Source organism: Corella eumyota, chromosome 2, assembly GCF_963082875.1.
Source record: "Corella eumyota chromosome 2, kaCorEumy4.1, whole genome shotgun sequence".
NCBI lineage: Eukaryota > Metazoa > Chordata > Ascidiacea > Phlebobranchia > Corellidae > Corella > Corella eumyota.
Genome location: NC_137491.1, coordinates 12210639 through 12350739, shown reverse-complemented (window position 1 = coordinate 12350739; position 140101 = coordinate 12210639). Strand labels below are relative to the sequence as shown.

Genomic DNA, 140101 nt, shown 5'->3' with positions numbered 1-140101 from the left:
TATTTTCAAAATACTAATTAGTGCAACTTACTTAAATCAATAGAAATATTAAATACTTCAACAATTGAACTGTTGGCCAAATCCAGTATAGTTTCAGGTGTTTCACCCACTAGAATTGGGGTCACATTAAATTTGAACGAATCTGAAATACTCTCACCCCCATCATGCCTAAAAGAATTTAAATATTAAAAATTTTACATCTATGTCAGCTATCATTGTCATACCTTATCTTGAGTTGGCGAATAAGATATATTTTAAAATGTCTGTTTTTTAACAAAAAAAACCTGTGGCCTGGTTAAAATAATAGTGTTATCAAATGCTGATAGATAAACAGAAACTGGAAAAGTAAGCTTATAAAAACTTTGCTTTTACTACATTACCACTGTGTTGTATATAACATTGTATCTTAGCCTAAATATTACATGGTTACAGCATATTAAAAATTTTGCTTAGTTTTTATTTTTATTACAATGTATAAAAATAAAATTTACTTGTAAAATAGATTTCCACCCGCAAGATGATTGGTTGTAAATGAAGTTAAATTTTTGTTGGTTTCAAATCCTCTTAATTTTAAAGTTCCATGTTCAGGTTCATCCAATATCTAAATAATAAATAATAATTATTCACAAAAGCCAAATCAGACAAAGAAAAAAACTATAAATTAAACCGCTGTATTAAATGCTGGTACCTTAAATAAAAACTTTTTATGAAGTAAAGTTTGAGCTGATAAGGAGTCCAAAGTTATCATTCCCTTTTCACCTTCATCCACTACTAATGGTGTTGATTGTATCTATAAATAAAATGAAAACAAAGTTTTAGTAAAATCCTATTTAAATAATAAATAGTCTACTACAAAATGAAAACCCAAGCTCCAGGTTTTTGGCAAGTTAAACCATTTTTAAAAATTAATATTTTTCTCATGTTTTTTATCAACATAAAATTAACTGAAACATGTTAACACAGTAACAAAAGTTGTAACCTAATGTTAAATAAAACTATTTATGAAAATTCTACTTCGAAAAACAAAATAATGTAATTTGAACATCTGAAACATAAAAAGAGATTTAAGTTTTATTTTAAGTCAAACTTTTTTGCCAATTTACTGACCTTTATAATTTTTGTATCAGGAATATAAGTGACCAACAACTTAGTAGTTTTGGATTTATATTTCCCTCTTACAAGAACATGAAACATTGTTTCATCATTTATTATTTCACCCTTGATTGCAATATCATCCTCATTAACAGTGATGCTTATACTTTTATCTTTTAATTCATCGTAAGTAAAACTGTCGCCAGTAGATAGCCTGATGTTACCATTGCTATAATAAATAAAACGTTAAATACAAAAAAGTTATAAAATTCTAAAATTGACATTATTCGTGATCTGTTACAATATTAACAGTAAATATTATGCTAATAAACATAAATTTAACCTATTTAAATGTATGCAGTAGAAAAAAAAGTTCAGCATTCTTTTAAATAAAATGTACCTAAATTACTAATTATTATTTGTTCATGAATAGATAAGAATTTTAAGCATTCTCTTACCTGTTGATTAAATCCATGTGTTCAAAATTGTCAGTAATAACAAACTGTATTTCATTATCTCTTAACTGATCAAGCCCATTCACATTTAGTAGAATTTGTTGAGTTGATAATATTGTTGTATCTAACCCACCTTTTATTTGAATTGGTATTGTATTTACCTGAATCTTGACTTTTAATATTGTGATATTAAATGTATAAGCTTTTGTTTCTATTCCTGCACCCAGCATACTAAAAGTAAACCTAAAAATATTTAATGTTAAAGTTTAAATTAATATATATCATAGTATTTAAAGGTATTAAAGATATTTAAAATACTTAAATTAAATAGATAAAATTTATAATAAATCACAGAGATCAACAGATTAATAAAAATATAAATGCCAAGATTAATACATTAATACACATTTAAGATAAAACTAATGGCGAGTTAACAAAAATGTTTAAGAATGAAAAAAGGGTGTTCTATATAACTTACTGGTCATGAGCAATGTTGTTGTCACTTTGTGGGGTTTCAACACTTAAATATCTCACTCTATCTTCACTCAGGTAAGATTGAAGAAAAACACTGGCTACTGACCATACACTGTTTGCACCATCACCCATCAAAACCTACAAAAAACATTAAATTAAAAACAACAGGTCTATGTAGTCACAAAGCCTGATAACCGTTGACATAACCACAAGATTTACACTTTTTATGACACGAATCTTTTTAAATCAACAAATCAATTATTTTGGATTTGTTGTTAATTTAAATATTATTATCTTGGTTTTGGAATAGTGAAATTAAACCTATAACCCTTTGTAAAGGTGCCCATTGTCATGAAAAATGTGCTCTAATAATTACAAGTCTTTTAGTTCTAACAACGAGAAAACAACTTACTTGTATTTGGCCAAGATGTGGGCCATCATGGAGATTGTATTGCACATCCACATCTGTGGTAACACTATTACTTGTTTCTTGATTACTCATTCCATTATGAGAAGTAAATAAGTTGTTTGCTGTTATCAGCTTTGTTTCACCTTCAACTAGTGTTATTCCACTATGGTTGGTAACTAAAATAAATATTAGAGTAATTTATCTATTTTACTTTTTCTATATACTTAAGTTTCCAATAAAATAAGTAAATTAAATAAAAAAAACTCTAAACTTAACATTCTATATTTTAAATTATATGATGACTTACGCTTCATTTCTAAAGATTTAGTTGAAATTCTTAAAACATAAGTCTCAGAAACCGAAGATTCAGAGTTCAAATCTTGATTCGAAAGTTGAAATAACAATCTTGTGTTTCTCAACCCTCCGGTATCAACAAAATAAATATTTCCGTTATCTATTTCTTGTTGTGTAAATGATGATAAAGGTCTACCAGGATTATTGTTCGAATCTAAGTAAATTCCATTGGCAACACTGAAAAGTCGGTATACTATTTCAGAGCTATTGTTATCGCTGTCATGTGATTGAAGAATGGTGCTTGGCAGTTGAGTCCGTGCATTTTTGATTGGTCGAAATATATAGTTGTTAGGAATATTTAATGTTGGAATATCATTGATTGGAATTATGTTGATTTTGAAATCAAATGTTGTAAATGTTGTGTTGATTATTGTGTGATTGTTGTAGCACAAGTTGTATAGCTTGCCATCCTAAAATAAAAGTTTCTTATTAAAAATTACAACTTTTTAAAAATAATACAACTTTTTTAATAAGTGTTTTTTTTATCCAACGTGTAAGACAATTTGAGACAACTTCTAAATAAATATTTGTAACAAAACAACATTAAAAAGGTATAATATATTAATTTTAAACAAACAAAATTTACACAAATGTACAAACAAAAATAAAACAACCTTGGATCTTAGATCATCAGATATTCCTTTATTCCCAATTTCAAAAAAAAAATAATCAAATTTATTCTCCGAGCCATCATTGGTGTATACAATTCTTCCCTTTGTGACATCATCAATCGTGATGACATCATGGCGATGCAACAAGTTTCCGTCATGTAATAATGTTCCATGAACAGGTAATTTTGTGATGTTTATTGTGAAAAACAAAGCGCTGTTGTCATTAGTTACGAGTTTATCATGAGTGAGGTGATAAAGGTTTAAAGTTGAAATGCTTTGACTTTGACCTTCATTCAAGGTTATTGAATTGAATGTTAAATTGTAGCAAAGTTTTCGCTGTACATATTTAGTAACCTAAAGATACAAAAGAACATACTCATACTGAAATAAATTAAATTATACAACAGTTATGGGCACAAAAAAATTTAAATTTAAAATCAAAAAAAAGCACACTACAATAAATTACCTGATCAATGAATTTTTCCGTCGTTTTATTTTTCCTCTTAGTTGGTTGTGGGACTATGTAAAAAGTTGGAAGGGATGGAATATTAGTCTTGTCTTCAAATTTTCCCATTTCTTTACACCCCACACCCACGTCATGGGAAGCAAGAATATCACGAGATGTCTTTTTTCTACAATCAGAAGTTTATCAAAAAAATTAAAAAACCAAAAAAAAATAAAAATTAATAAAAAAATAAAGTAATAAACCAATTTGGTTTCTTGATATTTAGTGTTGCCCATATTAATAGGTAAGATTAAGTTTATAAAACACTTACTTTTGGTTAACTTTAATATCTTTAATGCATCCTGGAAATGAGTGGAAATTGATTCCACTTACATGTTTTGATCTTTTTACTTTGATTTTAGTGTCTACTCCTCCAACAAATAAATTACCTCTTAATCGTATTTTCTTATCCGATTCTAAATGCAAAAATTATTATAATAATAATAATTGATTCAACCAAAATTTAAAATTATGCCACAACTACAATATTACAGCATTTAAGTGTAAAGAAAATTATTTGATAAAATTTAATTCTAAAATTTGTAAAGGCAATTATTTAATGAAATGTAATTCTGTGTATAGTTTATTTAATTGATTTATATATAACAAACAACAAATCCAAATAAATAACTTTTTTTCTTATTTACCAGTTTGTTCAATAAACACTTTGGTTCGATTATGATCAACTCTAATCTCAAGAATGGAAGACGTGAAAGAAAATCTTTAAATTAAATTGTAAAATTTTTAAACAATTATATTTAAATTTATAGCTACCAAATTTTTATATTAAACATATAAAACAACTAAAACCTTTTTAAAATATTTTTTACTTGATAATTTTTAATATGAGTGGCTTAGTAAGATTACAAAAACAAATTTAGGCTAAATATCTTACTTTATTTTGTGCCAATTATTGTCATTTACAACCTCTGTTGACTGAAGTGCAACAACTCCTGCTCCCTTATTCACAGAAGCTCTAATCGCACCCTCGAACAATTCAAGCCCAATGAATTCTTGTCTAATGAAATTGTATATTATATACTATTTAAAAATTTTTTGAAACAAAACAATTTGTGTTAAATGAGTAAAAGTATATTACAAAAGCTTAATTAAAAATATGTTAAACTTAAGTGTATTGTCTTTTACATAAAACAATTTTTGTATATATATATATAAATATCAAGTAATAAAAACAACATAGGCTGTTATCCAAATATATAACAAAGAAAATAGATATCATTGTTATTATAACAGATAAAATCATACATTCCTATTAGTAAAATCACACAAACAAAACTACTATCTTTTTACTATGAAAGAGTTAATGTATAAATTAAAAAGTGAACACTTGATGCAAAAATGTATAGGCCTACCAAAAGACCTGCTGTAATTCATATAAGCACTTGTGTTTTTAAGAATACTTAACTTTTTTTAAATAATTTTACTTGTATTTTTTATAAATATAAATTGTATATACAGTAAAACATTTATCAATTTATGTTATATACAATATAAACACGATTAAGCTTAACTTAAGTCCAAGAAATTTAAATGTAATTTAATACTTTTTTATACATCAATAAATGTTACAAAAAAATCAGATTTAAAATAAATACCTTTCCCATCCTGTGTTAAACAAAATAATTCCATTTTTTCTATTTGTTCTGATATAACATTCAAATGCTCCTTGATTTTTATTCGACCATCGAGAATATTTTAAATAGGAATTCATTGATTTAAATGAAATTGCTTCTTGATTTCTGACACGAAAAATTGACGAACAACCTGTAAAATTAAAAGGTGGTAATCACAAAATATAAGTTAAATAATTATATTATATAAACACTTAAAAATTATAACAAAAATAGTTAAACTAAAGCAAGAAAAAAACTCACCAGCATCTACGTTATGCACAATTTTACTTCCAGGTATGTTGAAAATAGGTTCTAACACATCTACCCCATTAACTTGAGCATCTAGTATACAGCCATGAAAAAAGGGGGTGGGTTGGGTCAAGTATTTTGCCCCAACATTGCGATCTGTGTAAATATTTAGATTTTGCCATTGTAAAGATTTTTTTAAATATATTACATGAAGTTTAATTAAGTAAATATTAAATCACATATTTGGATGATTTTAGGCATTTTACTTAAGCTAAAAAAAACTTAAATTTACCATAGCCTCCTAAAAATACTCCTAAATCAATATTTATAGCAGGATCATCGCTAATAGCAACTACTGATTGGGACGATACAATGATGTCATTGACTGATAATTTTACTGTAGTTCTCACTCGAGATATTTTTACATCATGCCACAAGAGGTCATTGTAGGTCACATTGGAAGGAGAGCGAATAAAACCTTCACCAACAGATGTTTTTAATTTAACCTTAAATAAAATGAGCAACAAAATAAACATTAAATAATTCAAAAAAAAATTATTCAGTTAAGCCATTAGAAGTATTTATTAAAACTTAAAAAAATACAAAATTTTAAATACTATGCATAATGCTTAGTAATGGCAAAACTGATTTTTATAATTAAGAATAAAACAATAATAAACACTATTGTTATAACTTTACACAATGCAAGCATTGTTTGGTACCTTTCAAATATTATTTTTATACCCATTATTTTAAACACATGTTTAGTATATATAAGTTACAATTAATACCTCAATAAGCCCATGCTTAAGACTGACTATTAAGAAGTCATGCTGACCCGCAGCAATTAGAAGTAACCCATTCTCAGATTGTGTTTGGAATTGCAAGGAAATACTAGTTTTCTCAGAAAAATCAGAATACTTCTCAAATAAAAAACTATCCCCATAAAAGGAGGCTAAAAATTTTTAGTAAAAAAAATATTAACATGGTTTATGTAATAAAATATTATTAAGCTTAAAAATAATCCTAATTCTTTTTTGCTTTTCAAAATATGTACTTCATTTTTAAGAACTAGTCTAAAGCTTAACCATATAAACCCATTACAAGTTAAAACAATATTTATTAAACACTTAACAGCTTAAACATTTTTTAAAATAACTTAATCTTGACACTAGAATAGGTCTTTGCTAATTTGTATTTTAAATATATATATATATATATATATAATATAAACTTACCAGAATAGGGTAAAGATGCAGCAAATTTAATGAACAAAAAACAGATATAAAACAAAGTCTGTAACCGCATTTTAACAAAATACTTGTAAAAATGAAATCATTCTACTTTAAAAGTTAAAACTTGTGCTAATACCTTGACCCACATCTACAATTAAGACCACATGGTTAAAGTTACACCTTTTCCAAAAAAGTGTTGAAATTAGACACCAAAAGCATCGCAGACGTATTATCATTTGCTTCGGAAACGCACATGTCTGCAAACTAATGACGTCTAAACTCCGTATGAAATTTTAAAGTTAAATTAAACCATTAAACTTTAAATGCGACAATTTTAAGCTTCGGTTTTATAAACCAGTTACTTATTTTTAGTTTAAAATTAGCCCATAAAATAATATTCGATATCTATTCTATTCACACGACAAGCAATTGCGTTTACGTGCACTATGGGTTTTTAAAGAAACCAATATTTGAGAGAGATCAGCTGTTTCTAAATCGAAAAAAGAAAACTTTTTTTTGAGTGGTAATATATTGTTTACGTAGCAACGTTTTAATTTTTCTAGCGCTTTTTTGTAGTTGGGTTATTGAAAATAATTTCTCAGTATGGTGGTACGTACCAATTTAATTTTTTACGTTAATATTTTTCAAGGAATCTCATATATATACCTATTTTATACTTTTTGACTTGTTTTTACTGTTTGTATTATATACACTACTTTATACTTGGGCGCAAAACAAAACGATATCTTGAATTTGCCGCTTTGTTAATTTTATTTAGATGTTGTGCATTTTTTAAGTGACAAATTTGTTTGGTTGTGTATTATTCTTCTTAACTTCAAGTTTAATGTTAATTTTCTTAGTCCTGTTTAAAAAAACAGGCAGTGGCACAATTGCCAAAAATAGGGTAAACAATCACCAAACGGGGATTTTAGAAGTATTGAGAAATGAATTCTTAGTTCCCCTTTTTGTTACCCATTAATCTGTTAGTTTTTTTGTGTTTTACTGAGCAAAAACAATCTATGTTGATTTTGTAAGAAAAAAAATGAGTTCACAGATTGTTTTAATTGTTATGTATTTAATCTTAGTTGGGGTTTGTGGTGAACCTGACTTTCCAAAATACGTCTACAATGGTCAACAATGTTATAAATGCCCTCCTGGGTATTGTGTGAGTGCTGCCAGTGATAAGTCTTTAGAATGTCCTTATTCTGAGGCTTTTACTACTTCTCCAGAATGTATAGAGTGTTCAGTTGGATATTATTCATCAGGGTAAACTTTTATGATATAAAAAAGTGAAAAATGGTAGTTATAAAACACAAAGGTAGAATTAACATCTATTCTCTGTGTAAGTCTTTATTGCTTTAACCAAACAATGTTAGTATCTTTAACCTAAACAGTATATATTTTACAGAAATATCACCAAATTAATAATATCTAAAATAAAGAAATATCACCAAATTAATAATATCTAAAACTGGCAAAGGCAGACCAATACTGGGTTAGGGCAATAACCCTTTGTTCATTTGGTTAATCCTATTGTATTTAGATGGACAAGACGACAGTATTGCTTACAAAAAGATTCATGTGACAAGGAAAATGAAATGGTAATCCAGGATGGAGGAAAAACGAATAACACCATAGTATGAAAGTCATAAATTTAATTTTGCCTTTTTTACTTTTCAAGCTTTTTATGTAAACTGTTAATTTTCCATTTTTATAAGTGTGGATGCTCACCTTGGTTTAAGTATTCCACTGATGGAAAATCTTGTGTCCCACTTGATAAATCATTAGTCCCATCTAACATACCACAATCATGTCCACCTTGTCCATTATCAACAATAGCAACGAAGACAACATGTCCGCCTTGTTCAGTACCAACATCAACAATAGATACTACTACAACTTGCAAAAATTGTCCAAAATGCTCAGGTTTGTGGTTACATATTTATATATATTATATTATTTATAAGGTTTTTTATACACCTACAGTAAGATTTTTCTTAAGTAAAGTTTAATTAATACATTGATGCTGCAAAGATTAAAAGCAAATAACTTTGGTAACAATCATGTAAGAACTATTAATCTTTGATATCTAAAAATGGTATAAATACCCAAAAAGTATTTTAAGTTTTGAATGTAAAATTGACCTTTTTACAAAAATATTATACAACATATAAAAACAAATTTTTGAAAACTGATAACTGTCTAGTCTACTCATTTTTGTAATAAACTGGTTTATTTACTTAGATTTTATAAAATTTATAACTTAGTGTTTAGTAATAACTTAAATTAAAGTGTAATATTTTTAGTTTTTATTTATCTTTTTGTTTAGAAATAAAATCTACTAATCCAACAAAGTTCTGTATTGCAGTAAATAATAGTTCATGTTCAACTTGGGGTCCTGTCTTTGTCGTTCTGTTTATATTGTCATTATTTCTCAATGTTTTTTTAGGTATTTTCCATGTTGTTAAGTAATTTGTAACAATTGAAAACTGTTGTGTATGCCAATTCTAAATGGTATTAATACACTAATGTGACATAAAAACATACATTGAACCCTGTCTTTAAGAACGTATTTATGCCTAGAGGACTACACTGTATTAAATTACCAAAACCTAACTAAATATTTAAATTTTATACTGTTTATTAAAAGTTTTTTTAAATACTTTAGGAATAAAGTTATCATTTTTGCGTGATTGCTTGGCTAGTCTAAATTGTGCTGAAAAATCAGGTAAGTTTAAATAGATTTTGGAATTAATCAAATTATAATTTAAGGAATAAATATGTAATAAGTTTAAACTAACTAAAATCTAGACTATAAGTTTTAAGACAATATTATGTCTTAATAATTTGTTATAGCTATTTAATTTTCTTAACATTATTAATAGAAATACCAAGTCCTCCCAATCCTCCTAAAAAGGTTAAACCAGAAAATCCGAAACCTAATTCCGGTGAAACATTATTAAAATAATAGTATTATCCTAAAAAAGCAGAAGGCTTTTCAATGTTTTACTTTTACATAGTAACAATTAAAAAAAAATTTAACGAATGGGATTATGTTGGAGATCAAATAACAAAATATATTATTTTTAGAAAAACTGATTGTGGATGTAGAAAGTGATAAAAGACTGGAAAGTTTGGCTCATAACCCAAGTAAGCTGAAATATTTTAAATATTTTGTTAAAAAATATAATTTTTAACAGATGAGTTTTTATTTTTTTTAAATGACATTTTTGTTTATCTGATAACGCTGTTTTTTTCCTTTCAAAAAAGTTATGTTATTTATATATAAACAATTACAATTTGTTTAGTTGGTGATATTGCATATGAATCAATCTGTAAAAGTAAAGGTAAACTTTGTTTTACAAATTAAAAAAAAAGTTATGCTAAATTCTGTTTTCTAACAACAAGTAAAAACTAATTCGGTTTTTAGTAAATTTAAAAGATGAAATTACGAAAGGAGAAGTAATTATAACTTCTGGTCTTGAAACAGATAATAAAAAAGATGGTAAACTTAAAAGTTACTTAAAAACACTTAAAAACAACATTTAAATACATACGTTTTCAACTTTGTTTTTTTACTATTGCTTTTTAAGATTTTAAAAAACAATTTTTAAAAACAACAAAATTAAAAGTAGATATAAATAAACCATACTTATTGTTAAGACCCAGATGCCCTCAAAAATGAAAAGAAAGAGGATAAAAAAGATAGTAGAAAAGGTACATTTATTTTTGTACTTTATTACTACTTGCTTATTATTCTTAAAAATTTCATTTAAAAAAAGAAATTAGTTAAAATACCAAGTTTAGAATGTTTATTTAATAAATATAGGTAATCATAAGTTATAAGTTTGTTTAGCCCCTTTTTTAATATTTTTACACTTTTTTTAGAAGTTTTGTTTAGCCCCTTTTTTAATATTTTTACACTTTTTAATCCCAGTACATACCACAACCTATTCTGGTAAGCATCTAAACAATATACATAAAACAGGACTACAAAAAAAATTTAAAATGAGATTTTTTTCTTAAATGCGAACAAACATTAACCTTTTTAATGTATTATAAATATAAGACAACTATTACCATATTTGCAATTTGCAATCGAAACAGAAGGCTTAAAAAGTAGTGAATGGTGAAACACTACTAAAGTAAGATTTCTTTATTGGTAAAATTTTTAATAAAGTACCATAATCAACAATATTTATTTATTTAGATGATGATAATATATATGAATTAGAAAAAGGAGATCAAAAGATAAAAGAGAGGGCAATAGGTTACCAATTGTTTTACAAATGAATTAAATTAAAAACTTTTGCTTTTAAATGTATCACTGATATTTTTAACTATTATTTTATATTTAAATTTGTATTCTAACATTTAGCTAATACCACAATAATAGAAGAAACTTTTGAAAGTTCTGGTCTTAAAACAATGCTTCAAGATGAGGGTAATTTAAAAGTTTGTAAAAGTTCAAATTTAAATATTAATAAAAATGTTGTTTTCTGTTTTAGAAAAGTCAGCTTTAACTGGGAGCTACTCTGGTACCCACACAAATTATACAAAAAAAGGTTAATTATATATTAATTGTAAAAAATATTTATAACTTCTCAATAGTCTATAAAATTTTAAAATTATAATTTTATTTGGAAATTTATTATTATATTTGGGTAAAAATAAAAAACTTGTTTTTTATTCTTAAAAACAAAATTTCAAAATTGATTTTACTGTTAATAAATTTTAGATTTGGAAAAGCTTAAACTCAAAAAAGGTATTTTTTGATTCAGTTTGTCAATTTTAAGTTTAATTTAATACCTTTATTTATTTTTTAAGTTTCTTAAGTCAAACATTATTAATAACAATATATAATTAAAAGTACTAGTTACCTTCTTTTATGTCTAGCATGTCGATATGCAGAAGATAAAATTCAAGATTTTTATTTTGATAAGTTTTTTCGAAATCTTGAATTAAGTATTAATGAAAGAGCAGATATTAAAGAAAGTAAGTTAACCAAACTTTATGCATTTTTTTATAACATTTTACATAAAGTAAAAAAATGTTTGGTTATATCACTAATAATGTCAAACATTACCCATAATTATTACTAGATGTTTATTTTATTAAAATACCTATTTTATAATTTTAGAGCATAAAGAAATTGAAAATAGATGTATGCATGCTTTTGAAACATGGCTAAACAAGGGTTCCGAAGTTGCAAACATGAATGTTCTTGAAAATTCATTAAAAGAAAGTGGATTAACAGGGATATGGGAAAAAATAATTAATGATTATGAGATTAGTGAAGGTGGGAAATTTGATATAGGTTAAAATTGGATTTATTATTTAAATAGTAAATGAACGTGACTGCTTAGTTAAAGGACTTTTAAAATAAGACTTGTCTAATTTATTTTTTTTATGAAATTTTTTACTGAATTTAAAATTTTTTAGCTAGAAAGTATTTTATAGATTTATTTAATCTCATATAAAGTTGACCAGAAAGTCAAAAAATGCTTCAGTTTTTTTAACCTTAGATTAAACACAAATTTAAGATAAATAAATTCATCACAAAATTTTTATATTTTCAGATCTAGAAACATTTGAAAAAGGTAATATTAAAAAAGACGATGATCTTTGATTTAAAATAATATTTATGCGATTGGGTTAAAATTTTATTTAAAACACATGGGAATATTTTTTTACATTTAGTTTGCAAATATGCTGCGGAAAAGATTAAACATGCTTACTTTGAAAACTTTTTGCGCAAACTTGATTTAACGGAAATTGAAATTGGAAATATTAGAAGTGAGTTAAAGATTTTTATTCCTTTTTAAGCAAAAGTTATTTAAAAAAAATATTGTTACCTGAAATATTAAAATGCCTCACTTAAATTACCATATTTGTTTTATGTTCATGTTATTATTAATATACATTTTAATATAAAAATGATGTTTAGATTCAGATTATAATGAACTTGGGAGCAGGTGCATGCATGCTTTTCGAATTTGGCTAAACAAAGGTTCTAAAATCGCCAACATGTATGCACTTGAAAATTCACTACGAAATAGTGGACAGGCTACATTATGGGAAGAAATAGAAGATGATTTTTGTCTTAAAGATAAAAGTAATAAAACTCTACTCTTCTTTTTTATAAGCCAATTCCAACGATATGTAAAGCTACTCCACAAAATCTTTAAATAGATTCTAAAAACTAACAAACTTTAGGATATTTTGATGTGTTAGCAATAAAAAATTTGACTAAAAATGAGATGCATGTTTTCTATTCTTAAAAAAAATTTACAAATTAATTGTAGTGTTGTTCAATTTTAGATATAAAAAAGCTTGAGCTTAAGACTGGGATTGTTTTAAAGTAGTGTAATTATATTTATTAACCTTAAACATACCTAAGCTAAACTTTATTAATATCATAATACAGAAGTGTCTCATAAAAATAACCAAATTTGTTTTATATATGATAATGCTATTAATAACATTTATTTTAATATAAAAAATTATGTTTAGATTCAAATAATAATAACATTGAGAGCAGGTGTATACATGCTTTTCAACATTGGCTAAACAAGGGTTCTAAAATCGCCAACATTAATGCCTTTGAAAATTTGCTACGAAATACTGGACAAGCTGCATTATGGGAAGAAATAGAAAATGATTTTGGTTTTGAAGATAATAGTAAGGAAAGTTCTGCTCTTCTTCGTAAAAAACAGTTTCAAGCAATACATAATACTCCTCCCACAAAGTATTTTGACTAACGTTGAAACTAAGCATATGCTAAATTTGACCGGTAAACCAAAGCTATGCGTGGTTAAAATCATCAACATTCTTAAATTTGATTTTAAGAGTAATAACTATGAAAAAACTTTCCCAAACCTAGGAGGTGGCCTCCTTTGAGCAGTTTTTATTTTTTTAATGTTAGTTGGTTTTGAACCCCTATAACAGTTTTCCTTTGCTGATGTGGATATTTTTTATTTACTATTTTTAAAATAAAATAAATTTTTTGCTGTTTATATTTTTATATTAATTGTCTATAACTGTGCATTTTTTAAATAAATTTAAGTCTCAGTTTTTTATACAATAAGCAGCAATAAAAACATGTATTTTATGTGGAATAGTATATTTGTGACGTACACCTCAATGTGACATATATATATATATATTTTAACAAAATTGTAATAGAAAAACACTGGCCAGAAAACAAAATAAGGTTATTATACAACATTTTATACAAAACTATAAAAACGAACTTTTGTTAAAGATCTAAATGGGTAAGTTAGATAATACAATAAACATGAACTTAATCTATACACATTAATAAAATATAAATACAATTGGTACAAACATTTTTTCTCCTTTGTATTTACAAATTAACCTAACAAATAAGTGCTAAAAAAGTACAAGTTAAGCCTTCCTAGCTTGAGATTCTATCGTGGGACAGTAAGCCATAAAACAAAATAAAAATTCACCTACAAAACCGTTTTATGTCGTGTCAAAATAAAATGTTTGGCAGTGGCTCAACTGAATAAAGAGTGTTTGATGAAAAGTACAATTTTTTTTAAAGATTTTTGTTGGTAGGATGATGCGCTTTAGATACAGTTATAAATAAATGCACGTGGTAACATATTTTAAGTTTCTTATTGGGTTAAATATATCTCCCATCAAACACAATGAGGAAAGAGGTCGCAATATGTTAATACCCTGAGTTAGAAAACGAGCCTACAAGATTTACATCATAAGACAACAGTCTTGATTTTTCACACGACGAACAAACATGTTTTCTGTTTTGCCTTTGTGATGCTGTTGGTTAAGCTTGTTAAGCTTGGTTAAAATATCAGATTTTCCCCCTATTGTAAAGATTGGTTGAAAATCGCCAGGTTCAATGTAACTTGGTTTCAGTTGTTTAGGTGGGGAACCACCGTCGTTTTTATCAAGATTAAATTTTGTGTCGACTTCCGGTAGCGGTGTTAAAGAAGGAGATCGAGACAATTCGTTAACAGGATCAACAACAAATTTGCTACCACTACATGTCGAGGAAACCAAACTCAAGTTGCTTCGTTTAATACTTATTGCCTCGTTGTTAAGTACAGCTGTGTTCCATCCCTCCCCAGTATCGCTACTTGGAAATTGTATTTTAGATTTAGTTTCAACCTCAGTTACATTGTCCAACTTACGACGTTGCCTTGGTAATGAACATGAGCGATGACATTTAGGAGACACAAAATCCTCCTTTGTGACCTGAACATTAATCATGCTGCTGCAAACTCTCATCTGATCCCGGATCGAAGAAGAGGAAGATGATCTCTTGAAACTTCCACAGGCGCACTTCATTTTAGTGTTATTGACATGGCAACGCAGAACGAGGCCTGTGTCCGAGCGAGTTGAGCTACTGTTTCTTGTTGCCCATCTGCTTTTTCTTGAAATAGATCGGAGTTGATGACTTGTGCTCAAACTACTACAGCTACTTCTTGCACTACTGCTGCTTCTACTGCTTGTTATAAATGAGTAACAAGATGAGGATCTAGATTCAGCACTTCTGCTTCTTGGGCCCAGGATATTTACAATTTTGTTCTGATTTAAATTGGCCTTGCTTCGATTATAGGCAAAAACCTCTGGTAAAGTAACATTGTTGTTAAGTGACGTGGTTTTGGAATTACTACTAGCATCACAATTCTCGCCTTGACCCGTTTCTGTGTTCTCTGCATTTTCTTTTTCTTCGTTTTGATCAACTTGACTTTCCTCGACAATATTTAGAAATGTTTCTTTTGTACTTCCAGAGCCATTTGGATGCCGAAAATTGTCATCATGATCTTTGTCGTCAGAATCACGTCGATGTGGAAAGAAAACCCCGCTGACGGCTGCGCTTAGATTTGTCCGACTTTGTCTTCGGCTTCCACTCTCATCATCACTGGTTTCTGAGCTGCTTGACTTGCGAGATTTTCGACGCTGGTGAGTACGTCCTTAAAAAGTAAAACAAATAAAAAATTGGTTACATGAATTTGCCTACGTAATTAAAATGTAGTTACTAGTAAATCTATTTATTAACTGGTATTTTTTACTTTTATTAATAATTTGTAATATTGTGTGTTATTTGTTAACATATTTGTATTAGGTAATCTTATTATTTATTTAAGTGGTTTTGTATTCTTTACCTAGTAAAGTAAGTTTAAATAATGACCTTATTTACTAGGGAAAATTCCTATATTTATTTTATTATAGTGCTTGGCAAAATTTGGTACCCAATATAAACCGCCATTTAATACAACACAATTTTCTAAAGAATTATTAAGAAATAAATTTTAGACAATAAAGGATTTGAAACAAGGTCTGTAAAGCACAAAAAGAAAACACGACAATTTAAACAATGAGTTTTAAATAGAATAATATTGCGTGTTTGGCATTTTTCTATAAAAACTCGTGTGGGCTAAAATTAGTGATGCATATTACAACTTGGTATTATTTATAAATACAATAAGCCTGAATCATCTAATAGTTACTCTGTGGAGAAAACTATTTAAACAGAAATTTTCAACAAAGCAATCATGCCAAGTTAATTCCTTTCTCTAGCTTTATTTAGGTCAGATTTACTTTTTAATTCTTATTTTATTTAAAATTCCTCATTGCCCTAAAAAAAAATTTATAGGAAAAAATACAATTTAAACATTAAATTAGGGATTGGCCCAATATCCTTTTTCCTAAAAAATTACTTTAAAAAAAATCACAAAATCTAATATATATCAAAAAGTTATAAATACAACCTATCAGGTATTGGTATTTAACTTTTTATTTTGGCGCTGCAAGAATTTAAATAATGCTTTATTATAGATCAATATGTCAAACTTCATAATAAGATGTGGTTAACCTTTACATGGAAAAAGTTGGCCTTTTACAACTCGCTTACCAGGAAATTAAATTAGGCCTTTTACAATGTTGTAAGCCTTAATGCATTTAACTTAATTAAAAAAAACAAGATATATTTACCAGTTCTTACGCCCATTGTTTTAGGTAGTATCTTTTTTCCTTTAAAAACATTAAACACTCCAGACAATATAGTGTTAGGGTTGGCATCTCCAATATAATGTGACTCGGTTGTGGAATGCTCTTTAATTGGGCTAATGTGGTTTAATCTATGTTCTGTGAAGTCCACGCCATCGTTTTCCAATTCTGTTTCTTCACAGATCTCGTTTAACACAGGAGTGCTTTTTCGTTTCTTTTGTATTCTTTTGTTTTTCTGTAGGGAGGTCCTTTGCAAGCTAATTAGACATAATGGTTCACTTTTTATTTTTATTTTAATTTACAAAAAAAAAGTGATAAGAAAACAAAAAAAACATATAGGCCTATACACAAATGAAATAAGACATTTTTATTAAAAACATTTTTGTAACTTACAAAGATTTTTATTTTTTTGCCAAAATTTAATTAAACTGTATTATTCCTAAAATTTAATTATGTCCATAACTTATTAATAGCTGAAGCCTTATTCTATTAATAACACACAAAATTACATGTCATTAAAGAGTTTAAATGACTGGGCCTGGTTTGCAAATTATGACCTAATTTCCTAGTAATTAATATAATTATTTTAAGCTGTAAATAGCATAGCAATTTAACTACATTATAAAGGCTATATAGAACATCTATTTAATTATCATTACAAAATGTAAAATCCTTAATTAGATACACATTTAAAAAAAAACTTGAATTATCAAGATAAAACTTAGTTTATAAAATATAAACTTTTAAGCAGCGTTATTTTTAAAATTATAATTGATAAATTTTTGTTAACTTACTGAGAGGCAAGAATGTTGGGGTTAAGTGGAATATCTTCACATGCTTCTCCCTCATCATCAGTCGTTGTTTGAGATCGACTTCTTTCCTCCTCCTCGATTAACATGTCGATTCCTCCATGAGCAACACTGAAACCTCTACGAGGAGTAATCGTAAGATGCTCCCGGATGTAGGAGGGTTTGCGTTCAAAGAAACTACTTCCCTCCTCCGAACTGGAGCTTGCTGTTCTCCTGCGATTAAAATCCTCGCTTGAGATAAGAGTTGATTGTTTACAAGGTGGAGAGGCTGCCAATGCACTTGTTGAGGTGTTTTGGTTGTGTTTTTCTGGGTGTAAGGGTCTAAGTCGGTTAGGAATTGTCTGTGCCAAGCTAGTTGGCCCTTTGTCCAGTGTTAAGTCACCTTTATTTAAGTCATCAACACTTTTGTTATTTGTATTGGTTACTTCTTTTAGCAAAGCTCGCTCTGCCAAAAGAAAGTAGGTGGAGGTAATGTGGTCATATCGCTTTTCCTTAATTGCTGCTAAAATGTCATCTTTTTTACCTAGATTTGCTGCAAATATAAATATATAAATGTTAATTTGTTTCCTAGGTATAGGTAACAGGAAAGTCATGTATTAGGCAATCACCTTTAATCATGGTAGTAATTATACTATTATGAAGTTCATCAGAAAGTTTGCTATGAGTTAAGACAGGTGTTGAGTTTCGACGAGCTCTGGTTAAGGACTTAACTCCTTGCAACCAAGGATGGGCTACAATTTCATCAAGGCCAATTCTTTCATCAGGTTCACTGTAAAACAATAAACGATTTTTAAAATAGAAGAATATTTTAAAAGCAATACCAAAATAAAAATAGGAGACGAATATTTTCTTAAAAAGTATAACAGTATTTAAATTTAATTAGGATGTATGGTACCATGCCATTGAATATTTTAGACATTGGGTTAATATTCTCATACAATAAAGTTTTTAAGTTTTATAGACATGCCAGTAGCCTAATAAAATTGTTACCAATACTATATTTGACCTATAAATTTGTTTAAAAAGTTTAACAACTTTTATAAAACGGATTTAATAACTAAAAGTAGAAATGTATATAACCTATATTTTATAAATTTCTAAACTAGTTTATGATTTATACATGAAGGGAATCTAAATGTGAATTATTTTTATACAAAATTTAAAATAAAACGTTGTAATAAAATAAATATATACAATAGTTATTTAGGAGTGTAGGTGTTATAAAAGGTTATTTATACCTATTTGTATTTGCTTTAAAAAGTCAAGTTTAAAAAGCTGTTATAACAGACATGACAAGCTATCAAAACAAACACTATAAAGTGCCCCAAGCTCAACGTTAAAAACCTTACCGAATAATCATTCTTTTGATAAGGTCGCTACATTGTTCGCTGACATGATCAAGCACAGTATACCTGCATTCCATTATGTTAACCAAAGTCTCGCTGTCATTTGCTTCATTAAAAGGAGCTATCCCACATACTAACATGTATAAAATCACACCTGTAAAGGGTATAAATTGCTAAGTAAATATACTTGAATAAAGTCAGGGAAGTAAACAAAGACAAATATTTTAAATTGCTATTAAAAAGTGGGACGTGACAATTGTCATGAGAAAATAAACAAATAATCCTTAATTTAAACAATAAAAAAGTCTTTATCTTGAATAAAAAAGGCCAAAAGAAAAATCAAATTATATACATATATCTATATATACCTTTGGATCAATTTAATCTGAAACTGTAACATGAAGAGTATACAAACCACAATAATGCAAAATTAAATATATATTTTAAAAATTTACATATATCTTATTAAAATTTGATTGTGTTTGGCAAAATAAAATAATGCAATCATAACTGAAGACTTAAAAAACATCTAATGTATTAGTATTATAAATTTTGGATTTACTAGTCTAAAAATATATATATTTTACAGATTTTGTTTATTTTTTCTAAGTTTGATTCCAATTTATTAAAAACAAAATTTAGACCAACCTAGACTCCAAACATCCACTGCAGGTGCATCATACTCTTCACCTAATAAAACTTCAGGTGCAGAATAAGCCAGTGAGCCACATGAAGTTGACAGTTTTTCCCCTGGCTGATATTGATTGCTGAAGCCAAAATCTGTTAGTTTTACAAGGCCTTGACTTTCAAAAAACACGACATTTTCAGGTTTCAAATCGCGATGAACCACATGCAATTTGTGGCAGTAAGCTATAGCACTTACAATCTAAAATGTAATTGAAAGCATTAAATTAATAATTCATTAAAATGACTTAATCTTTTTAAATAGCCTGCTTTACAGTTTAATAAACTAAAATAAATTCAAAATTTACTTAAAATATATAAACGTATTATTTAATTAAAATTTTTTTTTATATAAATACATATATACTACAACAAAACTCTGCAAAAAGTTGATTAATTTAATACTCAACTGTCTTAGGAATTTTGTTTTTAGCAATTACCTGAGCAAAATATTCTTTAGCTTGGTCTTCATGCAGACCTTGATCATGTCGCATAATATAATCAAACATATCACCACCATCGCCAAGTTCCAATATTAAATATAATTTACTTGGAGTTTCAATCACCTGGTATAACCTGACCTGTGAAATATTCAAATTTTATGTATTTTTAAAAATTTAAATCAATTCTAATAGCAAAAAATATTTCTATATTTAAAATATTATTAGTTTGAGCTTTTAGAGTTGATGTGTTTTTTAGACAAAATAATAATAATTTAAATTTATCAACTTATTTTAAGTAAGTATATAATGGGTTATGGTTTATTATTAGCCGAAATTGTTAAATAAGCCATCAGCAAATTGTAACACAAATACAATAGGATTTAATTATGGTATGCTTACTGTGTAACATACATTAGATCAAGTTACAAGACATTGTTAAATTACCATGTTACTTTTCTATTTATGTTAAAATAAAATAAAAGGAGAAACTAACCACATTGGGATGTTGTACAAGTTTCATGCAGGTAACTTCCTGGTAAAGATGGTCAGTTGATATTTGATCCATTTTTGTCTTATCTATTACTTTCACGGCTACTTTTTCACCAGTGAATAAATGATGGGCTAGTTTGACAACCGCAAAATGTCCTTTACCTAAAGTGTTTTTTAACTCATAAGATCCGGCAATCTTGGAGTGTTCTGAGGAACGCCACATTTTTGCTTTTAGTTGTTTTCCAAGTTAGATTTAGTTATTTGTTTCCAATAATGGTTAACTGTTACATTATCAGCAATATTTAAACCTATCCTGATTTGAAAAGGGCCTTCTAGAACTGAGTGAGCATATACACACTCACCCACCAAGTTAAATTTTCCTGATAAAATAATAAATAAAAAATTAACAAAAATAAGAAAGATAGTATCAATATTATAATTTATTGCATTTTTTGTAATTAAGATCAATTTTATCAACTAACAAACAGACAAAGGTTAATTAAAATACATTAAACTAAAGCCATTTCTATATAGAAAAATATATCACAAACCGTATAGTTAAATAATTGTATACACATTACTGATTGTTAAAATACCAAACACTTAGCCTATACTTCATAAACGCAATTAAATTAACAAGAAACAAAAAATGTATTAAAGTTGGTAAGTACGCAATTATCCTATTGTTAGTAACTAACAGATTGGCAAAACCTTAACAATAAGAAAAACCACGTTTTGCTACAACTTTCTTCTGGCTTCCGGCGCACCCCGCAATAAAACATTACACTGTTTTAAAAGTTTGAATTAGCATTTATTTAAAGACCGATGGCTGAATTGTGACGGCAAAACAAACAAGGCGAAGGAATTAAGCTGCGGCAATTATTATAACAGTAGTGTTTCCAAAGTTTTTTTTCGACTTTCACTTTACCAAAAAGGTCATAGATGTGCCGTTTCTTTTTTTTAAGCCCTTTTTTATAAAAAAATTACAAAATAATAAACTAAACTGAAAATAACAACAATAATTAAAAATTTAGTTAACTTCAGTTTTTTATCCTCATATTATTCGAAATTTATTTTACTAGCTTCAAATGTTTTTAACGACAATTGTTCTAAGGTTATCGCTATTTGATGCGTGTTAAATTATTTGATGTTGTTCTAAGATTTGCATTAAAATCTAACTATTGAAAATTGTTACCCCATTTATATAAATTTTCGTACTTACGTCAAATATTGAAACTGTTTGTTACTGGTCAATTGCCAATTGGACTAGATATTTAGGCATCAAAGTAAAGGTTCATTGCATGTTTATTGAAAATTTTAGAAATACATAAATTAGGGTTTATTTAAGCTGGCAGTTATGCCTTTGTTGTTGTTAAAAGGGTTACCTCTGTTGCATGCACGATGCATTAGCAGGACAATCACACATTCTCGTTTTCGACATACTTTGGCAATAGGAAATCAAATGCAACTTACAAAAAAATGTTCAGAAGGCAATGTGTTTATATTCAAAACCCACCCAAGCCCTGAAAATTATTATAAGCTTTCAGCATCATCACGAAATATTTTTACAACACAGACTCGATTTTATTCACTTCCACCACATACTAAAATGATGTTACCGGCCTTGTCTCCAACTATGGAAACCGGTACTATTGTAAGATGGGAAGTAAAGGAAGGAGACAGCTTTAGTGCGGGCGATCTTCTAGCTGACATAGAGACAGACAAAGCTACTATGGGGTTTGAGGCGATTGATGATGGATTTATGGCAAAGATTATAATGCCAGAAGGAACAAAAGATTTACCTCTTGGTACGTTGGTTGCTATTTCAGTTGAAAATGAAGAAGATGTGGCTGCCTTCCAATCTATTTCAGCAGGTATTATTATGTTAAATGTATTGCTTATTTCAAAAGTTACATTGTGATAACACTGTTAATATTTAATAATAATATAAGTAGTACATTTATATTAACGATTTAATGTAAAACCTGAGTTTTATTTAAAAATATAATTTTTTTTTGATTAGATGATTTAAAAGGTGATTCGGAGGGCTTAACATCACTACCACCAGCCCAGGCAGCTAAAAGTGAGAAACAAGATGATAAACCTTCCACCCCTAACGTCAACTATCCACCTCATGAGTGTGTGTCTTTGCCTGCCCTTTCACCAACAATGACCACTGGAACTATAGTCTCGTAAGACACTAAAATTTACTATTTATTGAAAGTTTTTATGTCTACACAGAAGAAAAATTAAAATCATTTTAATGTCTAAACAGAAGAAAAATTAAAATTGTTTAAAAGTTAAAAACGCATATATTTTTATACTTTTATTTGACTATAGTATTTATTGAAGGTTTTATTTAGTGTTACTTACATTTTCTATATTTAAACTTGAAAGGTTATTTTATAAATATTTTTTTACAAATTCATAATTAAAACAGAGTGCTGTAAAACATACTTCTGTATTTCAACTTCTGTTTTAAAACACAATTTAATATTTGTAAATAAATTATAGTTGGGACAAGAAAGAAGGAGATAAAATTGATGAAGGGGAATCCATCGCAACAATTGAAACTGACAAAGCATCTATGGCACTTGAACATCAAGAAGAAGGTGACTTTGTTATTTTATTGAGTTGTAAAAAGTTTTATTCTTTTGTAATATAACTGATAATTTTATTACATATAGGCTATGCATTTTTAATAGAACTATTTATAAATTTAATTTGTCTAAATAATATTTTAATTTAAAATAAAGTAAATTAAAAATTAAACACCTATATTGATTATGGTTAAGGTTATCTTGCCAAGATATTAAAAGCTGAAGGATCTAAAGATCTTCCCTTGGGCACACCCCTATGTATTATTGTTGAGAATGAAAGTGATATCCCAGCTTTTACTGATTATGTTCCTACAGGTTTGAAAATTGTCTATAGTATGAATCATATTTAGGTTAGCGAATAAATATAAAAACACTTACTTGACCTAAGTATTGATAACAAAATAGCTAAAAAAATAGCATAGTTACATAAAAAATATTAAAGACCAGCTAATAAAATAACTATAAAAAATTCTGGGTCTTCAAAATATTTTTTATTTTTTAAGATACACCATCAGCGCCTTCTTTAACAGCATCTTCTTCACAAGAACCAGTATCTTCACCCCCTTCTCAAGAACCTGCTGCACCTTCCCCTTCTCCACTACAACCTCCTCCCGTTCCCTCTACTCAATCAGCTTCATCTGATCGACTTTTTGTGTCTCCACTAGCTAAGAAACTGGCAAGCGAAAAAGGATTGGATTTGTTAACATTGGCCGGTAATGTAATGTTAACATCATATATTCTAGCAAGGTAGTTATTGCTTAGATATATTTGTGAAAAAGATAGCTGTCATTTAGAGCGTAGTTCCCAAATGGTTTGTTTACGTTTTTTTTATTTTTAGAAAACCAAGATATTATATATATATACATTTCATATTAATATATTTTAATTTTATATTTAAAATTTTTTTAAATTTTATAACAGGATTAGGATCAGGTCCAGGGGGTCGAATTCGGGCTGCAGATTTATCCAAAACCCCAAGTGTTGTTAAGGAAGTTACACCTCAAGTGGGTGAAACTGTTACCCCTGTTATGCAACCTGGAGATTATGAGGATATTCCTGTTTCCAACATAAGAAAGGTATATTATTTTTTTAAATATATTAATCTTGATAATAGTCGATGAGATATAAAAATTAATATTTTTGAGATTAAAATTTATATTTAGAGTGTTTATATGTTAACCCCTATTTTAAAATGGTGGTAAAAAGGTAAAAAAATGTATTTATTTTGTTATTTTTAAATGTTTTGCAAAGGTGACAGCTAAACGTTTAATGGAATCGAAACAAACTATCCCTCATTATTATCTCACTGTGGATATCAATTTGGATAATGTTTTAAAAGTTCGAAAAAATTTTAATTCTCAGTTGGAAGCTGAAGGTAGAATTTGAAAATTATTTTGTTAATTTAATTTGTAATTTGGTTACAATGAAAAAGTATCCTAGTTTTTTTTAATTGTATTTTTGTGGTAATTGTATCAGTCCTATTTAATTTATTTTTTTTGTATTTAAAATCTAATAACGATTAAATGAAACTTTTATTTAGGAACAAAGATCTCAGTAAATGACTTTCTAATAAAAGCAGCAGCTTTAGCATGTCTTAAAATTCCTGAAGCAAACTCTTCATGGCAAGAAACTTTTATTCGCAAGTAAGAATTTTTGTAAATAGTTTATTAGTGAATCATGATTCATTTTTTAAATACTGTAATGATTTTAAGGTAGCCTTATAAAAAAATTAAAAAATATTTTATTATATTTATCTAAAATTTATTGTGGGTTGATTACTTATTAAATTATTGGAAAATTTCATATTCACTTATATTTTATTAAATATTAAAAAAACCTACTTATATGTTTAAGACACAACAATGTAGATGTTAGTGTAGCAGTAAGTACTGACACTGGGTTAATAACTCCCATAGTTTTTAATGCTCACAACAAAGGGTTGTCATCAATTGCAAGCGATGTAGTTAGTCTTGCACAGAAAGCAAGAGATGGAAAATTACAACCACAAGAATTTATGGTAATTTTATTTTGCTAAAATACAGTGTTACACTTACTTTTAAATAGTTTTTTAATGAAATATAATATATTTTGGATATTGTATTTTTTAATTTTAGTGGAATATAAATGCACTCTCTAACACAGGAAATTGTATAGCCTTTTAAAGCAATATTTATAAATTACTTGTATGTATATTGTTTATACTAACAATATAATTAAAAACACACCAATTTATGTTAATTTTTTATATTAATTTATGATAAATTTGGATGCCCTTTTTTATTTTTTAGGGTGGCACATTTACTATTAGCAATCTTGGTATGTTTGGGGTTAAACATTTCAGTGCTATAATCAACCCACCCCAGTCTTGTATATTGGCTGTTGGTGCTGGTAGGGTTGAGTTAGTCCAGGATGACAATGCTAAAAACGGGTAAACTATATTTTAAACTTACTTCTCTGTTAAATTTACCTATAACTTGTAGCCCTAAATATTTTAATATTTTTAAATAAAGTTATCAAAATTTTAATATTTTTACAAATAATTGTATGTAACAATATTGATGGTTTTTATTTAGGTTAAAACCAGTAACACTGGTTGCAGTTACACTCAGTTGTGACCATAGGGTTGTAGATGGTGCTGTTGGTGCTCAATGGCTTCAACACTTTAAAAAATATTTGGAAGATCCTATGCAAATGCTTCTTTGATCTTAGTATATTGCATTGCGTTTGTTAAACTTTTAGGTAACAATACATTTTGTATTTTTGAATTAATTGTAAAGGTAAATTTAAACTTAAATATTTTGGTATGTAATTCACACCAGACAAAGTTTTATGCTTTAATCAGGTAATTGAATGGTTTGTTATATGTGCTAGTTCCTTTTAAAACATTACCACTGTTGCACAGAACAACTGCCATAACTACAATCTATTAATGTAAAAATAAGTGAATTTATTAAGGAAGGCAAATATTTTAATATTAGAAGCAAAATTTATTAAATTTAATTTTTTTGTAAGTTCAAATTTTTTGATTAGATTTGTTATTTTCCCCGATATTCTTCTACAGTTCCAGCTTTTTTTGTGTTGTTTTTAACGAATACGTGTTGTTCTCTTTTGAAATATTTATTTAAATACTGTTTGTTTTTTGGGGTTTGAGAATACAACACAAATATATATATATCGCTCTACATTCAATATTAAAAAGCGCCAAATAAGTCATCAACTAATCCAATTAATCAAATACAAATAAACTTTAACGTGTAGGAAATAAAATAATACTGAACTGTTTTGAGGTTAAATTTATACTACAACGATTTATGTTTAAAAAAAGAAAAGAAAATTTGGTCTTTTAAAACAATAACCGTGTACATTCATTTCTAAACTGGAAGAAAAATTTTTAAAACAAAACCCGCTGTAGGATCTAATACACTCCTACTGTGGCTTAAACAATTATTAAACCCCAATAGAGTACGCTGTAAAGATGAGCATCGATAAGAAAGCCACACTTAATTAAAATACACAAAATAGTCGTGTTAAATCAAACTCGCTAACTTATTACCAAAACCTGCCCAAGGATTCAATCTACCAAATGTAATCTGTACAAGCGGCTTTTAATCAGAATTGAAACTACAGGAAATGCGAAATAAATGCGACACAAAAATATGACATAAAACACAAACTACAAAGTATATAATCAACAAATTAAGTATAAAAGCGAAAGTCTAATTGTGTGTTAAACCTTACTTCGGCCTTACTTATTTATGAGTTTTTACGTCCAGCGAACTGACCAAAAAGCTATATTGTCAGTTATTTAAAGCGAAATAAAATAGGAGAAAGCGCTTACAAACAATAAAGAAAATACAAAGCATTATCGATAAACAGAACAACAAGTGCGTCATAAATGACGATGGGGAGTGAAAAATCTCCCGCAGCTGGGATCAAGCCGAATGATTCAGCGTGAAACGCCGAAGCTCACTAAAAGTGACCTCCCGCTAATAAATCATTTCAAATTTTTAATAAGATCGATAATGAACATAACATACCGGCCCCAAATGACAGAGTGTAATAACACGAGGGCATTTAACAACAAAAATGTTCATTATACGATAACAAAATACAAGAAATAAACACAATAACTATGCATTCGAAACTTCAACAAAAATACAAAGTATTCAGTTAACATTACGTATAACATATAATAACGATAAAACTAACGCTACATCTATAAGGTAGCAAGTGTGTCAGTTCATGCAATACAAGGCACACCTATCACAAAAATACGTTTTACAAAAATGATATGAAAGTGTAAAGAAGAAAAACTGTGAGGCATGCAGGCGTAAATACAAACACAAATAAAACATCGAAAATACAAATTTATGCGACCCCTTCTAAAAGGCAAATTTTGCGAATGTCTCGGGTTAAGGTAGCATATGCAGTGCGCACCTAGACACGGCGCACCATCCCGTTCTTGTCTTTAATGCACTTCTCGATAATCCCCTTCGGCCAGAGTCCTCTCTTCGCGTTCTCATTAACGATTAAAACCACGTCGCCAACCGTGAAATTCCTCATCGGTTGAAGCCATTTTTGTCGCAATTGTAACAAAGGCAAATAAAATACTCTTTGGTCCGTCGGTCCCAAAATTGATCAGCAAGAAGTTGAACCAACCTCCACGATCGCCTGTAACCGTCTGCCTTGACAAACGTGTCTGGAGGCAGGTCATTGTCTATTGCTCCTTTTAGCAACATACTTGGCGTCAATGCCAATTCATCTTTGCAGTCATCGCTGAGTGGCACCAGAGGTCTGCTGTTCAAGATTCGTTCCACCTCAGTCATCAAGGTTAAAAGTGAAAAATCGTCAAGAATGGTTTCGCCCATTATTAGCCTCATGATTTTCCGAACGGATCGTATCATCCGCTCCCAGACTCCGCCTTGGTGACTCGCAGCTGGCGGATTAAAACTCCAATCAATCTCGTTTTGTAGGAGCGCGTCGTGAATTTGCTTTTTATTCCATCTCCTGATGCCTTCTCGTAGCTCTCTCTCGGCCCCAACAAAGTTTGTGCCGTTATCGCTATAAATTCTTTTTGGACCCAAGCGGCGAGACGAGAATCGGCGGTAAGCATCAATAAAAGCACTTGTTTCTAAGGATTGGGCTACTTCGATGTGAATAGCCCGAGTAGCCATGCAAGTAAAAATACAAGCATATCGTTTAACTTGACTTCTACCACTTTTTGTGAGAATTGGCCCCATGTAGTCAACTCCCACACATGTAAATGGAGGATTATTTGAAGTGACCCTCGGCATAAAGTGGCCATAATTTGTTCCCCCACTTTAGCAGACCAAAATCGGCATTTTCTACAGCCTCTTAGAATCCTTCTGACAGTGGCTTGTCCGCGTAGAATCCAAAAACGTTCTCGAATGGCGGACAAGACATGAATTGTTCCCGAATGCCCATGCCTGTTATGATAGTTTGTCACAATAAGTTCAGTTACAACATGGTTAGATGGAAGAATCATCGGATGTTTGGTGATTAGAGGGACGGTTGAATTATGTAGCCTGCCACCAACGTACATAATGCCTTTAACTAAAACCGGGCTTAGCTTTCTTAAAGTGCTAAGCTGTTTTGATTTATTTAGATGTTGCTTAGACTTGAATTCTAAAGGCTCGTAAAAAGTTTGGTGGTCATGAAGTTGATTGATCACCTCGGAAAAAGATTGTCGTTGAACTGCCCGCACAATGGCAGCTGTTGCGCTATTTAGTTCTTTTAGCGATAAAAATTCAGGAATGGCGTATTTGTCGTTAGATTTAGCTTTCCGTTGAGACACCTTCCATAACAAAAAGGTGCGATATCGCAGAATCCAGGCGGTTGCTCGTTGTAGGTTTGTAAACGAAGAATAACGACGCCACAAACGCAGTAAACTAAATTGATCACTGCAAACAACATTACACAAGGTCACTGACTTGACCTCAGGATCGGCTGTCAATAACGGCAAGATAGCAGGGCGAACCGGCCAATGTTCGACTGTCTTATAAAGAAAGGTTGGGCCTTTAAACCACAGGTCTGCCTTGTGCAGTTCATTAGGCATTAAGCCTCTTGATGCAATGTCAGCGGGATTTCGCTTTGTGTCAACATGCATCCACTGTTCTGGTTTCGAAAGCGAATGAATCATTTCTAATCGATTAGCGACAAAGGTTTGAAATCGCGTTGATGTGTTTGTAATGTATTGGAGAACGGTTGTAGAATCAGTCCATAAATAAACATTGTCAATTTTATATTCCAGTTCTCGACGTATACGGTCGCTGAGTTTTACGGCTACCACGGCCGCCGTAAGTTCGAGTCGGGGTACGCTTACAGGCTTAAGGGGAGAAACACGTGCCTTCCCCATTACAAAAGACAAATAAATATTTCCATGCAAATCAATCATGCGTAGATAACTAACAGCACCATAACCCACATTGCTAGCATCACTAAACGTGTGCAGCTCAATACAACAATAATCAACATTTACAGGTTTAAAACATCTGGGTATACTAATGTGCTCTAAATCAACAAGAGTGTTATGCCAATTATTCCAAGTGTTAATATGTTGTTCTGGAACCAGATCGTCCCAGCCCAACTGTGCAGAACATGCTTTCTGTAAAAGTTTGCGTGCAGGAAGAATCAATGGAGAAGAAAAACCCAATGGGTCATATACCTGACTTACCATCGATAGTATACCGCGTCTCGTGGACGGTTTAGTTTGAACGTTTACCTTTACCTCGAAACGGTCTAAAGAGGTGTTCCAATACACACCAAGCGTTCGCTCGGTTGGCAGTTCGTGTAAGTCTAAATTTACCACCGAAGATGCCAAGTCACACGCTGGGATTGACGATAGTACGGACCTGTTATTACTAATGTATTTCGTTAAATGAAAGCCACCGCTTTTAAGAAGCGGTGAAATAGCAGATATAAGTTCTACAGTATCATCAACAGACTTACACGACTTTAACAAATCATCTACATAAAAGTTACGCTTAATAGTATTTACAACATTCTTATCTGCTTTTGTTGCGTTGTCGTCAGCAGTTTTCCTAAGCGCATATGACGCACAGCTTGGCGACGAAGTTGCACCGAAAATATGCACGTTCATCTGATAGTCAACTGGGGCTCGAGAAAGGTCATTATCGGGCCACCACAAAAATCGCATGGCATCACGATCACATGGTCTCACAAAAACCTGACGGAACATGCCTTTAATATCTGCCACAAGGGCAATAGCCTCTTGGCGAAAGCGCAAAAGCACTCCCACAAGGCTGTTAGTAAGGTCAGGTCCCTGTAATAAAACATCATTTAAAGAAACACCGCAGTGTTTCGCAGCACAATCAAACACTATACGGAACTTAGGGCCCGTACAGTGGTGTGGTATATACATATCATTTACACAGTTCCTATTAGCCAATACAGTGGCATGTCCTAATTTTACATATTCATCAATTTTCTCCCTATATTGCCTAAAAATATCAGGGTTAGCAATAAACTTCTTCTTCAAAGATTGCAGCCTTTGAAGTGCCATTTTCCTATTCTTTGGAAGTTTGATATATTCCTCTTTCCATGGTAATCCGATTTCATAGTGTTCGCCGTTCCGCGAAACTGTTTTATCCATAATTTTTAAAGCCCTTTTGTCGTTTAATGACATTTCGCTCCTTTGCTCACAATCAAGGTCATGAAAGTCGCTCGACAAGACATTTAAAATGTCGCTGCATGATGCTGATACTTGTTCAGGTTCATGCATAAAGTTAACATTTATTCGTTGCGATTGTTTCTTTATATTATGGTCCGAGCCAAACAATGTCCAGCCTAAGGCCGTGTGTAACCCGAAAGGCTGGCCCTTTTTGCCGTAACGCCATTCAGAAACCCTGAATGCATCGTGAACGTTGTTTCCCAGAAGCAGCTCCACTGATTTTGATTTAAGTTCAGGAAACTTCAGGTCACGCAGATGCGGATACATGTTTGCCACCTTTTCCGTAGGAATGCTGTCACTTACGTTGACAATATGGTCGAGCACCAAAAGTTTTTCGACATTAAACGATTCTGTTTCATTGATCCCCTTTACATATAACGAGTCAACTCGGCTCCCATGGCTTGTTACCGAATTTGCTGTGTAGAGCTCGATATGTTCCTTTGTCTCCTTGAGACCCAATTTCTTTGCAAGGCTTGCAGTTCAAATACTTGTATCTGAACCGTCATCTAGAAAGGCGTATGTTTTCACAAAATTACTTTGATTGTTGCCCCAAACTTTAACTGGCACAATCTTGAAACGTTTCACATTTTTTACGCTGTTGTGGGAAACCTCGTTGCATGCCACAATAGCTGACTCGCTTTGCGGCTCCGCACTAGCCTCGGCGCTACTTGGCGGAATATTAATATGCAGGAGAGTATTATGTCTCTTGCCACAATCCCTACAGCCTTTGTCATATTTACAATCTCGGGACTGATGTCCTGCTCGAAGGCATTGAAAACATAAGCGTTTGTTTTTTACGTGCTCACGTCGATCTTGTGGGGTTTTTGATTTGAAAACTCCACATTGCCATAAAGGGTGGTGTTCACTGCAAGATGTGCACTTTTGCACAGGACCATTATATCTTCTTTTGTTGCTTTCCTTTTCAACAGCAGCGAATACACGACCAGGGCGGGTTGCCCTACCTCTAGCGGTGTATTGGGCAGTGGGCACCTTTGACCTGCAGTCCTGTTCAAGCTGCAGGCGGTGTAAAGATCGACGTTGATGTTTCGCAATTCTTTTTACGAACAACATAACATCTTCAAATGTTGGTGTCTTGCCATGATCTTCCATGTCATTAGCGAATTCTTTGTAACTTTTCCAAGCATTTTCTGGAAATCTTCGTAAGACTTTGAAGATTGTGTCTTGACTGTTAAGGTCATATTCAAAGCCACCTGCACTTAAAGTACAAGCACAAAAGTAAAGGTCGTCGGCAAATGTGTTCCAGCCGTCGGCATCAAACTCCTTTAGTTTTGGTGCATTAACTATTTTATTCATTGCGGCTTCTTTGAGTATATCAGGCTGATTGTACTTTTCATGCAGTCTAAGTCGTGCCTCACGGTATGCCTTTGTTCGCTCTGCAATGACGTCACAACCGCAAATCGCTTGTAGGGCCTCCCCAGTACAATATTTAAGTAGAAAACTTAAACGGGCACTGTTATCGTGAATTCTACGTTCAACAAATTCTTCAAAACGTCTTATAAATCCCAAGTATTGTAACACGTTGCCACTGAAGCTATCCAACTCAATCTTTGGCGTGGCAAAATCAAAACTTGAAAATGGCGGCTGATGCTGCTGAACAGGTTGAGGTCGGTCATAAACACGATCCTCTTGGCCGGAAAGATAATCCCTCGGGTCCGCTAATACGGACGGCTTTGGTCGATGTGCCAATGCCGGTGAAACTGCAGTTGGTGCCGGCCCCGCTGCCTTTATTGAGCGAGGTGATTTGTCGCCTTCGTATATTCGTAAATGCGACAATGATGTTTCATTAAAGTTCACTTCTGGTTCGGTAACAGGCTTTGCAGCATATTGTTTCAGTCTTAAAGGCAAAACCTCAGAGATGTCGGAGCCAAATTCGCTATCTTCGTATCTCTCAGCAAAACGAACCTTTTCTTGTGCATGAACAATTTGTTCTTGCATTTTAAGTTCCTCGCGTTTCCTGTTTAACTCTTTAACTTTTCCCTGGGCTTCAAGCTCCTGCCGCTGGCGCTTAGCTTCAAGTTCCCTTTCTTGGCGTTGGGCTTCAAGTTCCCTTTCTCGGCGCTGGGCTTCAAGTTCATCTTGAAGTTTGTCAATTTTGTGACGCTGTTTCATAAACTCGGCTGTTGAGCGGACAACTTCCACATTTTCTTCGAGAGCTTCAACGCTTCGTCTGCTGCGGTGCGAGCGACCAGATCTGATCGACCGTCCGGCAACAGAACCTGCTCTTGAAGAAGTTTTTCAGACACAGGTCTCCAAATATGCCTGGTACCGATTGTCGGCTACAACTTTCCGCTGTTCTACTTCCTTCAACTTTGAAGTAGCGGAGGTTCTTACATCTCCCTCTGACTGGGAAATATAGTTCTTGCACGCGCCTACAACTCTTTCGTAGGCCGTATCAAAGTCACCCTTTAACCTTGTGACTGCTGTACTATCAGAACACTCTGCTTCTATTTCTTTGCAAAGTTTGTTCTCACATCGGGTAAATGCCGATAGAGCATATGTACGCTCTTCCTTTGACCCCAAAGGTCCCGACTTAGTAACAGTTTTACTAGTCGAAGTGTCCACAGTGGTGGACGAAGTAACAACCATACCTTCCGTTGTTACGGCGGGAGAAGTGACGTTTCCTTCCTCCATATTTCACAAAAATTAATTAACAACTTAATTAACAAAACCCTATGTATATTATTAACCACACACACAAGTTATTGAATCTTATATTCAACAACTTTACAAAAACTAACTATCAAATTAGCACACAAAAAATACTTCTAACTACGCACAAGTAATACCTAACAACTTTCCAAATCTTACTAAGGTAAAACTCATAAATCTCGCAATGTAGGATCTAATACACTCCTACTGTGGCTTAAACAATTATTAAACCCCAATAGAGTACGCTGTAAAGATGAGCATCGATAAGAAAGCCACACTTAATTAAAATACACAAAATAGTCGTATTAAATCAAACTCGCTAACTTATTACCAAAACCTGCCCAAGGATTCAATCTACCAAATGTAATCTGTACAAGCGGCTTTTAATCAGAATTGAAACTACAGGAAATGCGAAATAAATGCGACACAAAAATATGACATAAAACACAAACTACAAAGTATATAATCAACAAATTAAGTATAAAAGCGAAAGTCTAATTGTGTGTTAAACCTTACTTCGGCCTTACTTATTTATGAGTTTTTACGTCCAGCGAACTGACCAAAAAGCTATATTGCCAGTTATTTAAAGCGAAATAAAATAGGAGAAAGCGCTTACAAACAATAAAGAAAATACAAAGCATTATCGATAAACAGAACAACAAGTGCGTCATAAATGACGATGGGGAGTGAAAAATCTCCCGCAGCTGGGATCAAGCCGAATGATTCAGCGTGAAACGCCGAAGCTCACTAAAAGTGACCTCCCGCTAATAAATCATTTCAAATTTTTAATAAGATCGATAATGGACATAACACCCGCCATTATGACGTTACATTTTCTCCTTGTATCCGCCATTTTGCCAAGCTTGAATACTTTTAGCTGATGTACTTTTAACTTTTCTTTCTTTTCTGCGACCCTTTGATCCAGCACAAGCACACGACCGAACGGTAAAGTATTGAATAAATTCCATTATTGTAACGAAACTCATTCCTATCCATAAACCAAGTTGACCACCTAGACATGATGTTTTTTAAGCTTTAAATCTCAAGCAGGACTGGTTAAATGATAAATCTTTTGAGTATACTTAAACTATGCCTGTTACAAAGTAATTGCTACAGCATTTTTAACCGTAAATATAGTATTTTATAAATTATGAAGGTAAAAATATAAGCTCGTGCCTATTTCACTGAGTAATCCGCTCTCATCTAATGCCTTGGCCTGAGTTTCTTCAACGTATCCAATATACTCAAAACCAATATCTAAAGCCACCGAGTTATCTTCTATAAAATTTGGTATGGAGGAAACGTTGATTAAATTCTTAAAAATATGAAGTATTGATTAATATCTTTGCGGCCAAATAGTAGAAAGTTTTGTGCACTTTTAATTGTCCACACAAACAATTGAGAATGACATTAATCTTTTATGTGTATTAGATTTATAAAGTATGTAAGTTAAATACGATTTTATTATATGTAAGTAAACTAGGGATGGGCTGAAATCCAAATTACTCCGATTCGACGAGCCCGAGTATTTTGTCGCGATACTCGGCCGAGTCCGAGTACTCGGTTATGACGTCATTTAAACGTATATAACTGTTCACGAGAATCTTTCCCGCATAATTTTAAAACTGCAAAATTTGCCAAAAAACACGTATTTATGGATTATAAAAGGTTTAACGTTGGCAAAACTACTTACCGCTGATAGCAATATCATTTTAAGTCCAAACGAAAATGTATAAGTCTTAAATTTATTATGCGTAAAATTTAGTAAAAACAGTGTAGTAAAAAGTGTATTAGTTGCGCAATTGTTGCATAAATAACGTAATATAATTGAGAGTAGATTATAAATTATTAGAAAAAGGCAAACCTCGTGTTTTTTTATGTTTAGTAAATCGTATAAGATCTTAAATGACAAATTATTACTCGGCGTCCGAGTACTAAAAAATGCTCGACGAGCACGAGTATTAAAATATGCTTAATACTCGGGCCGAGTACTAGGACTCGGATTCGATTGGCCCATCCCTAAAGTAAACTGATATTATCAATTCTTATTCAAGTGTTGCCCTAAATTGTTTATATTTTTACATACCGTATACACTTCCCTTGTCATTGCTTGTGGAAAGGTGGCGTATGAAGTAGTTACCTTGTAATCTGTGTAAAAGCAAGGTATGCTACAACCGCAATCCTCTGGCGTGTACTGTAACAAATGGAAATATGCAGCTAAGCCTATAAATTAGTTTAAGTATTTTTTTTTATTTTATCGAATTTTTTTTACGTATCTACTATAAATTAAACTATCATTTTTGCAGCTTCTAAAATTATTTCACCATTTGCTCAACCGTTCTCGAGTAAAGGGTAGAACAACTGACGGCTTGTTCAATTGTGCATTCTGGTGCATACGCTCGTGCCCAATATTGTGAGAACGTGGTGCAATTACATCGATCAATTATTAAATCAGTGTAACATTCTGTAGCAGATTTAGCAAAACAAGTCTAGTTATATCTTTAGTTAAACGCTATATATTCATCTTATTTTATTTAGAGATGGTTTTAACAATAGAAATTACATTTAAACTATATGATACTAACTTTGTGGCAAACCTGGAATACAAACAAGCTATAAATCTTACCCTGCAAGCAGGTTTCTAAAGTGTATGTTGTAAAGTATCTTAGACTTTTTTGATTTGCTGGATCGCATTGACCCCATGGTTTTTCGATGACATAATGGTCTGTTCGCTGAATTGCAGCAAACGCTTTTCTACCGACCGGTATTCCAAGTCCAAACTTTAGTACATTTGGAGGCTCATTTTTTCCATGAACCTGCCATATAAATGTAGTAAAAACTGGCTTTGAGTTATTTCGAGAACTACCATTGTTATTTTAAGTAAAATTACCTGAAATCTTATACCAGCTTCTTGATTACCGTCAAATGGATCCTCTGTGTACGCGAATTGCTTTGCATTTATAAAGATTTGTAGCCCCTGAACACTACCTGCCACGTATTGCTTTTTAGCTTCATCCTCCAAAGTCCCAGTGTTAAATGTCCAGCACCTTCCCATTTGAGTTAAAACTGGAGTAAACTCGACAATGGTGCAAGGAATGTAGTTGTATCTTAATAAAAGCAATACGTAATTCAATCTTAAAGATTATATTTGTACACACCAATATGCACTGTATTTTAAAGTGAGCGATCTTATATTATGTTTTATCAGATAAGATCTAGTAAAGATCATTTTTTTTACCTACAAAATAGAAGTGTTATATTATCTCCTAGATCGTAACCCCGTTCATTGTAGTAATTTGAAATGGTAAAATTTTCAAGGTTGTCAAAGTAAATGATCTCGGTTAGGTTGATACTTAAGCCCATAGATTGTGCATAATGAAGGAAGTCAGGTGAGACAATCTTATTTAAAGCTCGCATTGCTCGTAACTCCATTGGACCAGATGGTGAAAATAGCCTACAAATAAATGAAAAAAACGTTAAACAGTTACGTTAGGGAATCTACCACTTAAATTAAACGCGTAATGCTTACGGTAGTCAGACAGTTGTAAAAAAATAACTTATATAAACTAATAGTAAATGCATCTACCTGTTGTAATTGCATATTGTAATGGAAGGAAAATCAATTTCAGAAACAAACTGCCTTTTTATGTTGGTTGTTGCATTATACTCCAAATATGTGTTAATACGAACGTAAACCTGATAAGTCATGCCAGTAACCATACCTACCAAATCCATATGAACATATTAAAATTTAACTTATCTTTTTAAATTCCACACGCGTCAAACACTATACACTGAGTTGATTTTTAATGAAAAATTAAACGTTGTTTATTAACTCACCCAATACAAATACAATCCAGAATACTCTTTGGATACAGTTTTTACTTGTACTCCAAAAACTCAAGCCATGACATGTGGTTGATTCACAAAAATCTTTCTCGATTTTCCAGGACCATGCGTCATCATCTGTAGCTAACTCTTTCTGTTCATCATCGTCTGATAAACGCCTCGTTTTTTCGTTTCCACAACGTATACATGCCATGCTTAAACACTAAACTCTAATTCACTAAGAATTTAAATTACTTAAAACAAGTTTTTAATTTACTTAAGTATAACTTTGAGTAGCAATTGTTTTTTTTTAAATTGTTACAAGAAATTTCTAAAGCTTATGTTCATAAAGCGTAAAGATTTTTCATTTATTTCTCCTTTTTTGCTTGTCCTAATGCTTTATTAAATTGATAAAAAAAGCAGAAATATAATATCCTTTTGTGTTATGCGCCCAGTCTATTAATCATAAGATCATGTGGCCAACGAGTTTACGGCTTTTTGGTTTCACGTTACGTAGGAGACCAAAAGAATGGAAATCAAGCATAAATTTATTATCGCACACACATCACTGACTTTGTCATTACAACAAAACATTTGGTACATAAAGGTAACGTTAAAAAAATTAAATGTTTTGTATGTGCTTGTTGCTTGTCACTAATTTTAGCTTATTGGTATACCAAAGTAAATGTTTTATCAAAATTGCTCAATGATTTTTTAATCTACAATTTTGTTTTCTAACATAATAAAGCGAGTATTTTAAATATGTTTGTATTGGTTTAATATGAACTAAAAATAGATTTAACAGTACAATAGCTTGATAAAGACTTACAGTAAACGACGATACCTAACTCGAATTTATAATAAACTGTTTAAAACATAAAAAATGGATATTAATATATAACTAAACTAATAGAAGTAAAATTTACAGTAATTACACTCTAAATAAAAAATGCAGTTCACGAAAAAATTTATTTTTAAAAAGACGCATTATATAGAAATTTAGTTTAAATAATTAGGATCTTGAAATTAGGAATTTATCTAAATTTGTTATAAACATCTCAAAATAAAATGTACAAAAAAAATGTTGATAACCGCATTTTTGCCGTCTACATTTTTTCTGTGTATCCGCCATTCTCCCAAGCACCCTTTCGGGTACTTTTAGAAGAGTTTTTTCTATTTCTTTTTCTGCGTCTTTTTGATGATACACAAGCACACGACCGAACGGTAAAATATTGAATAAATTCCATTATTGTAACAAAACTCATTCCAATCCATAAACCAAGTTGACCACCTAAAAGCAATAGATTTAGGATGTTTTTATGAATGCCTAATTTCCGTAACCAAAGCAAAATATTAGTATTAGTCTATAGCAGTACTACTTTCTAGTTACCAATGGCAGTTGGCAGTTGCAAATAAGTGACATTTGCCTTATTTTAAAACAAAAACATTTTAAGATCGTTTTTAAACATAAATTCGTTATTAAATTAAAATTAGTTTGCTCGTGCCTATTTCACTGAGTAATCCGCTCTCATCTAATGCCTTGGCCTGAGTTTCTTCAACGTATCCAATATACTCGAAACCAATATCTAAAGCCACCGAATTTTCTTCTATAAAGTTTGGTATGGAGGAAACGTTGAATACTTCCTTAAATAAAACAAATTGAAGAAACGTTTGCATGCTTATTTATAAGTTCAAATGTTGGTTTTTAAAAATTCCTCATTAGAATTCATAGCGGTTATGTAATAAAATATCAAGCAAGCCTGGTGCTTTTCTATGTTTTAAAGCTCTACTCATAAATGGTAACGCTTACCGGGTTAATATTTTTTATTTAATCAGGTAACTTAAGTTCAAGACTTAATAGTTTTTAAAGTTTTTACATACCGTATACACATCTCTACTGATTGAATGAGGAAAGGTTGCGTATGAAGTGGTTACTCGGTAGTCTGTGTAAAAACAAGGTATGGTACAGCCACAATCTTCGGGAGTGTACTGTAAAAGGTAGGTTTAGTGACTTGTATTTTATGTGTGATAAAATTACACAAAACCATTTTACCATTTGTTCAACCGTTCTTGAAAAGAGAGTAGAGCAGTCGACAGCTTGTTCTATTGTGCATTCCGGTGCATATGCCCGCGCCCAATACTGAGCAAAAGTGGTGCAATTACACTTTTCTATTACTAAATCAGTGTAACACTCTGTAAAGTGATAAGTAAACGTAACAAATTAGTTTATTATAATATTAAAAGTTAGATATGTGGTTTTTACTCTACACCAAATCTGAGCTACAAACATTACAAATCTTACCCTGCAAGCAGGTTTCTAACGTGTATATCGAAAAATATTTAAGAGTTTTTTGATTTACTGAATCGCATTGTCCCCATGGTTTATTGATGACATTATGATCTGTTCTTTGAATTGCAGCAAATGCTTTCCTGCCAACTGGTATTCCTAGACCGTACTTAAGTACATTTGGAGGCTCGTTTTTAGAATGGACCTGGTTATACATATAGTTAATACTAGCCTCAAGCTACTAAAGCATAAACATAATAACCATATAAATAAAACATACCTGAAATCTTATACCAGCCTCTTGATTACCAACAAAGGGGTCTTCGGTATAGGCAAATTGCATTACATCAAAAAATATCTGTAGCCCTTGAATACTACCAGCAACATACTGTTTTTTATCTTCTTGGTTTGACGTTCCAGTGTTAAATGTCCAGCATCTTCCCATGTAAGTTAAAACCGAAGTAAACTCGACAATGGTGCAAGGAATGTAATTGTACCTTAACATAAATAATAAATGCGTCATTTAACCGTTGTTTATTATTATTTTGCAAGGTATACATTTTAACCAAGCTTTTCTTACGTTAAACCTTATTAATATGTTTCAAACCTACCCAAAATGTTTTGATTTGTTTACCTGCAAAATAATAAAGTATCAGGTAACGATAAATCGTAACCCCGTTCATTGTAGTAATTTGATATTGTAAAATTTTTAAGGTTTTTAAAATAACTGATCTCGGTTAAGTTAATGCTGCCTCCCGTCGATTGTAAAAAATGAAGATAATCTGGCGAAACTACCTTATTTAAACCCCGCATTGCTTGTAACTCCTCAGAACTAGTTGGTGCAAAAAGCCTAAAATCATAAAGAAAGCATTAAAAACAAATCAACAATCTTATAGACAGTGAAGTTTTTAAAATTTAGCATAACCGGTGTCATGTTGCCAATAATATAATCTAACTTAATAATCCCTCTGCTTTTTAGAGAAGTAAATGCTTGTCATTTAAAAATTTGCTAACGTAGCCTACTGCACAACTTTGTGACATCATAAATAGGTGATCTAGGTAGTGTGTAAAGACTGTCAACTATTTGAAATAAACTAGCAGTATAGGAGACACCTACCTGTTATAATTACATATCGTCACCGAAGGAAAATCAATTTCAGAAACAAACCGTCTTTTTATGTTGGTTGTTGCATTATACTCCAAATATGTGTTTATACGAACGTAAACTTGATAGGTCATGCCTGTTACCATACCTACAAAAACATGTGAACAAACATAGTATAATAATTATACTGTCGCGTAATGCTTGCGTAATACTTATAGTTTGTTATGTTGAATTACAAACTTAACTTACCCAATACAAATAGGACCCAGAAAAATCTCTGAATATCGTTTTTGCTTGTACTCCAAAAACTTAAGCCATGACATGTGGTTGTTTCACAAAAATCCTTTTCAATCTTCCAAGATATTTTGTCATCTGTAGCTATCTTCTTCTGTTCATCAGCGTGGTTGTCGAACTGTTGCCTCGTTGGATTCTTGCCACAATTTATACATTTCATGCTTAAACCTTAAATGCTTGAAATCTTGTTCTTAGTTAGATTAAACAAAATAATACCACCTTTAGGCACCTTATTTTTGTTTTCTGTAAATTATTTTTTGCGTAAGTAACAGTTTACAAACACCTGTTGTCCAAGCGTAAAAATGAATAATAATAATTCCATGAGTCAGTCTTTTTTTTTCAAAACATTTCCTGAATTAAAATAACTCATTAATCTGATAGAAATATAATATCGTTTGTGTAATTTGACCAGTCAAAGGATCATGTGCCGAACTAGTTTACGGTCTTTTGGTTTCATGTTATGTAAGAGTAAAAGGGACCTTTTTAAATTTCAAGCATACTTCTTTTTACCACAGACACGCTACTGACTTTGCTGTAATAACACCGTTTTTGCTCTTTCTATGATAAAATTGGAATTTTATACCTTGATATGTCGTGAGTGTACAAAGGCTTGTTCAATATAAGGTGATAAACGATTTGCTTGTTTTGTCATGTCACTTTAAAAGCTGACAATTTTTTTTTGTCGGCTTTCAAACAATAATATATATTTTTAACAAATATATAATAAAAATAAATTTAAAGTATTTAAAAAAATTTGGTATTTTTAATATATTTCCTGTATATAATTGAGTATAACAATGATATAGAAGGATGACTCATTTTACACATATGATTTTCAAAGGATGTAGTCTATTATTCACGATTATAGTTTTTCACGTTTAATTTTATATAAATGGAATTAGTTTTTTCGGGCTATTTGGAAAACAAAATTCGAAAAAATGGGAAATCAAGGTAAAGTTAAATTTGTAAATTATAAAATGTAAACTTTTAATAAGAATAATATATTTTTCCGTACGGTTGTTGCTGTCATTTTCTGTATTCTGTAAATTTAGGTATGGCTCATTTTAAAAAAAGTATTTAAAATAGAGCAAAGTTCATTAAATATTTAATAGAAAAAGGGTCGTAAGACTAAATATTTAAATCAAAAAAGGTCGTAAAGCTAAATATTTAAATCAAAATATATATATTTTTGATCTTTAATATAAATAAACCGTATTCTAAAATTTAGTAAATATAAAAACATCGTGTTTCTAATTAAAAAAAAACAAAGTTAATAATTCAGCTTAAATATTACTAAGCACAATTAAAAAAACTATTTGATCCATAGAAATAAAATATAATAGTTAATTAAAAGTTTTAGAAGAAAAACTAAAATTAAATTATTTTGTTCAGATGACGGAAATAGTTCGTGTTGTTGGTGCCAGTGGATATTTATTATTATTGCATTAATTATTGCTAGCGGGGCGGCGGTTATAGCAATTTTATTTTTAGAGGTGAAAATAAACTTTATTCCGTACTTTTATTAAGTTGGCAATTAGATTAAAATACTTACAAAATGGAACTTTTCAAACCATTTTTTTATTTACGTATTGTCGTGACTAGTTTGAAAACGTTTTGTTACATCATAAATTCCGGTAACTAAAATTTTTTTAATTAAACTTTCTGAATAAACTTATTTGGTGTTAAACTTATTTGTTTATATTTTAATATTTTGTCATATAGCAAAATTACCTGTTTTTTCTTTATGTGTTGTTTTAGCAAAACGGCTGGAAATTTGTCAGTTTTCAAATCTTGGAACCGAAGGAACGCTTTTCTCCATTTTCAGACAAAAGTAAAACAAAAATAATTGTTTTCTTTTAAATTATTATATCCTTTTTAACTTTTAAGGGCATATTATTATTGAAATTTTATAAATATTATTGTTATTAAGTTATTCTCTTACCTTTTTAAATATTTTAATTTTTTTTAGAATCTTGTGAAAGTTGGCGAAATTTGGGTTACACTGAGTCAGGAGTTTATTCGATTTCACCAGACAGTAACTTACCAGCTATACTGGTTTCTATTTTTATATTGTTAAACTTTTTTTTATTTTTGTTTGTTTTTTCATATTTTGGATGTCAGTACAATTTTTTGGTAAAACAAACGGAGTGTATTTTGAAAATTAATTTGTTAACTAAAAATAAATTTATTTATTAGCAACAAGTTTATGTTTCAATAAATTAAATTTTTTTTTATATAAAGCAATGATCTTAAAAAACAAATTTATAATCATGTTTATATATTTTTATTAAAGTTTTTTTAACTAGATTTCGTCATTTTTAATCATACTTAAGTACTACATTTTTACAACAATTCTAACATTTATAATTTTATACGTAGACATATTGTGACATGGAGTCATCAGGAGGAGGTTGGACTTTAGTAGCATCTGTAAACGAAAACGACATCTTGGGAAACTGCATTACCGGAGATAAATGGTCTGGTGAAACGGGTTTATATCGAGGCACGAGTTTAAATTGTAGGTTACTTTTTATTACTACATTGGTAAGTTTAGTAGGTTGTTGCATTCACATTCGTTTATAATATTTTTATCCAGCAAATTCTAATAGTTGGATGAGCTATAACGTTTTCGGTGACCTTGAATCTATAACGTTAGAGGACTACAAAAATGTAGCTTATTATGGTTTACAGGTTAGCCAAAAATTTCCTTTTATTTTATATTTTTAAATGTTTTATTTTTTTCTTTTTTATGCCAAAATAATCTCTTTTAAAATTATTAAAATGTTATCTTATAGGTAATGCTGCGTTTCGTTTTATAAAAATACGAAAACATAAAAACATTTTTTTGACTATAATATTATATATGTATGATACAGGCGTCTAATGTCATGATATGGCAAGTACAGAATAATGTTAAATTGAATGATATCAACGATGAAGCATTCTTGAAATATCACACAAACGATCAATTTCTTGATAGAGCAGGCTCAAATTTACAGACTTTCTATGCACAGTATGCCACTCTAATCTATGTGTTAACCAGCGGTTTGTTTTTATTTGAGAAGGCTTTATTAACAAAATTTAAATAATATAAAAATAAATTAACAACATTATTTTTAAAGTTACGTTTTTTTTCAAAAATAATAAAATTTTAAATTAAGTTTAACTATAAAAATTGGTTTAAAATGTAATATAAATAGCAGATTTTTATATTAATCTTGACTATTTATATTTTTCTATTCAAAGAAACACAAAAATTATTTTCATATTTCGTTTCTCAGACACAGCAGTAGAAATTGCTTTCTCATTAAACTCTGTAATCGAATCATTAATAGTGGGTTGGGATAACTACTTCTATGATGGAGATGCATTTCATATTGAAGACGGTGGGAATGACCTCTATGATGATGGAAATATGGTATAAACAACCCTTGTGAATTTCAATTGTGTGACCAAAATATATATCTTAATTTAAAGCTAGTTTTTACCTTTTTTGGGTTTTATGAACAACTTGAATTTAGGTTTCATTTCGAATAAATAATGGATCCTACACAGAAATGGAGTACAACTTAGAATACAAAAGGTAATTCCCAAACTATAAAACTTATAGATGTTTTTATGTTTAAATTAACTGCTGTTACGTCTTTTTGTATTCTTGTAGTGATTCGTTAGATTACACATTAAACAGTAGAACTACTCACCCATTCATGACACTAGCATGGCTGGAAAACTCGTTCAATCAACTCGACGACTTTTCTTTGCGGGTATAAAATAAAAAAAACTTGTCCTTTTTTAACAATTTAATTTTATTTAATAGTTTTAAACTTTAAAAAATAAATTTAAATCTTTGCTGTGCTCTTATTTAAATTTGTTGCATATAATTAAAAAATATAAGCTGAATGTTTTAATAAAGGTTACTTCCAATACGGGAGCCGACTCCGATGGATATATCATAAACTTAGAAGGTAATTTTACAAGCCTTGACGTGTCGGTAACTTGGAGACTTCTACAAGTTGTTGGCTCTGGTGATCCAATTCTCTGCGAAATATTTTTCACAATGACAAGTCCGGTGAGTAAACTTACCAAGGTTAAATTTCATATTAAGTTGATATTACATTATTTTAAAATGTCAAATATTTATATCACTTATGCTTAACGGTTTTCAGAAGAATTTTCTTACTTTACAGTCTTCACTAATTCTTTGTCTTAGAACGGTCCTCGCGGAATTTTCTTTCGTAATTTACAGTTCATGTTAATTCTCTCTCATAGTTTACGGTCCTTACAAATTCTCTTTCGTGCTATACGGTCCTTGCTAATTCTCTCTCATACTCTACGGTTTTTGCTTTTTATCTTTTAGATTCTACAGTTTTAAGTTTTTTCGAAAACCGTAAAGTACAAATCAATTAAAACTTTTAATAAACGTTATTGGTAAAACAATATATTTAAAACACACAGCTTTTATTTTGTTGTTACTGTTATATGTATTTTGATTAGAACTAATACATATTTATGTTAAAGACTGAAATTAAGTATTTTTAATTTTTTTTTATTATAAGGCTTGGAATTCTTTAACACCTAACATAACTTACCCAAGATGGTCCACTGATCAAGGAAACCTTGATGAGGAAATCAAATTGGAAAACATTAGCAACATGTTTGTTGGCTATCTTCTTTTGTCGAGGTTCAAATCAAAATGTTTAGTTTTTAACACATTACTTATAATTACAAAAAAAGATATTTAAATAAAAAATTATTTAGAACCCAGTCTTCACAAAATATTACAAGAGAAGAAGCTGTGTCTGTCTTACAATTTATTGTTTCTATAGCAAGTAAATCTTTTCGTTGTTATTTATTTTAAAAAACATACACAAACACTTTCCTATAAAAAAAGCAATATTTTATCATAAATTTATTACTTTTATTAAGGCCAGATCGAAAGGGAATCTGTCCAGCGGTTTGTGTCCAGCGTCACTTTTGTAAAGGGAAATTCCCGTGACGTATTATCACGTGTTCCTATATCTTATCGAAACCAAGTAGAAGCTGGCTACATCGAGTTTCGGGCCTTTGACCAAATTAATTTTCCTTATGCTCTTTGCCCTGGGTTAAGGTAAAATCAAGAATTTTAGATTTATGGTAAATAACTTGAAACTTATACAACAAAATTAACACACTTGACTTAAATATAGTCTAAAATGAAAAAAGTTCAGTATTTGATTGCCATTTTTTATTTTTTTAAGAATAATAAACGACACAGCAGCTTCAGCTAATTGCGTTGGTACGCTTAATTCGAATTATGCACATTGCAACGACTTTGCAGGTAAAATAACTATTTACTAAAATTACGTTAATTTTTTTATTTATTTATCTTCATCGTGAATTATCGGGTTTTGTTAAATTGGAGATTTTACCCTTATAAGTTTAATTTTTTTATACCCAAAGTACCTTTATAGCGTATAACTTATTAAGATGCCAGTCAATATGCAGTTATATCAAACTTAGGAATTAAACTGTGCAGTGATGCCCAATGCTTAAACGCTGCACAATGTGGCTAATTTTGAATGCAAATTGTAAAATGATATTTTTAAAGGATGGAGTGGTGGAAGGGTTCCCTCAGAATCGGTTACAGAATACTCACGTTCTGCAAGCGACATCGACTCTACAGTTCTTATATTTATACGTTAGATGTATATTTTAACATATATTATTGGCTTGTAGTGGTTATTTTTGTCGTTTTCTTGCTCTGAGCACTTTTTGCAAGAAATAATGTGTTTTTAGTTTGTGATATTATGCGCAAGCGGTATTTTATTTTGCTTTAATTGTTGATAAAGTAAAATTTGTTGATGCAGAAATAGTTTTTCAACACTATGTATAACGTCGCATACTCGAATAATTCGTTATTATTTTACTATACTGACCTACATATGCTAAAACTTAAATTCCACATTAATTTGTTCACGTTTATCTAAAACCAATTCGTGTAATTTACAGAATAGATATTAATTATAATAATTTTCGCCTTAAATATGTATGATATCTTGCTAGCTAATAGCTTATAATAACTAGCTAATAGGTTATAATATGAAATGGGCGTGTCTTGTTATGGTACTAAGCCGTAACTGCACAAGTCGTTTTATTACATAGCCAGAAGCAAGCTTATGCTTTACAAATCTTTGATGCTCATAATCCTAGCAGACTTAATTAATTAATACAGAATTAATGGTAGGTTAAAATTAAAACAAATAACTTATACTTACAGAAAAAGTAATTGTAAGCGTTGGGTGCTTTTTAAATACGCGCAGTAGTGAATTTACGATGTGCATATAATTAAAATTTCTTAATTTTTTGCTTGAAGCTAAATTCAATTGTTTAGAAGTATGTTACTTAAACAGCAAATTTAAATTACGTTCGTGTTTTTTAGGCAAGCTTATCTATTGTATATTTGTTCGCAAACTTTAGAAAAATGAAGATTTCTGGATTAATATCCTGCATGTTATTTATAATATCAGCTATATTGCCCGAAAACGATGGTAGGTAGTAGGTACTAAATTAATTAGTTTTTTAAGAAACGTTCAAATACGTTTGGCTGATTTAAATAAATATGAAAAATAGATAAAGATTAAATGAAATTAAAATTTATATAAGTATGCTATTAAAAGAAATTGTTTAACTTGTCTAGCTTGTCATTATGTGCGCAGAAGACGTGGTCGGGGCAAACGACAAACAGAGGACTTTGTAATTGAATCTCGATTATGGAGGCTTTATTTTGCCGAATGCATGGCCAGCTTTGTATGTTAATTTTTGAACATTTTTAACTAGGTTGTTAGAAAATGTGTTATTATCAGTAAAATGAAGTTTTTGGGCATATGGATTTCGGTCAAATGTGTATTTAGTTAAATGATTTTCGGTGATCTAACAGTAATACTGTACATCAACACATTTGAGTAATTTAAATTAGAATTACAATTTTTTTATAATTTTTTACAAATTTGGCCTTAACATGAAGTTATGATTTACATCGACTTAGTTGTAATATACATTTTAACATAGGGCTTCTGTTTTTTCTAATACTTACCCAGGTAATATTTGTTTAGATTGGGGACCCAAGATTTAATTGGAACACGAATATTGACTACACCGTGCTGGATTCGCTGTGGTACTTGGAAACCGACCAGATATCTTGCAGGTTTTTTTATTTGTTTATTAACTATTATATGAGTGATTTTACAAGTTATATTTAATTGCTTAAAGCAATAAATATTTTCTGTATTTTTAGATTTTTGGTTAGTAAATTCAACTTCGTATTAAAGCATTGATTTTTAAAGTAAAAAAATTGTGATTAGATTTAAAAAATGTGATAATATGATACTAGTTAACTGTACAGTCCTTTAGAAATCTTGTGGTTTGACTTTTGATTAAGAAAATATTAAAATTTATAAATGCATTGTTATGTTGTTATACAGTGCTTCTGTTAACATGGATACCGGAGAATGTTGGAAGTTTTTCTTAAGTTCTTTTATTGATCCAATTTCGCCTTTCCTTAATATCGGACGAACTTGTATCGACAGTTATGTTAATGATACAGCAATGGTTCCCCCGATTTGTAAGTAAACATAGCACAACGAACAAACTTAATTTAATAAAATAACATAAAGTCAGAGCCATGAAATTTCTTTTAAACTATTTTACTCATTTAATATAATAAAATGCTCATTTAAAGGTGTGACTTAAATTTTAAAATAAAAAAAAACTACATTAAAAAAAAAAATTATTTATTTTTTTCTCCTAGTGCAATACCGTGCTAGATCGAAGCGACAAGCTGAGCCACAGCCCGTTATAACTGTAACAGGAGAAAGACGAACAGAGTACACAAACTGCATCGAGGAAAATGTCGAAGCAGACGACATAGCTAACGGCAATATAATTCCGGGCTCAGGTTCACGGGATTCTTTAAGATACGATTTGCTAGCTAATTTTATAGAAGATCATACGACCTTTTTTAGGTATACTTTGTGTTTAAAGATTAAATTTTATATCTTTTCTGTGGTTAATTTAATTAGATTGTTTAATCATGTAGTGATTGGCGAAACAAAATGTAGAATGTAAACTAAATATAACAGTGTAATGATTGCCATATAATAAACTCCTGACAACTTTTTGAAACCAACTATAATATTACCATAATATATTGCAGTTCATCAGTGTGTAATCCTTCTATGGATATAAACAATTTAGTTCAACCAGATTGGACTCTCAGGTTTAAAGCTTTAACCAGGCCAGACTCAATTTTAAGAGAGAGTATTTCAACCTGCAATGAACAAATTTTTCCTCCAGGTAAGTTGTATTCTGCATGTTTTAATCGCAGTTTATAGTTACTAACTACAGCATGTCAGGCTTAAAAAAATAATAATTACTACAAGAATGTCAAGCATTTTATTTAAAACGACTCTAGTATTAACTTGTTTATGTAAATATTTAAATTTAAATCTGATTACGGTGGTCAAAAAGGTTGAAAACCAAAACAGATGTGTTAGTGTGCATACAAAATATACAAAAGTTGTATATACTTTAGTAATCTAACTACTTTCATGTGGACGTTGAAATAAAAATTTTTTTTAACTTTTAGCCAATTTTTGGAGTACTTGGTCACCGTTTTCAGATTGTCCGGGTACGTGTGGAGTCGGTGTACAGGTTAGGTCGCGTTCTTGTAGATCCGGGATTGAGCACGGGTTTCCACTAGATGATAGTGAATGTACCGGATCCTCAACTGATAGAATACAGTGCGGGCAACCATGTCGTAAGCATAACGTCGTGTTATTTAAATGTTTGCCATCTATGTTATTGAAGCAGATCTTTAAACATATAAAAATTCATGAAAACTTTAAATTTTATTTAAAGACTTTAAAAATATAAAATATTGATTTATTACAATAGAAGATATTGAATTACTTTAAAATGTAAAACAATAAAACTAATCAAATTACAATTATTTACATAAAAAGAAATGTTGTTTATTTTATTAGCTAATGTGTGGTCCAGCTGGCAACAGACATCGACTTGTAGAGCGACATGTGGAAACTCTTTTTTTACCCGGCAAAGATTTTGTTTATTAGCGTCCGATCTAACACAAAGACTTACCGACTCTCAATGCTTTGGTGGCCAATCCACAGAAACTTCGTCCTGTAACCTACCCACATGTCCCCCGCGTAAATAGTTTTTTATATTTATTAAATCATTAAGTATTACTAACGTTTATATAAAAGGTAGTTCAATGTTGGTTTGTTTTATTAGCTGATTTTTGGGTGCAGTGGTCATCTTGGACTAGATGTTCTGTTACGTGTGGACCAGGTGGCAGACAATCTCGAGTTAGAACATGTCAAAGTGGTGTAAATCCTTCCGAACCAGGCCAATGTGTTGGATCTGGTCTCGACGGTAGAGATTGTTTTGTAAGGCATTGTATGGGATCGTGGGCTAACTGGGGCTCATTTAGCGTTTGCAATCGCAACTGCCTAAGAACACGAAACAGAATGTGTTCAATCCCTGGTAGGTGTCAGGGAGCAAAGGCACAAACATCACGATGCAGCGGAAGTGCTTGTATGCCACAAGGTCCGAGAATAAATGTTCTTTTATTTTATTCGTGGTCATCTTGGGCTCAGTGGACGAACTGTCAAGTCACCTTCGGATCAACTTTTCAAACAAGAAATAGAGTTTGCATGTTCGTTGGAGCACACGTGGGTGATAGGGTATGTGTTGCTATTTACGGAGGGGAAAGCACAGACACGAGAATGTGCCCTGGATAACATTTTAAAAAAAAGTCCTCTTTGTAAAATAAACTTATAATATTTTTAAAAATATTCGACTCAAAAATTTGTTGTTAAGTTATCTTAAATAGTACTTTTTTATATTATAAGTATTTTGTAAACATTTTTCCTTATTTTAATATATTTCTGAATAATAGTAGCGTTGGTTTATTTCATCTAAACTAAAATTAATCGATAATAAAACTGGCCCGATTTTATAACAATATAATTTCAATCGATTCTTAAAAACCATTATTATAATTAAAAAGTTATTTTTATTTTGACTACAATAATAAATAAGTTAAATAAGAATAAAACCTAATTAAAAAATTGCCAAATGCGTGAATTTTACAATGCCTAAAACAAGAAGCACTAAATTCCTTGTATTCATTTTGATACAACGTCAGCTTGTGCCGATAGGCGCTTGTGCACAGCTTTGCCTGAATACAAAAAACAAATTATTATAAATTAACCTCAGGACAGTTTCAGAGTAAAATATTTCTTGCCGATAGCTGAAGTGTGCTTAGGATTGACTTGAATTGAGTTAGAGTATCTTGAATACAGGTTAAGTTAACAGAGTGTGCGCGGCCAGTTTGAATTTGAATGTGTTTGCTGTTTAGATTTAAATGTAAGGGGATTAAAGTGATGGTAGTATGTGAATGTCTAGCTAAAAAAAAAAAATTAAATGCAAGACTTAAGTTACTTTATTATGTAAATACGGGTGAATTTATTATGACTGGATACAAGCCATTTAAAAAATGTAACTGTGTTGTATATTTTAATTGTAATTTTAATTCAAAAAATAGAGATCTCTAGTTAAAATTCAAGGTAGTAAAATCACAAATGTTATTTAAAGAATAAGGTCAAGTATAATATTAACCCTACACCTATTCTGCTTCTAATTAGTTTTTACTTTAAGTTTCATATGAGTAGTTAAGCACTTTCGATTTTTCCTTGTTTTCTACTAGAAGTCCAAAATTGATTTCGTAATCTTGTTACTGCAGTTGTTTTAGAGATAAAAATACGCATTTAGTGATAATTACTTGTGTTAAGTATTAACCATATGGTCTACTTATAATTATTACGGGTAGTGCAGTTGAGCAAAAAATACAATCGCTAATAAGCACTTTAAATGTCAAAAATAGACCTATTTAAAAGGATTATCTTTCTGTAAAAATAACCGCAGACAAATAATAATAAACGCGTGTAAGAGTAAATTGTGTTTCAAACGGCACTAACTAAAATGTCAACTGTTAAAGGCAATCCTTGACATTTGCTAAAAGCTATTTAAATTTACAGCTTTTTAGGTTTATCGGAATATAAAAAAATACAACTACAGATACTAACAACGAACTTGAAGACTTTTAGATTTAATACTAAAAATAATGCCTCTTCAGTTTATTAGAAAATAGCAATAAATATAGAGTTTAAATTAAAAATGTAATGTTTGTCACATAATGCTAGAGTTTAGTAAATAAAAAAATTGTAGTTTTATATATTTCTATAAATAATTTATTTATTTAATTCATGACGACGACATACGAAATGCGAGCGACCCAGTTGCCTTTGTTTTTATTTCGTCGATAAAGGAGTAAGCGAAGGCAGGTCAGCTGTTCACAAAAGTCACGTGATTATTTTAGTACTGCTGGTTCACCTGTTCGACATAAAAAGGGTTTACCAACTTGTTACGCTCGCAGTGATTTTTTTAGAAACTGTAAATTTGACCTTTGTTTTAGAGCAAAAAGTATATCTTTTTAAATTAAAATGAAAGTGAAATATTTAATGCGGTCTGGTTGTTAAATAATTTTTTTATGATTCATTATAGAAATAAGTAAAGTGTTTTTGCCACTTAGTCAACACTACTTGACTTAAAAAAAACTTAGCCTTTGTCAGCAGGTATTGTGCGTTACGATTGTATTAGTAATATATATTTACCTATGTATATGTCTTACTGCCGTTACCTTGTGTTAAATGACTACTTGCTTTGGCGTAGGGGAATAAATATTCATTCCCCACGTGCTTGCTTGAAACTAAAGACCGACTGGTTGTAAGTGTAAACAAAAAGACGCGTGTAGTTTTTGAAGGGTGTCTGTTTTGGTTGCCTGTTTAAAGAAGTAGTATGGGAGTGCGCTTATAACGAAGGGCATAAGTGTTAGTTTTAAAAAAATATTTCTTAGTTTTGTTGTTCAAATGCAAGTATAAGAATAGCTGTAAGCAATGCATAATTTTTTTGACTATAGAGTACATGATGCTATATACATATTAGTAAAAAAGTTTGTGTTTTTTAATAGTAAAGCAACAGAAAGTATAGAAATAGCTGATGGCTTATTTTGTGTGGACTTTACACTGATTATCGGGGCAACGGTTTTACAAGAGTTTCGTGAACATAGCGATTATTGTTTGAGTTTAAATATTTGATTTGAACACACTTAATTTTGAAGACTTTTTGATATAAATATATATCATGTAATATATTACGGCTATAGTACAGCGGCTTAATCTAAAACATTTTTAAGAAATAAATTGTCCCTGTTTTATTTATGCTTTGTTAATAATTGTAGGTGTGTAGCAGTTAAACAGTATTTACAACTTAACTACGTCGGATAAATTTTGTTTCTAAAACACAATGGCCTTGTTGTTCAAACAAAAATATTGCCTGATCACGTGGTGCACAACAAAGAGTAAAAACCATAAAATGACAATGCTTTTGGAATTTCTGAAAAACTGTGGATTATTTTTTTACACTTGACAAGCCAGTTATATACATCATAGAATATTTATGTTTAAAAAGAAAGTTATGCATATTGAATTAAGGTTAAACAGAAACTAAAGTGTTTTCATTGTTTCAGTAAATACTAATGTTGTTTTAAAAAGAAAGAGATTTTTATTGTATTGCCAAACTTTGACTGTAAGTTTAACCAAACGCTAAAACTGAAAGAGAAATTATGGTTGCGTAACTGTATAAATTCATCCTAGGAATAAAATTGAAAAAGTTATAAAGAAGGCAATACACAAAAATACAAAGACAATCGTGTCTTTAATTTAAAGTAAAGCTTATAATTTCAATTAAATGATAAATACCTGTTATTATGTGAATGTAATTAGATGTTTTGTCTATCCATAAATGGACATAACATAACGGTGTTAGTTCACAAACGTATGTAATTAGTGGTATGTGCTGTAATTATGATAAATGTATATTCGTATGACGATACTGATAATTACACTTAAAAATGAAAAAATGTACAAACCTTAGTTGTGCAAACCATTTTCTAAGGTTAAGATTTGTTTTTAGGTTGTTATGTTTAATAATTTTTACTTTAAAAAAATATATTTTAATTGAGCATAGGAATTTGATTGTTTGAGATGATAGCTTCGCGCACCACTGATTTTCGCTTTGCCAACGATTCCACCCCGCGAACCACTGACGATGGAAAATTTTCTCGTGGAAAATCTTCGTGGAAGTTTTCACTTCGATCGACCCCGAAGGATGAAAAAAAGCAAAACGAAAAAATGAGGTAGGACATGCTTGAATACTTTGCAAAGACAAAAATTGCTAAGTATTTTTAAATTATGTGTACTAGCAGACTAGGGTTTACTGGAAAATATGGGCCTATTAGTGATACTATATATGGATAAGCGAGTATGTGTTTATTTATATAACCAACATTCGCTTTGGTTAATTAATTGGCATCGTCGATGTATAAGTATATAACCTAGAGCCTTAGGTAATAACCAGTCGCTTTCGTTATTAATATATTGAGTTTTCGCTAAACCGTAGCTAGTTGTCAGAGACTAGCAATTTGCGAAATGTTTGTGTACTGTAAGATAATAAAGTTAAGCCATTTTATTAAATGTTTAAGCCACGCTTTAGCATTAACAAAAAACTATCGCTTTTAGTAAACAAAGGTATTCCAGTATTTACGAGTCAATATTAAGTACTTGGAAGGTTTTATTGTTTGCGGAAAGTATATTTGTTGAAGTTGCTATATCGACAGTTTTCTTGACAATTCTATTGTATTAGAGAGCACGCGAATATTGTTTGTACTTTTAAATGCTGAAATAGGTTAGATAGAATGTGGTTAATGTATAAGTAAAAGGATTTTACAACCATATAGCGTAACTTAAAAATTTATGTTTCGCATAACTTATAATACTATAAAAGGTAGCACAATTTAGGAATTCAGGTTTTATTCTTTAAGGAATGGTTAAAGCTATGTAAGTCAATAATAAGCCGCTACTTTATGCATGTTAACTTGATAAACATGTTTTTTAAGTTTATTTTTTCGACAGATTAAAATATTGAATTTAACTCCTAATCATTAGGCGTTGGGCGTTGCTATAAACAAAGCATTTAAGTGGGGCCAATTATTTTGGACACATGTTTACAAATAAGTACTGTTAAAGTGGTAAACTTATAACTGGTAGCTGTGTTGTAGAGCTAGTGTTATAGATAACGTTGTGTTTATGCCCTGTGAAATTTTATTTTAAAATCCAAAAAACGATTGTTTTTATGTTTTTTTAGACGTGTTACAGGAAAGGAAAACAGTATAACTTGCGACCAAAATTCTAAAAACTTGAAATCGAACTCCACGGGCGACAAAAAGGCCGCTACAAAAATGTCAAATAGTTCGACGAAAAACCCTGAAAATGGAAAGGAGGAAGTAGCCAAAAAAGCAAAAACACGATTTCTTGAAAATTTGTACAAGTTTCAAAAGGGCTCAAAGCCCAGTGGATTTGACTCGGCAAGGAATGCGCAGAGCTATAGGTCATACAGAAAGGCACCCTCGTCTATACAGCAACAGCAGAACAGTGGCTTTTCTAATAACTCAGGCAGCTCGTTTAGGCGATCATTTCGGTAAGTTAAGGAATAACATATGTTAGTGGTTCCTGAATAATATATATTTACCTTTGGACTAGTGTAAATAGCACCTAGTATTACATGTTTCGATTTAAATTTGAACAGTATTTAATAATTGTATTTTGTAGGTTTGTGTAATTTATATTTACTTTACCCTTTTTTAATTTGCACTACAAAAAGCACTACAAATATAAAGCCTGGGCAGAAATCGGCAACAGCCTCAGCAGTAGGGCAACCGTTAAGCAACAAGGAATTAGTAGCTGAAAGAATTGCTAAGTTGGAACGCAAGTCGTCAACAGAAGAAAATTCAGTCGCTACCAGTCGACCACGTGACCAAACTAGACGGTAGAAATTCGATTTTTGACTAATGTTGAATTTATTGTTTAGTCATACTCAGAAATAAAATTATGTTTAATTTTTAATCCAAAAGTCCGGAACAAAATTTAAAAAAATAACAAACAACTAAACGATTAATAAGAGTTAAACATTTTTGAATTTTAAAGTAGATTTTATGTTTTATTATAAAGCAAGTCGTACTTTAATTTTCTGTACTTTATACCATGTTTTGAATTAACTTCGATGTAACCCGGTCATTTTACCTATTCAAAAGCGTGGGCAAAATTGCTTACTTATGTAATGACTTAATTAAGTCGACATTTTCTTAATTTTTTTAAACTTTTATTTTCAGTCAAGAAAGTTTGAAAGAGGAAACAGAACAAACTGAAAGAAATTTAGATTTGGAAGAATCGGAAAGTTTTCCAATAAGAGAATCAAGTATATATTAAAATTATTTATACATATTTTTATTTAAGTGTACTTCAAAAAAAGACATAAGGATATTCAAATAAATATTGTATAGCAGTTGTTAACTTAAGAATTTTCAACCAATTAATGTTATTTTTATCTTAAAAAACACATGTTTTCATTAATAAATCATTGTAGTATCATGTTACATAGTTAATTATTTAGTTTATTTTTCTTTTGCATTTTAAAGTAAATTGCAAACCAATACATTTTTTGGAAACTTTTTTCATTGGAAATTTTTTTTAAGGACATACACTGTCTTCTACGTCATCAAGTAGCACGATGACGTCTGAAAGTTCACAACCACGTGTCGCCACGGACAAAAAACAATCCCGAGCCGAGCTAGCGATGGAAAGGCACAAAGAGCGCATGCGCAAAGGCTTGCAGGTGACGCCACCAAGTTCTAAACCGTCGTTTGTCAGCCGGACTTCGTTAACACCAAGCAACAAGTAAGTTTTATTAAACTTAATATTATTTTGGGTAAAAATATAAAAACACAAATATTAAAAAAATGATTTAAAAAATGATTTATATGTTTTATGATAACCGTTAATTCAAATTAAGTTTAAAGTTAAACATGAGTAAACGTGACATAATGTTTAATCAGTCAATAATAAAACCGTATTTAAACAACAACTACAATCATGTATTTCATTATGCAGGTTGCATACGCAAGCAGCTGTTGACAAGGAAAGTAATTTGACACTAAACAGGTACACGTCACAACAGAGTAACTCCGCACTGCCCCACGTAACCGCAAAACCACATCAAAAGAAATCAAATGGTTAGTTGTGATTATTTTGATATAAAGGAGACATAAAATCATTCGGTATAAAGGAGACATAAAATCATTCTAATCTATACTGATTTAAGATAATAATTACGGGTTCGGTGGTATAACTGGCATAGTTTTAATGTAATTGGTTGTAAGATTTTTCATTGGTGTGTAGTAATTAAACCAATTTTTTTTCTTAAATAATTGATGTATATCAATTTCTTGGTATTTCTTTTACAGCTTTTGTTACACATTATACGTTTGGGCATAAATCGCTTGCATTTACATTTTATATAAAACGTCTATAAATATAAACATGTAGTAACAAGTCTTTATGTAAACGCTTTAAAATACGACGCACCTGTGTTCTATACACAAGAGTGTTTGTTAGAAAATCTTAGAATATCTTAAACATACTTAAATTACATATTAACATACCTATATACAAGATAATTTTTTGTTTGTTTTAATTTATAAGATGTTATATAAAATTTTAAATGCCACGTTTATGGCCAAGCATATAGTATTATAAAATCTGGTGTTGCATGTTTGCTTGACTGTGGTGTTGTTGTAACAGACTTTTCTAACTCTTATTTCGACGTGACCAGTCTGACTTCGCCCACCTTTGATTTTATGGATGACTCGCCCTTAAGTGCAGTCATCGAGTCGCTGACACGCGAGCCAACAGGTGCAAATCAGGGGTTGTTTTTAAGCTCAATTGGGGAGGGTCAAATTTTAGCGATATAATTTAAAATATTTTTTTACATAAAGAATTGTATTTAAAACTACTACAAAATTAAATTTAAAATTTAATTAAATTTGGCGTTTATGGTTTATACTTAATTTTTTTTTACAAAGTTTCAATTGAGCTTATTAACAATACTGTAATTTATCATTATAAATGTTGCATGCTTAGCAATTGTTTATGCAAATTCTTAATATAAATAACATTTAAATGTGTATGTTAATGTTGTATATTAACACGATGGTTAAATTATGTTGTAAACATATTTGCCTGGTCGTAGGGTTAAAAACTAAATCTATGTTCAGTAATAACACGTTCAACGATATAATATTGTTTTATAATGCCTGATTTTAAATATTATTTTAGTTTAATTTTTATTAAAATTACAACAATATTGTTTTATGTACAATAGGAAAGTCTAAGAAGTCGTCAAAAGTAAAGAAATCGCCCGTAACTAGCCCGTCATACAAAAGTATAAATATCATAGAGGATAATGTATTTGAACCAGCTGAACTTTCAACTCCTATTAAAACTCCAGGTAAATGTCACAGATTTTATGTCAAAAGATTTATTTACATTTTAAATTTTAATTGCAATGCATATTTTCTACTTCCAAATCCATTTTCAGTTTGCTTGTTTTATTTAAGATTATATTATTATTTACACATTTCTGTGTGTTTACAAAAAAAAAACGCAATTAAAAAATTCAAAAAATCTAATACGATTGTGCACATTATAACACTGTCAATATTCCGTTGGGTCACGTGACTATGACATAATTTGAATGACTATTGACTGCAAAGCTAAGAGGAAAACGTCAAGTGCCATTAGACGAATATATATTGTTCAATTTATTTTTCACTGTCGTGTATAGTTTTACTAGGAATGTTAGTTGGAAATGTAATACTTGTACAAGTTACAGCAATTAAATCAGTGCTTAGGTGTGCTCTGTAAATCAAATTTTTAATACAGATTAATTAAAAGAAGATTTATATAAAGTATTATGACTTTTATGATGATAGCTAATTAGTATTTTTTTAAATTACCTGGAGGAATAAAATAATTGTAATGTTTTTATTGCAGTGTTTTTTAAAATAGATGGATGACTTATAAAAACTGTATAGAAAACGCCCTCTCTATACTTATATTAAGTGCTCTATTTATATCAATAGTGCAACAATTAGTTGTTGTGAACTTGTTATTGTTTTTTTCATGATGCCTATAAATAGATTTGTATTCTTTTTTTTGCAGTCGAATCGAAAGTTCCAACTACGTTCGATGATTCATTGTATCTGACTCCAGCTGGCACAAATCAACAACGCACCACAAACGGAAGTAATAAATTGCAACCAATAAACAAGCCTATTCCTATTGTGTTACCCTCCACACCGGCTACAGAAGCTAAAGTACCGTTATCTGCTTATTACACTCCTTCGGAGGTACCAAAAAAGACCGCTACTTTACCCGAAGTTTTTGATTTGAAAATTGATGATAAAAATATAAAAAGAAGCGCACGTAAAAGCAAAGTTGATCTTGACAAGACAAAAGGCAAAGCTGATTCACAAAAACTTGGAACTTCATCTGAGAAAACTTATCCAAGTTTATCTAAGCGTTCGACTGAGATAGAATCCAACATTAATTACAGCGCCGAGGAGGCGATCGACACATTTCGTCGTCTTTCAGAAGAAATAGATACTATAAAAACTCGCGGATTTCGTCAGAGTTTAGTCGACACTCCAGAAAAGGCCGATTCAAAATCCGCAGCAAAAGTCTCTGATACTCTACCAAGCGTATTAGAAATAGAAAGCGAGGTGATTCAAATTAAAACCCCTAAACAACCTGGTTTTGAATATAGCGAGTTGTACAGAAAGCGAAAGAGCGAGTCAGAAGACAAGCCGAAAAATAAAAGTGACAATTTGGCTAGTGAAAAACTTTTTACCTTGAAAAACAAAGCTAATCACGTTCTCCCCGGCTCCATATCACAACAAAATAACATATCAGCCAAATCAGGAAGTTTCGGTCCCGGAAGTGCGTCACAAGCAAACGCTAAAAACGAGAGAGGGGAGGAGAGAGGCAAAAAAGGCAGCTTGAGCAATTCTTTTCGCCTGCCAAGCAACGATTATGATACAGTGTTTACTGTAAGCTCAGCAGACGACCAAAATAACAAAGAAAGTCGTTTTTCACGAAGCAAAAGCGAAAGCAACGACAAATTAGATAATTCGACCAGAAATTCAGATAACAAATTTGTAAGGCCTCCCAATAAAAAATCGATACCAGACAAAACCGAAATTAAGGCTGAAGACAACAATACAGCAATCAAAACCAATATTCCAGCATCTCAAGAAGCTAGACTAACGACAAACAAAAAAATGTCAGTCTCCGTAAGAGGTTCTTTCCGACAAATGACTCTAGAAGAGAAACGCAGAAGACTTCGAATCGCTGCACAGAAATATGCGAACGACAGCTCGACAGACGACAACGAATCAGTCTTATCTGAGGGAAGCAGTAGCGACAGTGACGTAGATTCGTCATGGTTGGACGCCCCGGTTAGTCTTAGGCTATTTTTTAATTTTAAATTAATAACTAAACAATTATGCAGAACACTAAATTAAACATTTTTTAAAAATATTTTTGCTTTGATTCATTTATCTTGCTTAAACAATAAACATATGGGAAAACCCAACTGTAATAAAAGGTCATTAATAATTAAGGAAGTTTGTGTATGTGTATGCCACAGTTTAAAATATTAAAACATTACTCCATTGTATTTTAAAGGCTTACGAAAATATTACCAACCAATATTACTTTAATTTCGTGAACAATCTCCGAGTAATTTAAATAGTTTTTGTTTAGCTTTTGATTTATTCATATTTTAATTAACCCTTTAACTGTCAGGACAACGCATGAACGCAAAGTAGTTCATAATTTTATCACATGCTATCGTAAAACAGTTAAAACAAAAATAATGCACCATTTAACGCTTTTTAAAAAGGGTCGCTATAACACCAATTAGCCGATAACTTTTAAATTGAAATAGCACGGCGTTAAGCTTTGTATTACAACCTAATTAGCTTAAATTAAGCGCTTTTTAGCTGTACTAAATTGTTACTGGTATTAAGTCACATTACTTTTATAATGAACAAATGTATATTTATTGCGTCATTTTGTTCAATGAACTGTGGCGAATTACAGTGCTATAGGAAGTCGTTTGCATTGACATTTAGTCAAGTTTTTAAATACCGTTTCAATTTCCCATCAACAAAGCGTTTCTTAAATTGAAACTTAAAAACTTATATTTGATAAAAGTAAAGAGGGTCTAAAAAATGTGATTTACAAAACACGTTTATTATGCCTCATTAGTCATACTTCCTTTCTAATTTTAATATCCAGACCTAATAATTTACACTAGCTAACTAAACGCCGTCTGAGTAAAAACATTAGTCAAGTTACTATGAAAAAATGACAAGTTATAATTTATCATTATTATTATGCTAAATTTTATTCTAAAATAAATATTTTTTTTATTAAATTTTATACATTTTTATTGATCAAATTTTACCTTTGTTGTGCTTTAGTATTTTAAAAATTTCATGTTTATTTTAGGATAAAGACGTCAAGCCAAAGTCTTATGCTCCTGCTAAAACTGTGTCCAATATTAATGACAAGAAAGCTTTGGATCATTCTTCTCAGAACGGTTTAAAAACCCAAAATACTTCGGGAAATAACTCAAAGGCTGTCGACATCGGAGACATGAAGTCCATGTGGGAAACCAAGCTCGAAGAAAAAGTGAATTACTCTCAAGCTCCGGAGGATTTGGGGGTTATCACAAAGAAAATATCGGAGAGGAAAGTCGAGAGGTCTCCGTCTCCAGAAGTCCTCAAGGAGCCAAGCTTAGAACGAAAGGAGAGTGTTAAGGTTGGATCTATGCTCTCGATGTGGGAAAATCGAAAGGCAAAACAACAAACAGCTTATGACGCAAACGAGGACGACGCCTTACAAGAAGCTAGAATGGGAAGGTTGCAAGGTGCCAAGGCGTTGTTTGAGAACATGGGGAAGTCCGGTTCGTCTAGTAACGGAGTGGAAGAGCGTAATAACAAGGCTAGCACGAATGGACAACATACACCGCCTAGATCTGGAGCTATCAACCAAACCAAGAGCATTTTCGAGAACCTAAACCGTTCCCAGTCGTTGCGGCCTACTCCCTCGCCAAGAAAATCTACTGAGCTTAAAGCAAGTGTGTCGGTTGCTGAGCACGACGTCACTCCTATTAAGCGTGAAGCCATAGCAACCAAGGTAACGCGATCAGCAGTGAGGCGTCCCTCTAGTGTTTATTCTTCGTCAGAGTATGACAGCGAAGAGGCAACGTTGTCTTCAGAATCGTCGTCTGATGACGAACAAGAAACAACAAAGGTTACAAATGCAAAGTCGATGTGGGAAAGAAGGTTAAGTCAAACTTCTAACAGCGAAAAAACAACGGCAAAACCGTAAGTTTGCTTTTATATTCTTATGATTTGTCTTAACTAACTCTGTATACAACAAGACTGTGGTTTGTGTGTTATAATTTTTTTACTAACCCAATATTAAAATTTTAAAAGGTCACTGGAAAGTTTGCTCAAATCGGATTCTCAAGCTGGTGATGACATCAGCGCTAGTGACGTCAGCAATGCCAGTATTAACGATGTCAAGAACGCCTGGGAGGAAAAAGTCAGCAAAAGGTAGATAGCGTAGTTTTACTTCTTGTTTGCATGACAAAAAAGATTATTTAGAACAGTCAGTCAGTAGTCTGTCCGTGTCCGCCTGTGTCAGTTGTTTTGTCTGTATGTCCGTTTGCGTTTTACAAACCGGTTACCACATCGTTTTGTTTGTATTTTTATTGTGGAGATTTAAAATTAGATTGTGTTTAGTTGTGGTTTTTATTTGTTTAGAAACAATAAGTTTGTTCTTGGATTATATTTAAAGATAACTGTAAAACTAAGATTTGTAAAATTGTTAGTTCGGTGTCATTCACTGTCTTGTAAGCATCACATTTGCCATTTATACGTTATGTTATCTTCCTATCGTGCTACTCTAACGCGTTCTATGACGTAACAGGACATAAAACTCGTGGCAATGACGTCATGGAATTTTTGGCATAATGAGCCCTGCCAAAGCACGAAGTCAATAAATTTAACAGCAATAAAGGTTACGGGTATACCTTTTAAATTAGTTTTGTCTACAACTAATTACTGAAGAAAATTTTAAGTTTCTGTTCTATATACTTGCTGTATTGTTTGTTTATTAACGTTTTACCGTTACTGATATCCTGTTTATAATTTATCTTCATGCTTTGGCCATATTCTGTTAAAATAATAAACCCACTGTATTATTTTTTTATTCACTTAATATCAGAATATAAAAAAGGATCATAATTTTTATAAATTTGAGGGTTTATGACAATTCTATGTGCGCAAGTGTTTTAATTTGACATCTAATCCTTTATGCTGTCTGTGCAATGTTTTAGTTTTTATATAATGTGTCTTGGTATTTATCTTCTAATTTATTTGTTGTACATTTGTAGATGTATTTAATTTCCGATTTACCATATTTTAAATATTAATTTCGAGCTAAGCAAAATTCTTCTAGATTGAATTGCGATTTTTATTGTTTAATATCTAATATATGTTTTACACAAGCAATTATTTTAGTATGCACATTAGGTTAACACAAATTTAAAAATTGGCGAGTTGAACTGCCTGTATGATATTATCTTACTTTCACTAAATTGCTAATTTCGTTTTCTATCATCCTATGTTTTATTTCTTCTTTCACTATTTTGTATGCAGATTGTTCTACATTTATGCAGTATAAGACTACTCCAATCTTTTTGTATTGTGTAGTATACGACTTCACTTGATTCCAGTTTGTACATATCTGAATTTAATAACGCTTACTGTTTAACTCTTGATTGCTAAGCTAATAAATATGCCAAGCAGATTGGTCTAAAATGCGACTGTTTAGGTTAAAAATTTTAAAAAGAAAGACAGTTCATAGGTTAAATCATTTTACTTTTGATTTTAAATAGTAGTTAAACATTACTTGTGTATTTTTTATATTTTTATTCGCTCTACAAAAGGCTTTTTTGAAAAGTCGTGGGTGTTTGTTTTTTTGTGCTCGCTCGTCAGTTGGTGCTATAGAGCATAATTTTTTAAATTTTTTAGTCATTTTTTTGTAATTTGTGCAATGGTTGCATTTTACATAATGTAACCTTGCAATAATATATTTTTTTACACAACATAAAATATTTGTGTTAAAATGATTTAGAAAAATGGTAAATTTTACTCTAAATTAATTTATTTGAAAATAAATGATTGTACATTTAATAGACCTTTGTATTTAAAACAAGCCTTTGTTAGTTTTTAAATATGTAGCATTACTGAAAGTTGCCATATCAAATTAAATTTTGTGAATATAATAGATTTAAGTATTGTGTAACCTGATTTATGTACCTCACGTAATGGAGTCAATTGTTTAAATGTTTGTTTGATGTTAAATAGTTTTCAACCATAATCGATGTCAGCTTGTTAGTCATGTGTTTATAGTAGGCTTTTTGTAGTAGCATTTGACTATTATTATAAACGCAAAATATTAATAAAAACTGTATAAAATTTTAAGAATTTATTTATATTGTATTATAAACGTTAGCTAGTAGGCTAAGCATTTTTCTGTTTTTAATTTTTAATTTAAAACAGTAATTATTGGGATTTTTGTAGTATTTTTTAAATAATTGTAACATGAATAATAAAAAATAGTTACAGTTTATTTGGAATCATTTTGTCTTTGGTAATAAGATGTTTGTTTATTACACCTTAAAATATTACGTTTCCTTTTGGCTTTTAGCACTTGGTTTTATAGCTTTTAAATAAATGTACACTCTTATTTGAATGGCTTTCTCCATTTCCGTTTCTTATTGACTTATATCTATTAGTAGTAGCGTGTCTGTAAATTAGAAAATGCTTTTAAATATTGCAAGGTACAAATATGTCTTAACAGGGTAGCTGTAATGGCCTATACCAGCCTAATTTTTTGTTTATTACAATTTTTGAGCAATTTTAGTTTTGTTTAAAAATGGCAGGCTTATAAATTTCGCGTTTGACTTGATATTGTTTGTAATATTTGTTTGCTCTTACTTAGTTTGTTTAAAGGGGGCGTTTACGGCTTTCTGTAACTTGAAAGCTTTTTGTCATCATAAATTGGATCATTAACTTTAGTATTCGGTCTAGTGTACTCAATGTATTGTTTATGGGACAGAATATATAGATACATGTTAGAAGTATAACGTTGAATGGATAACATTATTACAGAACGTGTTCAGTATATACAAAAAAAATAAAGACTTTTTTAAATTTAAAATATTTGTAAAAAGTTTTATTTCTAAAAAAGCTGTCGATTATTTATAATATTAGCCTATTTTTTAATTAAGTCATGTGTGATTTGGCTGCTAGAACAGTGTCAAATACAAACTGTGGGTAAGTTTACTTATATATAACTTCAAAAACATAATTTAGATTATAAATAGTAACATTTTTCACTTTTTGTTATAAATTCTTTTTTTTCATTGATTTAGGTCACGTGACATGGAAGTTAACCAAAGTGGTCACTATGGAGACAATCATGAAACTAGAGAAGTTGAAGAAAAGATTGAGTCGGAAGTACCCGTGACGTCACACTATTCAAAAAGTCCCAAAATACAAAGAAAAAGTACTGGAAAATCCACAATTCAAGTAAATACAAATCACTATTTTCTTAATGATTTAAAAATTAATTCAGATTGAATTAAATTAAACAATATTATTTTCCACAATTAACAAACAACGTTTAATATTTAACAAGTTTTTAACTTTTTTAGAGCAAAATTTCGGCGCGTAAGAAGCGTGGGCGACGAAGCATGACACAGCCGATCACAGGCGAGGACGTGAACTCAGCCAAGGAACTAATTCTGGAACAAAAGTGAGTACATGAAAAAATTTCATTTTTTTTACAAAATATAGGTAGTAAGCGTGATAAAAATGCTATTAAGGTTCAAATGTATGCATTTTGTTATTGATAGTGTTTAAAATATGCGGTTTTAAGCTTGTTGTTGTTATATTGTCGCAATATTTTTTGATTAATATTAATTGCTGGTCCTTGGAGGCTTTTCTATTTTTACACAACTATAAATTACTAGAGGACGAAGAAGTGTAAAACAGTTGCTGGCCATTGAAATAGTTATAACCAGTTTCTAAATGTGTGCATGCAGTTTTTAAAAACAGAGTCGTTCAAAGATGCCTTGCCAGTTTATTGCAGTAGCGTTGCTATCCTAATTTTGCAATTTAAGATAACAAGATGACACATTATCACGTGTTCAGTTTCTGGTTTATTTATGACGTCATAAAAGAGGATACGCTAAACTAGGTTGCCTCTATTTAGGCTGCGCTTGGTAAAACGTCGTTGCCATTGTGTGATTAATTTAGTTCACAATCTATCTCAAAAAGATATAAACATATATTTGTGCAACGAGCCAGTTTACATGCAGTAGTTTAACCGTGTCAGTTACGTTCTGGTACATGGAGACTTTATAGTTAAATAAAATTTAGATTTTTGTTTTTATTTCGTTACATCTGTCAAACCAAGTGAAAGGGTTATTTAAGTGAATTTCAAAGCGCGTGAATGTCTATCTGAAGCATGTGTTTGCATGGTATTGAATAAGCGTAACACAACGTCGTATCAATTACCTCTAATTGTAGAAACCTTTTGTGCAATCACGTACTGTGACAGGATAAACAATAAGGCTGTAATTCAGCTTCGTCGCTTGTTAAGGGTTGTGGTATATTTGTGCTGGCCTTGAGCTAAACTATGTAAGCCAAAAGTAGCTTAATTAGCGGATGGAAACCATGTGAAATTTAATGCATGTACAAAAATCTCAAGTATTTTGGTACAAGCTAAATTTTAGTGTAGTAGTGTGTGTTATTTTAGCTTTATTTACAAATACTAGCTCGTATTAAGGCTGAAAAGAGAATATTATTGCACAAAATTTTGTAAAATATTAAACGACACTTTAGAGTTAGTCAAGTATTATTATCGTTTGATTGCTCTCTAGTAGCCATAATATTTAAAAAATATTGTTGAATACCCGGATTTAAAGGCTTAGCAAAGCAAGAGCTTCCTAACGCCTATTCGCGCAAAACGCTACAAGACAACATGATACTCTAACTACCTTACAGCGCGCAAGAACGTTTTTTTAAATGTTGTGTTATTTAAAAAAAAGTGTTGCTATTGGTTTAGACGTTGTTATGTTTCAAGTCTGTCTATCCAAACGCTTTCTCCATGCACTTCATAGTAATAAGTTGACCACCTAATCGTTGCCTATTTTTAAAGTACCCTTTAAAAACAAATTTGTTTGAATTTTAAAACGTGTCTGTATTTAAATGGTGCAATGCATTTTAAAAATAAACACGATGCATGTCAAAAGGCAACGTTGGAATGACCTATGTGTCAACCTTTTTTAAGTAGGTTTTACTTTTTTCGGTTACCTGTTAAAAAGTACGGTGACAGCAAATACTTGAAAACTCGTTAGCTCGAAACGTCAGATTGTGGTTAAGGTAATTCGAAATGACTCACAAAGGTTAGAAGTAATTTGGGTTAATAATATTCCAATGTATTACCTCAAATACGTTTTTAAAGTTATAGATTTAGACAAGATTAGGAAAACTATAATTTAATATTCTTTGAAACGCTTTGTAAAATAACATGTTTAGATTGCTTAAATGGGATTGTAACTAGTTTAGGATTTTGTGTAGTAAGCTATTATTCTTTAATCAAAGTGTCACAAAGTGTTTGTATAGTTAGTTAAGTTGGATAGTTTAACAAAGACGTATTACAAAAACATAAATAGCCGTTTAGCTTATCGGACAAGGCGTAATTTATTGACATATTGTACATTAAAACTATATTTATAGGTCACAAGGTTTTGTTGACATTAGTTGACTTTGTAATTTTTGCTTTACCAGTTAAAAATTCTGGTGTTATAAATTCACTTTAAAAGCCTGAAAAATTATTTTCACAGGTTTTTAATTAACTTTACCCGCAATACCAAAAACACAAATCCAGCCTGCTTAAAATATTTACCCAAGCTTAACTTCTCAATTAAATTTTCCGTAACTAATCTTTTGTTATCTCAAGTTTCGCTGCGGAAAGTTGATATACCTAACGTTGTGGGTTTAGCTTTAAATTTAGTTCAAGCAATTACCTACTGATTTAGCACCTACGCATCGTGGTGCTACTATTTGCCAACTACTGATTTAGCAAATTTGATTTTAAATAGGTATTGTTATTTTGTGGAATAAATTACTTGAGTTATATGTGTAGTCAGGGGGGATTATTTCATTATGAGAATTATGTTGTAGAAGTAGTTTGTAAAAAGAACAACGAAAAACCGGTTTGTGGTACAAAGTCGTAATTTAAAATAAAATATTCCAAAAAACACTATAATTAAATGACGTTATATTTTTACTAAGTTCTATTTAAAAAACGACACACTAAGTATAATATATTTTTTCTTTAAAAAAGTTAAAAACTTGAAAGTTAATTTCTTTATTGTTTACCTAAATAAGGAAGTTGCAAACTTCATAATCAAATTGAAAATGTTTGGAATGTTAGTAATGCTATCAACACAATAACAGTTCCGACCTAATCTTTCGTTGCAATCTGAGGTCAACGGCATTTAAATTAAACTTTAGTAACCATAAGCATTATTACCTCTAACTTTGAAAGTCAATTGTTTTTACACAATTGTCGTATTTGCGGTTAGAAAGCGCGCGTAATTTTAGATATAAATCAGTCGCGCAGCTATTGAAGTATGTTTTGTTAGTCAGCAAATAAGCTGCGATAACGAATATAACGACTGAGATATCATCTTTAACTTAAATTGTCACAGGAAGTAGTCAAAATGGGAAATTTCACATTTAAATAACAAAAGATAATTGGATTGCTGCTATGTAACTTTAGACAGGCTAATAAAGTGGCCAATAAAAGACAGTTAGAATTGATAGTTCGTTTTTGTTAGTAAATTTAAGCGTTTTATTATGTTAACTCCTATGAATCTTGTTGCTTTAAAATTTACTACAAAGATTAATTATTAACGCGGCAGTTTGACCTTGTTAAACACTGATTACTTACAAATTAAGGTGCGCCACTCTTTGTAATCTTCTTACAAGATTTAAAAATGGACAACTGATTGTTGTGGCGCTATGGCGTATGACTGGTGTCTGGATGTTGTTTATTCGTGACATGCCTACCTGTATTCACACAATCATACATGGAAATTAACGAAATTGCAACAATTAGTTAGTAAATAGGCTTATTACAGAAAGCCATGCAGCCTGCGTTTAAAGTCAAGTTGTCTGTTATTGTAGAATGATATGACAAAGGTTGTTGTGCGTTATTTTGGATGGGTTTGCTATAAATTGTAAGGGCCATCTTATTAGCACTTGACATCATTCAAATACTCCTTTCCTTAATGATTAGTTGAATTAATGGACAAGTTAGGTTTTTATTGTTAAGACAGGTTTGCTAATATTAAGCAGGTAGTGCAATGCATTTTTTACTACTTTATTGACTAAACCAACGTTAATGTATTTTTCAGTTTTTAATTTTTATAAAAATTTATTAGCTTTTAAAACTATCATGTTGACGTCATTTTTCGTTCATCTCTTTCTTGAATAATTAACGACAAACAAAACAAAGTAAGTGTTATGGAAAAAGGCGAATAAATTATTAAAATTAAAGTAAACGTTACAAAACTGTAGATTCGAAAATATTTCAACAATTTGTTATTTTGAAATACTGTTCATGGCATGCATAAGTGTAAAGATGTTTCAAGATTTTATAAGGTAGAAATTAAATTTATAAATTTAAAGTTGAAAATGTGATCTACTGTGATTCTATAGCATTATAGTGAAACAATCCGTGTATTAAAAGTTATAAGACTAATTCCACGTGTTAGGGGTTAGAAATTAACACACGTCGCACAGTAATGTTATTTAGTTTTAAAAAACGCACGCTTTGATGGTACTAAGTAAACTTACTTGACAAATTGGGTTTTACTAGACAATATATACGTTGTTTAATATAATCTGTTAATTATTAATTTTTATGCGATTATTTAAAGTAAAAACATTATTTTTCGATATGTAAAGTTTTACTGGAATAGCATTGTTTTTAAGTATTTTTCTAGTTATATAAATTTTAAGATTTTAATGTTGTCCGTTTTAATTTTTGATTTGTTTATTTACTTGTAATTTATCAATTTCAGAACACCTGACGACCAAGAAAGTGAGAAAAAGAAGGAAGAAGGTTCTGACGAAGAAGAAGTACCTCTCTCGTTTTCCGAACGACTTACTTTTTTTAACAAGTTGTGTAGACAGGTTCCAGTTTCACCAGTTAAACGTAAGCCAAACTAACATTTAATGCTAATAACATTTACCTAACTTGTTATATTTATATAATTTACATCCAACTTGAAAAAACACTTAACTGAAAACATTGTATATTGGTTTGTTAAACTGTTTTTAATATTGTCTGATTTATTAACCGATTGATTTTTGGCATACCGGTTTTTAACAAAATTAGCGTCTTACCAAAAACTTGTTTTACTACCACGTAGGTTTTCCCACGAGGTCACGTGGTTCGAATAAGCGTTTCAACACGCAACCTGTGGACGTCAACGAAGTACACGAAGCCAAGTTAAAGTTTGGAGAAGTCATTGATAGAAATAAGGTGAAAATTACGCCTTTGAGTAAAAAAATCGCATATTTTAAATTAAATTGTAGTAAAATGTAAACTAGTTACGAACTATTTTATTAAGTTTAAATTTAACTTAAGCGTTATTTAAATTAAATCTAAGCTGCTCATTATTGTTTATTCTTTGATTAAAATAATGAGGATTCATCTAAATCACTTGTAATTAAGCTAATCTCCAAAACGTAGTTTAAGCCAGCTATATTTTTTTTTTATTTTTTTAGCAAAATTTGAACGTAATATTATGTTAATATTTTGTATACAGTTCTTTGACGAATCTTCTAAACCACCAACTATAAAAACAACTGATTCTAGTCCAAAAAAATCAACGACCAAGACCGGTGATTTACCTCCAGTAAACCGACCAACTCGTTTATCTGTGAACTCAAGTGATCTCTCGCGATCGAATTCGCAGAGTAGTGAAGAGGAAAGTAAGAAAAGTCTTCCTAAAGATTCGATTTCATCAAGTAAGGATTCGGAAAAGGAGGAACCAAGAAAAATTGGAAAACTTTCACCATCGTTGCTGAAGTAAGATAGTTAATTTCTGATGTTCAAAAGGATAGTATTAACCACCGTAAATAATCAGTTTCTTAAAAATTTTCTAACTGAGTTTTTTATTTTTTAACTATGTTTTGCATCTATGTAAAAACTAGTAAGCTTTGACACTATGTCAGTCTACAAAAGTGAAACGTTGTAAAATAAAAATATATTCTAAACACTCATTTACGTTTATTGTTTAGTTTTAATTTTCCTGAAGCAAATCAAAAATCGGCAAAACCAAAAACGCCACCATCGCCCCGAAGAAAATTGCGCTCACCGAGCCCTCTTGCGGAAGAAAAAGAAAACAATTGCGAGAGTGACGATTCAAGTGAAATGGGAAAGCACCGCGAAACTGTGATTAAATCGACTGGCTCTATTCAAGATAGGTGAAAAATGAATCTTTAATTTATGTTGTTTTTTTATTTAAATATTGAAGGTTTTGTTGTTTTTTTATTGTTTTTATTTTTTTATGTTTTAATTATTGTTTCATTTGTTATTGTTGGTGTTGGTCTTTGTTTTTTCCTGTATTTTAATAAATTGTACTATTAAAAATTGTGCACAATATTTTATTTTACGTACAACTTAAATTAAGGGTCGGTTCATATATTTAAATTTAATAACTAAAAACTTTGCGTTGTTTAGGTTACGAAAACTTAACAACAATAATGAAGGTTGGAAGAAAAATGTAAACGCGGAATCTAAACCAATCAAATCCACTCTTGGAGATCGAGTTAATAAACTAAAAGAAAATGGAGAAAAATGGAAGGTAAGAAAAACCCCATGTCAAAAAAAGTTGTACTCCATTTTCCAAAATATTTTTAGTGTCTTCATAAACGTAATCAAATGAATATTAACTAATTTGTATTTGCTTTTAATTAATTTGATTTAGTTAAATTTATGTGATCAGTTTATTATGTTATTTTAAATGTATTTTTTATTTAAAAAAAGTGGCAGTTTCTTTAAGTAGCGTAAGGTTATTTGTAAGTAAAGCTAAGCGTAATACCCTTTAAAACTAAAATAGTTTTAGTACAATTACTCAGGTCGGCTTTTCTTTAAATATATCTAACATTAGAATTTTAATATAAATTTAGGAGGATAAAACTGATACGAACGACTTGTCTAAAATCCGGAATTCTTCAGTTGGTAAAGCAAATATCAGCGATCGGTTAAATTCGATATTGGCAAATTCGACCACATGGAAAACTAAAACCGGAAAGCAAAACGACGCAGAACAATTTACAGTTCAGGGAAAAAGATCTAAGAGAGGTAAAGGGGAAAATTAAAAAAAACTATACTAGTTAAACTATATAACAATTTTTAATACAAAAGTAATGCTTTTTAAAATAATTTTAAGTTATTTTAAGACTAAATAAAAACTCTATTTTAAAAAACTTTGACCAAATCTGAACAAATTTTGTTTTAAAAATAATTTAATGTTTTTAAATTTTTAAGAGGGCGGAAAAATGCTTCCTATTCTTTCCTCTCCCTCTCTTAAACGAAGGGTACTTCCGGTTTTACCTACCAAAGCCGAGGCGGTTACGGTTGATGACGTCACAGAAGAACAGGAGGGTCATGGACTCTCGAAATTATCAGAAGTTTTGAAATTATCACAAAAAGGATTGGAACGCGATGTTGTTAAGGTCAAAGATATGTTTTTTAAATTTTGTTTTTCAATAGTATAACAATTTTTTAGTTATTAAAATTATTGGGGTTAACTATAATATATTATTTAACATTTTGAATATATTTTTGAGTCTTCATTACACAAGTTATAAAGTGTATGCTTAACCTAAAAAAATGGAATTCAGCAGACCTTTTATAGGCCTATAAAATATATAAAACTGCCGTTTGTGGTGCGCGGGGAAATTATAACAGGCCAATATTAGATAAGAGTTGTGACCATATTATGATAGTTACGAGTTGTGACCATATTACAAAAATTTGATTTCCGACCGTAGGGCGGGCTATCGCTTGACATTAATAATTATTAAATAACTGTTTTAAAAGTATTTTGTAACTGGTTATTATATTATTTAAGTAGCAAAGGTAAAATTATTAAAAAACTCGAATTAGCTGTTTATTAGGAATGCTTCACAAATTAAATGTATTAATTTAAACAATTTAGAACGTCGAAAATGGAACAACAGTCGTCCCTGAAATGGTGGACGACGACTTTAAGAATTTTTTTACAGCAACCACAATTAACATTGAACACATTCAAGTAACTAACGAGAACGGGAATGTAAATGAAGAAGACAGTCCAGTAGCGGATACAGACCCAACCACGTGGTTTCAAGATAACGAGATTGAAATGGTAATTTTAAAGTTTTGTTTTGATGTGTTTTACGGCCTTTTATTTGTCCTTAAAACCGAAGTTTGTTTGACAGAATGGATATTTTTTAATAAATAGGAATCTCGAAAAAGGACATCTAACTAAAATTGGGTTTCAATTTTTTTAAATTAAAAGGCCTTTTTCAAGAAAGGATAGGGGTTAGGAGATTAATAGAAAATATCTTAGTGTCGGTAAAAAAACGTTTTTATATTTTTTCGGTCAAAGAATTTTGCTTATAGTTTTCGGTCAGAGGCTCATTCGGTTTTGTATGTATTTAGAATTATTACTCTTCAAACTCTTATTCCTAACCAGTTGCCTTTCATAACTTATATTTTGATGTTGCTTTAGGCAAACCCTTGTTTAACTGATCTCGGTCACTTGAAAGCTGGAGTCCAACGTCAATCAACAAGAAGAAAGCGAAGTCGCAATCCTGTAAAAGCTCTTGCTGCAAGAGAAGATGTTAAAGTAAATAAGTTAAAAAAATACTTGGAAACTAATTTTTTTGTTAACCGTACTGTTTTATGTATTATTATTTAATAAAAAAATTTTAATGTTTTTTTTTTAATTTTTAATATTTTTTAAAACTATTAAAAATTTTGCAAAGTACTTTTTCTGCAACATTTGATTTTGTTATCTGATATTTTAGGATTCTTACACTGAGCACAGGTCCAATGTGGGTACATTAGAACAGCAAAGAATGGCCACCAGATTCGGAGGCAGTAATTTTACTTCAGCCGCTTTAGCTGGACTAGCTACCAAAGCTGATTTTAGCAAGGTATAAATATATTTTGCAATATTATTTATATCGTACCTGCGTGTGTTTATGTAAGTCGTAAACATTTTTTGTTCTATTTTTAGGTTAGCCTAAGAAATACTAAAAAGACACAAGCTTTTAGTGCAAGTGATTTGCAGCCCTGGCAGAGCAAAATGCTGTTAAGGTATTGGACTCTTTATATTTTACCTATTAGGTTATTATATAATGATACCGTTTTACTAAAAACTGCGTTTTTGTTGTTAGGGCAAAAGGAAGACGAAAAATCCAAACCCGTTTGGTGGAGCCATCGAGCAAATCTCTAAACAGTGGAGATGCCTTTCTACTTATTTTGCCAAACAGTTTGTTCGCTTGGTTTGGTGAATTTTGTAATATTATCGAAAAGGCCAAAATACAGGTAAATATCCTACGTCTTGTCTATGTTATTTAAATGTGTATTCTTATTGTGATCTGGGTATTTTGAAATTTTTAAATGCCAGTATGTTATTTCGTTCTACAATAAAGAATTACAATTAATTATTTTTGCACTTGATAAACTAATTTGCACATTATTAAACATTAGTGATTCGTTATAAAATTTGATTTAAATAATCAAATGTTAGTTAGAACACGTTGGGTAAATAATACTGAGTAAAATTAATAGATTTATTCAAATATCAACTAAAATTTTGTATTTTTATTAGGAAATAGCTGATTACATTATCCATCAAGGTGACATGGGATCAAAAGCAACAAGCCTTACTACATTTCAAGAAAATGTTTCTTCTTCAAGCATAACCAAAGAGTTTTGGGAACATCTAAATGGAAAGTTAGTTTTTTTACCTATTAAACTTAAATAAAAATATTAATTGCTAAGCAAAATAATTTAGGTTCTAGTTAGGTTAGTTAGTAAAAAATTCCGTTTTTTTAATATTTTTTTGAAATTTTTTTTATTTTTGTTTTTTATTTTTAATAATTAATTTATTTTTAAAGGACTGAATTCACGCCATCAGGTGGCTGCGAAGAGGACGAGTTATTCGAGGCAAACGCGCAGGCGACCGCGAAAACTTACAAAATGATCGACTCCAAACTTGTACCAGACGAACAATCTTGGGGAAAACTCCCTACTATGGGAATGCTTGAAACTAACGACACTTATGTGTTTGATTTTGGGGCTGAAATGTACATTTGGCAAGGAAAAGAGGTAATTTTTTTTGAAATCAATAATTGTTTATAATCTACGTCAGAATTCATTATTTGTACTAGATAAAAAATAAATTAACCTTGAAATTGTGTTTTATTAGTAACCCGCAAATCGATAAGCTATAATTTGACGTAGTAAAATTAATTTCTCCTGGCACTCTTTTTTCAAGGACAAACTTTTATTTTGTGTAAATAAACAAAGTGTTCAAGGTCTTCTAATGTTTGGCAAATTGATTTTTAGGTTTCGTTTGAAAACCGACAACTTGCTGTCAAAATGGCACGTGCTTTATGGGATCAAGGTTACGATTATACCGAGGCAGGCTTTTGCCCATTTGTGTCCACAACAGAAATGACAACTAATCTTAAAGGGCCGAGACCGTCGTGGGGATTATTTGCAAGGTGAAGTAAAAATAATTTTAAAATTTTATTTAAAAAAAATTGCCTTTTTTTTAAGTTAAATATATAATTTTTTATTTTAAACAGTTGTGCACTTGAAATATATTGCTTAAGAGCGATTTGCAATAAAAATTAATTTTTTTGGAAAATGTGCTTTATTTATTGAAAACCGTTTTAATATCAATTCTTAATCCGGGTTTTAGAAGTTTAAAAAAATATTTAAAACAATTTCAGAGTAAACGAAAATCTTGAGACCGCTTTGCTTCAAGAAAAATTTGAAGATTGGTCGAATATCCACAGAGAAATAGGAGAAAGAGAACAAGCGTTAAGGGAAACTTCAAGAGGCGATGTAGCAAGCGAAATGAACTTAAAAGTAAAATTTTTGGTTTTCTGAATTCGTTGCATTTTTTGTTGCTATTAAATTTTGCTAACTTTACATTTTTTAAACCTTATTTTTAGGGTGGTTAACTGTCATTTTTGATGCAAAGCTACTGATGTGATTGTAACAATTACTCTGTCATACATTTACTAAGCTTTAAAAACTGTATTATTTGAATATTTTCTAGTAACAAAAGTTATTTTAGGCTTCCATCAAACCTGACTTAACAGCTTGTGATGTTCATAAAATGAAAAAGGAAAAAGCTGAAGCTGTTCCACTTAAACTTGAAGGTATTACCTCACCTACTACTATTTAAATATAATATTTTTTCTGTATTTAATTTAGTATATTCTTTACTCTTAAATTAAAAATGTAATAAAATATAGGTCACAGCATTTTAAGAGGTCATGGTCATATGTACGATAGCGACGGGCGTGGCTTAACGGTAGTGACGTCATCGGTTCAAACCTGGCATGCCACTGATAAGGAGAAGAAGTTGTTGGAAGACAGCGACGTCCAGGGCGTGTTTTACAGGTATGTTGTATTGCAAAATATAAATGTATTTTTAAGGACTTGGAATAAAATAGGTGTATGTTATTATACTTCCATGTTTCGTAATATGTAAAGTTTATCATAAATAAAATACCAGCCTAAAACAGTTTTCATTTAACACTTTTTTATTACACATTGTTTTATAACAGAGGGGAGACATATGTTGTTCAATGGAAATATATTGTTTCAAGTACTGGCAAATGGTCGGCAGCTAAATCTACCGAAAATTTAAAGAAAACCGAAGCAAAGGGAAGAGAGAGGGTAGCTTATTTCTTATGGGCTGGAAGTGATTCGACAATTAACGAAAAAGGAGCATCTGCGATTATGGCAACTGAAATTGATAAAGAAGGAGCACAGGTATAATATGCTTTTTCTGTAATGTATATTAACTTTTATTGTCCAATAAATGTGTTTTTTATGTGTATTAGGATGTTTTTTAAATAAATTAAGAGTACAAAATAGCTGCTTCTATATTTATTTATTTATTAAAAAAAATATTTATATGTCGGCTGTGTTTTTTATTTAACTAAAAACACAACTTTAATGTTTTATTGAATGTTCATAAATAGAATCCTGACTATCTTTTTCTTTATGTTTTTAGATTGTTATGTGTCATGGCAAAGACCCACCTGCGTTAAGACAATGTTTTAATGGTTCAATGATTGTCATTGATGGAAAACAAGATAACAGGGAAGGCTTCTACAGGTAAACTATCAAGTTTTATTCATAATAACCATTGTTAAATATGAGTCACCTTACAGTCCTTTATCACTGTTCTTTTTTTGTTCTTTAGATAATATTTGTAATACAGTAATTGTAGACTGTAAGATAGCTCATATATGTATTTAAATGGTTATATAATAAGGTAATGATGTTATTGGTTTTGTAGTTGGAAATTGTACAGTGTAAGTGGTGATTACGCTGAAGAAACAACATTATATCAGGTACGGCTACGCTTAAATTATTTTTAAATAAAAAATTAAAATTTTAGAATATTTAAAATTAAACTGTTTTATTTAAACTAGGTACCTTGTGATGCCCAATCCCTGCGCTCGAAAGCATCATTTATAGCTTTAAATGGAAGACTTGCTAAGGTGATTGTATGGCATGGATGTAAATCTACAAAACTACAACGCGAACTAGCAGAAAATGCAGGCAAAAAGGTATGTTGATTTTATTAGTTAAATTTTATGTTAACAAAATATGTTTTATATAATAAAGTATTAAGAAAATGTTATTATTTTTTAATTTAATAAAATTTAGTAACAATTTAGTTTAATTTTTTTCAAAAACAGTTGCAAGAAAGAAAGCAGCTTTGTATGGGTTTTCGTAGGCGTTGTGGTTCCGTGGATTTAAGTATTTGCGTGGAGGGAGAAGAAAATAGCGATTTTCTTGAAGGTAATTTACAAAAATCGTAATTCAGAGAATAAGATATATGTATTCACCTAACCGTAAATAGTTAAGCCTTTTAAAATGCATTTTATGCTATTTTAATGATATATCGCATTCTTATTGACTGAATTTTGTGTAGGTTTTGGTCGGGTTAGGCGAACGAAGTACTTAAGTCTTGTTGAGAATTTCTCTGAAGCTTCAGAAATTCAAACTAGGGCGTGGCATCTATCGCCCTCTGGCGACAAATTTGTTGCTCGTGAGCTCCACCCAGTGTCTCAATACGAAAACGACGACGGAGATGTGCTGCCTGGAGTTTATCCCCTTTTACAAGTGCAACTTCACGATCTTCCAAAGCCAGGTTAAACGATGTTAAAATATTTTAATATGAATTTGATCTCTTTTGTAATTATTTTAAATCTTAAGATATAAAATATTTGTTTCTTTTAATTTCTAATCCGTTTAATAATATATTTTTACAAAAATTTTTCTATAAATTTGGTCCTGTTTTATAACCCTATATCTAACTGCCTTAATTTGTTGTTACAGCTTTGGTGTTACTTGAAAATGAACACTGTGTTTATATCTGGCAAGGCAATGCAGAACCTGATATGAAAGGTTCAGCAAAACGACAACTTGACATTAATAAAAGACTTTCTATGGAAACGGCTATAAAATATTGTAAAGGTAAAGCAAGTTTATATAAGTATACTTTAACAATGTAGGTTATATTTAGGTTTAAAACAAATGATTCATTTGTTTTTGCTGTTCTAAGTTTATCAAGCATAACTTGTATTATAGAGTACCGTGAAGAGTGTACGCCTATGTTTATTTATCAAAACCACGAACCTCTTGAATTCACAAACTCGTTTTTTATTTGGAAATTGCCCAAGCAGAAAATCTCCTTCGATGAAAAGGTAATAGCGAGTAACTATATTGTAAAACTTGAAAATTTGTCTAATTAGAGGGAAAACTTCATAAATTTGTTTTCAAACTAACATCTTTAAAAAATTTTTTTATATATAATTTGTAGAAAAAAATGTTATTAAAATTTTTATTTTAGCGTTCTAAAAAGCCGACCCCAATACCGAAAATTCTCGAAACTTTGAGCCGGTTAATTTACACGTTAGATGAACTAAGAGCAACACCTTTACCCGAAGGCGTGGATCCTAACCATTTGGAAACCTATTTATCAGCCGAAGACTTTGAGAAATTATTTGAAATGAAAAAAGAACAATTTTATGAACTACCGCCTTGGAAGCAAAACAATTTAAGAAAAGAAAAAAATTTATTTTAATAAATTATTTTTTTTGAAGAGAGGGATGAGGGGGTTAAGTTGTTACCCCTGCTGTGTTACTTTTTAAATTGACTTACATATTTATATTTAGAATGTAGAAGTGCTAATATCCGAAGTTGTTTTATATACTTTTGTCGATTCTTAATAATTAATTTTGTGCATTAAAAGAATATTGTTTTTTTGCCAAGCTGTAAATTAAACTTGACTTTTTGTTTAATTTAAACATCTCACTGTCGATAAAAATTAGGAAAATCAGCACTGTCTTTTTATACCTTGTCAAATATGTTACTTATGGGTTAACTGTATTGTTTACTTAGACGGTGTCTACAAAATTACGTTAATCTAAAACCGGTATCTTAATTTTTGAACTTAGGTTTAAATTAATATATTTTTTCTTTGCTTTTTTATCAATTACTATGTCGACAAATCCTGTTATTAAGTTTTTTGGTCGTTTTTTCGAAAAACATCATATACGTCAGAGTGTTACATTTTAATTGCCTTTCTGCGCGACATTGTTTGCACATCGATATATTCAAGTACAAAAATTGCATTCTGTAAGACTTGTTTGTTTCTTAAAGCTAAAATATAGGCCAGCAAGGAAATCAATAACTTTTACCAAGATAAAACTTTAACCCACAGATAATAATTATAAGCATATACCATGTATTAACATTGGTTTGTAATTTTATAAAGCAACTAATATAATAAACAAACAAAATTCCAACGGATTTAAAAAAATGGGTTTAGCTTCTTTTGAAGCAACCGCCGTCTTATTTAAATATTTCTAATAAACTAATTTCGGGATTATTTGAGCAATTTTCATGATTTGAAAAGATTTAAGTATTCTAATGAAAGATAGTTATATAATAACAACGTTTAGGTCTTAAATATGTACTAAATTTGAGAAATTTTATAAAAAAAACTTTCATTTTTAATTTTAGTGTTTTTCCTGGTTCTATATAACATAAAAGGCATTTCATTGTTTTTGTGGCTCCAAAAATATATATTAAAATATTTTCGAAAAGGAAAAGTTTTTAATCTCGCAGAAACTTGGGTTAAGTATCATTCAAAACAACCTACACAATGGGGAGGCACTTTTCGAAGAACTCAAGTAGTAGTCTTAATTTTTTTTTTGCGTATCGCGTATATGTATTATAGCATGTAGGGAGAAAAATGATAGAACTTCTAACTTATATTCACTTGTATGATAGAACTTCTAACTTATATTCACTTGTTTTTTTTGGAGCGTTATGTATGTTTTATTGATACGCAAAAAAAGCATACTGGCAAAGTATTTTACTATTTTTTTTCATTAGTTAATGGAAGTAAAACCGGCCTTACAACAGCAACATTTAATTTTGTGTCAAACTTATGTGTATCAGAATAAAATATTAACTAGTGTTTGCTCAACTTAGTCGGCAAGGTAGTAGTAGGTGCAATATATTATTAATTAAAGCTAACAAAGAAACGCCCCGATAGCGATATAAAATGTCAGTACTCATTGCTGTACAGTGTGTGGTCTACCAAGTTTTCTAACGAACCCAATCCCCCGCTGGGCTAAGATTTTTACAAAAGAAAAAATCAGTTTATTAAGTAGACAACTTATAATTCATTAAAGACGTGTAGCCCACGATTTAAAAATTTCAAAGCAGTTGGTTTTAAAATATTGTTGATTTTAAAGTTTATCACGCCATAATTCATTTGAATCTTGAATCACGTCTTGTTTGTTTAGCAGTTACGTTTCAACAGTGCTATATTCAAACGTTTTTTAAACTTAAGAGCAAATAGGGCTGTTTTAAGTAACATTTTATAAGGTTAATTTAACGTGTCTTTTTCAACAGTTACCAATCAATTAGATTTTATTTGTGTATGAGTCTAAGTATTGGTAAGCCGGTATTTTCATCAACGCCAGCAAAAATGGAGTCTGAAAAAAGAACAGAAGGTAATTTATTTCGTGATAATAAAATTAATAAAAGTAAGATGTAGTAGAATACTTTATAAACCTTATATCTATTTATAGTTTCTGGAAGCAAAGCGAATTACAATTCATCAAGTAGAAGTGTTCAGAAGACGACTGTTACTGCTAAGCGCGAAGTGGCTGGTAAATAAAACTAAATATATATTTAAAGAAAAATTTGAAAGACACAAAAAATTCGGCCTAAACATACTTAAACTAAGCCATCAAAAAAACAACTAGCCTTTTTTGAATTTAATTATAACTACATTACATTTGTTTTTGGCAGCACTGAATATTGTTTTATGGGTACTTCACTGAATCGCACGTGTTTTAAAATTAAGTTGGGTTTTTTGTTAAAAAAGTTTTGATACCAAAACTTTAGACTGTCCATATATTTTTACAAAATGTCATTAACTCGACTTTTGTCATTTCTAGTAAATACAGTATGTTATTTTTATATAAAATAAAGTGAATTTTTACTCGTCTGGTCATGTTGCCTTTGGACTTTTGTCAGTATGTAAAGTTTGTATGGCACAATAATACAATGTCGTTTTGATTTGTACAAACTGCTAGTAGATGGTGAAAACCACCACATTTTTTAAGTAATAAACTTTGAGTTAAATATTAAACGTTTTTGTTCAGTAAAATTATGCTTATTTTACTTAGTTTAATTTGTTTTAATATTGTATTTATTTAGTTTTTGTTTAACAGCTCCATCTAGTTATCAGCTCCGTTTTGGAAGTAGAAACAGAAACATTGGATACAGGCAACATTACCAGTAACATATTAATTTATCTTATGTACAGTAAAATTATGTTTATTTAGAACACTTTACGCTTTAACTATTTAAACAATACATTTCGGTTAAACTAACTCTAAAAACCCTGTATCAGCAAAATTATGGTATTTGTTTTATTTTCATAAATAAAACAAATAAATAAAACCTGTATTTAAATCTGTTTAATAACAAACCTAAACAATACAATGGGTTTGTAGAAATTTAAGCCTTTTTTATAAAATAAATATTTTTTTTTATAATTTATTGCTCACAGACTCTTAAGTCATATAAACTCAAGTCATAAATTTTTTATGTCATTGTTAGTCGAGGAGGAGCAAGTATAGAAGCAAGCGTTACTCGAGTAACTGTGAGTGATGGTTTAGAGCTAACTCCTTCTTTAATGATGGCAAGAGCTGATGAAAAGGCGCAACTAGGATCACTTAATGATCGTTTTGTGACTTATATTGAAAAGGTTCGAGGTCTTGTTCATGCAAACCAGGTGCTTGAAGCCAAGATCAAGCAGGTAAAATAATAAAATCAATTTTTTGGAGTTTTTATATATATATATATATATATATATCTATACCTATCAATTATGTAAAGCCTGATTGAATTGAAGCTTTATTGTGGGTATGGGTCAACATCAATTCACATTTTATTATATAGTCTTAAGCTTAATGTTTGCTATAAGATAACTGTTGTATTTGTTAACAGTCTCGCTTTCAACATGCCTTTTGTTGACTTTGTACCTGGCGCCCTCTTGATTTATGATTAATCTTAAATCACTAGCAAACAGTTTTTTAAATTTATGATCTTGTTAAAAAACGCATAAAATCTTTACTACTTCCTTATCAATAATCAGAAACTTTTTGTTTAAAAATTGATTTGATAACAGCACAATATCTTAATTAATAATATATTAAAAATTAAGAAAGTAAATATATTGTTACATGTAATTCCTTTGATTTTCTAAAGTTAACTTCTGTTTTGGCATTAATTTAATTATTTTTATAATTTAAAAAAGCAAATTTTAAAACGTTGTTTAGAAAAAGTTTAATTTTGAATCACTTCTTTTTAAGCTCGAAGCGTCTAGAACAACACCAAGTTGTGCAAGTGCCATATATGAAGAAACTGTTAAAAAGATTCAAAAAGAAATCGAGCAAACTATTTATGCGAAGACAAATGTTGAAATTGAGTTGGAAAATTGTCAACGTGAATTGCTCGATGTTCAAAAACGGTATGCTATTCAAATTTTCCATTTGAGATTTAAAAAACAAGTTTATTATTGTTATGTATCTTTAAAGTCACAGGGTCACTCTATTTATTTTGTTGGAGTGCGACTGTGGTTTGTAGTCTTCTTTTTTCTTTGTGTTGTGATACTGTAATTTAGTTGTTTATTTACATTCTTATTTTACATAAGTGCCTCATTAACAATGTTTGTTTCTAACTGCCTGAAAGGTTTATTTAGTTGTGTATATTTTTGATAATATATATGTTAATGAGATTCTATTTGAAAAAGTTGCAATATTATTAAAAGCTGATTAAACAAATTCTAAATATTTTTAGTAACGTAATTTTAAGTTTTTTTTCTGTCAGACTTGAAAGAGAGATTGAAGATCGAGAAGATGCAGAAGATGAAGTGAAATCACTTCGAAAAGATGTGGATCTTGCAACTTTGGCTAGAGTCGAACTGGAGGGGAATGTGGAGTCACTCCGGGAGGAAATTGATCTTATACGAAGAGCAAGTGATGAGGTAGAAAGATAGTTATGTTGGTACAAAATATTTTTAAGTATATATATTTTTCTACTATTTTTTGAAGGTCAATTTCTCTTTCATGAAAACAATTTTAAGTTTTAAAATTCAGGATATAAGGGCTCTTACAGACCAACTTAACTCAATGACTACAACTGATATACCTGTGGAAGGATCTCAGATTGATCTTTCAGAGAGTCTTCGTGATATAAGAGCAGCATATGAACAACTTACACAAAACAACAAGATTGAGGTGGAACAGTATTACAAGACTAAGGTAGGTGTTTATTTAAAAGCAATAACAAAAACATTGTATAACATAGGGGTGCCTTTTTAGTTATATTGTTACATTTACTAATAAATGTACTATATCAAACACATAGTATTTGAATGTAGTCTAAATAACCTGTGTTTTAAATTGTATCAGTTTCTGTTGTGATATGCTGTTTAAAAACGTACATTTACTAGTGTGTTGAATAAATTTGTGGTTGAAAAAAATAAGTTATTAGTTTTTAGATTATGTTGCCACGTTACACTAGGATTAACTACAAAGTCATCTCTCTTAGCACCTAAAATAACAAATTGTCAAGTGAAGTTTAACCTTTAGATAAGCTGAACATGCACTTAAGCTGTGTAGTTAACATTTAGGAATTAAAAGATATGTGTATTGTTAGGGCGTATACTTTTAGGCACAGTTTAATAGTGTATTGCTCTGCCGCTTAAAACAAATATTTGCTCTGTTTAAGGCCTAAAGAAGTAAATTATAAAGGAGTTTTGCTTACTTAATGTAAACATGTTCATACATTTATTTTATTTTGCAAATCGTTTTCGCAATTTTTCTGTATATTATTATTATTATTGGGTTTATAAATGTTTAGGTCAATGATTTAACTGCCCAACTGAAAGACGAGAATTCAGCAAATAAGGAAACAAAAACTTCGGTTTTTGAAACAAAAAGACAACTACAAACTGTTACCACAGAGTTGGAAACACTTCGTGCCAACGTTAGAATTGTTTATATCTTTTTTAACGATTTTATACATTTTTTTTAAAACAAACCTTGGTTGCTTTTATAATGTTGGCTTTTGGCTAACTTCTTCTTAATTAGCTGGTTAGGTATGTTATGGAAAATGTAATTCCCAAAATTGGTTGTTAGATTGTCGTTAACATATTGGTAAAGAAACCCTTAACATTTTAGAACTTTTCTATGGAAGATAGATTGGAGGAAGCTGAGAACAGATATCAACGTGATACTAGTGCGTTCCAGGATAAAATTGCTGTGAGTTAATTATTACAAAGGACATTTAACTCGATATGACGACGGTATGCGCCCATAATTTCAAAAACCTTTTTTTTGTGGGGGGACGTAATTATAAAAACGCTATTTAACTTAGATTTGGGTCAAAATTTTTCAAGATATTACAGGCCATTTTCTAATGCCAAGTAAGGGTCAAATAAGGTAAGAAGAAAAAGAATGTTTCGGTATAATGACTTTTTAGACACAGGTTTCGTTTAAATGTCCATTTAGTATTCGATATAATACGTTTCGGTGATTTGACAGCATGACACTTCATGTAATACTATTAGTATTACTTATTTTTACCTTGTCGTTATCTATTATTTATACATACAGTAAAGTTGACACTTTTTTATATTTACAAACATGAAATATTATTTTAGGATTTGGAGGCAGACTTGAAATGTTCTCACGACAAAGTTTCGCGCCATTTGTTGGATTATAACGAATTGTTGAACGTTAAACTGTCTCTTGATCTAGAGATTCAAACTTACAGGCAGCTGCTTGAGGGAGAGGAAATTCGGTTAGTGTTTTAATTTTTTTTAATAATAATTTAACTTTGCTATTGGTTGCCACAAAAAACGGTAGCAGTGGCGGTAATGTCGCCAATGTGACTTGAGCGGTAACATTAGCCACGTGGCGTAAGCGGTAACATCGGTCACATGGATTGAGCGGTAACATTAGCCACGTGACGCTGTTGTTAGGTTAAAGGAATTCATTACAGCCTATTTTAGATCAAAAAGTTACTTCAGTATTAGTAAATAAAAAGTTTTTTTTAAATCAAATGCAATTATGGCGGTTTAAGTTTTTTACTTAACGTTAAAGAATTATATTTTTACATTTTGTTACGGACTTGTTTTATTTAAACAAAACTTGCTTATTGTATTACCAATATATATGACAACTTTTTTGACTTTGAAACTTTGACTTTTTTTTATTGGTTTCGTATTAACCAATAAAAAACAGTTTCACTATTTAATAGTTTGACATTATTTTCTCAGAATTGGAGGCCAGTCGAGTTTATCTCTTGAGACATCGAGCGCGTCGTACAACCAAACTGCTAACAAGTCAATCACAGTGGAGGAAAAAACAGTAACGGGTAAGGCCAGTGACGTTAAAAAGGGTTACGAAATGCGTAGGACTTATTACACGTTTGTGCCTGAAAACGTGAAAAGCCCAAACCAAGTAAGTCCTAGATCCCCGAAGCGGACTTCACAGGATATAATAAGCGAGGGTCTTATTGACGACGAGTTAGTCGATATGTTAGGTGACGTAGTCGATATGTTAGGTGACGTAGTCAATGATGATGACGTCACTGGTAACGATGACGTCACTGGTAACGATGACGTCATGTTCAAGTGTGAATCTCCGGCCACTTAGTTAATTTTTCCGGAAGGGGGCGACAAAGTGCCGCCTAGACCATTAAGTCAGACAGATTTATAAAAAAATGGTTAAAATGCTTTTTTTTCAATTTAGCATTTGAATGGCCTTAAATTTTTTAATATTTTTTAAATTTAAGAACTATTGCAAATTTTTTGTGTTAAATTCTCTACGTACTAAGAAGCATTATATAAAAATATATGCAAAACAAAAATTTAAATAGATTATATCGCCCACTAAATTTTTTTTTACTTAATTATTTTGCAATATACGGAGGAAGGTCGAAAATTAATTTACAAATTTGCTGTTTTATAATTATACTAACGCTGTTCGTACTTAAACATATTATAACACATGATATTAATTTGACAGTAATGAAATCGATAATGATTTAAATGAATATCTGTTTCCTAATTTCTGTTCATTAACATGAACATGTTTTAACACTCTCACCCGCTCGCTTGTTGATCGTTTTAAACGAGTTAAAACCTCATTAAAAATTGATGAAATCAATTTTAAAAGAGTCGAATTTCGCAGCTTTGAAAAAAGTTAATTCAATAAAAAACTTTTTTCTAGGTATTCAAAGTTCACGTTTTAATTACGTCATTTTCAAGTTTAATTTTGATCGAAATTTTAAGATTTCGTAGAACTTCTAAAAAAATGATTTATTATTTTAACAAAAATATAAAGAGTTTTGTAGAATTTGTTACGGTATTTTATTTCCTAACGAAAGTTTCTGTTGTTTAAACATTTGAAATTTTCCAATTAGACAAAACTATTCCAATAAGGTATATCGTAAATAAGGGAGTTATTTATCTTGTTCACGCAGTTGAGACCACCAAGACCGTCCACAAAAAAGAAAACTCAAAGTCCGGATCATCTTCCTCTTCTTCAGACTCGGAAAGTGAAATCTAGTCACGTGACGCCGTTCCAAAAGATGCTATACGCCAATGTAGATCAAAACCCGCTTTTGCCTCTGTTAGTTATAGAGTAATAAAATAAATTCGGCAAAAAATCTAATTTTCCTTGTGAACTTCAAAAAATGAAATGCTTTTGATTGAAAGTGTCTGATTGCCCTTTAGCGTATGCTTGTAATTCAATGTATTTAGATTAAAATTCACTGAAATAAATCAAAAAAAATTGCAAAAAAAATGTTTGTCAATTTCTAGCTATAGCATTTCGACTTTCCTCCGCGTTAAAGAAGCATATATAGCGTAGATGAATTTGTAGAAATCGTATCAATGTAGGAGGTATATATAATACCTATATGGAAGCTCCATATAATTATTTTTTTAAATGCAAGCTAATTAAAATCGTATTAAGTGTACACTTACTTATAATGCCGCTGTGGGCATGTGCTGACTCTTTATACAAATTTAAAACTAATTATTGATGCAATTTTACCTAGTTTTCAATAATCATATTTTTTTCGCTCTTATGCAGTGCTTTATAACCATGAGTTTTAGCTCGTTTTGCGTAGTTGTAGTAATGCTGCCTTTTTATATTTACAAGTTATAATTTAGATGTAGCAAATTCAATAAAATTTTGAAAGCAATTTTTGTCAGCATGCTTTATCATTAAATCTCAAAAGTGGTAAAGCGTAGTTTGAGTCAAATAAAAAATAGACATAAGGTTATTGGGAGCCCCACTTTAGTAATTGTTAGACAGTAAACATAAAGGGCCCAATTTTTGATAAATTTTATCTAACACAATCATTGTGGTAATACAAAGGCGTCAGATTAGTAAAAATAACATATTTGAAAGCTCTTAACTAAGTAAACTAAACTGTGCAGATAAAACGTAAGAAAGGGACTATAAACAGATAAATCATAAGGGTGTCATAAAGGTATAAAGACCCTAATCGATTCGATAATAGATTTTAATGAAGAAACTATGTGCTTTGTATTTTACAATATTGAAAATCGATTAAAACCTGACAATTTCGTAATGTCATAGTGTCAAATTATCAGAATCCTCGTCGGATGTGACGTCATTGAACAAATACAAGTCACAAACATGTGGGTTCGTGGCACACTTATTACGCCAAGGCGATGTTAACAAAAATTTAGGCTCAGATTTGTTTGCGATTGCCTAATTAAGCATATGGTAAGCGTCGCTAGAAATATTTAGTGTTAAACAGATTTTCTATAAATTCAAATGTTTAATCTGCTAAACGCCATTCAGATTTGACAAACTGTGACATGCCTAATTTTGGTGGAATAAAGTTAGAACGTAAATCCCTTGTTAATTTTTAACTATATTATATAAAACTAGTTGGTTATTTGCGCCAGCGTAACCGTTATTTTGTCTAAGGAAAAAAACAAGACATTACATTTAATAAGATTGGCTAACAGCGCTAATCAATTAATTTTGAATTTAGATAAAGTAACTTAAACTAGATTAAATTTAAAATATATAAAATGGGGGTAGTCTTAACAAGCCGAAAAAATCTGATTTTATTTTGTTTAATCGTTTGCACAGCGATAAATGTCCAAGGAAGCGTATTAAGGTAAGCAGACTATCCTAACTCATACAAAAATAATTTAAACTAAGCATTTTGTAACGTCTCACATTTTTCAGGGATACTAAAACTATATTACCAACACAATTACAAGAAGACGAAAGATCAGTAGAACAGAAATTTACTCCGGTCCAATACCAATTAATTCAACAGCTTTTGCAAAGTCAGGATAACTCTTACGACGACGATGATTTACAAAATCAGCTCGCCAGCGCCAGCTCGCAGAAGTTTGAACCACGAGTCGCTAGATACTCGATGGGGGATATCACACATGTTGGAACCAAATTTAAAGACCAATTGGCAACAAACGCTTTGTTAAACGTACTAGGAAGGTAAGGTCGAAATAATTTAACAGTAGGGTATTCTTCTTTTATGTTTTTTTAAAATGATCTATAGCGTATCAGTAATACGAAAGAAAAATACGTTTAGGATGTAAAATGAAAACAAAGTAGATTTCGGAATTTAAAAATTGGTAAACAAATTATTTTCTTAATGCAGCGTGTGTGGGTGGGGAGATTTTTTTATTTTTTGTTATTGAAATATTTTCATGTTGCGATTCAGTAAACAACTCAATTTTTACTCAAAATAAGAAGCTTAAATTCCCCCCAGAGGTATTTACTTTTAAAAGCAAACGAAATAACGCCCAATAGTAACGTTTTGGAATTTAAATAACGTCGTTAGAAGGTTCTCATTACTAAACACTGTCACGGGACAATTATTGTCATATGGGGGTGGGTATGTATACAATGGATACCAAAAACACCTTATCTCTTTGAAGAATGTTACAACATAATTTTAAATACACATTTAAATACAAACAGCCAATCATATATCACCGTTTATTTGATACAAATGTACACATTACGATATTGATTAAATTTTACAGAAGTGTCACGTGATAGCCCATCCCACTTTTTAAATAAAAATAAACCAATAGCGTTTAAGCGATTTAAAAATGGATTAGATTTTATTAGATAAATTAAAGTTTAAAAACGGTGATCGTAAAACAATAAGGGATTTTAAGTATTTTATTATTGATACAAGATGGCTGTCGGCTTTACAGGCGCCGTTTAAACCTCTTTGCCGGTCCCAATCTATTTGCTTGTAGCAATATGACCGCAGCGTAAATTTTTCCGCGCACCCCAAAACTTGTTTTTTTATTAAAAGGCTTTCATAATAAAGGTTGAAGCTTTACTATAACAATTTTATTTTTACAGGGACAATCAACCTTCCAATGCTTGCCTCGACAACGCAATGCCAATGGTAAAAGATATCAACGACCTGGTCTTTGCTTTCAAAATGTGTTTTTAAGTAAAAAGTTGCTTTAAAACTACTAAACATTTAACAATGCAATAGTTTTATTCTAAATTTTGTGTGCACCATGACTAATAATGTGCAAAATTGTTTTGATCGATTTTAAAAAATTTGTTAAACGATCGTTCTGTTAATTCATTAAATAAAATTTGTAAAATCAAGAATTTTCGCCATCGAGAAATATAGGTTTTGTTTCCAAAATTACGTTTTGTGATCTAGGGTGACCCAAAATTCATTGTTTGTGTATATTTGGGTTTATTATGTTGAACTCTTAAGCAAATAGCGATCTTATAGTATCTACACACCTTTTCCAGCCCGCATGCCTCCTTTTTTTTAATTACATAGTGTGTTGTGCACACAACTAGCGTAACCTTGATTCTTAACGTTTTTAACCAATTACAGCGATTTAGCTGCGCTGTCTACTACAGAGTTCGCATGCATAACGAGTTGGCAAACAACTAATGTAACCATATCGTCACGATAGTATCTAATGCAAACGAAATTAAACACGTAGACACGAAAATTGTCTCTTGTCGGCATTTTCTTTGTAGGCTGACAACTTTGACAAATGTTGTAAAAATGGCAATATCTGGAAAGAAAATCTGACTGGAAAACTACAAATTGAATTCTACAATTGACGTTAGTTTTATTAAATACGATAATTGACGTAATTAATTAAATGCAACAGCTAACGTTTAATTGAATGGAGTTTGGTAGTTCACAACTTTCAGTTGCAAATGTTAAAAGCTACGGTATATATTTCCTAATTTAAAACCAAATTTTAAACACCTTTGTTTTATTGATATAGACACTAAACGTATGTTGTTGGTTAAATGCGCCAGGTAACCACTTGATTGACGTCACCAATGATTAGTTAAAGAAATTTGTTTAAAAAGTTTTCGTTTATTGACATAAACCAATTGGGTTAATTAACCATGGCCCAAATGCGGGAAAAATTTCGTGTAAAATTTTTAACATGTCGCGTACCTTTGATAAAAATGCGTTGTAATAATTAAAGTTAAAATTGCGTGCTTAAATGAGCGTTTGCTCAAATGAAAAACAGCCAAGTACTTATTTTAATTTTACTGCTATGCAACATATCACGTGACTCGTACTCTTAATATTTGGCCACTTTTGATTAAAAAAACAAATTGTTGTTAAACTCAGCAAACCGGGTCAAACGTTTTCGATGTCTTGCCTCAAGTGTATATTTTTTAAGATTAGCTTTCATTTTTTTGTAATCAAATTCCTATTTGGATGGGTATCTATAAAATTAAAACCGTATCAAACAATGTTTAGACGTAATCCGTTTGTTTCGGTGTAAGATAAATTTGAGCGTTCATGTTTACCATCCTAAGTAAACAAAAACACATCTTCGCTATTACACAATTCAAGAAACCCAAAATAATCAAAGTAATCTTAAACATTATTTGCAAGTTATAATAACATCACTTAAGTGATCTGTTCGGATTTTTTAGACATGTCTTAACGTAAACTATGTTCGACATAGTTAGTAGACTGTAGGTTGTGTAATACGCAACTAATGTCTTGATCGTGAAAAAATGCAATTGCAAGTCAAGAGGTTATTTCATTTTGCTGCATACACTTCACTCTACAAATAACCATGACGCATAATAAACAACGCACAGCCCGCCCACGAAAATAAACAAAGAGTTTATTGACCATCAGACTAGGTTGCGATAAAATCTGACAACTTTCTTACATCAACAGCAAAGTGCATGAATAGCTGAGATTTGCACCAGCCAATAGGAAATGAGATAAAAAATATCAACACTAAACATCTTGCAGAGTAGCAACGGAAAATTTGTGGCATAGAAATAGAGGGGTTCGGGAAACAAAAAGGACTTTGTTACTGAACCGGATATTAAGTTAGTCATTATCCTAGTTCGTATGACGTGTCCTTGAATCCTGGATTACGGGAGCCTTTGACCCCACCCAAATATTACTAATGATTTTGAAATAATAATACCTTGAAAAAATTAAATCAACAATACTTGACGTGTTTCTATTTTTTACTCCACATTTTTGTTAGATTAAAGTAAAGAGAAGTGAGAGTAATTGCAAGTTAATATAAAGAATATAATCCGACGTGACTGGGGCATCAAAATGACTCAATACTTCGTGAACAATTGCTATATTACATTTTTCTCTGCCCGGGATTAAACAGTTCGGATTTCGGCAAAAGTGGCAGACATGATTACATCGTGTGTTATTATTGTCATTTTTGGACTTTCGAAATCTTCAAAAGAGACTAAATTTGAATCTGGCAATTTGTGATATATTTTGGGTTCAAAAACAATTCGTAGTGACGCAAAAATCGATTTCTTTTTTCTTTTTTGTACAGAATTGAACTATAAAAGTTTGATTAAACCCTATACAATTCAGTTTAAGTTTAAGTGATAGGCAGAAAATTTAATTCGTTTGCGGGCAGTTTTTGACATGAATAATTCTAATTAAAAACATGATTGCATGGCTTTTGAGGTTCTTGCTTAACTCAATGTCCTAAGTTTGTTTGTCTTACAACATTAAACAAGGCTTTAAGTGTCGTAAACAAATTTGCTGCAACGTTGCTTTTAATAACAAACATCAACATCTGATTAAAATAGCAATCGTAGTTCTCTTTCGACGAGCGCAAGGTGTAGATAGAACAATCAATCGGAGAAACCGTTCGAATTTTTTCCTATATTTATACGTAGGAGTTGCAAGGGCGTGGTCAAAACAATGTCGTTAGTATAAAAAGAAAACTTTTTGAGGATAGATTGTCATTTGTATCAAAGCAACGACTGATTTTTATATTTTGAAACGGATTATAAAGGTTTTAAAATAGTTTTTGTTGCAAATAGATTCATGGCAATTATTTTGTTTTACAGCTGTAACTTAAATCGTTTAGTGATCACAAAAAAATATAAATCAACTTTATATTAAAATATCTTCATTATCGTAAATTTAAAGCATCCGAAATTTTGCCATCCTGCGTAAATATGAGAAATTATATTATATTGTTAACCATTGTGGTATCGATTACTGCTTCTTCGGCTTCACCCATTAACAGGTATTTAAACGAACTTTGCTTTAGATTACAAAGTGCAAATATTTGTTTGGTAATACTATTACAGAAAACGTAACTTTGTGTAATATGTAAGCCTAATTACCAAACACTTGCGCAAGCAATTTTATTGACTTTTTATTCTTTGTTTTGCAGACGGGAAGAAGACTTAGCCAAAGTTTACAGATTTATAAATAAGTAAGTATTAATAAAATTATGAATTTTAAACAAAACATAAATTTTTTATAAATTAGCAACAACTAAATTAAACATCAAAAATAACTAAATGCATTTCAAAATGGTTACTGTTTTATCACTAAAAGCGTGGTAGTGCGCGACATTTTTGCGTAATTTCGATTTCGCCTCCCCCGCTTATAATTAAGACATTAAAGGCTTAAAATTACGCGTGATTTGGCTGTTAGTATTTTCAATCCACGCCCGAAGTGTGTTTCAGCATTCCTAGGCTAGATAATTAATTTTATTGTTTTTATATTGGTTAAGCAAGGCGGTTTAGAGTTGTTTTTTATTGTACTGCTTATTTAGTTTTTTTTTTACTTTTTTTACTAAATGTTTATTTTGGAAAACATACTTATGTTTATGAAAAAGATAATTATTAAAAACATTTAATATTTGTACCATATTTTTGATTATTTTACAAATGAATATAAAAGGTATTGTTATACTTCATATGCGGTATGAATGTCTTTTTTTCGGGCAACTGCTCGCGTTTTTGTGACTCTTATCATGTCGGCCATTTTGATTTTGCTAAACTTAATTACTAAAATTAATATTTTTTTTTATTACCAGAAAATTTAGAATTTAATTCTTGAGTGAATGTTTTGCTTTTAGTTAGAACCTTAAGTACAAAATATATGTAATTCTAGTTTGTTGTGTTATAAATTAATTAGACATATAAAAATAACATTAAATTATTATTGTTATTATAGATATCTTGGCGATGAAGCTACTACAGAGGAAAAGTTAATGTTTTACCGAATTTTTGCCGATTTAGAACACGTTGTGCAAGGAAGTTCGCATAAACATGGCTCAAGGCTGACATCTAGAAGTCGTAGGACGAGAAGAACACCAGATACAATACTTACTGAAATGATTACTATGATTAATGAGGAAAAACAAAGAAAAAGTTTTGAGCAAAAATTGGGATTGTAAGTACAATGATTGTATTAGTGGAGTTCATTAAGGCTCTTAATTCGATTAAAATTTATTTTGAGTGAGAAGCTGTTAGTAGTTATTATCATCAAAAACTGCCTGAGACTGGGTCGGGGTAACTGACTTTACCCTATGTTAAGGCCGTGAAGTCGACTTTCTCACATCGAGGATAAATAAATACGAAATAAAATCGTTCGTTTATAAAACCTAATTAAATTGTTAAAACAATCGGTAGTTGTAAATTTTTTAAATTCTCGCAAAATTTGACTACTCTACATGGTACTACACCATTCCGTTACAATAGAATACCTCGCAGTACAAACTTGTTTAATCCTACGCAAAAATGGTTGTACCTGTTTAAAAGCGAATTCGATACCATGTCATGTTTTAAAACGCACCTGTGCGGCTATACCAACGCAGCGAAAATTGGCTACTACACGCCTGGGAGGTGTCGCACTCTAATAGTTCGCATTGGATAAGTAAAGCACCAAAATGGGCGTCCTCATTACATTTACGCACAGAGTTGACTAGAATTTCGTGTAGGACAAAGTACAGCCGAAAAAAAATTTAGGAACTTGTTCGCGAAAATACAGAATCGAAATTTATTAACAATAACAAAAAACATTTCAAATTATAATATTCAAATTTTTTGAGCTTGAAATTTGGTAAATAAAGTTTTACGGTACGTTCAAGTTATAACGAAGTCATTATTTACAGATCTCAAAAAGTACCGAAACAACGAAAACTTTGGAACGATTGTCTTGTTGAAATGTTCATGAAAGGCTACACCGGAGAACGTGCAAAAGCCAAATGCAATAAACTCTATCCACAAAACAACTAAAATGATCTGGCTAGTTTAAAAAACCGGTAAACGCGCTCCAAGGAAGTAGTCCGCTGTAAAACAAGGCTGTGCTTCACTTCGCAAAATAAACTGCAATTTAGAATGTATTAAAAAATGGAAAAATAAATATTTATTTAGTTTACTACTTCAAAGTAGAAAAATACATTTTGAAAAAAAGATTATTTATTAAACTGTTGTAAAACTTTTGACTTGGTTTAAATACTATTTTAATTTTAAATGCTTATTGTTTAAACGTATATGCTGTAAATACGTTTGCTACTATTGTACCTGTGTTGTGTAAATTTTATTTATTTGCCTTACTTTGTAAAATTTAATATTGCCCTTTTTCGCCGTTCAATGCATTCAATTCAAATTATTTTTTTTAGTTATTTATTTGTTTATTTTATACTTTTCGAACTAATTGTTCAATAAAAAAACCGTTTCCAATTGCAATTATGTTTCGAAAGTGAAAAATTGCGCAAGAAATCTATTTCAGGAATTTTACCAAAGAACAATAAAATGTTTTGTCACACCCCAGATTTCGTAAGAAAAAAAGGCGGAAATGGGGTGTAAGACCTTCTGTATCCAGTTTCAAAATATATTTTTAAGCAGTTGACGATATTTGATACGATTTAGGACAAAATTAGTCAACGTTTTGACAACGGAATGATAAACAAAAAACACATCTTTTAAACATCCAAAACGTGATAACCACACAAGTTATCTTTTTTGTATTACACTACACGCATGAAACATGTCATTTTACTGTGTGATATCATTTGGTGACGCAAGCAGCAGTCTAACTTTGATAAGATAATAATGGTTGGTTCGACGTTAACATTTATGTATTTGGGCATATATGCCGGGCGAACCTGTTCTGATTTTCTAATATTAGATATCTTTAAACAAATCTGTCAAGCTGTAATGGCATTATTGTGTTTGACGATAAACCTGCAAATCGCTAACCTTTTACTCGATAACCAATTATCGCATTATGATCTGAAATAGTACAACATTACTGTTATTTTTTACACATTACGTGATTGTAGATAACTTTTTTTAATATAAACATAACTCATGGGTATTTTTTAACCATTTAGTGTCAAATGGCTTTGGTTATAAGGTCAAAAAAGAAAATTATTTCTGCTTACTCAGTTATTAACCTAAAATTAAATTAAAAAAGAAATTATTCATTTTTTAATTTATATTTCGGTATTTTCAAACAAAAAATATTTATAGAGTGAGATTTTTATCTATCTCCGATTTTATATATTTTTAGGCTGTAATATTTTATTATTAATTTTAACGTCAATTTCAGAAGCTGATTTTTTTAGTTAACATTTTTTTTAGTTAACCAAGGTCGTATAGAATATAATTTTACAAACAACAAGTTTAGATTTATATCTAATATATTCTGTTAGTTTTGCAAATCACAAAGAGAATAAGTTTTGCAAATCACAGAGAAAAGTTGATTTACAAAACAATTTTTTTACTGTCATTTTTTTCAATTTTTTAAGTTTATAGCCTAACAAGGGCTAAATTAGCCCAAGTTGAAGTTGGTCCGCACTATATAATTCAACTTTGTTTTCTTATAACTATGTTTGTAGTTGAGGTAATACTTTGAAGTAGTGTTGTGGCATAATATACGTGAGGAAATTTTGTGGTTGTTAGTTCAGTAAACTCAGTCAGCAATACCTAGCTGAGTAGTGCCACCTAGCGCCTGTATTACCTTCGATTTTTTTTAAATTGCGGATTGCAGACTATAGGACTTAACAGGAACTACATTTGTTTTTAACAAAGTAATGTTTGCTAAGCAACTTTAGGCTAAAATCAAGGTAAACATTTCTTATAAAGTTTACTAAAAAATACCCTTGTACTATTAATTATAATTCTAATATTCGGCAACGTAGGGGGCGTGCTTCTTTTGAATAATTTTTGCGATAATTATGTGTGTACAGTATAATAAATTACACTAGGATTATTAGAAAATGGTCGTAAATTAAATATTGCAAACGATAATATAAGTATTCTGCAACAAGGTTGTTGCATTTTTCTTAATAAGTCAATATTATCAAATGGGCAGCTAAGTATAATTACACAAACCCACGTAATTCAAACACACGTTGGTTGTATTAATAGTTCTAACATTTCAACAACAGTCTGAGAATTTACTACGGCTCTTATCGCAAATTTCAAAAATAAATAAAGGCGCGTTTACTGAAACTCACATACTCCAAAAAGGTAAACAAATAAAGTTTAAATTAATTTTCTTATCAGGCATAGTACTACAGTTTCGAAAATGTTGTATTTAGGTAGGATGTGTTGTTTTGTTATGACGTTAATGCGACGACGAAATAGGTAACCTCTTTACTACAACGTGCTGTAGGTAACTTCTTACCTAAACGCAGTACTACACGACTCTTTAAAAACGGTTTTCAATTGGTAACTTTTCCGTTGCTTAATATATATTATTACTGTGCATGTGGATTTTATTTTTGTTTAACTTGTGATCCAATTTTTACACTTTACCGTTCGCAAGTGAATTATACATTACATAAAAGACCATCTAGCGCTTTACCCTTTACAATACAATACGCGTGACATATCAAGCTGTAATATCAAAACAAAGAAAGCCATACGCCTGACCAAAGGCGGGATTATCGTTACAATGCCGAGAAAATTTTGGGGCGTATTGTTTACCCTTTAAAAGTCAATCCATTCGATCTTTGATAATAAGTAGAATTCGAACCGCGTCGTAAAAGCACCACTTCGCCCTTAGATTGTGAGAATAGTGCAGCTGGTTTACTTACTCATATACTATTTTTTTCTGGTTTCCAAATATATGCACCCTTAACGTCATTTTCACCCTTAAAAAATTCAAGGATGCTCTACTGAATGTGTTCCCTAATATGACTCATTTTTTAAGTGGTAGCTATTAGACATTCAAAATCAAATTTTAACCAGTACACAAAAATGCCAAACCTATATACGACTTCTCAGTGTAACAATTCTTTTTTTACCAAGAAGTGTTTACGTGCTAAAATGTAGAAACCCCTAACTTTTTATTTTTAGCGCAATTTCACCAACACGGGGCGTTTTTTATCCCTGTCAATATTTTGCGAATATTAAGTACATGTGATCTTATTACGGCTTAACCCCCACAAGATTTTCTATTTTTACGTGAATGTGATACGTAATAACCAATTAAGAGATAATTGACGTCAGTACTAATATAAATAAACTTTAATTATACAACTCTTCAATATGACTAACGTTATTTGAAAGGGCCTCTTGATCCTTGTTAAATATCATAAGATAAAGACTTATTTCATAAACTGATAACAAAAAAAAGACAAAAATATTATAGCAGGATTTCATCATTTTTTGCCACGTGGGGATTTAGAATGCCTGCTTTAATGATAAATCATTTACTGGAGTATTTGAACAATGTGTACATATCCAAATATGAATTTTTTTTATCTATATCTATGAGTAAATTTTTTGATTCAATTTTTGAAAATAAGTCGACGTAAAAAATTTTCAAAAGCGATATTTGCTTTTCTTATGAAATCACCACCATGTAGGTATGAAATGGTGTTTATATTATTTATTCAACTGAATAAAACAAGTTGTTTTAGTTGAATCAGGGAGAATTTTCCGGTAAAAATGCCAAATATTTTTTTTACCCATTTTTTCAATAAAAATTTAATCTATACAAAAAACGCCGAGTCACATTGGCCCCGAATAATTTCCGATCAACAATGACGTAGTAGTTTCGTGGCCGTGACGTCACAAATTTTAACACGCTGTTCTTTAAAATTCTGGTAAATCTATACTCGTTCAATCAATGTCGGGAAACGGGTTATCGAACCCTAGCGTACTTGAAATTATATTTGCCCAGATTTACGCGTACATTATTTTGGCGTAACTGGGTATTTGAGTAAGAAGATTTGTGTGCATAAATTTACACGTGACGAGTTCGATAGAAATTAAATTCGACTTATTTTCTGTAAAAATTAAACAAAACATGTGTCTTATGGGCATGAAAGAACAAGAAAAAATATCGATCTTATGAATATTTGTTCGATTTTTGGGAGAAAAGTAGTGGTCCCGTGGTAATGAAGTAATATTCGTTTTAGCGTATCGCAAAACATTTAAAAATACCCCTAAAAACAAAAAACCAATAGCTTAACACGCCTTAAACTGTCGCTGTACTGGTAAAAATACAATTAGGTTAACCAAAAATTGTAAATATTTTTAAAGGGGTTATCACGTATCATAATGGATGTCCAAACGCTTTGTTATAAATAATCCCTAACGCAAATGGTAAAAATAATCTTCAACGTGTTATTTTCTAACAAACGCATAAATAGAAGTGACAACTATAATAATGAAAGGGCGCGTCGTTTATTTTCAAGGACAAGTTACATCATTTAAAGCTTAAAAATACCCCGCTCGTAATGCGCTCTTGAGTTTAGGCTCGATTTCCTTGTTATAAACTCTTCATGCCCTAAAAACAAAATAGAAATACCGTAACTTACATTTTAAAATATTGCAAAGTATTTTTAGGCAAACTGATAAAAATGTCACTTTAAATTTTAATTAAAAAGAATAGAAACAATGTTTAAGGCTTAGGTACTGTAAATATTGTTTTCGATGGTTTGTCGGTAAAGTTAAACTAATCCACCAAAACCATTTATAGCCTGGTCAGTGCTTGCTTGTTTACTATTGTCAAATATTCTTTTCAACTCTCTTCAAAGGCCACGCGCCTCCATTGAGTATTTAATGTTCGACCGGGTATTTCCTTTTATAATAACGGTTGTTATGTTTGGGCCTCGAACACGCCACGTCGTAGTAACGCGGAGATTTAAAAACATGGCAATCCAGGGCGTAGGCTATTGGATTACATCACGTAGTGGACAAGCTATTTATGCGAAAAACAAATAGTTTGAATGGGTAGCGAGGCTACGCATCGGAAGTCAAGTCATTGACGAATTTAGAATTCACGCGGGAGACAAGAAAGGTGTCCAACTCCCTAGCTGACGTTAGCAGGATATTACGCAAGAGTTTATAAAAATGCCATCGTGCGCTTTACTATTAAATAAAGTATACGGTAGTTATTTCAAATATTACTTTTAACCGACCGAGCTCTAATCAATTAAACGAACCCTAAAATTAATCTTACCCGTGACGTAATACGTGCAATGACGTGTGCTGGAATTATATAAATGGATGTGTTTGCTCACTCATGCAAAATTGACAGATGGTTTCACCTCTAAAATACGAGGACTTCTATTGGTGGATTTTAACCAAATTTCGCAATTTGCATCCGATCTTGCGCAACGTTTTTAACCGTTACCGACCTTTACCTGTTTTTTTAAAAAAAAATTACTGACAAAAATTTAGCGACGCGAACGGCAAATTAATCGTTGGTCGGCGTAAATCGATAAAACACAATAAACTGACTACCTTAGCGACGCAAGGCGAGGCGTAAAAAGTAAACGAAAAAAGATTGCCATCAAAAAAAAGGGAGAAAGGAATCCACGCGACAATATAAATATGCTGCTTTATTTTCCATAGGCTCATACTTAACCAAACAACTAACCGATAACAAGTTACTGCCGAGGTATAACTCTCCTCTGTCTTCAAGAAACGTCTAGAACTTATCAAAAAACAAGAAAGATGAACGCAATAAACTCCGTAGTCTACTCTGTTTTCATTTTATTTATTTTGGTGCAGCGATCAAAAAGTGCATCTATACTAAAAAGGTAAGAATTTTTTTTTATTTATTAATATATGGTCGGTTATTATTACCTTATGTAAAACTAAATTTACTTAAAAAAAATCATGTCATTTTTTGAACTTTATTTATTTTTTTTATTAAGGAAATAAAAATAATGGTTTTCTGTTACATTGTAGATGACTAGCAAAATTATTTTTTTAGTAATTTAGACTTTAGACTCATTAAATTGATAATAGAAACGTTACGCAATATTTTACTGGTATATTAATTTCCGCAGCAAACTGGAAGTCGGCGAAAATTCAGAGGAAGTTTCGCAATTATCGCCGAATATTGCCTTGCTATCACGTGACACGAATGAAATTCCACAAAACAGCATTCTACACCGAATTCGACGATTCAGCGACATATACCATACCAATCAAGATGCAAGAATAAAAGATATTGCGGCCGCAAAAAAATTCATTAAACACATATTTAAGTAAGTCTTTTTACAAGTAATATTTTGCTTTCAACAAGATATGATTATGGAAACAAATTAATTTTTTTTAAGTTAAATATTAATTTAGTATTCTTTTATAGAGCTGAAACGAAAACGAATGTGTTTAACCACTGCATCGAACATTACGTCTTAAAACACGGGTTAACAGAAATGACCAATGCCGTGGAGCACTGCCTTTTAAAATCGTTGTAAAAGAAATAAAAAACGAATTCTCGGATTACTGTTCTTTGATACGGGTTGTCCAAGTTTGCGTGGCAAATTGTGCAAAAAGTGGACCTGTCGTGCTTTTATTGTTTTAAACTGCTATATACACATTGTGTTGCTTATTTATTAATTTATTTTGTATAAGTATTTCTTTCAGCCTATTTGTGATCGTTTTTTTTACCATCGTATGCACCATTGTACGGAAATAAAATTTAATTCAGCAAAAATTAAAAACGCTAATTCAATTATGTGTTCAACAGGGGGCCACAGCGGGACACTTAACAATATTGACGTCAGTAATAATAAAAACAATAGAAAACATGACATATCATGTTACAAGTTTACAACAACCGAATGTAAACATAAGAACACGAAACAATACTTTTTAACTTTAAAGCTGTTATTTTCATTAAACTTTTCTTGGGTATTTCCTTACACGTGTATGTTTTAAAATCCCTCCTAGAAACAAAATTCTTAAATTCTTTTACTTTTTACTTATAAAGTTATATATATAATATGGTATGACAGACTAAATATTTAAACAAACAAATTTGTTATTTCTTGTAATTATAAACCATACCGAATTGTCGAACGAAAATACATTATAAGAATCGTAACACTATAGTGCAATGATGTATAGACATAGTTATCATAGATCAACAAACAAAGCAAATAACTTACAAGCTGTAGTTTGTCGCAAACTATTAAATCGCATGACACTATTGCAACAGTTAACAAAATAAGGACATTTGGCATAAAACTATGTTTAAAAACCACCGAAAAAGTAGAATGTTTAATTTTAATTTCGCTTTTTGTGGTTGTAATATTTTTATTTTCTTGTATTTTTGTTCTATATTTTGTTTATTATTAGCATTATTGCTTTTTATAAGTCTTTTTTTGTAAATATATTTAAAAGATTTTCTTTGTATTGTATTAAAACATTTCAAAGTCCTCCTTTTTACAAGACTCGCACAAAGTTTTTTGGGTAATAACAGTTACCAAACCTTTTTTATATAAAAATGAAGCCATAAAAGTGCTTGTATTTAAAAATATATACTGAAGATGCTATTTTATGACAATGATTTATTGTATTATAGTTTAAGTCCATATAAATATTTTTTGTAATAGGCGTGATGACTGGGAATTTACTGAAAATACCCGCAAATTTTTTTATTAGTTTCTTTTTTCCGCCTTTTCGCGTTATGTAATTAACACAGGGTTTTATATTAAACCTATATTTTTTATTATCTGCAAAGACTTCTTCTGTTTTTAATTGTACATACAACCAACTTGGTTAGATAAAATGATCAGTAACGAAATTATTTATTCTTCGATATTAATCGGATCTATTTTAATTGGGTTTCCATTAAGAAATATTTCACCTGGAATAAATCGAAAGGTATGCAAATGATATGAAGTAGTAATAGATCTTAACTTGCTTAGGATAAAATTAAAAAACAATCAAAAACCAGAATATTAGACAATAGCTAAACTGTTTTTTTGAATTTTAACTTGTTTTGTTTGCCCCTGTCAGTTTTTTATTATTTAAAAACCACATTTATTTGTTTTCTAATAAATATATGATTATGCATCCTGTTTTTGGGTTTGAAATTAAAATTTTACAAGGGGATTACCTTTGATTAAGCTATCCTTAAATTAATCAACAAAAATATATTTTAATTAAATGATGTTTATTTCTCAGAGCTCTATTAGCGTCGTCCGCCCAATTTATGAATTTCGGAATGCGGAATTTTTATACCTTTCTCTTATCTACCCTTGCAAAGTTCGCCCCTTTTTGCATTTATTTTAGTACTATTCGTTTAAACCGGTGGACGATGCTAATAGATTCCTTATAAACTGTATATATATACTGAATTTTTAAAGATAAATACAGTTATTGATATTATTTGTATTGATGTATTGTTTACAGATCACTACTGCTGGGATTGGATTTTTACTTGTTTTTGGAGTGTGTTTTTGGGATGGATTCTATTCTCTCATTGCAATTTTAGTTAACATAGCAATTATAAAGATTTACAGAAGGTAAATTTAATAAAAATCATTACACACATTTGCCTATATCGAAAAAAAATGTCATGTGTTTTTGCATGCTTTTGGTTTGTTTAAAATGTATTTTTTGTAGAAATGCATCACTGATTTCATTTTTGTGGTGCTTTCTTTATTTGCTGTTTTTCCGGTGCGCCACATGGTTTTCTTTTCCACAACCAAGTCCATTAGCAAATGCTGTTCAATTGTTACTCACCCTTAAGGTAAAAAAAGCTTTAATTTGTTAATGCAGGTACCTTGCATAGACTGAGTCCTATAAATTTGTATCGAACTTTTGTATATTATTGGTATTCAGTATATACCTATAAAATGTAAAGGATTAAATCTAGATTAAATATATTTAACTAATGTTGAATGGATCAAATGGATCGCATGAATTTAGTGGGTGAGGGTTTGATTCATTGGGACCATCTGACCCATGTGTTTTATGAAATATCTATTTAGTCCATTTGATCCAGTACATTATATAGATATCCATTCCAATATTATGTATGTGTACAATAAACTTTTTTTGAAAATAATTAATTTTTAACCAAATTTTTTTTATTGACGTACTTAAAAAATTTTTTTGATTAAGTTAGTAAGTGTTGCAATTGAAATCCACGACTACAGAAACAACCATGGTAAAGAAACCCAAGTTGTTTCAAAAACACTTGGATTAAATGAGGAGCCATCAGCTTTTGATATTTTTTGTTATTCTTATTGCTACCCTGGCATGTTTACAGGTATGTTGTCGTACTTTTTACAGGAATTACAATACTAAATATAATTAGGTATTTATTTAAAAACCTCAATTATGTATAGATTCAGGTAATGCATTAAATAGCCTATACTAGCCTATTCAACTTGGTACATTTTTATAAATTTTTGTTTTCTAGGTCCATTTTTTCGATATCGAACATACTATGATTATGTTAACATGGAACAAAAACTTATTCAAAATATGCCATGGCAAGACGAAATTTTTTCACGGGTCAAAAAAATTGTCGTATTTGCTGTGCTGTACCTTATTGCTGCCTATTTTTTTAACATTGAATATGTAAAATTAGATGTGTTTTATGAAAATCCATTGTGGTATAGGTGAATTTATAGTTTATAAAGGTTTTATATTTTGTTAAATTTTAAAAGGTTTTATAAAATTTCAAGCACCAAAAAAGCCCTTTTTTGTAATGTGGCTGACTGCTTGCAACGCCATATTAGAGTTGCTTGTATCACAGTTTCATTCAAATAATTTAATTTGAAATTTGTGGAATAATAATTTACTTTTTTACAATATACATATATAATTTTTACTCCAAGCTAAAGGTAAAATATGTCTATGTTTGAAATTTTCTAGGGTATTTTACATGGTGCCAATCTTTTTTCTTGGTCGAATGAGATTCTATTCCGCCTGGCTCCTAGCTGAGTGTTCGTTTATATCTTTAGTTTTAGGGGCATACCCCATCTATTCTAAGCCAAGACCTGCCAATGGCCCAACATTGCCAATTGATTACAATAAGTAAATTGATCCATTCTTACAAAATATAATTTTCATTTACATTTGTAGATTCCTTGACGTTGCAAAATTGACTTCACAAGGTAGACATGGTTTAGCATTTAATACTATAATCTAACCACAACTTGATTATAGTTGTCCGATAATTAACTTGTTCGTTGGCTTTAGTTTTGCAAAATATTTTATCATCATCATGCAGTGGGGATTCAACCTATTCTTAAAAACTTCATTTAGATTTACTTTAAACTGACTTAGTTTCAAATTTTTAGTGTATAATTTATAAAGTAATGTTTCTTTTACTAGAAACAGTGAAGAAAAAACTACTAAGGATAACATGTTGAGTTATACATTCGAAACTATTAAAAATGTTGATCCCTATGGATGTGATTTTAGTCCTACTGTAAGATTAGGTATGAGAAATTGGAATATGGGTGTACAGTGGTGGTTGGCTAATCATGTGCATAGAAGATGGCCAAATTCATTTAAACAATTCAGGTAAGAAAAAAAATTAGGATATAAAATTTTTTTATCGTTTTAGCAATTGTAAGCAAATTTAATTATTTAGTGATAAACATTTTTCTACTTTTAACAGAAACATTGGTGTTCTAACAGTTAGTGCATATTGGCATGGCATAGATCCTGGATACTTCGGTGCATTTTTAACTATGGTTATTGTGATGTTGGCAGAAGATTTACTTGTTAAAGTAGTAAAAAATAACTTGCCTGAATCATTACACCAGGCTTATGATTGGTAAGATAGGACCTTAAAAAAATTGCAACAATTTGCTTGTTTAAATAAAATCCTACACTAGGGCTTTCTGTATTGTTAAACTTAATACATTGCAAACCTTATGATTTATTTAATGTAAAATTTAATATGTTGTAAGAAAATTTCTGGTATTTTATTTGTTTAATTTTTTTTTCAGGTTTAATTGGTTTGCAAAAATGAGAGCTTTTGAATATATGTACATGGCTTTTGCACTTCTTTCTTGGCAAGACACTTACAGGTAAGATAGTTAAAAATGCTTACTATCTAATCAATAATAATAATTGTCTTGATTTACATATTTTAATTTAAATCTAAAATTAAACACTTTAGATATTGGAAATCTGTGTATTTTTGGCTTCACATATTAAGTTCAATAATAATTGTGCTGTGTACAATAATTTTAAAATTTATGAAAAAGAAGAAAAAGTTGGTTGCGGAACTTGATAAAGATACAAAAAAAGTTGAATAAAACTAATAAGAAAGACCCTTACCAATTTAGTTGAACAAAGAGGCCATATCAATGTTAATGCATGATTTCAAATAATTTTTTTTTTTCTAATGACCAATTATTCCAATAAAAATTAAATTATTTTAAGAAACATAAAAAATTTTATCTGTTATATTTCACAATAATTAATATAATATAAATTTTTCAATGGCCATCTTTGTTGTTATTTAAATTTACTTATAATTAATTTTTGCAAAATTTTTTAATTTTTCTGTAAGGGTATTATATTCTTCACTTTTTTATTCTACCTTTTTATTTTTATCCAAGCTTTGAGGAGTAAATTTAAAAACCATCTTCCAAAATAAAATAAAAATTATATATGATACATGGAAAATAAAATAGGATTCCATCCAAAATCTAAAACATATAAAGAGATGAATGTATAATATAAAATTTAAATAAAACAACATTTTTGGCAAAATTTTTTTAAATTTATTTTACCTTATTGATGCCTCCCAAGATAGTAACATGAAACTAACTGAAAAATATTCAATTCCACGGTGGTGAATAAAACTAGCTATACTGTGCAACAAAATTACGAGGTAAAAATTTAGTTATTACCTAGATTTTCTAAATATGTTCTTATTTACATGTCCTATGAAAAAAATGTGCACCTTTTTAGGATCTTCCATTTAAAAGTATTGAATTCGTATCTTTTTCTAATTTCTATTGCAACGTCTTCTCCAATAAAAAACAAGAAACCAGTTGCATAAAACAAAACATAACCTGGGTATATGCCATGCCAAAGCGCCATTACAACTCCAACTATAGCTCTCCTAAATAAATTAAATTTAAATGTGCAGCTTAGACCACGGATAATAAAAATATTTTAGGCGTTTAGCCTTCACTTTACTGACCTGACTAGTTTTGACTTTAAATGTCTTGTTCCATTGTAAATGTAATTCTGAAGCCACCACTGTGTAGCCATGTTCCAGTTTTTAGCTTTGTCTTGGAGAGCAACCAATTTGAATTCAAGGTTGTAAATGTTAAGCCCCTTGACAGTGTCAAAACTCCACTTATTTGTATTTAATGTGCTGTAAAATCATTGTGTGAACATTTGAATTTACAAAAAATGTTTTATACGATTAAGTGTTAAAACAATTAACCTATTTATTGCTTTTGTTGGACCGTTACCACTTTCTGGTAAAGATTCTACTGGATAGAATCCAAAATTCGCAGTATGATACCCGATTTCGCCGATTAGCCATATCGAATATATTTTTGTTTTGTATATTAAAATGATAATTCCTCCCAGAAAAAGTCTATAGATATATATATAAATTTAATAAATAATCAAACTTGATTCAAGTTATATTTTATAAAATACCATACGTGCACCTGTGCAATACCGATTTTTGATAAAACTCCTCTGTGACAAAGTCGTTAATGGATACCTTGCTACTAAGGCCAAAATATATAAGAAGCGACGCTACAAGGTAAGGTAAGCGTGGTTTGATCTCATTCTTTGCAACCTCTTTAAGGGACGGAGATTGAGTTGATGTTAAGTAATCCCAGTAAGTTCGAAAGGTGAATATAGGACCTACAAATTTACAAAAATTTTAATTTTTAAAATGTTTACGACGTTTCAAGGCTTTTATCAAATTATGTATGTTTAAATGTTTGCTAACAAGAACTTGGAATAAATTAAGTGAGTCTTACTCCAACTATATTAATGTATTAAACTTGGAGGTATGTTAAGTAGTAATTTGGTTAATGAGAGCCTTTTTTGCTTCTAAAGCAATTGGTTACTTATAACTAACTAGGTAATTAACGAAAAAATTAAAATTGTACCTGTCAAAATTCCAACATAGCAAAAACAAAAACAAAAAATATCAAAAACTGAAGGTTCAAATTCAAGAGGTAATCGATATCTTCTAACGTGTTGTGAATTATAAAGTTTGTTTTGTCGATAATGCTCAATATCCCAACATAAACTTGTTATCTGGTAATAGCATTATTTCAGGGTTTATATGTAACTTTGTTGGCACGGCGTTTAAATTCGCGGAGCATCTCATAACTTAAGATCATGATTTTGTTTACAATAAGTAATTTTTGTATAGAAGTGAATTATATATCAAACAACAGATGCTTACTAGTTTGGCAAATGTTTTACCTTTACAACATATATCATCATTATTCCTTCCATTAATGGCAGAACTTGCAATTTTACATTTGAATTGTAAACCGTATATTTATATATTAAGAGGTTTGTTAGGTTCCACAAAAACGAAATTATGCCGAGGTATCTAAATATTAAAAATGGTAGGTTTTTTGTTAAGCATATAGATGAAAAATGTAGAGTTTAGAAATTAAAGTTACGATTTCCTAAATATTTAAATTTAAACTGCTAATTTAAATGCAAAAATACATTCGCTTCAGCTAAGGAAATATAATTTAACTGTTGGTAATTTGGGAGAAAAAAATTTACGACACATTAAGTCTTAGCTAAATATTTAGACCATTTTTATTATTGTTAAAAAAACTTGCCATTTTACCTTCTTAGATGTCGAATAAACAATATACTACCAAACACACTTATAAGCATATATGTGGTGGAGTACCCCGATGATACCACAACGTAAAATATGCCAATTATAGTTGTGGTAACCTAAAGAAAATTGTTACATACCACTTTATTTTTTTTATATATAACTTAACAAAACAAACTTAATTAAAATAAAAAAAAATTTTTACAAACGTTCTGTTTCTTATTTAATTATTACCACTTTATTTTAGTTTCGCAGTTTGGCAGTTAAGCTAACCATAAATACTTGTTAAATTGAAGTATTTACCTTTTTTGTATTTGAACTCTTGATGTTTCGTGTTAAAAAGCCTATTAAGAGAGATGAAATTATAACAAATAATCCTAATTTGTCGGTAGAATCCATTGCAAAATTTATGTAAACCTAAAACTACCCTTTATAATATTTTTAATATGCTTTATAGGCTACTTTGTTAAAATGCTTAAAATGCCCATTTTTAACCATAAATTATAACTAATTGATAGTTCACTGTATAGTAAACTTTATATATAAACAGACGCTTCTTTAAACTAAATTTACACTATGCAGAACTTCCGGAAATCATGTTTTGAAAACAAACACAAATTTTTCCTATAATTGATTAAGAAATTTTGTTCGCTCTTAAAATCATCTTAAAACAATTTAGTTTTTTAAAAAGTTTTATTTTTACGTTGTTCAAATGAAGATTTGTAAAATGAGTATCACATAAAAATGCGAACGGATGAAGTTTGTTTAAAAATATACATAGCAAATGATTTAACACAACCATATTTCGAGTTTTGGGTACACATAAATGTTTTTTCTTTATCTGAAAAAAATTACGGAATTATCTTCTCTAGTTTTTCACTTATATGTACACAGGTAGGGGGTGTGTTAGAAAATCTTGCTGTATTTGTTCTACGGTCAATTCTGCAGACAGACAACCGTTCTCCAAGCATAATATAATCTAGCAAATAAAAAAGCATGTTAAAAGTATAATTTGTTTGTTAAAGACTTTAAAATATAATGCATACCTGATCGACACGAAAATCGACATATGCTGTTTTGTTCTGTTTCGATAGTTCTAGAGCAATCTTTTATTCCGTTAGGTGGTGTTTCGAGTGGTGAACAACGGTTTGGTTCAAGTCTAGGCCTTGATCTTCTGCGGCCCACTGTTATGAAATATAAATAATTAAAAACCTAGAACTTAAAAAAATTGTTTTACACCCACAATTTTTGCAATGCACTGCTTCTTGATCACAATTATCAGAAGAACAGCAACATCTGCACACTGAGTTCATGCCACCAGGTTTACATTCGTTTACATTCTAAAAAAAATTACTAGTTATGTAACTTTATAAGTTTTGCATTCACAATTTAAAATCAAGATGCTCTAGTTTTAATATTAAAATGGTTCATTTTTGCTTTAAATTAATTAAATTTTCTTAAATTGTGAAAAAGTAAAAGCCTACATTTAAATTCAACAAAGTATTATTAGAATACAAACTTGTTTCTGATTATTTAAACATGACATAGTTTGTTTGCATCTTTTGCTTATTGTTACAACTCCATTATTCTCTCTAACTTCAGATTCACATGATCCCTATAATATAAAAAAATATTTTTAAAAAACATTTTTTGTTTAAATTTATTAAATTATTTTTTTTAAAAAAAGCTTTTGTGTTGTATGTTAATTTTTAAAAAAAGTTTTAACTTACTTGATTTCTTTGACATGATTTTTGTGAGCCTTTAATCCTGCACTCCCTGTCAGTTCTAACGTTATCACATGTCCAACAACGCAATCCTGAAAGATATTTTTATTTAAGTTTAAATATTTGAAAAACATTTGAATTGATCTATTTAGAAAAAATGCACAGTAACTTTTTTTATGCGCTTACCTTTAACACCAAGGCTAAATGCTGTCACTGCTATCAATACATAAATTTTCATGATTACCTATAACTTTCTTAACTGTTTCAAAAATTAAAACTAGGTAGAAAAAATATTTCAAATTTGGGTAGTTAAAATTTCTGACTACTTTTATAAAATTTGATAAGACTTTATGCAGATTTTTTACACTAAATAGGATATGCTGTCAAACAGCTTTGAATATTAACATAATTCTTAAGCCATGAAGCAATCAATCTACATTTCTTATGCAATGAAACATTTTTTATTATTTCGAAATCAAAAATTATTTGCAATTCAAATTATTTCCGATTACCTTCATTTTCTCTCTACCTCGTAAAGTAATTTGGGCAAAACAATTTTTTATAATTTAAATAAATTACAACACAAATTTAATTTTGCATTAAAACTATTTGGAAACACTTAGATTATCCACGTGAGTATCGAGCAATGTCTAAATAAGCCAGTTTTTTTTATCTGCAACTTGTTCCAATGGGGTATTGTGACGTCACAATTAAAAATTATCCTCAATGAAATTTTACGTGTAAGGACTTTTAAAGGTCACGAAACATGGCGGGAATTTTTTATTTGAAATATTTTTTTATTAAAATACGGTAGATAACAACTGCTGACATATTAATGTATCCTTGCGCAGGTAAATTAAAATATGGCTTAAAGTAATTTGGTTAAATATTGATCGACTGGCTTTTTCTTATTGTAGGGTCAAAAAGCGCGCAGTAAATGTTATGCTAACGTAAATGCAAGCAACAATCGTCTTTTAACTTCACAGGTTTATTATTTAAATCAATTACGCTTATTATAAATCTTGGAATAAATATGAATAACATTATTTGCAATTTTTGTTCATTGGCTTTCAATTCACGATCATCTATGTATCGGCACATTAAAAAGTTTCACCAAAGGGTATGATGTAATTTCTAAATAAAGTTTAAATTAACTGATTAACTAAAATTAATGTATTTTACATTTAGGAGTTAATGAAAACAACCATTTTAAAAAAGAAACACACAGGATTTAAATGTAAAGAATGTCCTGCTGTTTTTAATGCCAACCGGAACCTTACAGCTCACATAAAATTAAAACATAAACAATTAGTAAGTTTTGTTAGCTTGGTAACTAGTTTTGGCAACAATTTAAAATATAACAAACCAAAAATTAAATATAAATTAAATGCTGTTTTAGTTACACCGAATTCAATGCAACCAATGCAAAAATTTTTATAAAAACGAATTGGAATTAAAAAACCATTTTATTGAAATTCATCAAAAATCAAAGGTAACAGTACCCTACAATATTAAATTTTAAAAATATAATACTACCATTTATTGATTAGCAGAAATTGGTTTTGCATAAAAACATGCACTGCATGGAACCTTGTTGCAAAAAGAAAGATTTAAACCATAAAGATTTATTGTTACATTTACAAAATACACACAATATAACATTTCAAACAGTCACACAAACTTTCAATTCAATGCAAGGTATGTATCAAACTAATGGAAGGTATGTATGTATTTTAAACTTTATTACTTACCTTGCTTTAAGATTTTGAAACCTGGAGGCAGGAGTTGGAGGAAACAACAAAATCCCACTTTATATTTCACAACTCCTGGAAAACAAAAGCTGGAAATAAAATAAAAAAGTTTAAATGTAATAGATCTAAGCAATATTTAAAAAATAACCAAAACAGAATTCGTCAGGAAAAAATACAGGGTTCCTGCAAACTTTCACAAGATTGTGTTGCAAACATCAAAATTATTATATATTCAACTGGTATCGTAAAATCCTTCGCATTACTTAATCACTATGGTCACAAAATGAGCTTAGGCCATATACCCCTTTCAAAAAAAGATAGAATATTTATTAAAGGTAAATTAATTCTTTGTTTAAGTATAAGGAAATATTGTTAGTTTTACTAAATTACCCATAAATACAGTTATGCATTTAATTGCTGTTGTCCAAAAGAATCTCTCAACATTGTGTTTTACCATCTAAAATAAAATTTTAGGTAAAATTTCAATGGGAGTCTATAAAAAAAGAATTTTAAGAGATATCAGGGAAAATGTCGCACAATCGTTTAAAAGAGTTCATTTAGTTACCAGAAAAGATTTACACAACATAAGTCAGACACTGGGAATGGATAGATCGAGAAGGAGCAATAATGATTGTGAAAGTGTGGATGTTCTAATAGAAGAAATGAGAAAAAGGACTAATGTGAGTTAGTTTTAAACTCAGACGTACAGTTAATCCAACAAAAAGCAGTGGAAAATAGTTAAGTTAGAAGTTAGTTTTAAAAAACCAGTGGAAAATAGTTAAGTTAGAAGTTAGTTTTACTTATTACAGGTTGAAATTCTAATGTACAAAAAACAAGGTAGTAGGTATGCCAATAAAATGTTAAACTGCAATGACTTTGCTGTTGCATTTTCTACTCACCACATGTTAACAATGCTAAATCAAGGAAATAAAGTTATTTGCATCGACTCCACACATGGCACAACAGGATACGACTTTAAATTAACAACCGTACTTATTGTGGATGATTATGGAGCTGGTGCTCCTGTTGCGTGGCTTCTAAGCAATAAGGAGAGTAGTTGCGTTCTAGAACCATTTTTTAAGGGTTTAAAAAGTTCATTCATAAAGTTATTTAATAAATTTCCAAACACAAAATATTTCATGTCGGACAAAGCACCCCAATTTTATACTACCTGGTGCAGAGTATTCGACCATCATCCCCAAAAACTTCTTTGTGCATGGCATGTTCATAAAGATTGGGTAGGAAAGCTGAGTACAATATCTGTAAGTAGAACTAAATTTTATAACTATTTAAATTAAAAAGCACTGTAATTTATGATATATATTACCCACAAAAAATGTTTTTTGTTTAGGATAAAGAAATTAGACAACAAACCTATAATAAACTATTGTCTGTAAGTCAATGCACAGACAATGTTATGGCTCAAGAAATGGTTAAGTCCCTTAATAAAAGCTTAATTAATGAAAAGTCTACAGAAAAGTTTGGAAAATATTTTGAAAAGGAGTGGTTACCAATATTTGATCAGTGGGCAGCTTGTTCAAGACAAATGTCAGCAATTAATACAAACATGTATTTAGAAGCCTTTCATCGTGTTTTTAAATACAACTACCTAGGTGGTAAATGCATTTAGTGATGACATGGTTTTCAAACGGTTAACACAACTCGAAAAACAAAAGAAAGGTTGGCGACAACAAAAATCTTATGAAAGACACCAATCAGCTCTTAAACTTAGTTCAAAATTAATTAAAAAAACAAATAAAAATACCTGGATAGTGCTAAGTTGTACCAGGCAAATTTTTTACACAGTCACACAAATTCAGGCAACTTGCACCATCTGCAGTCAAATGTGCAACAATTGTAAATGTTGCATTCACCAACATGACTGCACTTGTCTTGACAGGGGAGTACGCGGTATTTGCTGCAAACATATACATGCAGTGTGTATTTTAGAAAATAAAGAAAAAACACCAAACTCATTAAACAATAATCAAGAAAAAAAGTTACCGAATCCTAGTCAGGTTTCCTCTTTTAATGGAACTTCTGAAACAGCCCTGGAAACTTCAAAATTTTTATGCACCTCGCTACATGGTATTTTGGCCAGCAAATACATACCTGTAGAAATTCACAATCAAATAATATCAAAGCTCAAGTCTTGCATAGCCCTTGCAGAACTTCAGCCGGAGCAACCAAATTTTATTTCATCTTGCAACAATGCCTCAACCTTAAAAAATATCAACCGTCAAAGAAAATTTAAAAAGACAACAAAAAGTAAACCAAACTTATGCAACAAAACAACATTACCTGATATTGATGCAATTCAAAACAAGTTACTCACAACTTCCAAAACAATTTTATCAGGGCAAAATGAACACTCATATTCTGCAAGAATTACAGGTATAATATTATATAAATAGATGTACACAATTTTTTTATTGCTATAATTTATCCAAAAAAAACAATATTTAAGATATTAGTACATGCAGGTTTTAACCGCTTCGCTACACCTAAAAATCTTTTTTTTTTCTTTTTAAACCTCCTTTTCCTGTAAAACCTCCTCTTTAAATAACCAAAAAAAACAATATATATATTAGATAATAATACATAAATGTGTTAAGGATTTGCTCAAAATATAAGCAAAAATGACCACATAACAAATGAAAACCAGAATGATAATCCTCCTTACAAATTTTCCAGTAAGTATACTTTTTTTACATACTTAACTACAGGTGTAATAAAAGAATTATATATATAATATACTTACAGGTATCGAAAAGCTTTGGCACTCTAATCATGAAAACAGATTGGAAGTGATAGCAAATTAAGTCATGGTTAATAAAGAATCAATGTGCATGTTGAATGGAAAAAATTGGTTGGATGATACAGTCAGTTAAATAAAATTCTATTAAAATAAATAACTTATCTGAATTAATTTTACTTTAGTAAATACAAATTCTTTTAGGTAATAGATGCTTTTATCACTGTCATTACAAACAACAACCAAGTACTTTCTTGGGAACCACTTTCAACTCTGTACGCAACAATGTGGTTTAATGATGGAAAAATAAGTGGATTTCAAAATCACAAATTTGTAAGATTTCCATAAAAAAAATTAACCATAATACATCCAAAAAAATTTGTTATATTTACTCATTTAGGTTCGCTCAATGAAAACAAATATAATTTCTCCTATCAATGTTCACAATAATCATTGGATTTTAATGGCAAGTAGTGCTCTAAAAATAATAAATAGAAGCAGAATTTTAGAAATATCATTTATTACTTTCATTTTATAAAAAAAGGTTGCTAGGAAAGAGACTCAAAATTTGTTGATATACGATCCACAAGGAAAGGAAGCAGATTACATACCAATTATTTTTCGTAACTTTAGGTTAGTTGAAAGAATACAATTTATTATGTATATATATATATAATTTAAAATTTTATTTTTAGTAAATTTTGGTCTATCTACAAAAATGATAACACTACCTGGTCGCCATCATTTTACCCACATTATAATCAAGAAGATGGTTACAACTGCGGACCACTGACACTGATGGTAAAAATTCTTGTTAAGTCACCTTTTTAAATCTTAATGACATTTTATGTTTTAGACTGCATATTACATCACCCTGGGAGGCAATACTGCAAATTTGTTAACAGATGAAATATCGTGTCAAAAATATAGAAAATTTATTGGAGACAGTCTTTTAAATTTTACAGGTAATGCAAAATGCAAAACTTTAAATTTCATTTAGTAAATATATATTGAAAACTGTAATTAAAAATAAGGATTTTTAGATGCAAAAGAGTTATTGAAAATTTGTGTTTTATGTTCCTCTTTTATCAAGGAATTAAACAGTGAGGTAAAATATTAAATTTAATAACTATCTATTTTGATCAATAAATAAATATATACCTACAATACATGTTCTTATCCTAAATTTGTTAAGGTGGTTTGCGCTGCATGTGGTCGACCCTTTCATGTAGACTGTGCAATGCAACAAAATCTCAGCCTATGTAATTGTAAATACTGTAAGTTTGTTATAAGGCTTACAATTTTTTTTACAATGAATGTTACCATAATAGATGTAAAATATTAACAGGTGCCTAAACTTTGAAAAAAATTGGGATGTCCTTTGAAGATTTGAAAACAGCGCATTAACCTAGCTGGGGACTAATTGTTTCTTGAATTTGTTAAATTTGATGTTTTATAACTTACCAAAATTTTTTTTTAAAAAGAATAATATTTATATATAGTGTTTAAAAAACAATAATCGTAAAATAAATATATTTTAATAGCTATAGTGTCTAGTTTAGCCTACCTTTTCTATCAGTTTAGAAACTTTAGAGTCAACAGTATCTTCAAGAAGTTGCCTTTGACTTGACAATTAATAACTATTACAAAAAACATTTAATTATTTGTTACCAAATATAATATAACCTACTGCAAAGTAGGCTGTTTTAATTAATGTACTAAATATGTATGTAGTTAAAACTTTATGATCAAAGCAGACAATTTTTTTTGTTTTTTTACTTATTTAAACAGGCTGACAGACAGACAGGCAATTCCTTAACAAAATTTAAAAGATATTTGTCAATTTTTAACAAGTATGTGGCTAGAATCCGTAATTTTATTCATCAAATAATTATTTAAAATTTCTTACCTTATAATAAAGAAAAAATCATAGCCGCATTTGACTAGCGCACATGTTAAAAAGAAGTACCCACAATTCCTAACAACACACCATCGAAAATTTCATTGAGGACAACTTTTAATTGTGACGTCACAATACCCCATTGGAACAAGTTGCAGAAAAAAAACTGGCTTATTTAGACGCATGTTGAGTATCGTAATTTTTACAATTTTTGTCCAGATTTCAACTTGTTTAGTGGTTTTAATTATGTTATATATATGTATAAGTATTCATTTGTTAGTGTTAAATAAAAAAAATAAGTTTAAATCATTTTTGGTGAAATAATTTATTGTTTTTTGATTTTGTCACAGAAATAATTAATTGTTTTTATAGAAAATAAAACATCAGTTGCTTTCTATTTCATTATATTTAAAAAAAATACAATGGTTTTAAATTAATTAAGCATTTTACTTGCATACAGACTGATATTGTATACAATTAATTTACAAACTATATTTAAAATGTTTTATTCTTTATAACATAGATAACGTTTTAACATAAATTTACATGATGTTTTTTTACACAAGTAGAATACAGTTGCTACCATATCCAAGCCAGAGAAGAACTATAAAACTGACATTCTAGAAACGATTAATATAAAGTTAGTCAATACCTATTAGTAGCAAATAATTTTAAAATTATTTATATTAAAATGTTTTTGATAACTGATTTTATTCGTGTTGACGTATGTTATTTATGTAGGCATTACAGTTTTGGTTTAGTTAGATTGATTTGTTAAATTTATGTTTCAGTAAGAAAATTTATGTTCTAGTCCTAAATTTTCTCACATTTTTTGATGGCATTGCTGTAAGTTGGCAAACTACTGTTGTCTGGGTATCCATTATTTGGTGAAATATGCATTGCTTGTTGTTGATGGCTTGTTTGGATGGGTTGCATTAAAGTGTTTGGCTATGAGAACATAAATACAATTGTTAAATTTTGCTTTTTGTGTTGATTTTTAGTTCATCAATGTTAAAAAAAATACCATTTAGATTTTTTGTTGTATATTAACTTGTATTTTTTATAGCACATTTTTTATAAAATTTGTTGCATACACATTGCTTTGCCCTTACACTAACTAACATTTTAATAAAACAAGTTAATAAGTTACCTGTATTTGCTGTGTGATGATTTGTCCTGTTGCTTGGTTGTAAAACATTGGAACTTGAATAGTTTGAAAACCTTGTTAAATGTTTACTCAAATTAGTCATTTGTTAGCTCATTATTATTTATTGAACATTTAAAAATGGCGAAATTTGCTATGCAATATATACACAAGCTATGAAATATTAAATTCTTTTTTTTAAATTTATATATATACCTATGGGTACAGTTTGTTGTCCTGTATTTACATGTTGTATCATTCCTGCCATAGGTTGTTGATTAAGAATCATTTGATTTGATTGTATTTGCATATTGCCCGGCCCCTATTAATACGTAAACTACATGTTATATACCTTTAAAAAAATTTCTAAGAAAAAAACAGTGCAGTTAAATATAGAAATTTAACCTAATTTATATATTTAATAAATGTTGTTGCATATTTATTGCAACAAACTTAAGTTTAGTTTTTTGCTTTGTTAACCTGTATATTAGCTCCACAACAAGAACAGACAATATTTGAACAATGTACAGTCTGTGTAACTGATATTCCAATTTCGACTAAGGCAAAAAATGCCAAAAATCCATGAAGGGTAGTTAAAACAGGTTCCTAAATTTAGTTGTTATAAAAATAAATGACAGTTTTTGGTAATTAAATATAACAATATTTGTTATTACCAATCATGCAAATAATATTTAATAATTGCTTATCAAACATGTGTTTTTAATATTAGAAAACTATGGACATTTTTATTTAACCTGATAGTGATAGTAGTCATATGAATAATATTCAGACCATACACTTGCTGGTACTTCAAGACAGAACATTGTTATGGCGAATATAAATGAAAACACGCTCATAACAAGACCTCCAGTAACCTAAATTTAGTTAAATTTATTTTATGTTTGTATATCGTTAAAAAAAATAACTACTAAAATTGTTAAAATTTGATAATTGTTTACAAAATAAGAAAAAAATTAAGACCCGACAGTAAGTTGGTGACTTGCTTGTTAACACTGAGAGAATTCCTGACACTAAAAACTAGAAATATAAGTAAAATTTAATGTTGTTTTAATGTGATAATATCAAAGATTGAAAGTTAACTAATATCTTATTAAGTTTTATGAGACAAAGGTGCAGTACTGTTGAAATATTATGCATAGTTGTTTTAGATATTGTTCACCATAGTGGCCTTAATATGTTGGATTAATATAAGAAAAAAGTTTTTTTTTAACATTGTTATGCAAACTTACGAAGGGTGAGCACCAAATTCCTGCTCCACAGCCAACCACACCCGTGTGATAATAATTCCAAAAGTTTTCATGATAAAATATTAAGGCTGTTGTTGCCAAAATAATACTCAACGAGCCGATAACTATTTGACCAATCTAAAAGTTTTATTAGGTTTCAAAATTTATTTAATTTGTAATTATGAGTTTAATTCATTAAAAATTTTGAAAATCTTACCCCTCCTATCTTAAAAGTTTTTTGATGTTTATAATTTTGTGGTGGTTGTTGAACTAATTGAACTCGAGGATAAGTAACAAATCCATTAGTTACAACTCCTGCAGACATTTTTGGTTTTAGTTATATATAATCTAAACGTTACTAGTAAAAAAGTAGCCTTTTAAATAAATAGATTATAATACTTCGTTGCTATTTTTCTATTAGAAAGTAGTTAATGTAAAACAAATATTTATTGTACTGTTCTGGGTCTTGTGACATATTGTAATGTTTAATTTGGAAGGAGAATCATATTTGGAAATTATTAACTATTTTAAAATAAACAAATTATACTGGTTTATTGCCTACTGGTATAACAAAGGACAAGTTGTTATTGCCTACTGGTAAAACAAAGGACAACTGCTTTTTCTTTTCTAATTTTCGTAATTATATGAATAATGTAAAATTAATCCATTTTGTAAAATTATTTAATGCAAAAGTAATAATTTTTAATTATATTTTATTGTTCATGAGTTTTTTTCGGTTTATTTGGCTATTATACTAAATATTAAAATATAGTAGCCCACTAGCTATTTTTTTTCAGTATTTTTATTAGTAATTTTATAAATAGTATCATTTAACATTTGCATACTTTAAAATATACCACCCCTTTTTTATAACAACAGAACCAAATTATCCTAACTTTTTTAAAAGTTTATTACATAGAACCTCTATATAAATATGGATCATGATTTAAAATATAAAAATCATCGGAGTAAATTTTTCTTAGCATTTGAACATGGCTTTCTTTTAGGTTTTTAAATGCATTTATAGTTGCTTTATTTTTTACAGCTATTTTTCCAATAGGAAATTTTGTTACAGTTTGTGATGCATTATTATAGGTTTGTAGATAGTCAATAAGTCTGTTTGATTCAATTGCTAGGTTGTCAAATCGAATCACATAGCTGTAGTTGAATGAACAAGGCATACATATGTAAGTTTGAGGTCGCCAATGAATGTCCATTTCTACTGCTTTAGCTGGGGTATCAAAAGATATAAGGTATCTAAACAAAAGCGTTTTTGTTTTACTTGTGACTAAAGCTTCCTATGACCCTGGATTTATTGCCTGGTCATATTAATCTTTAAGTGTGAAGTCGGCCCTTGCTGCCATTGTTGAGATTAAATAGATAAAGTTAATAAAATAAATAATTACTGTTTTTATAAATTTAAAGAATTGGAGAACAGAATTTTAATTTTACTCGACAAATTGCAGAAAGGATATTTCCCCGCTGTTTATAACATTTAAATACTGTAAAACTTCTATTTGGTGTGTAGTTGATAATTTCTTAAATGAAGGTAATCTTTTTATTATAGTTTCATTGTTCAGCATCTCCTCACTAAAAATAAATTAACTAAATTAACCCTTTCAATACTAAAAGAATATTGTATATCCTCAAATGTTTTACTTTTGATTTTATTTTGTTGATCAATTTGATTAATTACATTTTTAAGTTTATTAAAATATTGTTTTAGAAAAGTTATTAATTTAGTGTTAACTTTAAAAACGGTAAATGGTTAAGTTTTAAATAGTATATTTCTTACGTGAAAGTAATTCCATGTATATATTTATGTGTTTGGTTTTTAGCAATAGTTGTTCCATATTTTCTTCTATAAAGTGTTTGTTCAGTTTTATTTGTAAATTTATCCAGATAAGCTGAAACTAATCTTTCAAATGGATGCCTTGTCACAAAAAAAGATACATAGTCTTTCATTCGTTTTTTGGCTTGTTCATCATTAAGAAGCCTACAACAAAGTTTAATACTAAGGTTATGCATATTTATGCCAAAAGTATTAATGTTTACATAAAGATTTTGTGTTATGGCATGTTCACCAAACCCAAAACTTTAGTATTTATGTTAGTTTTAACTTAAGTTATTGAATAAATATTGCATTTTTCATAAAAAAAAGCCTTTGTACTTATATATTTTTTAAAATGTTTTATTTTTTTTTGTAGTTTCACTTACATGTCAAAATGACTGTTTGGAATATCTCCATGTTTAAATTGTTTTTTGGAAACTTTTTTATTGTATCCTCCCATTCGTAATATTAGCATTTGCCATGTGGTACTTGCAACCTGTAAATTTAGGTCAAAAATTTGGTCATTTAATTTTAAAGAAAATAAGATAAACAAAAAGAAGATACTAATTGAGGTAAAAAAATACAATCATATTTCTAACGTGATAAAATTATTAATCTCCGGATTACCGTTCTATAGGTTGACTAACATTTATTTAGTTTTAGAAAACACTTTACCTTTGGTACTTCACACATCACAACTTTTATGTTATCACTGTATTTCATTTCATGAGTACGAATAGGTAAATCCATATTATTGTTAAGATTTAAACATTTTTCTTGTATTCCTAGCATTCTACTTCTGTATGGTTCTTCTTTAGAAAGAGAATGGTATTGATATATTTTTGCTGCACCAGGATAGAGTTTTTTGATGCCATTATCTGAGGATATTTATACGTTTGTATCATGTTTTTCAGGTAAATTTAAAGGTAAGCACAAGTTCATTAAATTATTGTTTTGCAAATAAAAACGGAAATAAATATTTTTCCTTATAGAGATGTTTTATTGAATTTAAAAATTGTTACTTTTTGGCGCTAGGCCAACTTTAAAAACAGTTTCGCCTAGGTAAAATATGTACCGAATTTTTAACTATGTTTTAGTTAAAAAAATTGATAGTTGTACCCAAATATTAACAATCGTCGATAACTTATATTACATTACGTTTAATTTAACTTGATAGATTTAACAAAGTTAGAGTGTTGTTTAACGAATAACAATTCGTTACCTTCTGGTTAATTATGCCCACTTACAGCTATGCTTTTATGATTGATTTAAAAAAAAAATTACCTTGCTTTGAATAGATTGCTAATTCGAGATTAGGGCTAGATATGTCATCTTCATCAGATAAAATTCTAGTATAGATTGCAAAACATATTAGCCATACTGTAAGTATTACTACAATAGTTCTTGCTCTTTTACAACTCAAATTACTGTTTATTGGCATTCTATTAAAGTTTTAGTATCATGGAAACATAATATTATAACTTATTTTCTTGATTTGTATATGACAATTAAAATTCAACGCCGGCGTGTTTTCTTAATGCCCAGGGCAATTCTACTTAATTAAAGGTGTTATTTTACATTGTTTATACCATGCTCACGTCGTCCAAATAATTATATTGTTTGTACACAAACATCTTTTCATTAAAATATATTTAGGTTTTAGATAAAATATAACCAAAAAAATTTGTTATGCTAAAAAAAGTTTTATTTCATATTCGGATTTAATCCCCTATATAAAAAAAATGGCAAATAATACGTAAAGGTTGAAGAGTCTTTTAATAAATGTAAATTTTATAGGAATTTATACGGTTAGAATTTTACATTTATTACCTACTGAAAATTAACAGCGGGTATACAAAAAATAAAACTATTAAGCCTTACAATCTAGATAAAATTTAAGTAACAACTTTAGAGTAAAAACTAAACTTAAAATATAGTTTTTACAAGAGCTAAATATATTTTTTTACGAATCGACTTATGTATTTGTATTTAGTGCATTTTGTGACAAAATTAAAAAACTTATTAAAAGCAAGTCTAAGTAAAACATTAATAACAGCACTAAACTTTTTGTTTAAAACCAGTAAGTAAAATATTGTAAATAAGACAATTTAATTATGATTATAATTAAGCTTAACTTTATTTAGTTTTTTTAAATTAATATTCGGTTTTGATATTCTATGAAAAAGAAGAAGTCCAGCAAGTTTCAGTGTCTTTTTTAAACCAGTGTTCGTATAAAGACGGTATAGTTTTATGATATTTATAATTTATTTTATCACTTAAAGCTTTACACAAACTACAAAAAGCATTAGAAAATGGAGCTTTAAAGGTATTAAATTCAATTTGATCTTGATCGTTAAAATTTAACAAAGGAAAATGTTCATTTGACTCCCAGCGCCATGCAAAATATTCTGTGTAAGCTGTAATGTTGTTTTTCAAATATTTTAAATACTGTATCAATTCCTCTTCGGTGTTGTAATCATCGTAATGGATAAATGAATGGGGAGGGGCAACTGTTTCTACGTCTTGGCGAGTTGTTCCCCAAACAATTGGAACTGTGCCTGAGTATAAGGAATTAAACCAAAACTTTTCAGTTGTATAATCTCGGCACCGAAATCCATTCGGAAACGCAAGATAAAACTTTTATGCTGCTATCACGCTGTAAAACTCAGATTTAATACTTGATTTCATCTCAGGAAATTTAAGCGGTCCACAGTCTCCATAAATGTCCAATTTTAAACCTTTGCTTTGTAAAGAGTTAGCAATCATTTTCCTTTTTTTAGAACCTGCCATCACATTGCAATTGCTGGCCACCCAAGCGATGAATTTGGATTTTCCGGGGATAAGTTTGTTAACAACGTGGTGTTTAATTTCTTGTTTAGATTTGGCTTCAAAATAATCTACTTTTCTTGAAAGCTCAATGAATTTTGAATCGCGGACTAGATAATTATTTTTCCTATTTTGCCTAAATACAACAGTTTAAAGCAAAAGTATACTAAAATATTTTATTTAATATGTTAACACAAGATGTGAAGTTAAAATATTCACTTTAAAAATCAAAATCATTTCATTTTTATTTAATAAGCCTTTAAGTGCTGAAAAACAATATAAAAATATTGTTTTGTTATAAATAGTTTTATTTACTTTTCCAAATGTGTTTCTACGTATTTTCGGCCTGTAAAGGGCAGCATTCCGTTAATGTCAGAATCCCTTCTATGAGTCAAGGTCCAATTAAAAAAAATTATTAAATTGAAGTAAATCTTGATTCCATATATGTTTTGTTGACCAAGTGCTTTCTCTGCACCACCAAACATAGGCTTGATCAGGATTTCTGATTACGATATATTTGTTAACCAACTTATTATGTAAGTTAAAGTAAAGATATTGATATAATAAAACAATAAATACTTTTTGGTTTACTAAAATAGCAAAGATAAAGTTATTTAGTATTTGGGTAATATTGCTAAAATGCTACCTCCATTTTGGATTTGGTATGTCTTTAATGTTTGCGTTTTTCATCATAAAAACAACCCCGTCAGACTGATTGAATAGTGTTCTGTCAGTTGTGACTGTGCATCTAGGTCCTAATGCACTATTTGGAGTTATTGCCATCCCGCCACATAAAGGGTGGTCTGAAATTTTTCCAGGAACAACAAAGGGGTTCCAAAGCAAAACTGAAATTTGTTTTTTTATAGGCTGTGTTGTCTTTAAATCTTTACAAATAATATATACATGTAAAACAGATAATTAAATTATTTTTTATTTAAATATAAATTAAAATTATTTAATTGTCACGTTTATTTACGTGAAGTTTAATACTTTAATAATTTTTATAGTTTTCTAAATAAAATTATGTCAATGTATTGTTTAATTAAAAACTTTTAGCCACTTGCTATTCGTGCCTTAATTGTTAAGTTGAAATTTTATTGTATAACAATTTTAAGGGCATGTATTGAATCGACTTACCAGGGTAAAATTTATTTTCAGTTGAATTTTTATATAAAAATTTGATAAAATTCTAAATAATTTTTATTTTTTTTAGGCATTTTAAATAACTTTTTGAATTTAGAAAACAAATTTAACCCTTAAGTAACTTATAATGGCATTAAATTATTAGCAATTTACAAAATTATTATCTTTGTATTATTATATTTTTTATTATTACCCCAAAATTTAACAAATTACCTTTATCAATTTTGTTTTCGACTCTTGCAGACAAAATGTTGTTTGCATCAAATATTTTTAAAGAACTTGCTACAGAAGTTATTCCAAAAATCCAAATAATTCCAAGTAGAAAAACATTTTTGTTGCCTTTTGTAGATTTATTAAAACTGCGCATATTGTTTGTAAAATTAATTTGCAGTTTATAGCAAACTATTAAAAAAGTCAAACCCTATTCACCTGCTGGAAAAACACCGAACAGCTGTGATTTAATTTCCGGATAAACATACTTAAAATAAAAGCGCTCGCAAAGCGATAAAATCTGATGTAAACCTATAAAAAAAATAAAATTATTTTTTCATTTAAGGAAAAAAAATTAAAATTTTTTTGTTTAAAAGCACAGTTCACCACGTTAACGTAAGACTTTGAGTTAAAAAAACACTGAGATACTTATTATAAAAAAATAAATTGTAAATGTATGTCATTATCGACGAACTTTTTAAAGCTTAAAATGGATCACTGTATTACCTTAACTACAATGTTTATTAAAATTGGTAAATTTATTCACCTGTATTTTAATACCATGACCAGTAGGCACATTTTTTGTTAGAAACGAAGTAAAAAACTGTTTTAGATTTTTTTAAGAAAAAAAGAAGTTTTTTATGTTTTTGAAACTTTTTAACATCGCTTTTTATTAGTCCCAATTTTGGTTTAAAATAATCTTTGTGTATAAAAAAGTTTAAAATTTTGTTATGTTATTTAGAATAAGATTGATTACTCACTAAATACCACATAATGGGTGTTTGTTTATTAAAATTAAAGAATGTTTTAGGGATTTTAAATTTTAATAATTTATATTTTGAGATGTTAATAAATCAAAAACAAATTTAAAGATTATTTTATGTTTGTTTATTATATTTGTTTGCTTTTAAATTTAATATTGATTTTAGGCTTAAAATATGGTCTAATATATGTCCTGATATTAACAACTTAAAACCGGGTTAAAAATAGTTTTTCTTGTTATTAAATTTTATTTTTAAAATTAAAAGACTTTTATTTTTTTTTTTAAATTTAAAGGCTTTATTTTTTACTCTCCTAAATTGTTTTTTTTGTAAAAATTTTTTGCTAACTTATTACCAAAACCTGCCTAAGGATTCAATCTACCAAATGTTTTTTTTTACTTTTAATCACAATTAAAACTATAGAAAATGCGAAATAAATGCGTCACAAATATGATACGAAACCTAAACTACAAAGTATATAATCAACAACTAAGTAATAAAGCGAAAGTCTAATCGTACGTTAAACCTTTGCTAACCTTACTACGGCCTTACTTCGGCCTTACTTATTTATGAATTTTTTTGTCCATCAAACTGATGAAAATGCTATATTGGCAGTTATTTAATTATTAAACTGAACAACATATGCGTTATAAATGATGATGTGGAGTAAAAATCTCCCGCTGTTGGGATTAAACCGAATGATTCAGTATGAAACGCCGAAGCTCACTAAAACTGAGTTCCTGTTGATAAATCATTTCAAAAAAATTATAAAATTCGATAATGTACATAACACTTCAGCAAAAACTTTAAGCCAATAGTTTATTATTTTTTTTAGTAAAAAATTTATTTAACAGTTGATAAATATTCAACAGATTAGTAAAATTTTGCGCTTGGGTAATATAACCCGGTGTATATTTATTGTAAAAGACAAATAAACTACTTTAAATACAATGTAACTATAGTTACTCTTTAAGCTTTGTGCACGCTCAAGTATAAAAAAGGATCATGACCAAATATGTAAAAGTCATCATAATAAAGTTTTCTTAAAGATTCAACATCTTTTTCGGGTATTTTTTTTAAAGGCGTTTACTGTTGAGTTTTGTTTTACTGATGGTATACGTTCAGGAAATCGTGTTATTCCAGATGTAGAAGCATTATGATGAGTTTGTAAATAGTCAATAAGTCTGTTTGATTTAACTGCCAAGTTGTCGAATCGAATCACATAGCTGTAGTTGAATGCACAAGGCATGCACAGATAAGTTTGAGGTCGCCAATGAATGTCCATTGAATTTACTTTTGCTGGTGTATTGAAACTCAAAATGTATCTAACAACGGAAAACTAAAAGTTAAACCTAAATTATAATAAATTTTAATGACAAAGGTTGTTTTTTTTTAAATCTGTAACTGTTTACTATTATATTAGCTTACTGTATAAATTGAGAAAAATTAATGTTTCCTGGCCTTAAAATTTCCAAATATTCTAAAACATCATTTTGTTGATCTTTGGTTAAATAACGAAAGTCTGACGAGTTTTTGAATGTACTTATTTTTCCGATAAACCTAACCCTAAAAAACATTTAGCCTATGTAAATTTAATTATTTGGACATCATTAAAAGATAATCTTATTAGTTAATTTTTTAAAGTAAAAATACAATAGTTATTATAATTTTAATTTTTAATATGAGAAAATTGTTAACATTTTAATTCTTAATAAACTAACGCATTAACTATGCCATGCATATGAAAGACGGCTTGACTTTGAGCAATTTTTCTTCCAATATTTTTGTAATAACCATAAGAATTACTTCCGAAAAATTTATCGCGATGTGCTGATACCAATCTTTCAAACGGGTGACGTGTTACTAAGAACGTTAAATATTCTTTTATCTTTGTTCTTGCTTCTTCGTCGGTTTTAAGTCTGCAATTTATAAATCATAAAAATTCTACCAAATATAAATACTGTTTTATTAAAACGTAAGATTTAAAAGTAATATTTTTGTATAGTAAATATACGTACTACATTATTTGTTACAATGTATATAATTTAATTCGTTTTACGTACTGGTCACATTGTAATTAATATTTAACGATAGCACATATATAAAATAAATGTGGCCAAAACACATTTAACATAGGCTAATTATACATTATTTTTATAATATTGTTAAAGTAATACTTTGGGTATTTCACACATCACTATTTTAATTTTGTCATTGTATTTCATTGTTTTGGTTCTTATTGAAATGCTTGGCTGATTTCTTTGATTTAAACAACGGTGTCGTATTCCGAAAATTCTGCTTCGATAAGGTTCCCCTTTTGACAAGAAATATATTTGATCACTCATCAAGTTTTTCAATGTAATTGTAGTATTTCCAGAATCCGTTAATTGTAAACTTAATGGTTCTAAATGGTTTAAAAATGTTGTTTTCTAATAAGGCTTCAAATAAAATATTATCGTGCTAATGTTGTTAGTAATTTGAACATTTTAAGCTGTTATAATTAGGTATTAATCAGATGATGGCAAGATTTTATAATTATATTGAATATATATTTTTCAGTTGTTTAATTTAAAAATAAAATTCACATGTTAAAAACTTATACCAAATACGTTTTGTTTTAATTTAATGCTATTTTGATATTAAATTTAAAATAAATAAAAACAAACTACCTTTTTTTGACTACAGTTGGTAAATTTTTAGAGAAAATGCATTTGAATTAACTTTTTTAATATATCCAGCTACAACATAAATTTCAAATACCCAACCCATACAGAGTAAAATAAAAATTAAATTATTTCTTCTCATCTTGATGGTAAATTGTTTGCCACAATATTTTCTGATATCAATACTTATTTCTTTAAAAGGAAATCATTAAAACGAAGTTATGTGGGTTGGCAACCACTAAAACGGAAAATGAAATAAAATTTAAAAAAACAAAAACATTTAATAATATCTGTCTAACAAAATTGGGTGGATTAAAATTTATTGCAGTAGTTATGTCTTATAAGTTTATGGCCATTTTTTATTTATTTAATTTTTCAACTTAGCTTTTTATTTTATTTGGTTTTAATTAATTTTTTTTTGGTAAATTTCATTTATTTCAGTTACTTTTAAGTTTGTTTTATTTGTTTTTTTATTAATTTCTTGTATTTTTAATTACAAAGAAATATAATCAACTTAAAGTGTAAGCATTATTGTCAACTCATTTTTTGAAGTAAATGCACTAACACATTCAAATATACGAAGGTGGGCACCAAACCGTTAATGCGTTAATGCGTTAATCGGTCAATAACGAAGTTTTTGCGTTAAAATTTAACTTTCAAGTTAACTTTAAAAATCGTTAACGAATCATTTAACTTTCGTTAAAGTGTGCTTTTGTTAAATTAAGTCCGTTAATTTAATATTTTTACAAGTAAACCGTGGTTTTATAGGAATATATTTGTTTAATTTTGCCGTTTACCGGGTTTAAACGTTTCGATTTTTAAAACAATGTATGTAACTACCATCTGGCCGCTGTAATTTGGGCCTATTTCAGTTTTGAAAACTTTTTTTATACTTAAGTTCGTTAAGTTAAAATTTCAACTAAGATAAAAACTATTGTTTTTTTGAAAAAAAGGTCGTTTCTTTGTTTGTTTTATTTAAATTTTAACGTTAACGGTTATCGATAACTTCCGTTACAGTCAATTCAATTAAACTAAAAAACGTCAACGAAGTTGATGTATTGTGTAACGAATTACCACTTAACGAAGTTACTTTCTCGGTTAACTGTGCCCACCTTTGCAAATATAATATAATATATATATATATAGGCAAATAAGTGCACTACTTCATCACCCTACGAAAACTCTTAGTTTAATAAAACTATAGAACAGTAAAAAGAGAAATGTATTAGGCATAAATTTACCATATTTTTTTAATGCGCAATATTGGAAAATATGTTATCTTTTTTTATAAATTACTATTAATATGTTTAAAGTAAAACTAAGTACTAAGGGTTTGTATATCCTCGGTATAAATAAGGATCATAGTCAAATATGCGAAAATCATCGTAATAAATTTTTCTTAAAGATTCAACATCTTTTTCGGATATTTCTTTAAATGCGTTTACTGTTGAGTTTTGTTTTACTGATGGTATGCGTTCAGGAAATCGTGTGATTTCAAATGTAGAAGTATTATGATGAGTTTGTAAATAGTCAATAAGTCTGTTTGATTTAACTGCCAAGTTGTCGAATCAAATCACATAGCTGTAGTTGAATGCACAAGGCATGCACAGATAAGTTTGAGGTCGCCAATGAATGTCCATTGAATTTACTTTTGCTGGTGTATTGAAACTCAAAATATATCTAACAACGGAAAACTAAAAGTTAAACCTAAATTATAATAAATTTTAATGACAAAGGTTGTTTTTTTTAAATCTGTAACTGTTTACTATTATATTAGCTTACTGTATAAATTGAGAAAAATTAATGTTTCCTGGCCTTAAAATTTCCAAATATTCTAAAACATCATTTTGTTGATCTTTGGTTAAATAACGAAAGTCTGACGAGTTTTTGAATGTACTTATTTTTCCGATAAACCTAACCCTAAAAAACATTTAGCCTATGTAAATTTAATTATTTGGACATCATTAAAAGATAATCTTATTAGTTAATTTTTTAAAGTAAAAATACAATAGTTATTATAATTTTAATTTTTAATATGAGAAAATTGTTAACATTTTAATTCTTAATAAACTAACGCATTAACTATGCCATGCATATGAAAGACGGCTTGACTTTGAGCAATTTTTCTTCCAATATTTTTGTAATAACCATAAGAATTACTTCCGAAAAATTTATCGCGATGTGCTGATACCAATCTTTCAAACGGGTGACGTGTTACTAAGAACGTTAAATATTCTTTTATCTTTGTTCTTGCTTCTTCGTCGGTTTTAAGTCTGCAATTTATAAATCATAAAAATTCTACCAAATATAAATACTGTTTTATTAAAACGTAAGATTTAAAAGTAATATTTTTATATAGTAAATATACGTACTACATTATTTGTTACAATGTATATAATTTAATTCGTTTTACGTACTGGTCACATTGTAATTAATATTTAACGATAGCACATATATAAAATAAATGTGGCCAAAACACATTTAACATAGGCTAATTATACATTATTTTTATAATATTGTTAAAGTAATACTTTGGGTATTTCACACATCACTATTTTAATTTTGTCATTGTATTTCATTGTTTTGGTTCTTATTGAAATGCTTGGCTGATTTCTTTGATTTAAACAACGGTGTCGTATTCCGAAAATTCTGCTTCGATAAGGTTCCCCTTTTGACAAGAAATATATTTGATCACTCATCAAGTTTTTCAATGTAATTGTAGTATTTCCAGAATCCGTTAATTGTAAACTTAATGGTTCTAAATGGTTTAAAAATGTTGTTTTCTAATAAGGCTTCAAATAAAATATTATCGTGCTAATGTTGTTAGTAATTTGAACATTTTAAGCTGTTATAATTAGGTATTAATCAGATGATGGCAAGATTTTATAATTATATTGAATATATATTTTTCAGTTGTTTAATTTAAAAATAAAATTCACATGTTAAAAACTTATACCAAATACGTTTTGTTTTAATTTAATGCTATTTTGATATTAAATTTAAAATAAATAAAAACAAACTACCTTTTTTTGACTACAGTTGGTAAATTTTTAGAGAAAATGCATTTGAATTAACTTTTTTAATATATCCAGCTACAACATAAATTTCAAATACCCAACCCATACAGAGTAAAATAAAAATTAAATTATTTCTTTTCATCTTGATGGTAAATTGTTTGCCACAATATTTTCTGATATCAATACTTATTTCTTTAAAAGGAAATCATTAAAACGAAGTTATGTGGGTTGGCAACCACTAAAACGGAAAATGAAATAAAATTTAAAAAAACAAAAACATTTAATAATATCTGTCTAACAAAATTGGGTGGATTAAAATTTATTGCAGTAGTTTTGTCTTATAAGTTTATGGCCATTTTTTATTTATTTACTTTTTCAACTTAGCTTTTTATTTTATTTGGTTTTAATTAATTTCTTTTTGGTAAATTTCATTTATTTCAGTTACTTTTAAGTTTGTTTTATTTGTTTTTTTATTAATTTCTTGTATTTTTAATTACAAAGAAATATAATCAACTTAAAGTGTAAGCATTATTGTCAACTCATTTTTTGAAGTAAATGCACTAACACATTCAAATATACAAAGGTGGGCACCAAACCGTTAATGCGTTAATGCGTTAATCGGTCAATAACGAAGTTTTTGCGTTAAAATTTAACTTTCAAGTTAACTTTAAAAATCGTTAACGAATCATTTAACTTTCGTTAAAGTGTGCTTTCGTTAAATTAAGTCCGTTAATTTAATATTTTTACAAGTAAACCGTGGTTTTATAGGAATATATTTGTTTAATTTTGCCGTTTACCGGGTTTAAACGTTTCGATTTTTAAAACAATGTATGTAACTACCATCTGGCCGCTGTAATTTGGGCCTATTTCAGTTTTGAAAACTTTTTTTATACTTAAGTTCGTTAAGTTAAAATTTCAACTAAGATAAAAACTATTGTTTTTTTGAAAAAAAGGTCGTTTCTTTGTTTGTTTTATTTAAATTTTAACGTTAACGGTTATCGATAACTTCCGTTACAGTCAATTCAATTAAACTAAAAAACGTCAACGAAGTTGATGTATTGTGTAACGAATTACCACTTAACGAAGTTATTTTCTCGGTTAACTGTGCCCACCTTTGCAAATATAATATAATATATATATATATAGGCAAATAAGTGCACTACTTCATCACCCTACGAAAACTCTTAGTATAATAAAACTATAGAACAGTAAAAAGAGAAATGTATTAGGCATAAATTTACCATATCTTTTTAATGCGCAATATTGGAAAATATGTTATCTTTTTTTATAAATTACTATTAATATGTTTAAAGTAAAACTAAGTACTAAGGGTTTGTGTATCCTCGGTATAAATAAGGATCATAGTCAAATATGCGAAAATCATCGTAATAAATTTTTCTTAAAGATTCAACATCTTTTTCGGATATTTCTTTAAATGCGTTTACTGTTGAGTTTTGTTTTACTGATGGTATGCGTTCAGGAAATCGTGTGATTTCAGATGTAGAAGCATTATGATGAGTTTGTAAATAGTCAATAAGTCTGTTTGATTCCACTGCTAAGTTGTCGAAACGAATCACATAGCTGTAGTTGAATGCACAAGGCATGCACAGATTAGTTTAAGGTCGCCAGTGAATGTCCATTGAATTTACTTTTGCTGGTGTATTGAAACTCAAAATGTATCTAACAATAAAAAAGTTAAAGTTAAAACAATGTATTATTAGATTCTAATAAAGGTGATTATAAAAGTTTCTCTGTATATAGCTTACTTTATAAACTGCGAGAAAAAAATTTTTCCGGTTTTTAAGATTTCTGAATACTTCAAAACATCATCTTGTTGATCTTTTGTTAAATTAAAAAAACTTGACGAATTTTTGGTAATGTCCATATTTTTAATCAATTTTTCCCTAAAGTAAAACCACTTATTTTATATAATATTTTATCATTAAATTAATTTAAGTTTACTGGTAGTAAAAACGTTATTTCTTGTAAATAAAGATTGCAAGGTTATATTTGTAATTTGTAATGTTTTAAAAGTTGGGTCTTTATAATCATACGCGTTATTTATGCCATGCATGTGAAAGACAGCTTGACTTCGACCAATGTGTCTTCCAATTCCCATTCTATAATAATCATAAGGGTCTTTGTCGGAAAATTTATCGTGATGTGCTGATACCAATCTTTCAAACGGGTGACGCGTTACTAAGAACGTTAAATATTCTTTCATTTTTGTTCTTGCTTCTGCGCCGGTTTTTAGTCTGCAAATTATAAATCATATATAATATATATAATAAAATTTTACAAAATATGAACATTAACATATTTTTTGTTTATTTTTGAAAATTATTACAAAATTTTTTTTTAATTTAAAAATACGTACTGATTAAAATGTTTGTTTGGAATAGTTCCATAATCTTCCATAGTTTTTGTTACTTCGTCGGTGTGACCGCCCAATTTCAACATAAGCTTTTGCCAATTTGTGCTTGCAACCTTGAACAAAATAAAACAAATAGAATTTAATTTATTTGTGTTAAAAAATACTGTTTATTTTTAAAAATTCTATTTTTATTCGTATCATAACAGCGTTCGGGTTCAATTTTTTAAATGGAATTTTTAGACACCGCTATCAAAATTCCCATGGAAAATTATCTCTTTATTAACTTTTCGTATGTTTATTACTGTTAAACCCTAAAACAATTTCTGTCAAGGGTCTTTATTCAAGCAGCTTTAAAAATTTACAACCTTTGGAATTTCACACATCACTGTCTTTATTTTATCATTATATTTCATTGTTTTGGTTCTTATTAAAATTTTTGACCGTGCTTGCATGATTGAGCACTGCTGTTGTATTCCAGTCATTCTGGTCAACTTAAAACTGGGTTAAAAATAGTTTTGTTTGTTATTAATTTTAAAAACTTGGTTGTTTATTAAAAAAAACGATCAATTTCAATCATTTTAAATTAAGTCTAATGTATGTATAATACCAATATGGGCAAATGTATAAATTTTAAATTTTTCTTGTTTATCACATTCAAATTCTAAATTACTTTTTAAAATTTAAAGGTTTCTATTTTTTACTCTTTTAAATTGATTTTTTGTAATTTTTTTGTTTAATCACAATAGGGCAAACAACAAAAGGGAAACAATCAAAACCCATTTGTAAGCTTATAGTTACAAACCTAATATTTAAATTAATTTTTTATTTATTATTTTTAATTTGGTAAAGTTTAGCATATCTTTATTTATCTATAAAGATTTACATTAAAATCATCAACTAATTTTAAATCATATTTTGTTTATCAAAAAATCCAAATATTATCATTTTGCAACTTCCTTTACATTTTTCCAACCCAGTTTTTTAAACTTTAACATTGACCTTGGTTAAATATTAAAACACTCATACAATTAAGTTTGTTTTTATAACTATTAAAAATTTTATTTTGTCTTGAAACTTGCTTAAAATTAAAAAATCCTAAACTTAAAAATTTCTAAATACAGTGGTTTATTAAAAATGTTTCATACACATTAAAAAATTAACTAAGACTAAGCATAACATTTGTAGAGCTAAAAAACATCTAGTAATTTAACAAATGTTTATACACAACTATGCTTAAGTCTCAAAATAAAAAATAAATTATCATTATTATATTATTTACTTGCTAGCGTTAACATGGTAGCTAAATCCGATTTTTTTGTTTTTAAATTCAAAATAACTTAAACATTTTAAAATACTTGTTTTAGACAACAACTGAAACGTTTTTAAAAAAATTAATTGAATAAACTATTTTATTTGGTATGTATTCGTATGTTTATGTTATTTCATCTTTGTAAGAAAACCAATTGTGTTACAAATCTATTGTCGGTTTTTTTTTTCTGTGTTTTATCAATTGATACTAATAGTACTACCTTAAAATATACACATGTTAAAGGGTAGGACATTTGTTTTATATGTGATATCGTGAAATAGTTTTCTCGTTTTATTAATACCAAAAGAAGTAAATTAAATTGGTAAATGAATTAATATATTGCAAATCACCATATTTCCTTTGAATAATATATTACAAAGTTGGTCTAGAGTAGCTATGGTAAAATAAATCGTACGCTGACAAAATAAATAAAACACGATTTTACTAAACTTAATGTAGGATCTAATAAACTTTTACTATGGCTTAAACAATTACTAAACCCCAATAGAGTAGTACTCTGTAAAGAAGAGCATCGATAATACGGCCACACTTAAATACACAAAATAGTCGTGTTAAATCAAACTCGCTAACTTACAACCAAAACCTGCCCAAGGATTTAATCTACCAAATATATTCTGTACAAGCGGCTTTTAATCAGAATTGAAACTAGGAAATGCTAAATAAATGCGTCACAAAAATGATACGAAACACAAACTACAAAGTATATTTTCAACAAATTAAGTATTAAAGCGAAAGTTTAATCGTGTTAAACCTTTGTAACCTTACTTCGGCCTTACTTATTTATAAGTTTTTAGGTTCAGCGAACTGACCAAAATGCTATATTGGCAGTTATTTAAAGCAAAATAAAATAGAAAAAAGCGCATACAAAAAATAAAGAAAATACAGAACATAATTAATAAACGAAACAACATATGCGTCGTAAATGAGGATGGGGAGTAAAAATCTCCCGCAGCTGGGATCAAGCCAAATGATTCAGTATGAAACGCCGAAGCTCACTAAAAGTGACTTCCCGCTAATAAATAATTTCAAAAAATTTAATAAAATCCATAATGTACACAACTGTTAAGCAAAGATACTTTATGCCAATATTAGTTAAAACAATTTTTTCTTAAAAATAACAGTTGATAAATATTTAACGGTTTGGCACAATATTGCGTTTGAGTAATATAACCCAGGGTATGTTAATTGTAATACCCAAATAAACTAACTTAAATACAATATATAGTCACTCTTTAAGCTTTACGCACGCCTTAGTATAAATAAGGATCATGACCAAATATGTAAAAGTCATCATAATAAAGTTTTCTTAAAGATTCAACATCTTTTTCGGGTATTTTTTTAAAGGCGTTTACTGTTGAGTTTTGTTTTACTGATGGTATGCGTTCAGGAAATCGTGTTATTCCCGACGTAGAAGCATTATGATGAGATTGTAAATAGTCAATAAGTCTGTTTGATTCAATTGATAAGTTGTCGAATCGAATCACATAGCTGTAGTTGAATGCACAAGGCATGCACAGATAAGTTTGAGGTCGCCAGTGAATGTCCATTGAATTTACTTTTGCTGGTGTATTAAAACTCAAAATGTATCTAACAACGGAAAAGTAAAAGTTAAAACTGAATTACATTAAATTTTAATGACAAAGGTTGTTTTTTTTAAATCTGTAACTGTTTACTATTATATTAGTTTACTTTATAAATTGAGAAAAATTAATGTTTCCCGTCCTTAAAATTTCCAAATATTCTAAAACATCATTTTGTTGATCTTTGGTTAAATTACGAAAGTCTGACGAGTTTTTGAATGTATTTATTTTTCCGATAAACCTATCCCTAAAAAACATTTAGCCTATGTAAATTTAATTATTTGGATATCATTAAAAGATAATCTTATTAGTTAATTTTTAAAAGTAAAAATACAATAGTTACTATAATTTCAATTCTTAATATGAGAAAATTTTTAACATTTTAATTCCTAATAAACTAACGCATTAACTATGCCATGCATATGGAAGACGGCTTGACTTTGAGCAATTTTTCTTCCAATATTTTTGTAATAACCATAAGAATTACTCCCGAAAAATTTATCGTGATGTGCTGATACCAATCTTTCAAACGGGTGACGCGTTACTAAGAACGTTAAATATTCTTTCATTTTTGTTCTTGCTTCTTCGTCGGTTTTAAGTCTGCAATTTATAAAATATAAAAATTCTGCCAAGTATAAATAATATTTTATTTAAAACGTAAGATTTAAAAGTAATATTTTTGTATAGTAAATATACGTACTACATTATTTGTTACAATATATATAATTTGATTCGTTTTACGTACTGGTCAAAATGCTTGTTTGGAATATTTCCTTGGTCCATCATTAATTGTGTTATTTCTCCAGTATAGCCGCCAAGTTTTAACATTAGCTTTTGCCAAGTTGTACTTGCTACCTAATAAAAAAATACATAATTGTTTTACAGGATTTTATATATATAAATACCAACATAGCAAACATGTAAATTTTTCTTAATTAGAACTTGCCCTAAAAACAAACATTTTCGGTAATTTATTTTCGACAAATGTTAAGTTGCTACGCGAATTGTAATGTTTGACGATGTAATTAATATTTAAAGATAGCACATATATAAAATAAATGTGGCCAAAACACAATTTACATAGGCTAATTATATAGTATTTTTATAATATTTTTAAAGTAATACTTTGGGTATTTCACACAACACTATTTTAATTTTGTCATTGTATTTCAATGTTTTGGTTCTTATTGAAATGCTTGGCTGATTTCTTTGGTTTAAACAACGGTGTTGTATTCCGAAAATTCTGCTTCGATAAGGTTCCCCTTTTGACAAGGAATGAATTTGATCACTCATCAAGTTTTTTAATGTAATTGTAGTATTTTCAGAATCCGTTAGTTGTAAAGTTAATGGTTCTAAATGGTTTAAAAATGTTGTTTTCTAATAAGGCTTCAAATAAAATATTTTCGTGAATTCGTCGTATAATATTTATTCACAACAGAATGGGGCTCTAATATCCGTTCAACAGGTTGCGCAGTACGCCTTAACCGTAAAAAAAAACTTATTGCCCTGAAATTTAATAAATTACCTTTATCAAACCCGTTTTTCGCGACTCTTGTAGGCAAAATTTTGGTTGCATCAAATATTTTAAGATAACTTGCTACAGAAGTTATTCCAAAAATCCAAATAATTCCAAAAAGAATGACATTTTTGTTGCCTTTCATAGATTTATTAAGACCGCGCATTTTGTTTGTAAAATTAATTTGCAGTTTATAGCAAACTAATAAAAAGCCAAACCCTATTCACCTGCTGGGAAAAAACCGAACAACTGTAGTTAATTTCTAAATAAATATGCTTAAAATGACAGCTCCCGCAAAGTGATAAAATCTAATGTGAACCTATAAAAAAAAAACTTACTTTATTTTACTTGTTAAGGAAAAACAAATTAAAAATAACTATCTATTTGAAAGCACAGTATACTACGTTAATATAGGACTTTTAGTTCAAAAAACACGTATATACTTATTCTAAATAAATAAGTTGTAAAGGTATTTCAATACCTTCGATTTTATTAAATTTTAAAATGAGCTGTTCTACTTATACTTGTTTTTTACCTGTATCTAATAACCATCCGTAGGC

General features: G+C 29.6%; 18 protein-coding genes, 2 long non-coding RNA genes and 1 pseudogene across 25 annotated transcripts in view; 9 read left to right on the top strand and 12 right to left on the bottom strand.

Moving 5' to 3' along the window:
• Positions 1-7161, bottom strand: part of LOC145741566 (chondroitin sulfate proteoglycan 4-like) — a 17900-nt gene extending 10739 nt beyond the window's left edge. For both annotated transcript variants that reach the window (XM_082559168.1, XM_082559169.1), the window contains exons 1-18: positions 7022-7161; positions 6575-6738; positions 6076-6289; positions 5796-5939; positions 5517-5685; positions 4796-4918; positions 4548-4621; positions 4172-4316; positions 3862-4027; positions 3399-3749; positions 2738-3194; positions 2434-2606; positions 2026-2159; positions 1551-1790; positions 1108-1321; positions 689-790; positions 492-601; positions 32-168 (exon numbers count right to left, since the gene is read on the bottom strand). In XM_082559168.1, the coding sequence (XP_082415294.1) occupies positions 32-168; positions 492-601; positions 689-790; positions 1108-1321; positions 1551-1790; positions 2026-2159; positions 2434-2606; positions 2738-3194; positions 3399-3749; positions 3862-4027; positions 4172-4316; positions 4548-4621; positions 4796-4918; positions 5517-5685; positions 5796-5939; positions 6076-6289; positions 6575-6738; positions 7022-7091 (3187 nt within the window). In that variant the 5' untranslated portion in view covers positions 7092-7161. The remainder of the gene's footprint in view (positions 1-31; positions 169-491; positions 602-688; positions 791-1107; positions 1322-1550; positions 1791-2025; positions 2160-2433; positions 2607-2737; positions 3195-3398; positions 3750-3861; positions 4028-4171; positions 4317-4547; positions 4622-4795; positions 4919-5516; positions 5686-5795; positions 5940-6075; positions 6290-6574; positions 6739-7021) is intronic.
• A 793-nt stretch (positions 7162-7954) lies between these two features.
• LOC145742010 (uncharacterized) lies at positions 7955-14219 on the top strand. Of its 3 annotated transcripts, none has more exons than XM_082559740.1 (20): positions 7955-8284; positions 8562-8655; positions 8737-8944; positions 9387-9467; positions 9687-9746; positions 9904-9966; positions 10109-10168; positions 10327-10365; positions 10449-10523; positions 10682-10735; positions 11229-11288; positions 11397-11462; positions 11527-11583; positions 11757-11783; positions 11915-12013; positions 12159-12317; positions 12598-12618; positions 12719-12814; positions 12966-13133; positions 13532-14219. In XM_082559740.1, exons 1-20 carry the CDS (start codon positions 8061-8063, stop codon positions 13777-13779), a joined length of 1959 nt encoding a protein of 652 aa, XP_082415866.1. In that variant the 5' UTR covers positions 7955-8060; the 3' UTR covers positions 13780-14219. The 3 variants fall into 3 exon arrangements, with proteins under 3 accessions (XP_082415866.1, XP_082415865.1, XP_082415867.1); XM_082559739.1 differs by having other exon boundaries at positions 7956-8284; positions 9348-9467; positions 13532-14217; XM_082559741.1 differs by lacking the exons at positions 10449-10523; positions 10682-10735 and having other exon boundaries at positions 7956-8284; positions 9348-9467; positions 13532-14217.
• LOC145742009 (uncharacterized) lies at positions 14137-21163 on the bottom strand. The gene is made up of 8 exons (XM_082559737.1): positions 20793-21163; positions 20297-20437; positions 19821-20058; positions 19176-19326; positions 18435-18595; positions 17812-18358; positions 17003-17274; positions 14137-15981 (listed from the first exon to the last, which is right to left on the bottom strand). Exons 1-8 carry the CDS (start codon positions 21009-21011, stop codon positions 14750-14752), a joined length of 2961 nt encoding a protein of 986 aa, XP_082415863.1. The 5' UTR covers positions 21012-21163; the 3' UTR covers positions 14137-14749.
• A 950-nt stretch (positions 21164-22113) lies between these two features.
• Positions 22114-26567, top strand: LOC145743717 (dihydrolipoyllysine-residue acetyltransferase component of pyruvate dehydrogenase complex, mitochondrial-like). The gene is made up of 11 exons (XM_082561751.1): positions 22114-22662; positions 22812-22980; positions 23303-23400; positions 23584-23703; positions 23892-24101; positions 24310-24464; positions 24640-24763; positions 24929-25031; positions 25243-25405; positions 25677-25816; positions 25962-26567. The coding sequence occupies exons 1-11, from the start codon at positions 22146-22148 to the stop codon at positions 26089-26091; spliced, it is 1929 nt and encodes a 642-aa protein (XP_082417877.1). The 5' UTR covers positions 22114-22145; the 3' UTR covers positions 26092-26567.
• Positions 26568-27947: 1380 nt separating this feature from the next.
• On the bottom strand, positions 27948-33751 carry LOC145742424 (uncharacterized). Its single transcript, XM_082560202.1, has 4 exons — positions 33387-33751; positions 31694-33341; positions 28836-31546; positions 27948-28707 (listed from the first exon to the last, which is right to left on the bottom strand). The coding sequence occupies exons 1-4, from the start codon at positions 33749-33751 to the stop codon at positions 27948-27950; spliced, it is 5484 nt and encodes a 1827-aa protein (XP_082416328.1).
• Positions 33752-34133: 382 nt separating this feature from the next.
• LOC145742181 (bile acid-sensitive ion channel-like) lies at positions 34134-37957 on the bottom strand. Its single transcript, XM_082559960.1, has 9 exons — positions 37610-37957; positions 37356-37491; positions 37008-37223; positions 36660-36876; positions 36396-36585; positions 36094-36233; positions 35856-35963; positions 34946-35084; positions 34134-34781 (listed from the first exon to the last, which is right to left on the bottom strand). The coding sequence occupies exons 1-9, from the start codon at positions 37809-37811 to the stop codon at positions 34597-34599; spliced, it is 1533 nt and encodes a 510-aa protein (XP_082416086.1). The 5' UTR covers positions 37812-37957; the 3' UTR covers positions 34134-34596.
• Positions 37958-38373: 416 nt separating this feature from the next.
• On the bottom strand, positions 38374-41562 carry LOC145742761 (bile acid-sensitive ion channel-like). 2 transcript variants are annotated; one of them, XM_082560553.1, is made up of 9 exons: positions 41239-41562; positions 41002-41137; positions 40519-40734; positions 40165-40381; positions 39900-40089; positions 39651-39790; positions 39479-39586; positions 39103-39241; positions 38374-38888 (listed from the first exon to the last, which is right to left on the bottom strand). In XM_082560553.1, the coding sequence occupies exons 1-9, from the start codon at positions 41441-41443 to the stop codon at positions 38704-38706; spliced, it is 1536 nt and encodes a 511-aa protein (XP_082416679.1). In that variant the 5' UTR covers positions 41444-41562; the 3' UTR covers positions 38374-38703. The 2 variants fall into 2 exon arrangements, 1 of the variants encoding a protein (XP_082416679.1); XR_014280959.1 differs by having other exon boundaries at positions 38752-38888; positions 39103-39237.
• A 12856-nt stretch (positions 41563-54418) lies between these two features.
• Positions 54419-80475, top strand: LOC145741330 (uncharacterized). 2 transcript variants are annotated; one of them, XM_082558903.1, is made up of 40 exons: positions 54419-54598; positions 55606-55938; positions 56122-56286; positions 56630-56715; positions 56993-57194; positions 57408-57529; positions 58098-58208; positions 58678-58803; positions 59517-60811; positions 61869-62749; positions 62861-62980; positions 65869-66025; positions 66151-66251; positions 70594-70727; positions 70945-71057; positions 71344-71606; positions 71819-72004; positions 72261-72384; positions 72710-72884; positions 73071-73258; positions 73744-73932; positions 74299-74415; positions 74597-74725; positions 74809-74888; positions 74969-75119; positions 75406-75530; positions 75695-75905; positions 76146-76303; positions 76535-76673; positions 76885-76969; positions 77066-77213; positions 77381-77588; positions 77833-77936; positions 78121-78175; positions 78257-78394; positions 78527-78629; positions 78763-78981; positions 79170-79307; positions 79422-79537; positions 79684-80475. In XM_082558903.1, exons 1-40 carry the CDS (start codon positions 54447-54449, stop codon positions 79915-79917), a joined length of 7881 nt encoding a protein of 2626 aa, XP_082415029.1. In that variant the 5' UTR covers positions 54419-54446; the 3' UTR covers positions 79918-80475. The 2 variants fall into 2 exon arrangements, with proteins under 2 accessions (XP_082415029.1, XP_082415030.1); XM_082558904.1 differs by lacking the exon at positions 58098-58208.
• A 1242-nt stretch (positions 80476-81717) lies between these two features.
• LOC145742125 (glial fibrillary acidic protein-like) lies at positions 81718-88637 on the top strand. The gene is made up of 12 exons (XM_082559887.1): positions 81718-81859; positions 81938-82018; positions 82586-82652; positions 82977-83175; positions 83732-83889; positions 84249-84405; positions 84518-84682; positions 85284-85409; positions 85604-85684; positions 86086-86225; positions 86704-86801; positions 87912-88637. Exons 1-12 carry the CDS (start codon positions 81787-81789, stop codon positions 87995-87997), a joined length of 1431 nt encoding a protein of 476 aa, XP_082416013.1. The 5' UTR covers positions 81718-81786; the 3' UTR covers positions 87998-88637.
• An 823-nt stretch (positions 88638-89460) lies between these two features.
• On the top strand, positions 89461-91060 carry LOC145743540 (uncharacterized). The gene is made up of 3 exons (XM_082561526.1): positions 89461-89591; positions 89663-89935; positions 90821-91060. Exons 1-3 carry the CDS (start codon positions 89503-89505, stop codon positions 90912-90914), a joined length of 456 nt encoding a protein of 151 aa, XP_082417652.1. The 5' UTR covers positions 89461-89502; the 3' UTR covers positions 90915-91060.
• A 2755-nt stretch (positions 91061-93815) lies between these two features.
• On the top strand, positions 93816-96354 carry LOC145743439 (uncharacterized). The gene is made up of 4 exons (XM_082561397.1): positions 93816-93990; positions 94141-94182; positions 94932-95150; positions 95872-96354. Exons 1-4 carry the CDS (start codon positions 93920-93922, stop codon positions 95993-95995), a joined length of 456 nt encoding a protein of 151 aa, XP_082417523.1. The 5' UTR covers positions 93816-93919; the 3' UTR covers positions 95996-96354.
• Positions 96355-101595: 5241 nt separating this feature from the next.
• LOC145743469 (uncharacterized) lies at positions 101596-102746 on the top strand. The gene is made up of 3 exons (XM_082561433.1): positions 101596-101763; positions 102016-102216; positions 102318-102746. Exons 1-3 carry the CDS (start codon positions 101678-101680, stop codon positions 102427-102429), a joined length of 399 nt encoding a protein of 132 aa, XP_082417559.1. The 5' UTR covers positions 101596-101677; the 3' UTR covers positions 102430-102746.
• Positions 102747-103672: 926 nt separating this feature from the next.
• On the top strand, positions 103673-107602 carry LOC145742106 (membrane-bound acylglycerophosphatidylinositol O-acyltransferase mboat7-like). The gene is made up of 10 exons (XM_082559865.1): positions 103673-103840; positions 104372-104484; positions 104585-104711; positions 105086-105233; positions 105387-105588; positions 105845-106006; positions 106307-106498; positions 106596-106754; positions 106930-107010; positions 107103-107602. Exons 1-10 carry the CDS (start codon positions 103745-103747, stop codon positions 107239-107241), a joined length of 1419 nt encoding a protein of 472 aa, XP_082415991.1. The 5' UTR covers positions 103673-103744; the 3' UTR covers positions 107242-107602.
• Positions 107603-110456: 2854 nt separating this feature from the next.
• LOC145743459 (uncharacterized) lies at positions 110457-111847 on the bottom strand. The gene is made up of 6 exons (XM_082561423.1): positions 111680-111847; positions 111500-111585; positions 111289-111384; positions 111013-111109; positions 110816-110953; positions 110457-110748 (listed from the first exon to the last, which is right to left on the bottom strand). The coding sequence occupies exons 1-6, from the start codon at positions 111729-111731 to the stop codon at positions 110621-110623; spliced, it is 597 nt and encodes a 198-aa protein (XP_082417549.1). The 5' UTR covers positions 111732-111847; the 3' UTR covers positions 110457-110620.
• Positions 111848-112557: 710 nt separating this feature from the next.
• LOC145743323 (uncharacterized) lies at positions 112558-116947 on the bottom strand. The gene is made up of 10 exons (XR_014281003.1): positions 116731-116947; positions 116392-116477; positions 116006-116143; positions 115546-115623; positions 115249-115465; positions 115010-115162; positions 114416-114504; positions 114144-114308; positions 113245-113701; positions 112558-112627 (listed from the first exon to the last, which is right to left on the bottom strand). It is a non-coding gene; the product is annotated as an uncharacterized LOC145743323 (long non-coding RNA).
• Positions 116948-121014: 4067 nt separating this feature from the next.
• Positions 121015-123634, bottom strand: LOC145741568 (carbohydrate sulfotransferase 11-like). The gene is made up of 6 exons (XM_082559170.1): positions 123406-123634; positions 122797-122999; positions 122508-122617; positions 122086-122286; positions 121743-121880; positions 121015-121547 (listed from the first exon to the last, which is right to left on the bottom strand). The coding sequence occupies exons 1-6, from the start codon at positions 123560-123562 to the stop codon at positions 121202-121204; spliced, it is 1155 nt and encodes a 384-aa protein (XP_082415296.1). The 5' UTR covers positions 123563-123634; the 3' UTR covers positions 121015-121201.
• On the top strand, positions 121268-125824 carry LOC145741570 (uncharacterized). The gene is made up of 6 exons (XR_014280938.1): positions 121268-121543; positions 121716-121839; positions 122193-122309; positions 122498-122693; positions 122911-123047; positions 124902-125824. It is a non-coding gene; the product is annotated as an uncharacterized LOC145741570 (long non-coding RNA).
• Positions 124613-125824, bottom strand: LOC145741569 (uncharacterized). The gene is made up of 3 exons (XM_082559171.1): positions 125594-125824; positions 125263-125449; positions 124613-125083 (listed from the first exon to the last, which is right to left on the bottom strand). The coding sequence occupies exons 2-3, from the start codon at positions 125430-125432 to the stop codon at positions 124762-124764; spliced, it is 492 nt and encodes a 163-aa protein (XP_082415297.1). The 5' UTR covers positions 125433-125449; positions 125594-125824; the 3' UTR covers positions 124613-124761.
• Positions 125825-126511: 687 nt separating this feature from the next.
• LOC145742423 (carbohydrate sulfotransferase 11-like) lies at positions 126512-129866 on the bottom strand. Its single transcript, XM_082560201.1, has 5 exons — positions 129822-129866; positions 129403-129521; positions 128783-128980; positions 128181-128386; positions 126512-126612 (listed from the first exon to the last, which is right to left on the bottom strand). Exons 1-5 carry the CDS (start codon positions 129864-129866, stop codon positions 126512-126514), a joined length of 669 nt encoding a protein of 222 aa, XP_082416327.1.
• A 1183-nt stretch (positions 129867-131049) lies between these two features.
• LOC145742422 (carbohydrate sulfotransferase 8-like) lies at positions 131050-132883 on the bottom strand (annotated as a pseudogene).
• A 3919-nt stretch (positions 132884-136802) lies between these two features.
• Positions 136803-139792, bottom strand: LOC145742974 (carbohydrate sulfotransferase 11-like). The gene is made up of 6 exons (XM_082560821.1): positions 139551-139792; positions 139151-139377; positions 138771-138880; positions 138428-138625; positions 138135-138272; positions 136803-138032 (listed from the first exon to the last, which is right to left on the bottom strand). The coding sequence occupies exons 1-6, from the start codon at positions 139705-139707 to the stop codon at positions 137696-137698; spliced, it is 1167 nt and encodes a 388-aa protein (XP_082416947.1). The 5' UTR covers positions 139708-139792; the 3' UTR covers positions 136803-137695.
• Between the last annotated feature and the right edge of the window lie 309 nt (positions 139793-140101).

Bases quoted from the DNA above. Each gene is read 5' to 3' on its own strand.
- LOC145742010 (XM_082559739.1), top strand. From the start codon at position 8,061: ATGAGTTCACAGATTGTTTTAATTGTTATGTATTTAATCTTAGTTGGG. The intron at 10,169-10,326 runs GTAAGCTGAAAT...CAATTTGTTTAG, and splicing joins AAGTTTGGCTCATAACCCAA to TTGGTGATATTGCATATGAA. The intron at 13,134-13,531 runs GTAATAAAACTC...AATTATGTTTAG, and splicing joins TTTTTGTCTTAAAGATAAAA to ATTCAAATAATAATAACATT.
- LOC145742009 (XM_082559737.1), bottom strand. From the start codon at position 21,011: ATGTGGCGTTCCTCAGAACACTCCAAGATTGCCGGATCTTATGAGTTA. The intron at 17,275-17,811 runs GTAAGTTAACAA...ATGTCTAATTAG, and splicing joins CCCAACATTCTTGCCTCTCA to CTTGCAAAGGACCTCCCTAC. The intron at 15,982-17,002 runs GTAAATATATCT...TTACTTTTTAAG, and splicing joins AACAATGGGCGTAAGAACTG to GACGTACTCACCAGCGTCGA.
- LOC145743717 (XM_082561751.1), top strand. From the start codon at position 22,146: ATGCCTTTGTTGTTGTTAAAAGGGTTACCTCTGTTGCATGCACGATGC. The intron at 22,981-23,302 runs GTAAGACACTAA...AATAAATTATAG, and splicing joins ACCACTGGAACTATAGTCTC to TTGGGACAAGAAAGAAGGAG. The intron at 24,102-24,309 runs GTAATGTAATGT...ATTTTATAACAG, and splicing joins GGATTTGTTAACATTGGCCG to GATTAGGATCAGGTCCAGGG.
- LOC145742424 (XM_082560202.1), bottom strand. From the start codon at position 33,751: ATGGAGGAAGGAAACGTCACTTCTCCCGCCGTAACAACGGAAGGTATG. The intron at 31,547-31,693 runs GTAAAAAATGTG...TTGGGTCTCAAG, and splicing joins ACGAGGTTTCCCACAACAGC to GAGACAAAGGAACATATCGA. The intron at 28,708-28,835 runs GCATGGGCATTC...GGTCTGCTAAAG, and splicing joins GTGACAAACTATCATAACAG to TGGGGGAACAAATTATGGCC.
- LOC145742181 (XM_082559960.1), bottom strand. From the start codon at position 37,811: ATGGCATGTATACGTTGTGGAAACGAAAAAACGAGGCGTTTATCAGAC. The intron at 35,964-36,093 runs GTGAAATAATTT...CATTTGTTACAG, and splicing joins CGAGAACGGTTGAGCAAATG to TACACGCCAGAGGATTGCGG. The intron at 34,782-34,945 runs GCACGAGCTTAT...CATCATGTCTAG, and splicing joins CGGATTACTCAGTGAAATAG to GTGGTCAACTTGGTTTATGG.
- LOC145742761 (XM_082560553.1), bottom strand. From the start codon at position 41,443: ATGAAATGTATAAATTGTGGCAAGAATCCAACGAGGCAACAGTTCGAC. The intron at 39,587-39,650 runs GTAAAATGGTTT...TACCTTTTACAG, and splicing joins CAAGAACGGTTGAACAAATG to TACACTCCCGAAGATTGTGG. The intron at 39,242-39,478 runs GTATGTAAAAAC...GTTTTATTTAAG, and splicing joins TCAGTAGAGATGTGTATACG to GAAGTATTCAACGTTTCCTC.
- LOC145741330 (XM_082558903.1), top strand. From the start codon at position 54,447: ATGATAGCTTCGCGCACCACTGATTTTCGCTTTGCCAACGATTCCACC. The intron at 54,599-55,605 runs GTAGGACATGCT...ATGTTTTTTTAG, and splicing joins AAGCAAAACGAAAAAATGAG to ACGTGTTACAGGAAAGGAAA. The intron at 74,416-74,596 runs GTAAATAAGTTA...CTGATATTTTAG, and splicing joins CTGCAAGAGAAGATGTTAAA to GATTCTTACACTGAGCACAG.
- LOC145742125 (XM_082559887.1), top strand. From the start codon at position 81,787: ATGAGTCTAAGTATTGGTAAGCCGGTATTTTCATCAACGCCAGCAAAA. The intron at 83,176-83,731 runs GTAAAATAATAA...CTTCTTTTTAAG, and splicing joins TTGAAGCCAAGATCAAGCAG to CTCGAAGCGTCTAGAACAAC. The intron at 86,802-87,911 runs GTAAGGCCAGTG...TTGTTCACGCAG, and splicing joins GGAGGAAAAAACAGTAACGG to TTGAGACCACCAAGACCGTC.
- LOC145743540 (XM_082561526.1), top strand. From the start codon at position 89,503: ATGGGGGTAGTCTTAACAAGCCGAAAAAATCTGATTTTATTTTGTTTA. The intron at 89,592-89,662 runs GTAAGCAGACTA...CACATTTTTCAG, and splicing joins GTCCAAGGAAGCGTATTAAG to GGATACTAAAACTATATTAC. The intron at 89,936-90,820 runs GTAAGGTCGAAA...TTATTTTTACAG, and splicing joins TTGTTAAACGTACTAGGAAG to GGACAATCAACCTTCCAATG.
- LOC145743439 (XM_082561397.1), top strand. From the start codon at position 93,920: ATGAGAAATTATATTATATTGTTAACCATTGTGGTATCGATTACTGCT. The intron at 93,991-94,140 runs GTATTTAAACGA...TTTGTTTTGCAG, and splicing joins TCGGCTTCACCCATTAACAG to ACGGGAAGAAGACTTAGCCA. The intron at 94,183-94,931 runs GTAAGTATTAAT...TTGTTATTATAG, and splicing joins GTTTACAGATTTATAAATAA to ATATCTTGGCGATGAAGCTA.
- LOC145743469 (XM_082561433.1), top strand. From the start codon at position 101,678: ATGAACGCAATAAACTCCGTAGTCTACTCTGTTTTCATTTTATTTATT. The intron at 101,764-102,015 runs GTAAGAATTTTT...TAATTTCCGCAG, and splicing joins AGTGCATCTATACTAAAAAG to CAAACTGGAAGTCGGCGAAA. The intron at 102,217-102,317 runs GTAAGTCTTTTT...ATTCTTTTATAG, and splicing joins TTCATTAAACACATATTTAA to AGCTGAAACGAAAACGAATG.
- LOC145742106 (XM_082559865.1), top strand. From the start codon at position 103,745: ATGATCAGTAACGAAATTATTTATTCTTCGATATTAATCGGATCTATT. The intron at 106,499-106,595 runs GTAAGAAAAAAA...TACTTTTAACAG, and splicing joins AATTCATTTAAACAATTCAG to AAACATTGGTGTTCTAACAG. The intron at 107,011-107,102 runs GTAAGATAGTTA...TAAACACTTTAG, and splicing joins TCTTGGCAAGACACTTACAG to ATATTGGAAATCTGTGTATT.
- LOC145743459 (XM_082561423.1), bottom strand. From the start codon at position 111,731: ATGAAAATTTATGTATTGATAGCAGTGACAGCATTTAGCCTTGGTGTT. The intron at 111,586-111,679 runs GTAAGCGCATAA...AATATCTTTCAG, and splicing joins ATTTAGCCTTGGTGTTAAAG to GATTGCGTTGTTGGACATGT. The intron at 110,749-110,815 runs GTATGCATTATA...TTTATTTGCTAG, and splicing joins TCGATTTTCGTGTCGATCAG to ATTATATTATGCTTGGAGAA.
- LOC145741568 (XM_082559170.1), bottom strand. From the start codon at position 123,562: ATGCCAATAAACAGTAATTTGAGTTGTAAAAGAGCAAGAACTATTGTA. The intron at 123,000-123,405 runs GTAATTTTTTTT...AAATATCCTCAG, and splicing joins AGCAATCTATTCAAAGCAAG to ATAATGGCATCAAAAAACTC. The intron at 121,881-122,085 runs GTAAGAAATATA...ATTTATTTTTAG, and splicing joins ATACATGGAATTACTTTCAC to TGAGGAGATGCTGAACAATG.
- LOC145741569 (XM_082559171.1), bottom strand. From the start codon at position 125,432: ATGTTTGGTGGTGCAGAGAAAGCACTTGGTCAACAAAACATATATGGA. The intron at 125,084-125,262 runs GTAAATAAAACT...TGTTGTATTTAG, and splicing joins GTAGAAACACATTTGGAAAA to GCAAAATAGGAAAAATAATT.
- LOC145742423 (XM_082560201.1), bottom strand. From the start codon at position 129,866: ATGAGAAGAAATAATTTAATTTTTATTTTACTCTGTATGGGTTGG. The intron at 129,522-129,821 runs GTATTTGAAATT...TAACAACATTAG, and splicing joins TTTTACTCTGTATGGGTTGG to CACGATAATATTTTATTTGA. The intron at 126,613-128,180 runs GTATACCATCAG...TTTTTTTTATAG, and splicing joins AATAACACGATTTCCTGAAC to GTTTACATCAGATTTTATCG.
- LOC145742974 (XM_082560821.1), bottom strand. From the start codon at position 139,707: ATGCGCGGTCTTAATAAATCTATGAAAGGCAACAAAAATGTCATTCTT. The intron at 138,881-139,150 runs GTATTACTTTAA...TTTTTTTATTAG, and splicing joins TGTTGTGTGAAATACCCAAA to GTAGCAAGTACAACTTGGCA. The intron at 138,626-138,770 runs GTACGTAAAACG...TATAAATTGCAG, and splicing joins CCAAACAAGCATTTTGACCA to ACTTAAAACCGACGAAGAAG.